Genomic DNA, 144,179 nt, shown 5'->3' on the forward strand with positions numbered 1-144,179 from the left:
TCAGTGTGGGAACGCCTTCCGCACCCTCTCGGCCCTGAAGATCCACATGAGGGTCCACACTGGTGAGAGACCCTACAAGTGTGATGAGTGTGGCAAGGCCTACGGCAGGAGCTGCCACCTCATTGCGCACAAGCGAACACACACTGGGGAGCGGCCCTATGAGTGTCAGGACTGTGGGAAAGCTTTCCAACACCCCTCACACCTGAAGGAACACGTCAGGAATCACACCGGGGAGAAGCCCTACGAGTGCACACAGTGTGGCAAAGCCTTCCGCTGGAAGTCTAACTTTAATTTGCACAAGAAAAACCATATGGTGCAGAAAACCTATGAATGCAAAGAATGTGGGAAATCCTTTGGTGACCTCTTGTCACGGAGGAAACACATGAGAATCCATATTGTGAAGAAACCAGTGGAATGTCGCCAGTGTGGGAAGGCCTTCCGAAACCAGTCCATCCTGAAGACACACATGAATTCTCACACAGGAGAGAAGCCCTACGGGTGCGATCTCTGTGGGAAAGCCTTCAGCGCCAGCTCCAACCTCACCGCACACAGGAAGATCCACACTCAAGAGAGACGCTATGAATGCGCAGCCTGTGGGAAGATCTTTGGTGATTATCTGTCACGGAGGAGGCACATGAGCATCCATCTGGTAAAGAAGCGTGTAGAGTGTCGGCAGTGCGGGAAAGCCTTCAGGAACCAGTCCACCCTGAAGACCCACATGAGGAGCCACACAGGAGAGAAGCCTTACGAGTGCGACCACTGCGGGAAGGCCTTCAGCATAGGCTCCAACCTCAACGTGCACAGGAGGATTCACACCGGGGAGAAGCCCTACGAGTGCCTTGCCTGCGGGAAGGCCTTCAGCGACCACTCATCCCTCAGGAGCCATGTGAAGACACATCGGGGAGAGAAGCTCTTCCCGGCCTCAGTGTGGAAGAGGCTCCAGTGAGCACTCCAGTAGGTGACGGGAACACTCGGACCAGAAAGGAACCTTCAGATGTGAGGGAGAAGCTCTCACCTTACAGAGCACAAAAGGAACGTAGGCGAAATCCAGTTGGTGTGAAGCCTGTGAGAAGACAAGTTGTTTCTCATCAGTTGGGAGAACAACACCGTGGGGGGATGTATCTGGTGTGGAAAAGCCTTCAGTGTACATCTAGTTTGTAAACACATGAGAACTTAGGGGAGAGGCCCAGCTTGGCATTTAATGTCAAGATACTTCAGCAGGCTGGACTACGGCCCTATGGTAGAGTGCTTGCCTAGCATGCATGAGGCCCTGGGTTCCATCCCCACTAAAAAAAAAATGAAATAATTTCAGCAACACTTTCTCAACCTTTTGGACACATTAGGGAGAATTTTTGTCAGTGCAGTGATGGGGGAAATCTTTTCATTCTCACACTCCATTTCTCATGAGATAAATCACACTGAAGAGAAAAATCTATGGGGTGAGGAATGTGGGAAGTCCATAAAAGGGGTGAGCAAACTAACCAGCTGTCTGTGTTTGTATGGTTCATAAGCTAAGAATAGTTGTTCCATTTTAAGAGGAGAGTTTGTGCAGAGACCCTCTGTGGCCCTCAAAGCCTGAAATGCTTGCTATTTATAGAAAAGCTTTGCTGAGCCTTGGTCCACAGCAGTGGTCCTCAACAGGTAGGGGTTTTGTTCCCCAGGGGACATTTTTGGTTGTTACTGGGGGAGGAGCCACTGACAGGTAGTGGGAAGACATTAGGATGGTGCCAAGCATCCTACAGTGCCCAGGAGCCCCTGCCCCCCCCCACTTCAAAGAATTGTGTGCCCTACAATAACAGTACGCTGAGGTTAAGAATAATTGTACTTAATGTTGGCACCAAACTAGAAGAAATTTCTTTTTAATTTTTTTTTTTTTAATTAACATGGTTCTTTGAAGAAATTTGTAAGAACTTAACATTGCTGATAATCCCTATGTGTCCCCTCACTTGTGCAAATGAGAAGCTTTGATGGTATTCTCCAGTGAACGCAGGATTGCACTTCTCAGTCCTTCATCATGAAAACAGGCCCTAGCTCATGAATTTCTAGTCTTTATTTTTAAGGTTATGCTCCTCTAAATAACCATTAGGCCTCATCACAAAAGGTTTGTATATAGTATTTTTACTGTAGCTTCATTCTTAAAATATCTAATTTCCTTTTGGACAACTTTCTTGACCAATGGCATATTTAGAATTGTGTTACATACTGGGTGCAAAGGTATTTTATAGTACCTATTACTGGTATCTGATTTCAGATGCATTGTGATCAAAGCATGAAGTCTTCATTATATGGATCCTTTGGTATGTTTGTGGCCTGCTGTCCAGCCAAGAATGGCATAGACTTCTAGTTGCATCCACTGTCATCTTCTATATCAAAAGAATTCAAATCTCATATTCGTAAGGTGTGCTATTTTTTAATGTCTCTTAAACAGATTTTCTTGCAGTTGGTACTGTCTGCATCCCATAACCCTGGCCATTGACAAATAAGCAGAGGCCACTGTATGGGTTTCTGAGAAAAAGCTCTTGAAAAATAGTCCTTCTTACCTAGATTCTTCTCTCCACATTTGGTTCTTTTCTCCCCACGTCTCACCTTGCAAGGAAATTCAGCTCCTAGTGTTGAAAGATTTGTGGTTGTGAAGACAAAAGCCAGTCTAAGGAGGATGCTGCAGCAAAGTCAAAGTGAGCAGGGCTTCCCTGTGGCCTCCGAGTGTCTGTGCCAGCCCTGGGTTTGTTAATTCCAGACCTCCTATTACATGAGAAGAAATAAAACTGATTACTGGCTTATGACGCTATGAATATTATTTTTGTTTGCTTTATTTCTTGGTGGGAAGATGCACTTGGTATTTGGTGAGTTTTGATAACTTCTACTTTTGTATGTGGGTATAATGTGTATATTTTGAATTATTGGATAAAGGTTTTTGAATTCTTTAAACTAGATTTTAAAGTTATATTTTAAGTATTTGATGTACTTAGACATTTATTTTCTTGACTTATTTTTTGATAGAAGTCCACAGATGTTCCTTGGCTTACTGTTCAGGTATGTCCTGATAAACCCATCATAAAGTCAAAAAGCCCTAAGTCAAACCATTCTAAGTCAGGGACTGCTGCTAGTTTTCACAAAAGTCCAAGGAAGCAAGTGTTGTTGGCATCTTCATTTTGCACAGGGGAAATCTCAGACAAAAGATTCTTGGTTGCTTATTTGAAGCCAGCCTATTGGCAGGCAGTAGTGCTTGGATTTCAACCCTGGGTCTGGCTCTAGAGTCCATGCCTCTTACCTCAGCCATTGGTCTGAGATGCCCAGGGTTGGTCTGGGGATTCTTGCCCTCTGGTGCTTATGTTTTAGGTGGGATTGGGACATCTGATAAGTAAGGATGTTGTGCATCAGGTGTGGCAAATATAGCAGGAGGAAGCATTAAGCATGGTGATGACAAGAGTGGAGCCGTTGGGTGGGTAAGGAAGGCTTTTCACTTAAAGGGACGTTTGAGCAGAGGTATGCTGAGGGCATATGACAGTGTAATCTGGGGATGAGAACTCTTGGCGGTTCAAAAGTGACATACAACTCTGCTTGGGCCAGCCTTGCAACAGTAGAGGTGTCAGTGGGATGAGTGGAGCAAGTTTGGGCCTCACGATTGATGAGGTCAGAGCTGTACGCTGGGAACAAATCATGGAATGTTTTGTGAGTGAACTGGAAGAACTTTTCCTTCTATTCTCAGTGTGGCAGGTAGTCAGTGGAGGGTTTTGAACAGAGGAGTGATCACTACCTGGTGTATATTTTCAGAAGGATGACTGGCCCAAGGTACACACCAAAAGCCAGCTGGAAGGCCATTGCAGAATTCAAGTTAGGTGCAGTGGTGGCCAGATTATTGGTAGTGGGGGTGGTTTATCAGTGAATCAGGATGAAAAGAGCTGTGTTTTCAATTTTACTATGAGATAGTGGTCCCCTGTTTTATATCAATTTATTTCCTCTTCTGCTGATGGTACAATTAGTTGTTTCCATCTTTCCATGTTATGGATAATGCTGCTACACGATATCTTGTGCATACCTTTTGGAGCATTACTTTCTCTAGGAATGTGAAATTTCCAGGTTGTATTAGTAAGTATCGAGGTAATTTTTATGGTGATTATAACACCTGTGTTTAAAAAGAGGCTTTATTTATTTATTATTTTTTTAAAGAGAGAGAGAATTTATTTATTTATTTTTTTGGCAGACACAACATCTTTGTTTGTACGTGGTGCTGAGGATCAAACCCAGGCCGCACGCATGCCAGGCAAGCGCGCTACCACTTGAGCCACCTCCCCAGCCCCAAAAAGAGGTTATTGAAATGTGACATAAACATTTAAAAAGGTGCTTAGTTAATGAGTGGACAGTTCTGTTGGTTATCACAAGAACACATCCTTAAAACCACCAAGTCAAGAAAAAAGGATTAACATTTCATAAAACCCCTCTTGTCCTCTCCAATTAAAACATTATGTAGTTTCCCTTGGGTATTTAATCGTTCATCGGAAGTAATATTTTTTATGCCATTACATCTTCTATTCAATTTGTGTATATGAAAACTACTGATTTTATGTCTTAATTTTATAACCTTCTGCTTCACTGAATTATTTTTTTTTTAGTTTTATCATTGCTTTTCTGAGTTTTTTCAAGTATACTACGCAGCAAATTGAGATAGCTTTACTTGTGTACCCATTCTTAGTCTCTGGTTTTGCTTGTCTGATTGCATTGGCCAGTACTTCTAATACAGAGATGTATTAGAAGATCTTTACCTTTACTGTAGATGAAATGACTCAAATGTTTTTTTCTTAAGATATTATCTTGTAGAAGTTAGGTAATGAACAATCCCCCACACTTTCCACTTCTTATTCTTCGTTTTTTCACCAGCTTTCTGAGAGCTCTGTCTCAGATACTTAAGACATAAAGTCTCAGGTACCTTCAGCAGCCAGATACATGTGACATCATTACAAAGTGGTATTCCAGCCCATGGGAGCCCAAGCTTCACACTGGGGAGGCTAAGAATGGGCCTGGAGAACCAACAAGGATCTCAAACTGTACACACAGATCTTGTTGTTGTGGACTGTGTTCACTCCCTTGTATAGGATCTGCCAATCAACTCACCCCACCGTGGAGAAGCAGCAGCAGCTGATTTAATACAGCCTATGACTATCCTAGGTGTTTAAAGGGTGGGGGCTCACAGGGGTGGACTCTGACTTCGAGGCCAAATTTGTTTCTTCTGCTCTTGCTTGGTTCCTTTGAAGGCCTCTCCCTCCCTCCCTCCCACCTAGGGCTTACCACTGAGCTACATCCCCTGTCTCTGCAGCCTTCTGCCTTCTCCCATTTCCACATTGCCATTTTTTGAGTTTCCTTAGCTCACTGCTTGGCTTCACAGTCTTGTTCTGCCTGCCTAGGCGTCATTCCTCACCCAAATTCCTAGGGGAATGCATCAAACACTGCTTAATATTTGTGTGTGGGGACAGGCTGTGGGATTTAAGAGTAGAGTGGCCAAGAAAACACATGGGCCCTTGGGTTTTCAGCAGTTTGCCTCAGAAAGATTTGTGCATCATGCTGACTTACTTTCTCCTTTGTACAAAGTCTTGGGAGTCTTATCAAGTGTATGTCTAAGCTTGTTTCTTGGTCGGAGATTTCCCCGGTCCTTTTGATGCTGTGAATGACTGTGTTTCTTGGGAAGACCCCAGAGTTCCTTTGGTGGTAGGACACAGCATACTTGGAGACCCTGTTATGTTGACCTATTTGTTTACATCCTTTAGTTAAACAACTACTTTTATCAACCACATTAAAAATTCTTTGTAATTAAATTCTTGCATACACTGGGAATGAACCTCTGTGGTATCCTCAGAATCCACCACAGGTTGCAAAGGTCTGAGGGGAAAAAATTGCTGACATGTACTATGTAGTTAGCCTTACTGTGGTTGTGTTCATACTGAACATGTACAGATTCTTTTTCTTGTCATTCCCCAAAGAATACAGTATAATTACTATTTATGTAGCATTTACATAATTAATATTAAAAGCCATCTAGAAATAATTTGAGCACTTGCCTCATATATATGAGACACTGAGTTCAATTTCCTAGCATCACATAAAGGTCCATCAACAACTAAAAAATATATTTAAAATGTATATATATGGGAGGGATGTGCCTATGTTCTATGCAAATATGAGGCCATTTCGAATGAGGGACTTGGGCACCTGAGGATTTTGGTATTTGCAGAGGATTCTGAAAGCAGTCCCCCACAGATATTTGAGGGATGACACTTATTTTCTGCTTTTTCCAGGTATTCATAGGCACTTGCTGTGCACACAGGTCACATTCACATACATCTGCATGGCACTGTTGGAGCAAGAGGACACTCAGATGTACAGCAACCTGGTGGTCAGTACTGTTGAGGAAGGGTGTGGGCTCAACCCACGAACCCTGTGCTGTGCATAGTACACAGTCATGTTTGGTTGCTTGATCTTTTCAGGAAATATGGTCTTCTCAGAAATCCTCTGGAGGCAATTGCCTCTCAGCCTCCCAGTCTCCAAGAACAGGCAGGAAGTAAAAGTAAGAAGCAGGTTGGCAACGTCTACTGAGGATCACATAGTGCTTTCTTTCTGCTCTGATAGCAATTCCTGTTGGCTCTATAAGGCCCTGTGTTACTGTATTTATTCGGTTTTCATGTTGCAAGAATTGAAAAATGGTTGCTCAGTCAGAGAGCACTTGCTTCTCCCTGACTTTTTCATGCCTGTGTCAGGCGATCCATCAGTGGGGCTCAGGGGACCTGATGGACAGCTGCATGACCACAGGGCTTTCAAGTCTTCCTTTGGCCACCTGTAGCCCCAGATCCCTTCCTCTGCACTTGCAGTCTTCCGCACAGTTCCTTGGATGTGGTCCAGGGCAGTTGCGCATCCCCAAGTGGCAGTGCTGAATGTTCAGTGGTTTTGTCAAAAGTTTTCATAGCTCATTAGTAACATTAGCAATCACTTGCTGGCTTTTGCCTAGGATTGGAAAAAAAGGATGCGTACCACAGAGGCCATACCGCAGGGGAGAACACTTAGCCTGGAGTAAAGTGGTGCCATTTCTGTAATTAGAAGCTTTGGGAATCTAGCAAAACTGTTCCCTCTGTGCCCAATTTTTCTATCACATAAGTTAGCTGCAGGAAGAAGTAATGAATTCCAGTGGGATTCATTAGTAAAGTGGCCCAGGGCTCTTGCTTCTCATTGCACTTCCCTGCCAGCACTCAGGACAAGGGATCTTGCTCTCTGGAGGGGACTTTTAATTAACCCAATCATCTTGTCTCATTTTCAGTTCCTGGAGCCACTCCAGCAAGGCCGTCTCTGTCTCGTGTAACATTTAAAGAAGTTTCAATTCATTCAAATATTTTCCTCTGTGGGAAACCTATGTATACATCATGAGTTTCATGGTGTTCCTTATACTTAGGTATTGGGAAGAAAGAGATCAATAAGACATGTTCTTGTCCTTAACCAAGTAAGGGTCTGGGAGCAGAAGTGAACAATAACAGCTATTAGGGCTAGTCCATTCAGGAGACCCCAAGAAGGGGATGTTGAGTGGGGACAATCAGCATGTAGAAAAGGTGATACAAGCTAAGTGAGAGGCTTATTAAGAGATTCAGGAACAGAATTTAGTGGTTATGTCAATCCTGAATGCAGAGGCCCAGAAAAAAATGACTTCATCAGGTTCTTGAGATAAAAGGATCAATGGAGTAGGAGATAAAGCTGGAGGGTTAAGACAGGATAGTTCATATACAGCATGCACCAAGGATACATGTGTCACTTAACATTGGGGATTTGTTCAGGAAAATGTGTTCTTGGGTGCAGGTGATTTCATCATTGTAAGCATCAGGTGTACTCGAACACCAGGCAATATGATCCTGCGGGACCTCTGTGATGTGCCACGTAGGCAGTCCTTCCTGTCAGCACTCATTTGTGGCACATGAGTGCATATTAGTCACAAATGTTAATTGGAAATTGATGAGAATCCATTGGCATTTCATGAGCTTTTCAGTTTAGCAAGGTGACAGCTATTCTTTCTTGGGAGATGGATTGAAGGGGACCTATTTCTGTTAACTTCTGTCACATATCAAGCCATCTAGAACAGCAGTTTAAAACAACTATTTGGCCAAGAGTAGAAGGTACACACCTGTAATCCCAGGGAGTAGGGAGGCAGAGGCAGGAGGTAGGAGGATCACAGGTTCAAGACCAGCCTCTCAGCAACTTAGGGAGACCATGTCTCAACATGGAAAAAAAAAAAAATAGACTATGTATAGCTCGTGGCTCAGAGGCAAAGCGCCCTGAGTTCATTCCCCAGTAACAACCATTTATGTAATTTTTCACTGTTTGATTGACAATTTAGGTCACACTCAGCTGAAGAGTTTTTTGCACTGGCATCTGCAGGGTGTTACCAGTTGAGTGGACGGTTACTTGGTCTCCGCTCCTGGCTTATCCTCTAGCAGTCCAGGCAGGGCCTGTGCACACACTGCCCAAGGCTCCCCTGGTTTTCAAGCCCCTGCTTGCGTCAAGTTCGCCTACTCTGTATGGGCCAGTGTAATCAGGTGGTGATCCCAGAGTGGAAGGCACATGGATATGGAGAAGAAATGGAGTGGAGGTTCATTTTGCATCTGCCACAATGTCCGTGTACTTTTATTGTAAAAGTCCAAGTGAGAGGGAACAGTTTTATTGAGATGCAGTTGACATATAGGAAACAGTGCATATTTAAAGTGTTCAACTTGGCAAGTTTGGACCTAAATGAAACCATCCCCACAATCAAGTTAGGGAGCCCCCAGAAGTGTCCTCAGGTGTCTAATTATTGAACAGTTCAAACCATGTTTTCCTATGAAGAATCAAAGTCTGATTTCTAACCACTAGCTTCCTTTCCCACTATCCCCCATCCTTTATCTTCCCATCCATGTGGTAACCTGGAAGAGCTCACAGTGAAGTCCCCATGTTCTCTCATGGGAGATGTAGAAATGGAACACTATTTGGAGCCCAGAGTTTCTTTGGTAACTATGTGTGGAAATTCTGCATAGAGAATTCTAGGGATAGGGACAAAACTGCACAGGTGGAAGGAAATTTGGTTTGCAGTTCTGAAAAGCAGATCAGTGAGTTGTCCAGAGAAAGCCCCTTATTTTATATGAGATTGAAATTCTTTATAAAGCCACTCAGACACTGGGATTAAATTTAATTCCTAAAAAGCTTCCAATGTATAAATCTGACTAATTTTCTAGATTCTTGTCTGCTCCTGGGACAGAGTGAACCCTACAAGCTCTAATTGGTGACCCCCATGCTTCTGCACTGTAAGGTCCCAGAATGCACTTTCCATGCAGGTTCTACATGAGGACTGTCATTCATTTATTTAGAGACATTAGAGCCCCCCTTTTTTTTTAAATTTCTGGTCATTGGACATAGGAAGGGAATTGTCTGTGGATGGTATCTCATATGATTGATTGACAGAAGTCCTCTTTTTCAGTGGAAAAGTCTGACTCAGAGTTGGAAGACCGTGACTTTCCCTCCTATGTGTTTCTATCTCTAGGTCTTTTTTCTGGTTTGAAATAGGTTTTATGGTAAAGTTAGGTGATGGTCCTGGGTGGAGTTAAATTTGGCCATAAATGGGACAAAAGGATAGTGGGTCCGCATTCCTAAATGAAGGCTTTGGAAATTGAGCCAAGTCTGTGCTAAAATATCCCTTGGTCCTTTAACTCCTAAAGGAATTGCGTCTTGTAGGCTCCTGAGACTTAACTTCTTGCAGAACCCCTCCAAGAAGAAGAAAGGTCAGCAGAAAGACACATATCTTTCCCAAAAATATACTTGGAGGCAAAATCCATAGGAAAGTTTTGCCTTTTACTCAGACAGTGGAGATTTTCTGATATCGGCAGGCCAATGATTGCTACTTTGTCCTTTTTTCCAAAATGGAGGTGGGGTACTGCCTCCCAGGGTGAAGTGTGAAACAGGTTAATACAGTGAGGTAATGGGCACAAAGAAACCTCCAGTTTAGCAAAAATTTATTTAGAACTTTATTTAGATTCTCAGGACTTATTTATAACAGACAAGGGTCCTGTTTCAAGGTTCTTGGAGTGTGAAATAACTAAAAATATTCATCAACTTATTCAACAAATGTGGTTCGGTGTTTCTTCTACTCCAGACCTGAGGCCTCCTGTACCCAAGGATACTTGACTAGAAGCCAGTATCTTGGTTCTACTCTGTTCTGGGTCTTAGGACAACCAGGATCTTCGCCTCATTGAATTTTCCCTTTCCTTGACTCTTCTAATTCACGATAGATCAGTGGTTCTCATCCAGGGTAGATATTGCCCCAAGAGGACTTCTGGCAATGTCCAGGGGGCATTTGGGGTGGTTATGGCTTAACAGGGAAAGAGGGGGGAGATTGCTACTAGAATCTAATGACTTGAGGACACAGAGTTGCTAAATGTCTTACAATGCACAGGACAGCCTGCAGCACATGCATGTTCACAATATCTGACCCCAACTTCAACAGTGCCCAGGTTCAGAAGCCCTGGGAGAGAGTAACAATAGAATGCAGTTGAGGGAGAAATGGGGGACTATCAATACCACTTCAGGCTCATAAGGACAGTCATCCTTTGGAGCCCACCTAATGCAGCTCAGGTCACTAGGGCAAAGGCTTCCCTAGAGTAGCTGGAAGGTTGGAAATGCACTGAATCAAGTCTTTTTTCTTCTGGAGCAATCAGTTTGTATCTCACCTTCATACATGTGCTGGAGGTGTGACATACAGGGTCCAAGGCAGAGCACTACTTAGTAAAAAACTACTGTGTTCATAAATATGTCCCCACCACTTGTTGATAATCTTTAGACACTTCACATTTTCTGTACTCACTCCAACATCATCTACAAATGAAGAGTCAGGCTGCTGACAGGGTAGACATCCTGGTAAATGGCAGAGTTAGGACTCACATTGACCCTGCCCCAGTCCAACCCAGTGCTCCCCAAGAGCATTCAGCAGTCCTCAAGCCAACCCAAGAGGGTTTTAGTTTTGTGCCCTCAGTTCAAGAGCATCTCCCCATGGAGCCGAACCATGTGTAAAGGAAGCTTTGTCCTCTCTGCTCCCTGTTGGAGGAGAGTTCTTATTGGGGGCCATTTCCTGGTTCAATCCACAGTTTCCAAGAGAGTTCTGTGCTGTACTCCACATATCTCACCTCCAGCAAGCAGTGCTCTCTTCAGAGGGCTGAGGCTAGGATAGGGCACTCCTCTCCTATGTGACTTCCTTGGTGCCATGAGTCAAGATGGGATGCATGCACTCAGCCCTGTGCCACCTACAGCCTAATCTGCCCTTACTAGTTAGTTTTCTCAACTTTGTTCTGCTGGTAAGGGATTTTTCCTTGTCCCCTCCCCTAGTAGCAGTGTAAGCTATTGCAGTTGAAAGAGGAGAATTAAAGGGAGAATTGGGCCTCTGTCTGGCTCCTCTCCATCCTGAACCGTCATGTAGTCCACATAGACACTATGGCCCTTGTGAATCTTGTGTCACTAATATTTATTGAGTCCCATGCCAAGCACTGTTCTGGGCTCTCTCATGCAGTTAAAAAATTCAGAAAACATTCTCATTCACATTACAGATGAGGGAATAGAGGCACAGGGAAACTTAGTAACTTTCCCAAGATTTTGCCATTAGCACTGATTGAGATTTGAACCTGGAACCCCCTTAACCATTATGTTCTGTTAATGGCTGGGAAGGTGGTAGTTAGGCCCAAGAAGTTGACAGTTTTATTTGAAAGCTAAGTTGTGAGAAGGGACTAAAAGTGACCACTTGGGATGCATAGCTATTAGATATGGAAAGGGAAGTGAGAAGGAAATATATACAGTGAGAACATTGATCCTTTCCCAATACATTCTTCCCCGGTGATAAAACAAACCCTGAGGAAGAGGTGTCCATCAAACTTGGAAAGGCAATCTCTGGGAAGAGGACGAAGCATAATCCTTCTATAAACAAATCCTTTCCAGATACCAACCACTGACCCCAGGCCCTCCATCAGGTCCAGTAAGGTAAATCCTCAGAAACTGACCACTGACCCTAGACTCCCTCCCATTTTGCTCCATAAAACAGACCCTAAATTCCTAAGCACTAAAACTGACCCCTTCACTGGTTGATAGAACAATCTCCAAATTCCTGGGTGCCCGAAGAAAATCCACATGCTCCCTAGACCACCTCTCAGGGTAACCTAGACAAGCCCAGGCCCTTTCTTTTGTTTGGGGGCTCATTTTCCACCAGGAAAGTGGGTCCCACCACGGCATCATTTCGTCCCTACATCCCCTGCTCCTGTGTGAACCTTCGTTCCTGAACAAAGTGCTGAGCTGATTTGTGAAGTTTGCGTTCCTCCAGGTCTTTTTGCATTTACGGTAGCCTTGCAAGGAATGGTGGCTTTGTTCCTGTGTTTCAGATCTACTGGCTTATACACACTGACAAAGGCCAGAGTTTTCTTCCTCTTAAAGAAGACACTACAATGGGTTTCCTAAGAAAGCGTCTTATGAAAGTCCTCGGTATAGGTCAATGGCAACCACCTTTATCTTATTTTATTTTTTGTGGTGCTGGAGTTCAAACCCAGGCATTCCCACATGCTGAGGAGGTACTCTACCATTGAGTTACACCTCTGGTACTAAGAGCAACTATGAAAGCAAGACTCAATAAGTAAATTTTATGATGAAGGAGAGCAACCAGTCAGTCTGGAACAGTCCAGGTAACACACTTTCTAGATGGGGTCAAGGGAAGAGTGTGGTCTAGCAGGCGTGGTGCTGGAACCTAGAACATAGCTGAGAAGGGTAAAGATGAGCCAATAATGTGTAAATATATCTTGTTTTAGTCAGCTTTTCACTTCAGGGACCAAAGGACCTGACGAGCAATTTTAGAAGAGGAAATATTTATTTGGCTCATGGCTTCAGAGGTCTTAGTCCTGAGATGACTGACTCCATTTCCCTGGACCCAAGGTAAGGCAGAGCATTATGACAAAAGACTGTGATGAGGAACAGTGGCTCAGGACATTGCATCAGGAAGCAAAGAGAGAGTCCTCCCTTCACCACAAACAAAATTTAAACCCCAAGGGCACACTGATTAGGTTACATTCATATCCTAATCATTCCACCTCTAAACTTTCTTGTATTGTCTCACACATGAGCTTTTGGGGACACCTAATATCTCAACCATAACATAGGCAGTTGCGGTGGCACATGCCTGTAATCCCAGTGACTCAGGAGGCTGAGACAGGAGTGTTGCAAGTTCAAAGCCAGTCTCAGCAACTTAGTGAGACCTAAGTAACTTAAACCCTGTCTCAAAATATAAAAAGGGCTGGGGATGTAGCTTAGTGGTAAAGCACCCCTAGGTTCAACCCATCCCTTGTACCAAAACATAAAACCAAAAACCTCATAACTTGTATTGTTAGTCTTGTCCTCTCTTCTCTCTTGCTGAGTTTGCTTTCTTTCTCTTGCCTTGGTGCTTATAAGAATCTATGTGCTTGAGTTAGTCTATTTTCAGATGAAACATAGTTATTGGTTGCCCATCATTCATTGTCCTTGATGGATGCCGAGCCTTTTGATGTGCTGCTTCAAGTTATCTTCAGTGCCAGAATATTTTCTTCTAGTATTTCAAGAGTAGTGTTTTTTTTCTGTCTTCAGAATATAGAGGGATGGAACTGGTGCAGAGACACAACAGTCCTCAGCTCTCTGAATTTCTGTTGTTTATCTTTGACTTGCATTATCTCTCTGAGAGCAAGCCCCTCGGCTGAAGAAGTCTCCTCAGAGCTCCCTTCAGTTCCCTGTTCCTGAGGCTGTAGATAAAGGGATTCAGCATGGGAGCAACCACGGTGTACATCACTGAGGCGATTGAACCCTTTCTGGACGGATGGGCTGTTCCAGAAGTGAGGTAGACCCCAAGGCCTGCGCCATAGAACAAGGAAACCACTGAGAGGTGAGACCCACAGGTGGAAAAGGCTTTGTACTTACCTCCAGCAGACGAAATGCCCACTATGGAGGAGATAATTCTAGCATAAGAAAAAAGAATCCCAGACAGGGGAATAATGCCCAGAAGGCCAGTTACACAATACAGCAGGACATCATTGGCAAGGGTGTCTGAGCAGGCCAGCTTGAGGATCTGAGCAAGTTCACAGAAGAAGTGAGGGACTTCTGTTTCTTTGCAGAAAGACACCCTCAAAACCATTAAACTCTGCAGCAAAGAATATGTCAGGCAGATTAGCCAAGAAAGCAGAAGCAGAAGACCACAAAGGCGAGGGTTCATGATGACTGTGTAGCGTAGCGGGTGACAGATGGCCACGAAGCGGTCATAAGCCATCACAGTCAGTAGCAAACTATCCAACCCAGAAAAAATCATGAAAAAGTACACCTGAGTAATGCAGGCTTCATAGGTGATGGCTTTGCTCTGTGCCTGGGCATTTGCTAACATCCTGGGAACCGTGGTGGAGGTGAAACAGATGTCCACGAAGGACAGGTGAGAGAGGAAGAGGTACATGGGGGTATGGAGGTGGGAGTCAGAGCTCACGGCCAGGACGATGAGCAGGTTCCCCAGGATGGTGACCAGGTACATGGACAGGAACAGCCCAAACAGGAGAGGCTGCAGGGCCTTATCTTCCCACAGTCCCAGAAGGATGAATATTGAAGTAGCTGTTTGGTTCTCTGGTTCCATATAGCTCATGGAAATTGGCTAGAAAGAGGAAAGCATAGTTAAAACAGAAATGTGCCATACATTTAAAAATCATTCACTCATGAGCCTGATGTTTATCTAAGCATTTTTGTGTTCTTCAGCTGACCAACATCTCTCTAATACTGCCCTCTTTTCTGTGCTCTGACCACCAGCACCTGCAATGACTCGTCTTTAAATAACTGTTCCATGCTGTGCAGAATTCTCCTTTGCATTGTCTCTGACCCATGAAGATTCCTCCTCTGTTGTTTAATTCCTGAGAAAGAGCCATCATCCTCACCAATACCTTATTTATGCCTTGCAGCTTTGGTCATTTTTTGTTCCAGGAAAATGGAGAGAGAGAGAGAGAGATATCAGTGGGAGTTGCAGAATGTAATGGCAACTTATAGTCTTTATGCCATTGACCAGTGTCATGAAACAGACTCTTCTGTCTCAAGTTGGACTCACAGAATACTATGCAAATTTTTCATCCCTCTGTTTTCCCTCTACCTACACCATGAAGACCAAGGCATCTGCATGCCTCCATATGCCAAAGGTCAAATCAGACCCTCCACCGTGCATTCTAAATGTGTCTGCATGTTTGTGGAAGTTCTTAAATTTCTTTTAAGTCAAGGCATTTTTTAAGTTTATTTATTTATTTATCTTTATAGTACTGATGATTGAAAGCCTTCTACCTTTTATTTTGCTCCATTAAAAAAATAAACCTTAATTTCTGTGTGAATATTAGCTATCTGTCACAGAAGGAAGTTTCTAAACTCAGAGAAGGTCTTTTAGAACTTCATTCACAGGAGGAAGAGGAAGTTCTCTTGAGCTGAAATGCACTTCTGTTTAATTTACACAGTCCTGGTTCCTCTCTCTGAAGATGGTTTCTCTCGGCTGTGAGAGTCTTTAGATACCTGAATACATCTAAATTACTCTCTTTGTGTCTCTTCATATTTTAACTTATTCCTCCCTTATGCAAGTGCCCACTCTGTCAGGCAGAGGGTTAGACCAAGAATACAAAGGGGAGAGGCCCAGGCTCTACCTTCCTGGAGCTTTGAGCACCTTGGAAATGTCGGTGGGTGCAGTGATGATTGTGATCAAAACCCTGATGATCCACTTGAGGAGTGAGAGTCTTGGATGCTCTCAAAATATTAGCTGGTCAAATTTAAGGACGACTGTATGAACTTCACTGAAAATTAGCATTAGATACTCGGCATCTTACAATCCCAGGAACCTCCTGTGCAGTGTCATGGATCTGATTCTTTGTACTTACCTGTCCTCTTCCCTGAGAGCCCTCTTTCTCCCTTATTCATTTGAAAAACTTCTGCCTTTCCTTTCACAGATTGTCCCCAGATCTTTCTTGACCGCCCCAGGCAGCGAAGACCACTCTCTGTTTGGCCTCTGCTGTACTTTAGAAAACTGGACTGCATGAGATGGGCGCTCTCACATTGCCCATGTGGTCAGGTCTGGACTTCTCTTCCTCCCACCTCTTGATGTGCGTATCTAGCTCAGTGCTCGCCTGGGGGAGATGCTCTGCAGATGTGCTACATCCTCTGGGGAAGCGTCCAAGTGGGCGGAGAGGGAGCGATGAGGGGGAGGCCCAGGAGATGAGAGGTGGGGAGACAGGAGAGCCAACCTAAAGATGCAGAGCAGAGCATAAACGACAGAAGGGCTGGGAAAGCCCTGTTCAGAGCCAAAGTGTGTATTTGATTTCCCTTTTTTCTGCCTCTGGGGTCCCTGCCTAGGCACCAGGAAAGTGCATAAGTGAAAGAATTGGCCCCCCTTGCCTCTTTGCCACACCACTTCCTGAGCAAACTAGGTCATTACAATGGAATTTCTATTATCTTTGCTTCTCCAAATGGGGGACCAAAAAGCATTGCACTGGGAGCCCAGAGGGGCAAGGACAAAAAGCTAAGCACACCTGGTCAGAGCAACACCTGGGTGGCCCAGGGGGGCATTTCCCTGTGGCCTGGGATAAGTGAACATTGAACTGCAAATTATTGAGGATGTCCTCTGCTGTATCAATGTACACAAGTTATTCGTCACCCCCCGGTTATTCTGCCGCAGCCGACTAACGAATAACTTGTGTACATTGATACAGCAGGAGTGGGAGCCGTTTATTGCAGGACAGGAGCGGTATTTATACATTCCACACAGCTTATCTAATTAGCATAAACTAGATACATCAGTCAACCAATAAGAAATCTCCACACATAATGGCTCGCTGGGGTTACTTCACAAACCACTCCCTCTGGCATTTTGCCAGGCGCCATCCAGACTTGTTTACGAACTCTAACATTCCCCTGGCAAAATGCCAGGTGTTATTTTGACTTGTTTACAGACTCTAACAGAAGAGGACATCCTCAATAAGGAGGAGACAATCTGAGAGTAGAAGAGGATCCCAGTCATAGGAAAAACCCCCAGCACAGTGGTGCTCACATACAGAAAAATATTATTGATGAGTGTATCAGATGTGGCCACCTTGAAAAGCTGAGCCAGTCCACAGAAGAAATGTGGGATAACAGTGCCTGTGGAGAAGGTCAGTCGCTTCACCAGTAGAATATGAACCAGGGAGACCCAGAACATGATGAGCCAAGACAGCAGAACCAGAAGAACACAGAACCGTGGATTCATGGTGACTATGTAGTTCAATGGATGACAGATGGCCACAAACCGGTCATAAGCCATCATGGTCAGTAGGAAATTATCCATTGCAGCAAATGTATTTAAAAAATATGCCTGTGCCAGGCACTCTGTGTAGGAGATGTCTTTGTTCTGTGCCTGGATGTTCACCAGCATCTTTGGGACCGTGGTGGAGATGAAGCAGATATCAACAAAGGACAGGTTGGAGAGGAAGAAGTACATGGGGGTGTGGAGGTGGGGGTCAGAGCTGACAGCCAGGATGATGAGCAGGTTCCCAAGCACTGTGACCAGGTACATGCACAGGAACAGTCCAAAGAGGACGGGCTGCAGTTTAGCACCATCTGAGAGGCCCAGGAGGAGGAATTCTGATTCACTTGTGCAGTTTCCACTTCCATAGAGCTGGTGCATCTGCTGGGGAAAGAGGGAAATGCAACCTTCACAGAATATCCTACTAGCCCCTCCCATGTTCTCTCTTTACCATCTCACCCTTGGGTGGATGCCACTTCTCTTGCATTAAACCCTCCAGACGACAATGACCCACTCAGCAGAATGACAACCCAGTTCTGTTTCCAAGTGTGTAAAGACAGTCTGCCTTCCTCAAATTAGCAGAGAGTCCTCTCCCTTTATCATCCACTCTCTAGTTTTGGTTGTTCTTTCTGAACCTATGGACATCAACTAATTCCTTCTTTCATGACTCCTTGAAAGTATTTGAAGATATTTCATGATGTGTTCTTGATACCTACCTCATTAGGCATTCTAATAGTGCTGTAATAGGAATTAAATATGGAATTTGAACTCAACCTATAATTTTGACTGGACACTTTATCAATTTGTGACAGCTAAATCACACTACCTATTTTTTTCCTAACAGTACAGTTATTAATATTACTGTATTTTTGAGGTTTAAAATTGCTTTAGACCCCATAGGGCCTTAAAATGGATTTCTGCCATTGTTTTGTTTTGTATTTTAATTTTTAATATTTATTTTTCAGTTTTTAGCAGACACAACATCTTTGTTTGTATGTGGTGCTGAGGATTGAACCCGGGCCGCATGCATGCCAGGCGAGCGTGCTACCGCTTAAGCTACATCCCCAGCCCCTGCCATTGTTAATATTAACACAATCATTATTAATCTCCTCATCTGTGATACATATTGTGGATACATAACACACACAAAGTGCAGCATGTAGCTGTGATTTACTAATTGGATTCTTGTGTAGATTTCATTTAATACAATATTGGTTCAGCAATGTGCCACCTGGGGAAACATGAGAAAATTACTTCTGTTACATTACATCATTTATCTCACAGTAGGAGTCATAAGTATTCACTATATCATAGGTGTACAGAGTGAAATTAAATGTAATACTGCATGAAATTCCTCCACTGTGGTTTCTGTGACACATTACAGGCACTTCGTAAGTGTGAACTTCTGAAGCATTCTTAACATTGCAATAAATCTGTTGGCATGGCTACCACTTGTCAATATCCCTCTTAATGGGGGACGTCCTTAAGGGTGAAATTCTAATCAATAGAAGCAATATCTGTGTTTCCAGTTTTAAATGCACATAGTTCTTATAATTAGTGATGATCCCTATGGCTCCTTCTTTCAGAGAAATCCGCCATGTGAATCAGTCCAGGAAGAGGAAAAAGTCTGCAGATTACATGGATAAGAGGAAGAATCCTAAACACACCACCATTACAGAGAAAAGCAAAAGCCAGGCACTGTGACGCACACCGGTAATCCCAGCTACTCAGAATTCAGAGGCAGGGGCACTGCAAGCTCCAGGCCAGCCTTGGCCCAGCCTCAAATTAAAATGTGCTGGGGATGTAGGTGAGTGGTAGAATGCCCCTGGGCTTAATCCCCACAACTAAAACAATGAATATGTGAAGAAACATAAGTTATAATGAAATGAAGTTGCTCACTGGTACAGTACTCCTGAGTTCAGTCACCAGTACTTAAAAAAAAAAAAGAAAAAGTCAAGTACAAGGGATGCATGGAAATGTGTGCCCATATGATCTTGAGTAGAGAGATATTATTTTAAAACCTTCAGAATCAATGGCCAAAATAAACAATTGATGGATCTGATTGCCAATATTCAAACAGTATATAAACCCAATAATGGTAAAACAGGCCAATTTATGATTTAAGAATAAAAGATCATCAAGAATCAGAACTGTGTTGCCTTTGCAGCACACTGACTAATTCAAGACACAAAAAAATCACTGAGCACAATCTAGTCAGTGAAGGTGGGAAGGAGAGGCTTCTCTGAAACAGGAATGTTTGAACTGAGAGAGGCAGGACAGGTCATTGCTCATCAGGGGAAAGAAAGAGGAGACTTTCTAGCTGGTGAGAAGAGCCCAGGATTGTCCTACCAGATGGTGAGCTGCTACACTGCTCAGTCAGCATGTCCTCCTGAGATGCCAGCAGAAGACACCTGAGCACCCAACATCAGGTGTAGCTGTGTTATCATATTTCATCGCCCCATTGAAGTGAACAGATAAAAACAGTGAATCAGGCACAATCTGCGGCTATTCAGTGACGTCATTAAGTTAGTCTGACAGCAGCATAGGTAGATTACAAAAGAACAACCGGTCACATCAGAGCAATACCTTATGCAGAAGGGATCTTCAGAGAGCAGTTAGCAAATAAATGAATTGAAAGAGGAAATCTAATAGGGACCTGTCATTCAGGGAGGGAGTGGAGGAGATCGGGAGACTCTCCAGAAAGCACTGCCTTCAAGGAATGGCCATTTCAGACTCCTCCAGAGAGTAAAAGTACCTTGCACGTGCAGGACCTTCACCTTCAGAGACTGGCTACCCTGGGCTGCCCAGGGTCACTGTCCTGGAGCAGAGCCCGGTGCCCACCTCCCTTTTCCTTCTTGCTGCACCAGCCACACTGGACACACTGACTCTCTCCAAGGGCTACCACTGGAGATGTCCCTTCTGCACAGCCGGTTCCAGGGAGCCACTTGGGTTTTCACAGGGGCCTGGAACAAAGAAGTCAGGAGAGGGGAGCAGGGGCTTGCTTCAAATTTCTAGCAGCTCAAGGGTTGAATTCTCTGTGCTCCTCACTGAGTCAGTCTTTGTGTTGTATTCTCACTCTCCAAACAATTCAGCTCCCCTGGGCACAGAGCAGAGAGCACAGTGGAAAATTTTCAGTCTATATTTCAGCAAGAGGGTGAGATGGACTCATTTCCTCCAAGGAAAACATCTGTTTTCTTTGCTTTCACTAAATGTACCAAGTGTCCCCTAAGGAATGTTTAATTTCTACAAGGAACTAATCAGAAGAATCATTCCTCTGTGAGGGGCCTCCCCCAAACAATCTTTGAGGGTTTAATGAATTACTTAATTTCCACAATGTTAAATTCATGATAATTAATAGTGTCAAGGTAGATAGTGAGGGGATTGACTCCATTTACAATCCCCTCACTATCTACCTTGACACTATGGGTGTAAGAGTTTTATAAATTGGGAATGTATAGTTTATGCTCACACATGTACCACCAATGTAATTTTCAAAAATTTTCTTCATACTTTCCTATGGTTTTTATTCATTTTCAAATTTTATTTAGTTTGTTTTATGCATTTTTGTTCATCTTTTTAAGGGATAAGGAGGAAATAGCTAAAAGGGGTCAGAATCTGTTTTTGCGGTGATAGATGTTCTAAAATTGACCTTCATAAGGTCTCACATGTGAATGAAAAGGCTAGAAGACATTAAGTTATACACTTTCAAAGGGTGCATGACATTGCAAGTGAATTATATGTCAATAAAGCTGTTAAGCAAAGCTAATCAAACTAATATCAGATATTAAAAGACATTATTGTGGTTCAGGATGCAAGAGTGATATTGTACATAATGGATTGTAGGTTCTAGAAAGACATAGAGAAGGATTTTACTTTGTTATCTCTAACGGGAATGACATCACTTGGGAGGTATTGAGGGTTGGCTGAATGGTTTGCAGTGCTGGGATGGAACCCAGGGCCTCCTGCACACCAGGCAGGTGCTCTGCCACTTAGCTACACCCATGGCCCTGGGAGGTACCTTGTGACTCTGCTGAAGGAAGGAGGTTTACACTCCAGTGCCAGCTACCTGCAGAGTGCCAGCATCGGGAATTCACCCACCCTCCATGTTTGCAGGTAGAGGTGTAAGGAACATGCCTGCAAGAGGAAATCAGTTCTAAAGTTCATTTCCAAATTTCTTTTCTTCCTCATATTGAATCTCATAATATCCTAGAAAACATTCTATAGATAATACCATAAAACAGGATAATATAATATTAGCTACTGTAAAAGATGTAATTAATATAATTAAAATCTATTATTAAATAATTAATTATTGTGCCAGAAACTATGCTTTAATGTTATATAACATATTTCATAGTACTATAATATATATTGTAATATTCTACAAGATCTTATGTCAAAATAAATACATAATTTGTTAAATTAAAACCAATATTATCAAATGCAGGTGCTCAATTATAATAATTTCCAATTTTACTTAAATTTGAGTGATATTTAGTTCAATTTTTTTTATTCTCTTTGTCTGTTTGTAGACTCAACTTTAGGTTCATCCTATTCTGCAACAAGATGAACTTTTTTTCACTTGACCCAAAATCATAAGCCCTGGAGACATTTGTTAATTATTGGTAGCTTGATGTGATGTCAGTGAACAGACACTGTTGATGGAAAAGAAATCCTGTTGGCTTTCTGACTGCATGACCTGGAACAGCATGAGGCCATCTTCAGAAATATCAAGATCAGAGTCCATTTCTATTCCCATGCCAGTTCTGCTACAGGGATCTTCTGGTAAAGCATGGTGGTGTGATGGACTGGGGCTGTGTCAGACAGTGGAGGAATGTCTCCAGAATCTTAGTGTGGGAGGAGCCAAGTGTCCTGACAGGGCAAGCATGTGTAGTGGGCCACTTCTGACATGTTTCTAACAGATCAAACCTCCTGTGTGCGAGTCATTGTGCACACCCATTTCTTTGAGCATGTCCTGGACCTGGCGATTTACTTCCAACCAATGCTACGTGACAGAAGGGACCAGATGTCACTTTTGAGATTAGGGTATAAAAAGACACTGGATTTTTTCTGGTTTTCTGTTTTTACCCCACCTATCAGTTCTTTCTGATGGAAACCAACTGCCCTATGTGATCTGCTTCATGCAGAAGTCTATGCAGCAAAGAACTAAGGGTGGCCTTTGACCAACAGCCCCCAAAGAACTGAGTCCTCCACCAGCCACAGGAGTGAGCTTGGAAGCAGGTCTTCTCCAGCAGACTCTTGAATGACTGCAGCCTTGTGTGACACCATAGGTTATTAAGGGAAATAGCAAGTTATAAGTAACACATCATAGATAAGAAAAAAAAATCAATTTTCCAGCTTTATTGAAGCAAAGTTAACAAAACATACAAATTCAAGGTAGACAATGTGATAATTTGATATACTTATACATCAAATTAATTAACATATCTATCACCTCATGTGATCACGTGTGTATTGTGGTGAAGACACTTAAGATCCTTCAGTAAATTTCTTTTTTTTTTTTAGACTTCATTTTTATGAGAAATTCAGAACAAGTTTTGGTAATAGGTTTACAATTAACAATTAAATATTTAGGGACATTTACAGAACTAAGTTGTGCAAACAGTGGCATGTTCATTGGCTGTGAGGAAATGTCATCTGCCTAGTGAATGTAAAAGGAGAATGAGCAGGACTTTAACCCCAGCACCCCTCCCTGTGGCTCTCCTCCCCATACATAGCAACTCCCTTACTGGCAGGTGGGCTCCATTTCCTGATGCCCTGTTCTTCCATCCCAAGGGTCGAACTTCCCACTACACCAGTTCATTTTTCTCAAGATTGCTTTAGCTAATCCTCAAAGCACACAATCCGTATCCAGCTGGGTGTCCACTGCACAGCACTGGCCCTCCTCCACGATCAACCCATCGCACAATCCAGAGAGAAGAGCAGCATTGCGCCAACTCCACAGCTCTCAGTAAATTTCAAGTAATCAAAACATAATTACCTACAATGATACCACTATGCATCAAGCTTCAGAATTTTTTCATTTCATAAATAAATATTTATACCCTTTTACCAACGTCTCCCACCCTGACCTGATAGCAACCACCTTTCTACTCTATTTTTATGAGTTTGACTTTTTTGGATTCCACATGTAAGTGAGATCATCAGGAGTTTCCTTCTGTGTCTGGTTTACTTCATTTATCAAGATTTCTTTCTTGTTTATGGCTGAAAATATATTAAATATTATATATATACACACCATATTTTCTTTATCCTTTCACCCACCAACAGACACCTAGGTGTTTTCCATATCTTGGTTCTGGTGAACAGTCCTGCAAGGACATGAGAGTACAGAGACCTCTTTGAGATGCACATTTTATTTATTTTGGACATATACCCCAAAGCGAGATTGCTGGTTCCTACTATTGTTCTAGTTTCACATTTGTGAGGCACTTCCACATGGTTTTCCACTATGGCTGAAGCAATTTACATTGTGACCACCAGTGTGCAAGGGTTTTCTTTTCTGCACATCCTCATTGGCATGTTATCTTCTGTCTTTTTCATAAAGGTCATTCTAACAAATGGGAGCAGCTATTTCATTGTGATTTTGATTTGCATGCCCGGATGTTGAATGATGCCAAGCAACTTTTCCTATTCCTGTTGGCTATTTGTATGTTTTGGAAAAATGCCTATTCAGGACCTTTGCTTATTCTTAAATCCAGTTATTTACTTACTCATTTATTGCTTTGGGGTTGTATAAGTTTCTTTTATATATTTTGGATACTAACCTCTTGTCAGACATGTGGTTTGCAAATACTTTCTCCTATCGTCTGGACTCATTTTTGTTTTGTTGATTATTTCCTTTGCTGAAAAAAAAAATGAACAAAAACTCAAACCACAAAGATTTTTAGTTTGATGTAGTCACACTTGAAACATTTTTGCTTTAGCTGATTTTGGTGGCCATTACAAATTGCCAAGACTAATGTCAAGGAAGTTCAACCGTGTGTCTTCTACCAGAGGTTTTATGGTTTCAGGTCTTACCTTTAAGTCTTTAATCTATTCCAGTTGATTTTTGTGTAAGTCCAATTTCATTCCTTTGCCTGTGGATGCCCAGGTTGTCACACACCATTCCTACAAGACTCCCTCCTTCCCTGTAGGGTGTTCTTGGTATCCTTGTCAAAGACTAGCTACCTTCATATGCATGAGCTTATTTCTGCATTCTCTGTTCAGTCCCATGAGTCGATGTGTCTGTTTTCATGCCAGTATCATTCTCTTTTGATTACATGACTTTATAATATAGCTGGAAATCAGGAAGTGTGATACTGCCACTTTTGTTATTTTTCTCAAGATTGCTTTGGCTATCAAGAGACTTTCACATTCCATATAAATTTTAGAATTGTGCCGGGCATGGTGGTAGCACATGCCTGTAATCCCAACAGTTTGGGAGGCTGAGGCAGGAGGATTGCAAATTCAAAGCCAGCCTCAAGCAACAACAAGGCGCTAAGCAACTCAGTGAGACCCTGTCTCTAAATAAAATATAAAATAGGACTGGGATGTGGCTCAGTGGTGGAGTGCTCCTGAATTCAATTCCCAGTACCCCCCCAAAAAAAAAATTAGAATTGTTCTAAAAAAATGCTATGGGAATTTTGATTGGGATGGCACTCAATCTGTAGATTGCTTTGGTTAGTAGACATTTTAACTGTATTCATCCACTTTATGAACAGGAAATATTGTTTCATTTATTTGTGGCTTTAATTTCTTTCATCAATAGCCGTTTTCTAGTATACTAATATCACACTTTTAAAAGAAAAATTAGGACTTGGGTTGTTATGTAAATAAGCAGAAGCCCCCATAAATATCCCATGCATATAAACCAAAACTCCCAAGCAAAGACTACCAAACAGAATGAAGAAGTTTTTTCTTAGAGACATAAATCTTAACTGGGAACATGGAATTTGCCTCAGATTCTTTATAGAAAACCCAGTTCTTCCTCAAGTGGTTGATGAAAACGATGGACTTACAGATATCAAGGTCAAAAGTCATAAACTAAACTGAAGAAAGAATCACATTTTGTTTTAAGAGAAGCCAAAGGTTGCAGGCCAGCTTTCTCCCTAGAGGAGGAAGGACCCTAGCCCTCATCTTTTCCTTTCCATTAAAATTAGCAAGTCCTCAGAGACTGGGAGAATGCGGACCAATTATGCTAATCGTGAGCTCTGTGCCCTTTGTCTAAGTACAAATAATGAATCTGTGTCCTGGAGATGTTCAGGTTGCTGGTGCCAGTCTGGTGGGCTCTGATATCTATGTCTCTTCTTCTCAAAGCCACTGTTTGCATCAGTCAGTCCATGACTGACTCTGCCTTCCTGCTGCCCCTGAGGACGGAGCCTGGACCCTCACCATTCACCAAGCTGGGAACAGCAGTGGATCCCAATTCCTCACCATGCCCCAACAGGGACAGAGCACAGCCCAGTGAGTGGCGGGGGAGGGTCAGATGGCGATGGTGGAGGGAGTGTGGGGAGCCCTGATTCCTCTTCACAGGCAGGACAGTTGGCATAGGCAGACAGAAGAGCCCCAGTTCCCTTTTCTATGATGCAGGAGCATTCAAGGAAAGAGGCTGCCTGTGGCTTTCATTGTGGTGAGGATGGGCTCCTGCCCATGAGCATGAACTTCTAGGGATCCCATCTCCTGCCACCTCCATAGGAGGAAACAGGTTTCCTTCCTTCCTGCCTTTCCCTTTCTTTCTTTCTTTCTTTCTTTCTTTCTTTCTTTCTTTCTTTCTTTCTTTCTTTCTTTCTTTCTTTCTTTCTTTCTGTAATGGGGATTGAACCCCTTAGTGCTCTACCACTCAGCTATATCCCCAGTCCTTTCTTTTTTAAAAAAAAATTTAAATTTTTTTATTTTGAGAAAGGGTCTCACTAAATTGCCCAAGCTGAACTCAAACTTGTGGTCCTCATGCCTTAGTCTTCCAAATCACTGGGATTACAAGTCTATGCCTATATCCAGCCAGGTTCTTTGTTATGCAGCTATTAAAGGATATTTTTATTGTTGTTGTTATTGTTTCTTTATTGGTTTTCATGGTGGATAAGGCTGGGCTTCATATGTGCTAGGCAAGCACCCCACCACTGAGCAACATGTCCAGCCCTTTCCATGTGTCTTGCTATTCTCCGGCTGGCCTCGAGCATGTTCCTCCCTCGGCTTCCCAGGTTAGCCGGAATTACAGGTGTGCATCACCATGTCTGACATGAAAGGGTGCTTATAAATAAATAGTCCACTACAAAGGAATTTATGGAACTGCATTTGAGTAAAATAATTACACTTGACTATTTAAAGCATTCTTTATCTGGGCATGGTAGTGGACACCTATGATCCCAGCTATTGGGAGGCTGAGGAAGAAGAATTCCAAGTTTGAAGCTAGTCTAGGCAATTTAGCCGGACCCTGTCTTGAAATTTAAAAAAAAAAATAGGAAGGGATAGGGATGGGGCTGTAGCTAAGAGGTAGAGTACTTGCCTGGCATGCACCTCTGGGCTTAATTCCTTGTATGGGGGGGAGGGAGGGAGGACTCCATAATTAGAACAATTTTTTTTCTTTAAAAGAGAAGGATAATATTTACTGCTATAGAGTGGATCCAAAATGTCCCCCAGAGTCCCATGTGTCAAGGGCTGGGTGGCCAACCTGTGTGCTGTTGGTAGTTAGTGCAACCTTTAAGAGGAGGGGCTAGTAGGAGGAAATAAGGTCACTGGGGGCGTCCCCTTGAAGGGAATATTAGGACCCCAGCCCCGTCCTCTCTCTTTCCTTTCTGGCCACCGTAAGACGAGCAGGCCTCCTCTGCCACAGCCCCCATCATACTTACTGTGTCACCACAGGCCCAAAACAATAGGACCAAGTCACAGACAAAATAAACATCTTTTTTATTTTCACACTGGATATCGCAGGTATTTTGTTTGAGTAAGAGAAAGCTGACACATTTATGTTCCAGTCAATGGGGGAGACTCATATTTTAGAATGTTTATGGATTTTTCTTAATCTCTAAATATCCATGCTCCCATAGATTCTTCTTTCTAGAGTTTCTAAAGTGGATTTTCATGGATTTAGATTCAGCAGATTAATGGAACTAAAACTGCAGAGAGAATCCAAAGGAGAAAGTATTTGCCATAATTAAAAAATAGTGCTAATGTGTATGATCCTCAAGTGTGTATCTTTTTTTTTTGTGGTGCTTGGGATTGAACCCAGGACCTTGTGCATATGAGGCAAGCACCCTACCAACTGAGTTATATCTCCAGCACAAGTGTGTATGCTTTCATTATGAATTGCTTTAATTCATAACACACAGTAATGGGTCCCAATGTGCTTGTGTTTTCTTTATTCCAACCTTTATTTTTTATTTTTTTCTAAAAGGTGCTTCTGCTATGTGGAACCACAGAATTTAACAGGTGTCTTGGAATTTCTGATCCAGGGCCTTTCAGATGATCCAGAGGTGCAACCTATCCTCTTTGGACTGTTCCTGTCCATGTACCTGGTCACGGTTCTTGGGAACCTGCTCATCATCCTGGCCATCAGCTCTGATTCCCACCTCCACACACCCATGTACTTCTTCCTCTCCAACCTGTCCTTGGCTGACATTGGCTTTAGCAGCTCTACAATTCCCAAGATGCTGGTGAACTTCCAGACACACAGCAAATCCATCACCTATGCAGGTTGCCTAACTCAGGTGTCCTGTTTTTTCCTTTTTGGATGTTTGGATAGTCTACTGCTGGCCGTGATGGCCTATGACCGCTTGGTAGCCATTTGCCACCCTTTACATTACCCAATCATCATAAACCCCCGCCTCTGTGGCCTGTTGGCCCTGGTGTCCCTCTCCATCAGTCTTGTGGACTCCCAGGTACACTGCTTGATGGTGTCACAACTGACCTTCTGCCAAGATGTAGAAATCCCTCATTTCTTCTGCGATGTTCCTCAGTTATTCAAACTTGCCTGTTCTGATACCTCTGCTAACAACATAGTCATATTTCTCGTTGGCACCATCTCTGGTTTTCTGCCTATCGCAGGGATCCTCTTCTCCTACTGTAAAATTGTTTCCTCTGTTCTAAGAGTCAGAGTCCCACCCATCCTCAGGTGGGAAGTGCAAAGCCTTCTCTACTTGTGGGTCTCACCTAACAGTTGTTTGCTTATTTTACGGAACAGGCCTTGGGGTGTACCTCAGTTCATCTGACTCGACTTCCTCCAGAAAGAGTATGGTGGTCTCAGTGATGTACACCATGGTCACCCCCATGCTGAACCCCTTCATCTACAGTCTGAGGAACAAGGACATCAAGAAGTCCCTGCAGAGAATTGTCAGCAGAATAACCTAATCTCACTGCCTGTGCTATCCTTTGGTAGTAAGGCTGTAAATATGAGCAGATTCAAAGGTGGGCAGCAAGAAATCCTGAGTCTGCACTCACAGTGTATATGACTCTATTTATCTATATGGCCTTCTGATTTATGTTAATACAATTATTCCTCTTAGCGTATCTTTAATGGAGTTGAGAAATTATTATGGATAAACACTTAAGTGATAGTCCCTCAAGGAATGTCTTCAGAACTCAGTATAAACCTCGTGCTTTCCTTATCTACTACCCAGGTCTCTGAATCATGAGAAGTCTCACTTCCTTTCACTGAACACAATCCTGCTTCTCTCTGTCTGTCTCTTTCTCTTTTTCAGTACTGGGGATTGAACCTAGGGAATTACATGCTAGGGAAGTGCTCTACCACTGAGCTACACTCTCAACCTTTTATTATTATTATTATTATTTGTTATAAGACAGGGTCTCTCTAAGTTGCCCAGACTGGCCTCAAATTTGTTATCCTCCTGTATCAGCTTCCCAAGGAGCTGGGATGACAGATATGTAACACCACGCCTGGCTCTCTCTTTCTTGTTCCAAAGCTGCCTTCTTGAAAACAGAGTCAGAATTCCTTGTTCCTTTCTGCCATTTGTTCTTCACCCCAACAGAGCCAAATGGCTTGGAGACTACATCTCAGGAACAATTTATTTGATGAGCAAGGATAAAAAATCAGTCTCCTCCTCGGGCTCAAGAAGCCATAAATACTTGCCTGGTACTGTCCATCTATAATCCAGTGACGCTTGATCAGGACTAGACCACACCCGTGCCTCTCACAGACATGAGTTGGGAAGGCTTCAGGCCAAGTCCATCTCCCTGCCATTCTCTGGTGGAATTTGACCTCAGCCTCTAACTGACAGAGAAGAAAGAGGCTGTCCAAATTTTTTTAATGCAACACCAACTGAGTAGAGGGAGGATCACCCTGTTCTATTGAGTGAGTTCTGCATGTGAAAAGAAGGATTTAAAAAGTAGCAAGGAGGGGGCTGGGGATATAGCTCAGTTGGTAAAGTGCTTGCTTTGTATGCACAAGGCCCTGGGTTTAATCACCAGCACCACAAAAATAAATAAATGAATAAAATGGAACAAAGATGGAACTCCCATGGTGATAATGTCCCCTAGAAAATTTTTGAAATCTCTGGAGTGTGTTTCTCTGGTTATGTATGTCTTTTTAGATTCCATTGTGACTTCTTCTGTCACCAGAAGCTGTGATGGCTCTTCCTTGTGGAAATTAGTGACTTTCTCAATGTCACTAAGATTTGGTGCTCCCTGAGTAGTTATTTACTTTTTTAAATATATTTTTAGTTGTAGATGGGCACAATACCTTTATTTTATTTTTATGTGGTGCTGAGGATCCAACCGGTACCTCACACGTGCTAGGCAAGTGCTCTACCACTGAGCTACAGCCTCATTCCCCTGAGTAGTTTTTTGCTAAGAGTCTCCAACCCACCTACTAACACCTTCCTGGTTCCTTGCTAGTATAGTAGTTCTCAAAGTGGGAACTTAAAAATAAATAAGTAAAATTAAAAATTAAATTAAAAATAAATAAGTAAATGAGTGGAAGATAAACCAGCAGAGGAAGGGAAATAGGGGGATGGAGGAGGGGATGGAAAAGGAGGTACCAGGGACTGATATGGAATAAGTCAATTTTCTTGCATGTGTCATTATGTCAAAATGAACCCAGCTATTATCTATAACTGTAATGCCCTAATAGATGAAATAGAACCAAAGTAACGGCGTTTCATTCTGCCCTGACTCCATTTTATGCTTGCTTAAAATATCTCCTTTTCAGCCTCCTGACAACTATATCTGTGTTGACAATAAGAGTAGGACCTTCTGACGTCCCTGACTATGGCCCTGATGTAAAACAAATGACTCTGAAATGTATAACCAAAATAATTCTTCCATGCAATCCAAATATCTGTCAACAGGGTCTTGTGATGTGTGTGGTAGTCAGGCCAATTCTGATTTCAGGAGAATGTGACTCTCTGGATCAGGAGGAATAGGGGTGTTTTAAAGGAATTACAAGGGTTACATTCCACTTGTGCTCTGATAGGGGGGCCCCAGGGCACCCTGATGGAGTTTCAGGATTCATTTGTTAATTTGGGACATATTCACTTCCTAGATCCTCAGCAGGCATCTCCTTCCTATATGTTGTATATGTTGTTGTATATGTTGGAGGGCTATTAACTAGGAGAAGAAAAGATAACACTGTCTCTTTAATCTTGTTAGAGAGAGAGAGAGAGAGGAAAATAATTAAAAAAAAATAATAAACTTTAGAGCAATGAGGGCTATATTCAGAAGGTGAAGGGACCTCTGTTACAGAAAGTGAGGCTCTAAAAAATAAAAGAGGAATCTTAAAATGGCTACCCATCCTCTCGCCCTGCCCTCAGGGGCGAGCAGTTTCACTTACCCTCAGTCGCTCCCCGTGCGAGCCACCAGTCTGGCTGGGCACAATCAGGAGCCACTTGTCAAAAGAAACTAACTTTATTTTTAGAACCACACATGCCAAACAAAACAGCCTCTCAGGAAAAACCCTCAGAGCCTCAACTGCCACCACCGGCTTCCCACAAGCCTCTCTCTCCCACACAAGCTTCTCTCCACCTCCCACAATCCTCCTGCTCTTGAGGCCGATTGGCTGGGTCACGTGGGCGGAGCCAAAAAAGTCTCCCAATGAGCAGCTCCGTGGTCTGAAAGGGCAGGGAAACAGCCCAATGAGCATCACCGCAGAGGAGCCAATCAGCTAGATGTTGCTGGGGCTGCTGTGAGCCAATCATCAGCCTGCAGCTGGAAGTTTGCTGGCAGCTGGAAGTTTGCTGGGGCCCCTTCGGCTGTGGCTCTCAACAATGAGTGCTATATTCAGAAGGTGAAGGGACCTCTGTTACAGAAAGTGAGGCTCTAAGAGCAAACATTCATGCACACACAGGCATAGGATACAGAACAAAGCAAACCTTCAAAAGTGATAGAGGGATCAATGGCAAAAGCAGGACTGAAGCCCAGAACTCTGACCTGAGACTCTATTCTTACCTAACAGGCTGCACAGACATTTGTGTGGGTTTTGGTGTTGTGTGCACTGTTGGAATGAACGTCACTAGTGACTGACAGTATCTCTGGTTGTCCTCTCTTATTTGACACCAAGAACATTGCATTTCCTTTGACATTACACATGGCAATGAATGGCGTGGAAATGATTTGTTGACTGGCCTGTTCCATAGCTCCACCCTCCTCTTTCTCTCCCCCACCCTCCCCTACCCCTACTCTCTGGAGCTTCTTCATAAGGGCCTTAATCTTTATTAGCCTCTTCCCCTCTTAAAGAAGCAATACCTGAATGTTGGACATTCAAACTCTGCCAATATGTACAGTAATCTGTATGTGCTTCACAGATGTAAAGAGAATTAATATAACTGTGCAGGAAATACAATTTGAACAGTAAATAAGTTCCTTTTTCCTTGTTTTTTTTTTTTTCTTTTTCTTTTTTTTAACCATCTGGGGATTGAACCCAGGGCCTGGCACATGCACTCTATCACGGAACTGCATCCCTAGCCCTCTTAAATTTTTAAAATTTTGAGACAGTGCCTCTCACTAAGTTGACCAGGCTGGCTTTGACCTTGCAATCCCGCCTCAGCCTTCTGAGCAGCTGGAACTGCAGGCGTGTGCTCTCATGCTAGGCTGATAAATCCCTTAGATCTTAATCATCTGTAACTGAAAGTTTGGTCCTTGTCCTGGATGCCAATTCACGAACATGGACACGGTTTTGAGAAAAAGGAAAAAGAAGTTTTATTGTTTTGCTAGCAAAGAGAAACACAGTGGGCTCCTGTCCCAGATGCAGCAATTCTGCCCATTAGGAGAGACAGGGAGATTTTAAGAAGCTATTCAAAGGCTTCATTCCAGGTGTGCCCTGACTGGGGGTCCCAGGGCCCCCTGATGGTGTGTTGGGATTCACTTGTTAATTTGGGAGATAATTCCTTCCAATAGAGCACAAATAACTCAAGGTAATCTTGTTCCCTGCCCCAGGTTAGAGAGGGGGAGAGGGAGAAGAGGAAAAGGTGAAGTGGAGCACTGTTAAAATTCCTGGAGTATCCTCAGAGACCCCACTGTCTTTAAGGAAAGTTGTCATTGTCACTTGCAGGACATTAGAAGATATCTCAGGGATCACATTGCCAAAAGGATCTTTTAGAAATATTGATGTGGTTTCTGAAATTATAACCTGAACAGGATTTTTAAAAGGCGAAATCCCATTCTGTTTCTGTCATTAGTTTTCACTACTTTTACCATAATATGGGGTATCTGTGACATTACCATGACATGATCCTCATGACCAGAATGAGAGTGGTGTCCCCAGGACAGGCAATCATTACTTCATTTACCCCAAACACTTCTAGGAATGGAAAGACTGCATTGTATCCAGTGGGCTGAAGCAGGACCCCAGGAGAGGGTGTCCTGAGAGAAGAACTCACAGAACATTTATCTTCAGGAACGTTCTATTCCCCAGAAGAATTTCCACTGTATATGAGAGAAATAAAGCGTGGTGGGATAATGGGAATTTTTCCTTTTGAGTCATGTATTGCTGGGCATCTTGAGATATCTATTTCCATTTTTAATTACTTTTCTTTCAGTGCTAGGGAAAGAACCCCAAACCGTGTGTACGCTGGGCAAGTCTCTATCACTGAGCTCCATTGCTGAAGGTGAAGCCAGATTTAAAGATAGGTAGTCAGTGTAGTTAGGTAAATCGGGTCTAATATCCAGTAAGATCCAAAATGGAGGCCATGTTGAGAATGAATTCCGGGAAAAGCTGAACAACTCTTGGAATGTTAATGAAGTCCGGGAAAAGCCCAAGGCCCAGAGCCCATCCCAAAGGAGTGTTAATGAACAGCTCCCAGCAAACTTGAAGATGCTGACTCAAAAGTCCTTCCTGCCCAGATTACTTCTTTGGCCCATCTGTGTCCCACCCTTCGGGCCTTCCCACCTACATTCCATCATTCAAAAAACTATAAAAAGGGGAACACATCCTCCCTTCAATGGATTCCATCTCTTGGGTCCCCTTCTTCCTCCAGGAGAAGTCTTTTCTGCTGTCCTTTAATAAACTTCTATTTTCCACTCTGACCTTGCCTCGGCATGCTTCTCTGGTGTTATACTTCAACATTGGGGAAGCAAGGACTCGCCACCGGTCAACAGCGGTAATAAAGGGCCTGCCCTTTGGGGGTGCAGAGAAACCCCTCTGGAGACAGTTTCAGAGAACTGCATCTGCTTTATTGCACAGCAAAAATAGCTTTTACAGTGGGTATATGCCAATATAACAGTCACAACAGGCCAGAGGTGACACACTACATGTCATATTACTGAAGTCCAGACACCAAGAGTTCAGAAACTGCCACTCAGGCTGATCTTGTACCAACAAGATTCACTTGTTAATTTGGGAGATAATTCCTTCTAGTAGAGCTTCTTGTCAAAGGAGCAAGGAAATGGCACTTGCCAGTGTTCTGACAGAACTTTGTCCCAAAACAATGTTCTGTGTTAGGACTTCCCTGCTGCAGTGAGCAAGACAAGCATTCCTCCCTGAGGGTCCAGAATCTGGCTCACCAACACTCCATCCCCAGCCCACACTCATTTCTTTATTTACTTTTGAATATTGGAGATTGAACCCAGTACTTTACCCCAGAGCCACATCCCCAGCCCCTTTCCTTTGCTAGCAAAGGAGAAACACAGGGGACTCGGGTCCCCTGTATACTTTGAGACAAGGTTTTGCTAAGCTGCCCACACTGGCCTCAAACTTGCAGTCCTCCTGCTTCATTCTCCTGATTGCAGGTGTGTAACACCAAGCCTGGCCCACACTCTGTTTTTATGTCTAGCATCACTACTGTTATATTTCTAAAATCTACACTGTCAATTTCAAGAAATTTTTTTCTATGTTCTATATTTGTGTTCATAGAACTAAGCACAGTCTCTGGCCTGTTGAATAGATGAAACTAAAGTTGAGTCTAAAAAGAGACAAACAGAATTTAAAAAGTAAGTTGAATTAGTGTAGTATTGAAATTTAAGAAAAGTTTGAGCTTTTGGGAGCAACTAATAAAAAAAAAAAGAAAAAAAGTTTGAGTTTTTGGACTTGAGTACCTGTGTTCAATTATACTGATGCTATTTTATGGAATATTGTATTTCTTTTTAATACAATATCTTGTAGGATATTATAGTATAATATATGTTATACATTACAATTAAGTATATTTTAAACATCAATATAACATATATTATACTATAATATAAAGGAATTTATTATCTAATAATTATTAATTATGTTAATTACACATATTACATTAGCTAATATATTATCCTGTTTTTATGGTATTATCTATATTCTATGGAATATAGAATGTTTTCTAGGATATTATGAGATTCAATATGAGGAAGGAAAAAAATTTGGAAATAAACTTTAGAACTGATTTCCTCTTGCAGGCATGTTCCTTACACCGCTGCCTGCAAACATGGAGGGTGGGTGAATTCCCGATGCTGACACTCTGCAGGTAGCTGGCACTGGAGTGTAAAACTCCTTCCTTCAGCAGAGTCACAAAGTACCTCCCAGGGCCATGGGTGTAGCTAAGAGGCAGAGCACCTTCCTGGTGTGCAGGTGAAAAACCAGCCTCTACCTCAGAGCAAAGACTGTCCAAGGAAGGGGGCGGGACCCTTGTCCTTGGAAAGACCCACAGAGCATTCCCAGGCACATAACCACCCTGCTGAGTTGTTTATCTACAAACAACAGGAGAGCCAGGTGTCCCTGACTCAGTCAGTCTAGGTGAGGACCCATAGCAACCCCCTAGCAACCACCAATTAGCATGAGACAGGGAAAATACCTGGGATGTCAGATGACTCTCCCAGTAGTTTATGGTGGTTGATATCATGGCTTAAACCAATCAGTTCAAACAAATCCCCCTCTTGTACTAGCCAGTCACCCCTACCCAACTTGTTCCCGCCAGTGAATGTGCTAATCATGTTTTAGAATTGTTTTATGATTTTCCCACGGTGTGTGATGATTTGCTAAGAGATGCTATGATGTATGTGAAGTCCCTGCCTTCCCCAAAGAGTGTATAAAACTGCTGCAAACCCTGGGCTCTGGCCTCTCAGTGTCACCAGTTGCTGTGTGTGCGTGCAGAGGACGGAGCTAGCTCGCAATAAACACCTCTTTGCTGCTTACATCGATCTTGGTCTCTGGTGGTCTTTTGGGGGTCCCGAATTCAAGCATAACAACACAGGAGGCCCTGGGTTCCATCCCAGCACTGTAAACCAACCAGCCAGCCCTCAATACCTCCCAAATGATGTCATTCCCTTTACAGAAACAAAGTAACATTCTTCTCTATGTCTTTCTAGAACCTACAATCCATTGTGTATAATATCACTCTTGCACCCTGAACCACAATAATATATATTTTGATATCTGATATTAGTTTGATAAACTTTCCTAAACAGTTTTGTTACCATATAATTCATGTGCCATATCATTCACCCTCTGAAAGTGTACAACTCAATAACTTCTAGTCTATTCATACACATGTGAGGGCATCATGAGGGCAAATTAGAACATCTTCATCGCCACAAAAACAGACTCTCACACTTTTAGCTATTTACTCCTTATCCCTTGAAAAGAAAAAAAATATATAAAACAAATTAAATAATTTTTGAAAATAAAGAACATGGGGAAAGCTTAAAGAAACATTTTGAAAATTACATTGCTGGTGTATAGGGCATAATGTACATATACTGTATATTTCTAATTTTTAGAACTCTTAGACCTATAGGGATGAAGTCACCTTGGCCTCAGACTCTACTTATGTACCTCACTATCTACCTTAATTATCTACACCATTAATTATCATGAATTTAATATTGTGGACACCAAGAGATTTATTAAATCCTCAAAGATTGCTTGGGGTAGGCCCCTCACAGAGGAATGATTCTTCTGATTAGTCCCTTGTAGAAATTAAACATTCCTTAGAGGACACTTTGTACACTTAAATCAAAGCAAAGAAAACAGATGTTTTCCTTGGAGGAAATGAGTCCATCTCACCCTCTTGCTGCCTGCATACACACAATATAGACTGAAAATTTTCCACTGTGCCCTCTGCTCTGTGCCCAGGGGAGCTGAATTGTTTGGAGAGTGAGAATACAACACAAAGACTGACTCAGTGAGGAGCACAGAGAATTCAACCCTTGAGCTGCTAGAAATTTGAAGCAAGCCCCTGCTCCCCTCTCCTGACTTCTTTGTTCCAGGCCCCTGTGAAAACCCAAGTGGCTCCCTGGAACCGGCTGTGCAGAAGGGACATCTCCAGTGGTAGCCCTTGGAGAGAGTCTGTGTGTCCAGTGTGGCTGGTGCAGCAAGAAGGAAAAGGGAGGTGGGCACCGGGCTCTACTCCAGGACCGTGACCCTGGGCAGCCCAGGGTAGCCAGTCTCTGAAGGTGAAGGTCCTGCACGTGCAAGGTACTTTTACTCTCTGGAGGAGTCTGAAATGGCCATTCCTTGAAGGCAGTGCTTTCTGGAGAGTCTCCCTATCTCCTCCACTCCCTCCCTGAATGACAGGTCCCTATTAGATTTCCTCTTTCAATTTGTTTATTTGCTAACTTCTCACTGAAGATCCCTTCTGCATCAGGTATTGCTCTGATGTGACTGGATGTTTCTTTTGTAATCTACCGATGCTGCTGTCAGACTGACTTAATGACGTCACTGAATCTGCACTGAAGCTCAGATTGTGGTGATTGTCATTGTCACTATCTGTGCACTTCAGTGGCCACCACATATACAATCCTGATTATTTGTGATGTGTGGTACTCAGGCCAATTCTGATTTTAGGAGAATACTGAATGATTGAAGTTGGAGTGTACTCTCTTGCCATGTTCATGAACCAAACACAAATATTATAGTATTTCATTGTAGCATCTTCTATTTGCTGTGGTTTTCCAACAATCGTTTTTTATTGAGTTAAGAAGTTACTGTTGGTTTCCTCATGTCCAAGGATACTGTGGCCTGGCTGTTAAGAACAGTAATGGTTGCTAAATCTCCTCAAAGTCACTTTTTTATTGTGATTATACTTTTGAGTTCTCTTCATTGATGTATTTCTTTTTGTGTTTTTGTTGACATGAGCTTAAGCAACTTTCTCAAGATCACACATCTCAGTCTTTGTTACACAGCCAACATCTAGACTTGTTGAGCACCTGCAAGGTGACAGGCACCATATGCATAGTTATACATAACAGTAGAATGCATTTCTGCACTTCGATATATCATACATAGATGGAATATCATTTCTCATTTTTCTGAGTGTACATGTTGCAGAATCACATTGGTCATGCAGTCACATATATACATACAGTAATAATGTGTGTTTCATTCCACCGTCTTTCCTATCCTCACATCCCCTCCCCTTCCCTTCCTTCACTTCCCTCTACCTAATCTAAGGTCATGCTATTCGCTCTTCTTCCCTAGTGCCCCCCCACGCCTTATTGTGAATTAGCATCCACATATTAGAGAAAACATTTGGCCTTTGGTTTTGTGGGATTGGCTTATTTCACTTAGCATGATATTCTCAAACTCCAACCATTTACTAGCAAATGCCATAATTTCTCTCTTCTTTAAAGCTGAATCATATTCCCTTGAGTATATATATACCACATTTTCTTTATCCATCCACCATATGCATCTTTGGGTTAAAAAAATAAACAAAGATGTCCAAACCTCATATCCTCAAATCAATACAAATTTACCAATGTGTGAGGAACCTCAGGGAGGACCCTAGGCAGTTCTGAATGTCCCTCTCAATTTCATTCTGTCTCTCCAGAAACTCACCCTGCTCCATCCCTGCTCTCTGTCACACTGGTCACTGCCACCCCCTCCTATACCAGCTGGCCATCTGATTAGGCAGCCACTCATCCTCTTCTCTCAGACCAGAAGGTTTCTTCCTCACTTGCGTTCCTCGATGAGCAGTCACCGTCCTTCCTCCCCCCACTCAAGCATTCCTGTTGCAGAGGACACTCTCTCCCCACCTTCCCAGACTAAATTGGTGTTCAAGGATTTTTTTTTCATGTTTTGAAAAAACTAACATCCCTAGCCATCTTAATGCTCACTCTTTGTTTAAAATTTTAAATCATTAATTGGTGTTTTGATTTTAAGATGATTTGGTTTATAAATGCTTGAATGCTTGAAATGGAATCCAAAGCTATATATTTGGCCCATTGACTGCTGATTTCATTACAAAACGTCCCTACTCAAGAGAATGGGCAACTGGACACACGTTCTCACACATCTCCTGCATCTGACTTTAATGGTGGTGTGCTTTTGCTTCCTCCTCTTATCAACAGAGTCCCCCTGAACTTTTCCTCTTCTTGGAACAATTCACCTGGCAGGAAATTCTCCCAGAGGAGCCATAGGTCTCTTCATTAATACAAGTGCTGTATGCAGTTAAAAGAGGTAACATCACTGTTGTATCTGTATTGTTCAGAATTTCATCCTTTATGGCTGCCCTGGTTAAGTTAGGAGGAGTATTGAAATACGGTAGCCTGGCAAGGCAGATGTATTGTTCTTAACATTGTTTTTAACATTTCACATTTATTGAGTGCCCGTTTTACAGCACAGGAACCACAGGATAACAATTACATCCACTGTCTCAATTTCACTCTCCAATCCTTACTGTGTCATGAATAATTATGACACCTACTGTGGAGGGAAGAATCTGCATCTAGAAGAGTTTAAGTCATTTTCCCAACATCATGTGCTGCATTGCTGAACCAGAATGAGGTTAAGTGAAATATGACTCGAGAACTCAATTTCTGAATGTCCCTCTCATAATGATACCTTGGGATACTTAATAATGATAGATCATTTTTTAGATCCTTTTTTAAACATCACAAAAATAGTAACAGTGATTACCATTCACTTCCAAACAAATGTGGGAGTTAATCGAAATCTGTGTGCCATGTCACACAGTGAAGATTGTTTGGGATGAAAGTTCATGTGCAGTGACCGTTACAGAGCCATGAGAATTAATAGAGTATTTGGATTACTGAAAAGAGATGATGAAGTTTCTGCAAATATCTTGGAAGTTTAACATAGAAGAGAAATCAGGTGATGCCCTGCGAGGGCAGTGAAAATGGAGTTCCCCTGGGTGGAATTAGTTTCAAAAGCTGGGGCAGGATGGGCAAGCTGGTCATGATCAAGTGTCTACACTATGGCAAAATGGAGCCCCCACCTGCTTTCTTTCTATCGGGAAATATCAGAGACAGTCCATAGAATGTTCTTTACCAAAAAAGGTTAAATGTGGGCTGTCCAGTTCCCAACGGGTTAAACATCCATCTTCGTAGCTACTCTGAGGGATCTTCCTAGGAGAGCGGAGTTCAAAGGTCACATGCATTGGGCAATCTATTGCCATGGGAGAGCCATGGATAGTTCCTAAGGCCAAACCTAAATCCTCATGTAATTCATGGGTGGCTTCCCCCAGATGCCCATTAATTTAGTTAGGAAAATTGAAACCAGTGAGTCAATGATAAAAAAGAGATGTTTCTGCTAAGTTAAAGGAAGTCAGGATAATTACACACTTTTGAAAGTGGGAAATGGACTGTCATTTGGCTGAGTAAATCACAGTCAGTGGTGTGATTCAATACAGGGTGAAGGACATCCATCCAAGGGTGACACTGTAAAGAGAAAATTACCTGAGATGACGGTTGGCTATTAATTGAACATTGCACTTGCCTCTTTCCCCAGCAGGTACACCAAGTATATGGAAGCAGAAAACCACACATGTGTACCAAGATTCCTCCTCCTGCCTCTCTCAGAGGACCCAGACCTGCAGCCCATCCTCTTTGGGCTGTTCCTGTCCATGTATCTGGTCACAGTGCTTGGGAACCTGCTCATCATCCTGGCCATCTGCTCTGACTCCCACCTCCACACCCCCATGTACTTCTTCCTCTCCAACCTGTCCTTCATTGATATCTGCTTCATCTCCACCACAGTCCCAAAGATCCTGGTGAAGGTCCAGGCACAGAATAAAGACATCTCCTACATCGAGTGCCTGACTCAGGTATATTTTTTTAATACCTTTGCTGGAATGGAAAATTTTCTATTAACCATCATGGCTTTTGACCGCTTTGTGGCCATCTGTCATCCCCTGAACTACACAGTCATTATGAACCCCCAGCTCTGTGTCCTCCTGGTTCTGATGTCTTGGATCATCATATGCTGGGTCTCCCTGGTTCATATTGTACTGCTGAATCGACTGACCTTCTCCACAGGCACTGAAATCCCGCATTTCTTCTGCGAACTGGCTCAGCTACTCAAGGTGGCCAGCTCTGACACCATCACCAATGCCATCTTTATGTATACAGTGACTTCGCTGCTGGGTGTGGTTCCTATGACAGGGATCCTCTTCTCCTACTCTCAGATCGTCTCCTCCTTACTGAGGATGTCCTCCTCTGTGGCCAAGTCTAAAGCCTTTTCCACCTGTGGGTCTCACCTCTGTGTGGTCTCCTTGTTCTATGGAACAGGATTTGGGGTTTATCTCAATTCTGCTGGGACCCAGTCTTCCCCAAGAACCATGATTGCCTCAATGATGTACACTGTGGTCACCCCCATGTTGAACCCCTTCATCTACAGCCTGAGGAACAAGGATGTGAAGGGGGCCCTGGGGAGGCTTCTCAGTAGAGCAGCCTTTGGTCCTTCTTGGATCACTGACCTCAGAACTAAGTGGAAATTGCAGATACTTAAGCTATTGCTGTGAATTTACATATCCTGGCTCCTTCAGTGACCTAAAGACATGCTTTATTTTTTCTTTTCCCAAAAGATCCATGATTCCACATTTGTTTACGTTTGTGTTAACGTCTCCTCTAGAATCCATTCAGTACTTTTAACTTTTCTTAATTATACGTGGTGCATGAATTTCCACATATGGAAGTTTCTAGTAGTCATTCCTGCGTTGTTCAACTTATGCCAAGTGCTGAAATAATTTCTTTTTTTAAAGAATTTTTTTAATATTTATTTTTTAGTTCTCAGCGGACACAACATCTTTGTTTGTATGTGGTGCTGAGGATTGAACCCAGGCCGCACGCATGCCAGGCCAGCGCGCTACCACTTGAGCCACATCCTCAGCCCTGCTGAAATAATTTCCTCAAAAATCATTCCTTGAATATTAATATTCTTTACCTTAATTTGAATATTCCTATTTTCCCTGAGGAAATGGAATGAAAATTTTAAGGCAAAAGAGCTTGTTATATCAGGACTATGCTTGTTGCTTTACATCTATGACTTTATTTACCCTGGAAAAGATTTCTTTGAAATATTTTCTCTCATTCACTTACTCACTGAAGACACTGAGATTGGAATTGACTAAACGTGGAACACACAACTGAGGTCAGCTCCGACCTTTGCGAACACACGCTTTGTAACCGCAATGTTTGGATTTTGAACATGAAATCTGGAATCAAGTTTTGAACACAGGCTTTTTCATACGACTTGTGAGGTAATGGCTAGAATCGCACTGAGACCTTGCTTCATTCTCTGTGGTTCTTGCTGATTTTCCTTCCTTCTTTTCCTCATTTCCTCTGTCCTTATTTTCCTTCTTCCTTTTGGCAGTTTTATTGGTTAGTGTTACCTCTCTCTCTTTCTGTCACTGCATATTTCACTTTAGGTGTACAACACAGTGGTTTTGCCATTCCTTCCTTGATGGACCTTGGGGTAATTTACATCTTTTAGCTACTGTGAAGAGTGCTGCTAAGGATATGCGTGAATGCTTATGTCTGAGTAAAGTCACAAGCTGCATTAATGAGGCTTCAGCAAATGACAGACTGTATATGTTCCATAACACTGGATTGTCTAGTGATGTCACAGCCATGATACTTCATCTAAGTGTACTGTAGGATGTTTGCATGATGACGAAACTGCATAAGAGTGCATTTCTCAGAACCTGTCTTTATTGTTAAGAACTATACTATTATTATTATTGTTTGGGTAATATAAATAGGAGTGGAGCTTGGGCCTCTGGTAAGTGTAAAATGTCCCATTTTTACATTCTACCTGTGAAGGTTCTGGTGTCATAACATCCTTGCCAATACTTATAAAAAGTAGAGCATTCCACAGTCTGTGAAGTACTATCTCATTTTGCATTTGCTTTGCATTTCCCTGTGACACATCGAGCATCTTTTCAGGAATTTGTTGGCAGTTGATCTATCTTCTGTGGGGAAATGTCTTATGAAGTCAGTGCTCATTAAGTAATTGTGTAGATTGTATTTTTGTTTCTGACAGTTAAAATCACTACATTATAAAGATACTTGACCGTTATCCAATATGTGTTTTGCCAATATTTCCCCCTCATTATGATATCTTTCCCTTTGCCTCAACTCTGAAGTTTACTGTTATTGATTATGCTCATCATGTTGTACAATAGATCTCTTGAAGCTTCTCAGCATATCTAACTGAAATGGGTAGCTCTGACAGATAACCACCTAATCCTCCACCCCATAGCTCTTGTGGTCACCATCTTCTCTATTTCTCTGGGCTCTACTTTTAGACCCACGTGTAAGTGAGCCATGTGGGACTTGACTTCCTACGCCCGGCAGCTTCAGTATGACATATCAGGTCATACTGATATGTCACGCTGATAATGTCATACAGGCTCATCCATGTTGTACTAAATGCCATGATTCTCTCATTGTTGTGCCTGGCTAATGTCCCATTGTGTAGATGCATATTTATTTATCCAGTTATATATCAATAAACATTTACATTGATTTTGTACTTTGAGTACTGTGAATAATATTGCGACAGTAATGAGAATGTACATGTAATGTGAATACCTATTTCACACCCATCTGATTTTCACGCAAAAATGGAATTTCTGGATGTTATGGTGGTCTATGTAAAATTCTTCAAGCAACTTGTTTTCCATAATTGTTATTTATTTACATTACAACCTGTTTTCCATATTTATTATATTCCAATAAATTATTACATTTATTTACATTTCAGAGATGCCTTTTCTCCACATCCTCACCAGCATTCCTTTTTTTTCTGCCTTTCTTTTTTTTCTTTTTCTTTTTTTTTTTTTTTTTAAAAGATTAAATCCAGGGCCTCACCCAAGCCAGACAGTTGTACCACCACTGAGCTTTATCTGCAGCCTCTTTAATTTTTTACTTAGGGAAAGGGTCTTTCTAAGTTTCCCAGGTTGGCTTTGAATTTGAGGTTCTCCTGCTTCAGCCTCCTGAGTAGCTAGGATTACAGTGCACAGCTCATGTTTCCCTTTTTATCCTGTTTTTGATCATAACCCTGCTGAGCAGTGTGCAGTGTTGTCTCCTTGTGGTTTTAGCTTGCATTACCCTAATGATGAGTGATGTTGAGGAGTTTTGTTAGACATTTGTGTCTTCTTCTTCTTCTTCTTTTTTTTTAAAGAGAGAGTGAGAGAGAGTGGGAGAATTTTTTAATATTTATTTTTTAGTTTTCGGTGGACACAACATCTTTGTTGGTATGTGGTGCTGAGGATCGAACCTGGGCCGCACGCATGCCAGGTGAGCGCGCTACCGCTTGAGCCACATCCCCAGCCCCCATTTGTGTCTTCTTCTGAGAACAACTTCTCCTTCTTCCTTCTTCCTTCTTCCTTCATTACAGCTTTAGGGGTAAAGCTGTAATGAAGTGGACGTGAGGTTCCCCTTTGTGGAGTGGGCTGGCTGCAGAATAAAAGCTAAAAAAGAGAAAGCAGCGAGAAAACCACGGGACACAGGATGTAATTTTAAAAAGTAGGGGTGGGTGGGGGCTCGCTGATCTTAAGGATGGAGTTTCTAGCTTTTTTAGCGCCATCTGCTCTAGGCGCCACCTCCTGCTCCTGGCCTCTCTGCTGCCTCCCGGAGTCACTGCCTGCGCAGCTCTGACCGCCTGGCTCCCAGTACTAGCTGCTGGTATTTGAAGTTCCTACAACATGGCAGACATTGACAACAAAGAACAATCTGAACTTGATCAAGATTTGGATGATGTTGAAGAAGTAGAAGAAGAAGAAACTGGTGAAGAAACAAAAATCAAAGCGCGTCAGCTGACTGTTCAGATGATGCAAAATCCTCAGATTCTTGCAGCTGTTCAAGAAAGACTTGATGATCTGGTAGAAACACCAACAGGATACACTGAAAGCTTGCCTTAGGGTGGTCAAAAGAATGCTCTCAAAAACCTTCAAGTTAAATGTGCACAGATAGAAGCCAAATTCTATGAGGAAGTTCATGGTCTTGAAAGGAATATGCTGTTCTCTATCAGCCTCTATTTGATAAGCGATTTGAGATCATTAATGCAATTTATGAACCTACAGAAGAAGAATGTGAATGGAAACCAGATGAAGATGAGGCGATTTCGGAGGAGCTGAAAGAAAAGGCCAAGATAGAAGATGAGAAAAAAGACGAAGAAAAAGAAGACCCTGAAGGAATTCCTGAATTTTGGTTGACTGTTTTTAAGAATGTTGACTTGCTCAGTGACATGGTTCAGGAACATGATGAACCTATTCTGAAGCACTTGAAAGATATTAAAGTGAAGTTCTCAGATGCTGGCCAGCCTATGAGTTTTATCTTAGAATTTCACTTTGAACCCAATGAATATTTCACAAATGAAGTGTTGACAAAGACGTACAGGATGAGGTCAGAACCAGACGATTCTGATCCCTTTTCTTTTGATGGACCCGAAATTATGGGCTGTACAGGGTGCCAGATAGATTGGAAAAAAAGGAAAGAATGTCACTTTGAAATCTATTAAGAAGAAGCAGAAACACAAGGGTCGAGGGAAAGTTCGAACTGTGACTAAAACAGTCTCCAATGATTCTTTCTTTATTTTTTTTGCCCCTCCTGAAGTTCCTGACAGTGGAGATCTGGATGCTGCTGCTGAAGCTATTCTTGCTGCAGACTTTGAAATTGGTCACTTTTTACATGAGTGTATAATCCCGAGATCAGAGTTCTACTTCACTGGAAAAGCTATTGAAGATGATGATGATGATTATGATGAAGAAGGTGAAGAAGCGGACGAGGAAGGGGAAGAAGAAGGAGATGAGGAAAATGATCCAGACTATGACTCGAAGAAGGATCAAAACCCAGCAGAGTGCAAGCAACAGTGAAGCAGGATGTATGTGGCCTTGAGGATAACCTGCACTGATCTACCTTCTGCTTTCCTGGAAAGGATGAATTTACATCATTTGACGAGCCTTTTTCCAGTTTTTGTTGTTTGTTTGCTTGTTTTTGTTTTTACAGCCTAAAATAAAAATGTCAAATATAATTTTAGTTCTCACAAGATACTGTCTTAATTTTGTACTAATTCAGGTTAGACCCAGAGGCTTGGATTAAGGGTTGTGCCCAGTTTACCATATTATTGAAGGAAAGCATGCCAGCTTCGTAAAGTGGAAGGAAAAAAAAGACTCTTAATGATGTGATATAGTTTTAAAAAGCAAAAAGGTTAAATTTCATTTCCTTTGGGCTACAACCAAAGCCCTAAGCCTGTATGGTTTATTCTAATTCTTACTGCTTTAGTATGTCATTTACCCATGCTTCTGTTTACTGTGTATTAAAATGGGTAGTACTGTTTACTTAACTACCTCAAAGATGTGTTAAGGCATATTAAGTTAAATTTCATAAACTGTTTCTCAGCCTCATTAAAAGCTTAAAAATTTGGGCCTGTTTTGTACCACAAGTGTGATATTCAGCATTTTTTTTTCATACCAGGCTTCCATAATTAACTGGAAAATGAAGTGAAAACACTTCTCTTCTGGATCTGGCCAGACAATACTTACTCTTTCAGATCTGTGCATGGCTCCTATTTTAATGAAAATTGGATGGGATGAGTGAACTATTCAGTAGGTCCAAGGATTTTTTTTTCCAGGTGTATCAGATGACCATACTGTAACAAAATACTATAGAGATCATGGGACTAAAGTGGTAATAAGACCATTTGGGGAAGGGGAATGAAATTAAATTTGAGACTATAGAGTCACATTTAAAATACTTCAGGCTTATTACTGTTAATTTTGGGGGGTGAACTTTTGGTCTGACAGTGAGGGTGAACTAAATGAATTGTAATTACAGGAGAGTTTGCATTTCTGCTGTTAATAAAATTACATTAAGTTCACTTTTAGAAGTGATAGTTTTCTTTTGAAAATTTAGTATTGAGGTTTTAGAATGTGAAGACATTTTATTATTTGCATAGAATTATCCATGCCTTTTCCTGAGATTTTTAACTAACTACTGGAAATCCTTAACCTTAACCTTAACCTTAATCCTTAACCAATTATAATAGTTTTTTTTTCTTCATTTTCAAAATGATTTTGATTGCTTTGACTTAGATAGACTGTGATTTTTTTCTAACCATAATCTAAATACAAGCTTTTTCTGAATTTAAAAATTTTGATCTAAAGATAGAATCCCATTTTTAATGAATTGAAAGAAGCAACAAAATCACTATTTTTGTTTTATTCCTTTAGGAAACAGCTATGCCAAAGTGAAAAGATAGTAATACTTCATCTTGTTAAATAATCGGTGTGGTCTGCACAGGAATTGTTTTCTTTATAAAATTGGAGTTTCAGGGAATGTCAGTATTCATTTATGCCATTTCTTCAGTTCCAAAGTGGTTCTATTCCATTCTAGAAATTTGAAATATGTAATTTGAAATCCTTAATAAAACTTGGAATTAATTTTATTTAAAAAAAAGGATGGAGTTTCTACACTAGAAAAAGAGAGATGGAGCCCACAATTTTTTTCTTTACATGGGGGAATATCAAAGGTTTTCCATGGAATGATCTTTGCCAAATAAGGTAGGGGGTGGGGTTACTCCCAACAGGTTACGCCCAATTCTGGAGCTGCAGGAGCTGTCCCCCTAGGAGGACCCGGGTCTACTGCCTTGGGCAATCTGATGCGCACAGGAGAGCTGGGATAGCCTAAGGAAAAACACCTAAGTCTCCATGGCTCAGTACAGAGCCAAGACCCCTCAAATAGCTCACAGAGGACTCCCCATAGTGATGAACCCTACTTCAAAGTACCTCCCTCTCTACCTTGACACTTTTAATTATCATGAATTTAACATCGCAAACACCAAATGGTTAACAAAACTGTCAAAGATTCTTTTCTTTTTGTGGTGCTGAGGATTGAACCCAGGGCCTTGTGCATGCAAGGCAAGCACTCTATCAACTGAGCTATATCCCTAACCCTGAAAGATTCTTTAGAGGAAGCACTTCACAGAGGACTGATTCTTGACTTTGGGTCCATGTAGAAAACAAACATTCCACAGGGGATACCTTGTGACATTTAAATTAAAGCAAAGAAAACTGTTGTTTTCCTTGGAGGAAATGAATCCACATCACCCTCTTACTGCATACATACATACAATACTGACTGAAAATTTTTCTTTCTGTTTTCTGCTCCATGGCCCAGGGGAGTTGAATTACATGCAACTGCAAAGATAAAAGAATAATTTATTTAATGAGGAGCACTGAGAATCCACCTCTTTAAGCATGCCTTCTATCCCCTCTCTTACACTTCTCCGCTCCAACTCTCTGTACAAAGGCTGTGCAGAAGGGATGTCTCCAGTGAGAGTCTTGGAGAGAGTCAGCATTTCCAGGGCGGCTGGTGGAGCAATAAAGGAAAAGGGGAAGGTGGGCCCTGGGCTGTACTCCAGGACAATGACCCTGGGACAGCCCCGTGTAGTCAGTCTATGAAGGCGAAGGTCCTGCATTTTGCAAGGTACTTTATTTTCCTCTGAATCATCTTTTCAAACTCTCATTCTGCTTCCTTTCCTTGCTTTCTAGAATTCAGAACCTTTTTCAATAGGTCAGAAGTGGCCATTCCATATCTTTTCTACTTTCTCCTGGGAATTATAGGCTCCTATTAGATTTCCATACCAAATCATATATTTCCTAATTACTTACTGAAGATCCATCCATTCTGCATGAGATATTGACTCATAGGTTCTTAATGTGATTTTTCTTTTGTACTCTACCTACATTTGCTGTCAATCCTGACTTAATGACATTGCTGAATAGTCCCACATGATGGTTGCTGCCACTCTCCTATCTGCTCACTTTAGAGGCCACCATATAATACAATAAAATGACCTTTTCTGATGTTCGCTATTTGTGCCTATTCTGACCTCATCTCAGGAGAATACTGGCTGATTGATGTTGGAGTATATTTTTTTGGCATATTCATTAACTGAACCCAAATATTACAGTACTCCACCCCAGCATCTCATGTTTGCTATGATCATTTTTATTGTCTTAATAACTTGTCCCTGGTTTCCTCATGCCAGAGGATTCTCTGGCCTGGCTGATAAAAACCGTAATGGCTGCTAAATCTCCTCAGAGTCATTTTTTTTATTGTGATTATCATTTTGAGTTCTCTTCATTCACCTATTTCTTTTTTGTGTTGTTGTTGACATGAGCTTAAGTGACTTTCTCAAGATCACAGATCTCAGTCTGTTACGCAGCCCGCATCTGTACTTGTCAAGCCACCTGACAGGTGACAGGCACCATATGCCCCTTTGGGTAGAAAAATGAACAAAACGGTCCCAACCTCTTATCCACAAATCAATACAGCTTTACCCATGTGTGAGGGACCTCCAGGAGGTCCCCAGGCAGCTGGACTGTGGGCCTCACACTCTGTCTCTCCAGAAGCCCACCCTGCTCCATCCACTGGCCACTCCACTGGCCACTGCACCCCCTCCTATACCAGCTGGCCATCTAGTTGGGCAGCCACTCATCCTCTTCTCTTATACTAGAAAGTTCCTCCCTCACTTACACTCCCCAGTGAGCAGTCCCTGGTCCTTCCTCTCCTTGCCCAAACATTCCCATTTCAGAGAGCACTCTCCTCCCACCTTCATAGACTACATTGGTCTTCAAGGATTTTTTTCCTATCTTGAAATAGTTAACATCCTCAGGTTTCATAATTCTTACTCATCATAAGCAGTTTTTTTGTTTGTTTGTTTTGTACCAGGAATTGAACCCGGGGCACTCAGTCACTGAGCCACATCCCCAGCCCTTTTTTATTTTGAAACAGAGTCTCTTTAAGTTGCTTATGGCCTCCCCAAGTTACTGAGGCTGGCTTTGAACTTGCAGTCCTCCCCCCTCAGTCTCCTGAGCTGTTGGGATTATATGTTGAGAGCCACAGCCGAAGGGGCCCCAGCAAACTTCCAGCTGCCGGCTGATGATTGGCTCACAGAGGCCCCAGCAACATCTAGCTGATTGGCTCCTCTGCGGTGATGCTCATTGGGCTATTTCCCTGCCCTTTCAGACCACGGAGCTGCTCATTGGGGGACTTTTTTGGCTCCGCCCACGTGACCCAGCCAATCGGCCTCAAGAGCAGGAGGATTGTGGGAGGTGGAGAGAGGCTTGTGTTTGAGGGAGAGGCTTGTGGGAAGCCGGTGGTGGCAGTTGGGGCTCTGAGGGTTTTTCCTGAGAGGCTGTTTTGTTTGGCGTGTGTGGTTCTAAAAATAAAGTTAGTTTTTTTGACAAGTGGCTCCTGATTGTGCCCAGCCAGACTGCGGCAATTATAGACATGAGCCACCAGGCCTAGATATAAACAGTGATGCTTAAATTGTAATTTTGTCTCTTAATGTTTCTAGGGTGATTTGGTTTATACATATTAGTTGTAGATGAGCAATAGCTTTTATTTATTTATTTATCATTTATTTTTTTTGCGGTGGTGAGGATTGAACCAAGTGCCTCACATGTGCTAGGCAAGCGTTCTACCATTGAGCCACCACCCCAGACCCCAGTTAGTGTTCTTAACATCACAAAGATAATCTGTCTTCATTGATTCCATTGGTCAGAATCCCCCTGAACAGGGGTCAGCCATGGAGGATGCAATTCTCATCAATATAAATATCAGAGTTGTCTTACCTCCTGTAACGGTGCACAGCACTTGTAGTCAGTCACCTTCCCTATGCTCCCTTCTTTGGGCCAATTCATGGAAGGTGCATTGCTGCCAGATGACAAGCCCAGGGACTCCATAAATACAAGGAGGAAACCAAGGCACACCAGCCTCTCGCTCAGACAGAAGGCACATCTGAGAGTGTGCCCCGAGTCCTGCTGTTGAGCAGAGAGGCTTTGGACTAAAATCAGCACTTTATGGTCAAAAAATATAATTGATGGTTTTGTTTACAAACAGCAAAGCCTCTCTGCTTGTCATCTGGCGACAATACAAGTGCTGTGCATCTTTACAGGAGATAAGACGACTGATACTTACATTGATGAGAATTGCATCCTCCATGGCTGACCCCTGTTCAAGGGGATTCTGACCAATGGTATCCATGAAGACAGATTATCTTTGTGATGTTAAGAACACTAACTGGGGTCGGGGGTTGTAGCTCAGTGGTGGAGTGTTTGTCTAGCAGGTGTGAGGCACTTGGTTCAATCCTCAGTACCACATAAAAATAAATAAAATAAAGGTATTGTTTTCATCTACTATACATATATAAATTTTATACATATATATAAAATATAAATATATATAAATTTTATATATAAAAGAACATTAGCTCATGTTTATGAAATGCCCATTGTAGGTCCCCAGAGCCATAGTAGGGCAATTGCATGCATTATCCTATTTAATTTCACTCCCCAATCTTACATGGAGTGAATATTTACAACTCCTACTGTGCAGTGAATGATATACATCTAAGAGAGCTTAAATAATTCCTCACAATCACAGAGCAAACACAGTGATGAACCAAAATTCTATTAAATGAAGTCTGACTCAAAACCGAATTGCCAAATGTTGCTCTCACATTGATGCCATGGGAGAGCTGGAAGATATGTATCCAAAATAATTATCCTACAGGAGGATTTTAGTAATTATAATGTTAATAATGAAAAACCATTTTTTTAAATATTTATTTTTTAGTTTTAGGTGGACACAACATCTTTATCTTACTTTTATGTGGTGCTGAGAATCGAACCCAGTGCCTCAGGCATGCTAGGCAAGCACACTACCACTTGAACCACATCCACATTTCTTACTGACTGTGATGGTCTCCTTGTTCTATGGGACGGGATTGAGGGCTTACCTCAGCTTACCTGAAAAATCAATTTTGAGATACTAATATGCACAAGGCATTTTTAAAACATCACAAAAATAGTAATAGTACTAATTATTCATTTCCAAATAAAATGTGTAGGCTATGGAAGTCATAAATTGACAAAGTGTCAAGACAGAATAAAGTTTCCTTCTGCTGAAACTCCATGTTTCTTTACTATTGTGGAGGAATGAGATGAATAAAGATTACCAAGAAGAGGTGATGAGCCAGGCATGGTGTTGCACACCTGTAATCCCAGCAGCTTGGGAGGCTGAGCAGAGGGATCAAAAGCTCAAAGCCAGCTTCAGCAATTTAGCAAGGCCTTAAGCAACTTAGCAAGACCTTGTCTCAAAAGAGAATAAAAAAAAGGGCTGGGGATGTGGCTCAATGATTAAGCACCCCTGGGTCCAATTTCTGGTTCAAAACAAAAAAAGCAATAAAATTTCTTCAGACACTTTGAAAGGCTTAGCAAAGAAGAAATAAGTTTCCGTCTATAGATTCTGTTAGGAAAATTGTAACAAGTGAAAGTCAGTGATAAAAAGAGAGAGAGAGAGATTTCTGCAAAATTAGGGGAAGTCAAGGCTGGGCATGATGCCCCATGCCTGTAATCCAAGCCACTTGGGAGGCTCAGGCAGAAGGATCACATGCTCAAGGCCAGACTCAGCAAGTTAGAGAGACCATCTCAAAATAAAAAAATATATATATATAAAAGGCTGTGAGTGTAGCCCAGTGGTAAGGAGATCCTGGGTTCAATCCCTAATAGTACTAAATAAGAACATAAATAAAATTAAAGAAAGCCAGAACAATGGTATACATTAAAATGAAAATGTTCTCTCACTTGGCTGAGTTGATCAGTCCTTGGCAGGATTCAATATAGGATGAAGAGCCTCTATCTCAGGGTGATATTGAAAAGAGATAAGTACCCAAGGTGACAGTTGGCTATTATTTGAACATGAAACATGGCTCCTTCCCCAGCAGGTACACCAGCAATATGGAAGCAGAAAACCACACAGGTGTGCTAAAATTCCTCCTCCTGGGTCTCTCAGATGATCCTGAACAGCAACTGCTATATTTTGGGCTTTTCCTGTATGTATACCTGGTCACAGTGCTTGGGAACCTGCTCATCATCCTGGCTGTCAGCTCTGACCCCCGCCTCCACACCCCCATGTACTTCTTCCTCTCCAACCTGTCCCTCGCTGACATCTGCTTCATCTCCACCTCAGTCCCCAAGTTGCTGGTGAACATCCAGGCACAGAACAAGGACATCTCCTACACAGAGTGCCTGACTCAGGTCTATTTTTTAAATACATTTGCTGGAATGGAAAATTTCTTACTGACTATGATGGCCTATGACCGCTTTGTGGCCATCTGCCACCCCCTGAACTACACAGTCATCATGAACCCCAGGCTCTGTGTCCTCCTGGTGCTGCTGTCTTGGCTCACCATGTTCTGGGTCTCCCTGATTCATATTCTTCTGTTGAATCGACTGACCTTCTCCACTGGCACTGAAATCCCACATTTCTTCTGTGAACTGGCTCAGCTTCTTACAGTGACCACCTCGGATACCCTTATGAATAACATCTTTATGTATGTGGTGGCTGCCCTGCTGTGTGTACTTCCCATGACGGGGATTCTCTACTCTTACTGTCGTATCGTCTCCTCCTTAGTGAGGATGCCCTCCCTTGCTGGCAAGTATAAAGCATTCTCCACCTGTGGGTCTCACCTCTGCGTGGTCTCCTTGTTCTATGGGACAGGATTTGGGGCTTACCTCAGTTCTGCGGTGATCCATTCTTCCCAGAGAAGCATGATCGCCTCCGTGATGTACACTGTGGTCACCCCCATGCTGAACCCCTTCATCTACAGCCTGAGGAACAAGGATGTGAAGGGGGCTCTGGGGAGGATGCTCAGCAGAGGAGCTTCTTGTCTGTGAGACATTCATTGGCCTCAGGAATAAGAGGTTTTGTGCATACTGGGGAAAAAAATCACAATAGTTTCAAAATTCTTACCTCCAGATCTCTCAAAACGTCTAGTTCTTTCATTTACTCTAGAATTCTATGACTTTACTCTTTTTTTTCTAGTTTACACACCTTTAAACAACACATCTCCTCGTAATTTCTTCAATGGCATCCCTGACTGATCTACTGTCCAAAAACTTTCTTCAATTTTACCTCCACACTGTTGAGTTTTAACCGGAACTGGCAGCACTTAAAGTAGCTTTGTTACTGCAAATGTTTCCTTAAGATCCTTAAGCTGTAGATGGTTTACTTAATTCACCTGTGTTATGGGTTTGCATGTGATTTGTGCTATTTATGTATGTGTTATCAGCAGTAAATATTTTACTGCATATAGTATGAATATAGTATGAATCAATAAATATTAAATTTTGGCTGACATTGTAACCGGTAATTGTGTATTAATCATGTGTTAATTACTTCTGAGTATCTTATGAACATGTTCTATTAGTAATGATTACCATCACCTTTTTAGAGGGGAGAAAATTGAGTGTCTAAAAACAAATGAGCACACACATTCATATTCACACAAACACACACACAAAGAAAAATGAAAAGACTTTCACAAGGTTAAAGAGGAAACAAGTAGGCAAAGCACGCTTGAAACCCAGAGCTCTGACCTGGCCCATTTTCTCACCCAATATATTAGTGGTTATCTTCTCCTATCAGATATAGCATTTCCTTTCTCTCTCTCTCTCTTCTCTCTCTCTCTCTCTCTCTCTCTGGTGCTGGGGATTTGAATGCAGAGTCCTGTGCATGCGACTACCAATTGTGCTATATTCTCAGTTCCTTCCTTTCTCCTTTGAAGTTACAGGTGGCCAAGTGTTTTGTTCTGTTCAATGAAATATTAGTGGAAAGGAGCTGGCACTTCTAGGCTAAACTATTTAAGAGCTCATTCATTGTTCTTAATATTCTTCCATTTAGCTGGCGTTTGAGGAAGTATGTGCTGATATGGACATTATCATAAGATCAAAATTATCTGGACTCCCCAGTCCATTTTCCGTGATTGGTGGATAATTTTCCTGAGAAAGACATGATTTGATTTCATTAAGTCTGTGACATTTTACACTGTTTTCTGCAACAACATAATTTATCTTACCTTGGCTGTTACGCATCCCATGTCTTGAAATCCTAAGCTGAAACTCCTCTACTCCAGTGATTTTTTACTTACACTAATGTTGATTCTGAGATCTCCTCTTTCCTTCATGTATGATCCTTCTTGAGAACTGTAATTGAGTTTCCTGTTAATACATACACCCAGGCATGCATAGACAAGAACCTATTCTTTATTCTGCTTGTGTTGCTATAAAAAAATACCTGAGATGAGTTTGTAAAGAATGCAAATTCATTCGTCTCGCTTTATTGTGAATGTAATTCAACAAAATGTACAGTCTTCATAATACTCTAAAGCTACTGTTTTTTTTTTCTTTTTAATGACTACTTGAACAGTTTCCTTTTTTTCTTTCTCTTTTTTTTTCTGTGCTAAGAAGGCACTAGATAATATGAATTTCCTCACTCTTGTACTCAGCAATTATGCATTGTGTTTAACAAAGGTTACACACATTTGGATAACAGGATTTAACAAAGGTGACACACATTTGGATAACACATCCGGTTATTCAGATTCATCTATATTCATTGAAAAAGCAAACTCCAAGTCAGAGGGATAGCAGGCCTCAGTGATGGAGATCCGCAGGTCGGCGGCTGCTGGCTCGGCCTCGGCCACGTGGTGGCGCTCTTGCCTAGGAGAAGGAGCGGAGCCGCCCTCCACCCAGGGAGGGCTCACTGGCTGCAGCTGTGGGCGCCCCTTCCTGGAGTCCTGAGTCAATGAGCTGAAGGTGAAGTTGGCACAGTTTTCCTGCTTGACCTTGGCTAACTTTGGACAATACCCCGCAACCTGAAAGGACAGCGGTCCCATCCTCTGCTCCCCAGACCACACTCTGCCCTGTCTGTGGCCTGCTTCTAAGGTATGTTGGAATTAAGGGGTGGGGGAGTTCTGGAAACCCCGAGAGAAGGTATAAACACCTGGAGTCTATTTAGCTCTGCAAGAGTTTTTCTCCCACGTGCAGAAGACGCACAGCAATCAGGCCTGCAAAGCAAGGGTCTGCTCAGCCTTTATCCCTGACTCAGGCCACCTGGCTGCTTCCTGTGGGTCAGGACTGACCACACAATCTTTGGCGCGGTTACTACTGAGGAAACATTAACTTTAGAAAGGCATCTGGGTTGCAAGAAAATGGCAGCCCAGGAAGGTGAAATTATGGCACTTGCTAGTAAGTGAATGGAGTTGGAGAATATCATGCTAAGTGAACTAAGCCAGTCCCACCAAACCAAAGGTGGAATGTTTTCTCTAATATCTGCATGCTAATTCACAATAAGGGGCGGGGGGGACGCTAGAGAAGAATAGCCAGATTAGGTAGAGGAACTGAGGGGAGAGGAAGGGAGAAGATGTGGGATAGGAAAGACAGTGGAATGAAACAGACATTATTACTGTAGGTATATATGTGGCTGCATGCCCAGTGTGATTCTGCAACATGTACACTCAGAAAAATGAGAAATGATATCCCATCTATGTGTGATGTATCAAAGTGCATAGATGCATTTTACTGTCATGTATAACTAATCAAAACAAAAAATTTTAAAAATGAAGCCTCTATGGTTTGACAGAAAAGACTTGTTTTGCCCTCAGCTAGAAGGGGGACTTGGCCTCCATTTAGGTGGCCAACGGTGGATGTACACATAGAGGGGAGCACTGTGTCCCTGGAGTGCTCCTGGTAGATTTCCCCAGGATGCACTCTCGTGGAACTGCCCTGAATCTCCTGCTGGACCCTGGCTGTCCAGGCATAGCAGGGCTGGTTCTGTGGGTCTTTGAGCAGCTCCATGTGGCTGGACATCAGATCTGCATGCTCCTGCAGCGCCTGCCTGTTCAGGTTCTGGCTGTCCTACGTGGCCACTGTGGACAGGAGGCTAATGGGTCTGTCCTCCCCCAGACACCTGCCTGCCACTGCCCTCATCAGAAAGGGAGAAGTACACAGTATGGCCAGAGGGGACTCAGGGCACCCAGCCTTACTCAGCACCCACAGCTTCTCCTTGAGCTTCTCCGTAGAAGAGCTGAAGGTGCTGCTGATGGTGGAAAAGCCTTCCCCTTCAGGAAATTGGTCCTGGCCCCAGCAAGTGACATGGAGCAAGGTGGCCAGGAAGTCTCTTGAAGGTGACAAAAGTTCTCAGCACTTGGTCAGCCTCCCCATAGGGACCTGGTGTGCACTGTGCTGTGTTTGGAGCAACTGGAGGCTGCTGCTGCCTGGAGCTTGCTTCTGGCTCTGGGTTAACTGGGGCGGGAGGGGTGGGGGGTGGCCACCTCATGGGATGAGACCTGGCTGGGCAGATGGGGCAGGGATGCTTCAGAAGCATCCTGCAGGGCAAAGGGATACTGATCTGTTTGTTAGAATTGAGTTGTGCTCACAGGCGTCTGCATGGCCACCTGCTGGTCGGTGCCCTGGGTACCGGGGGGGGGGGGGCCTTCTTTTGGATGAAGCCAGAGGTACCCTAATAGTCTTTGGGGCGAGTGGTCTAGAGATCTCAGAGGGGGATATGGACATGCCATGTGCATATAGCTCCTTGCTTATGGCAGACCCTGCATAGGAGGAAGAGTGAAGAGGAGGCTTGGATTGGCCCATCTTTGTCAAGGACAGGGCTTATCCATCTACCCGTTCCAGTGATCTCTGAATTTGCCATCAATGTAATATTAGTCTGGAATTTCCTGTTTTGATGTTCTTGATGGTGGGTAATTGCCTCATTCATGGACCATCTGTGCCTAGGAACTTGAATGGGAGAAGAGGGGACTATCTCAGGCCTTTGCAAATGGGCAGAGGGTTTGGGTTCTGTTATTTTTTAGATATTTGGTGTCACCTAAAAGCTCATATGTGAGACAAAGCAAGAAATTTTAGAGAGGAAATGATTGTTAGGAGAACCCTAACCTAAGCCGTGAATTAATCCCAATAGGGATTAACTGAGCGGTAACTGAGGCAGGTAGGGGGTGACTGGAGGAGTGGGTCAGTGGGGGCAGGCTTTAGGGGTGTATATTTTGTCCCTGGAGAGTGAAGGCTCCCTCTCTGCTTCCTGAGGTGATGTCCTGGGTCTCACGCGCTTCTGCCACAATGTCGTGCCTCACTCAGGCCCTGAGGAGTCAGGCAGCCTTCTATGGACTGAGGCCTCTGAAATCATGAGCCCTGAAAATAAACTTTTCCGCTCTAAGTGTCCTTGTCAAATCTTTTGGCCACAGAAGGGAAAAAAAGAAAGAAAAGAAAAATGCTGATTAAAACAGGGTTCAAAGTCACTGTCCTTGTCTGTAACAGGAGGCCCACAGACCCTGAGGAGCAGGGTGTTTCCATCTTCCTACTCTTCCACAGCCTCGACAGTTCAGAGGCTCACTCACTGCAGTAACAAGAGTCACAAGAGTCTCTGGTCCCGTTACTGTCCAGCTTTGCTTTCACTGGTCTCCCAGGGTACCTTTCAACTGGGCCAGTCTGTGTCTCAGAAGGCAGCCAGATAGTACTGGGACCATCAGAGTTAAAACGTCTGATATCCTAGAAACAGCCCCACTCTTGGGACCCAGCTCTGCAGTCAGCAGTGAGTGGCCAGTGGTAAGTGAGGCCAGCGCTGCAGCCCCACACTGCAGTCAAGTTCCTGGGGGACCCTTCAGAAAGCAAGTATTTCGGGTTTGCAATGAGGCTGCAAATGGTCCCATGGCTGTGGGCCCAGCTGACAAATTTGTGCAGATTCTCAGGTGAGAATGAAGACAATCTCCTTGTTACAGGATCAGTGATGTCTTTCCTGCAGGTGTCTGTGTGTCTGTCCATAGGAACACAGGCAGTGTTGAAGGATGGGGCCTGCAGGAGCCCAGGATGGACTAGGCAGGACAGAGGGAGGGCAGAAGAGCAGCAGAGAGCCTGCACCAATGGGTGCAGATAATGGTGCAGGCCTGGGCAGGGGCGCCAGCCTCTCCTGTCCACCTGCTCATTCCTGATTATATGGATCTCATCCTTAATTCTATTTCTGTGATGAATTACATTAATTCATTAGCGTATGTCAAATCAACCATGCATCCCTGGGATGAAACCCACTTGATCACCATGTATTATCTTCTTAATGTGTTTTTAAATGTGATTTGTTAATATTTTATCAATCTGCATCAAAATACCAATGGCATTCTTCATTGAACTAGGAAAACAAACATTCTTCAATTCATTTGGAAGAATAAGAGACTCAGAACAGCCAAAGTAATCCTGAGCAAGAAGAGCAAAGCAGGAGACAGCACAAGACCTGACCTCAGGTTAGGCTACATAGCTATAGTAACAAAACAGCATGTTATCATCAAAACAGACACGAAGACCAATGGAATAGAAGGCACTGAGATGAGCCCACATACTTAGAGCCATCTGATACTTATAAAGGTGCCAAAAATATAAATTGGAAAAGAAGCCTTTTAAATAAATGGTGCCGGGAAAACTGAACATTCATATGTAGAGGAATGAAACTAGCTCCCTTTTTTGCACAAAATCAATTAAAAGTGGATCAAAGACCTAGGAATCACACCACAAGCTTTGTGACTGATAGAATAAAATATAGGGTCAACACTCCGTTGGTGCAGGTACCAGCTTCCTTTATGAGACCTTAAACTCAAGAAATAAAACCAAGAATCAACAAGTGAGATGCCATTAAATTAAAAAGCTTCTGCCCAGCAAACAATCAAGAATGTGGAGAGCCTACAGAATGGGAGAAAATATTTGCCATTTACTCCTCTGACAGGGGATTGAAAAAAATGAGTCAAAGAACTAAACATATTTGTGTGTATGTGTGTGTGTGGTGCTGGCAGTTGAACTCATGGTCTTGACATGCAATGCAAGCATTCTACCAACTGAGCTAAATCCCCAGCCCCTAAACAGCTATTTCTCAAAAGAAGAAACACATGGCCAACAAATATATGAAGAAATGTTCAATGTCTCTAGCCATCAGGAAAATGAAAATCAAAACTACCCTAAGATTTCATCTCACAGCACTCAGGGTGGCAGTGATAAAGAATACAAATAATAATAAATGTTGGTGAGGATGTGGAGGAAAAGGTACACTCATACATTTTTGGAGGGACTGCAAATTAGTGCAGATCTTCCTTTCCATGATTTATTTATTTTTGGTTGGTGTTTTTTACGTATACATAAAGGTGGAATTCCATGTGGTATATTTATATATGCATACAACCTGACTTAAAAGCAGTATGGAGATTCCTCAGAAACTAGGAATGGAACCACCATATGACCCAGATATCCCACCCCTTGGTATTTATTCTAAAGAATTAAAGTCATCTTTCTACAGTGATACCTGCATACCCATGTTTATAGCAGCACAATCACAGCCAGCCCAGATATGCATCAATAGACGAATGGATTAAGAAAATGTGGTATATGTATACAATGGAGTTTTACTCAGCTAGAAAAATGAAATTATGTCCGCTGGTGAATGGATGGAGTGAAGGACGTCATGCTAAGTGAAATGAGCCAGATTCAGAAAACCAAGGGTGATTTCCTTTCATATGCAGAAAGTAGTAAAAAATAAAAGGAAAAGGGGGGTGGAGGATTGGATATCAAAAAGATAAAGGGAAGATCAGTGGCATAGAAGGAGATACAGAAAGAGGGAAGGACAGGAAAGGAGAGGAAATGTGGAATAAATGTAGCAAAATCAGGCTGTATTCATATATAAATAGGAATTCCACCTTTATGAATATGTAAAAACCACCAATCAAAAATAAATAAATCATGGAAAGGAAGATCTATAAGAGTAGAGAAAGGGGAAAGGAAGGGAGTGAAAGTGGGGTAGGGACAGGGACAGAAATGGAGTAAGTCAAATTTCTTGCATCTATGATTTTGTCAAAATAAACCCATATTATGTATAACTATAAGGCTCTAAATAAAAGTACCTCCAAGGACTGGGTATGTAGCTTAGTGGCAGAGTGCTCTGTGTATCATACCCACCACTGGAAAAAAAAAACTCCAACACACTGCAGGTGATTTCCTTCACTTTACTTTTTAATTATTATTTTTTTAGTTGCTGATGGACCCATACCTTTATTTTATTTATTTATTTTTATGTGGTGCTGAGGATCAAAACCACCCAGTGCCTCACACATGCTGGGCAAATGCTCTGCCACTGAGCCACAACCCCAGCCCAATTTCATTCACTTTAAAGAAGCAAAGTCACTTTCTTCTCTATGGTCTTTAAAAAAAAATAATAATGCATTGTATCACTCCTGATTCCTGAACCACATGATAATCTATTTTTTGTTAATTAATTAATTAATTTTAATTAGGTATATGTGACGGCAGAATGCATTTTGATTCATTGTACACAATCGAAGCACAACTTTTCATTTCTCTGGTTATACATGATGCAGGGTCTCCTCGTAAGTGCAGTCATACATGTATCTAGGTTAATGATGTCCATCTCATTCCACCATCTTTCCTGCCCTCATATCCCCTCCCACCTCCGTCTCCTTTGCTCCATCAAAGTTCCTCCATTTTTCCCATGCCCACCTCACCCCCATTATGGATCAACATCCACTTATCAGAGAGAACATTCAGCTTTTGGTCTTTTGGGATTGGCCTACTTTGCTATTGATATTCTCCAACTTCATTAATTTACCTGAAAATGCTATAATTTTATTCTCTTTTTAATGCTGAGTAATATTCCATTGTGTATACCACAGTTTGTTTATACATTCATCTATTGAACTGCATCTAGGTTGGTCCCACAGTTTAGCTATTGTGAATTGAGCTGCTATAAACATTGATGTGGCTTTGTTACCAGAGTATGCTGATTTTAAGTCCTTTGGATATAGACCAAAGAGTGGGATAGCTGGGTCAAATTGTGGTTCCATTCCAAGTTTTCTAAGGAATCTCCATACTGCTTTCTAGATTGGTTGCACCAATTTGCAGTCCTATCAGCAGTGTATGAGTGTGCCTTTTTCCCCATATCCTTGCCAACACTTATTGTTGTTTGTATGCATAATAGCTGCCATTCTGACTGGAGTGAGATGAAATCTTAGAGTAGTTTTGATTTGCATTTCTCTAATTACTAGAGACATTGAACATTTTTTTCATATATTTGTGGACCCAATATATATTATCTTTTGAGAAGTATCTATGCAGTTCCTTAGTCCATTTATTGATAGTGTTATTATTTTTTTTTGGTGTTAAGTTTTTTGAGTTCTTAATGTATGATTGCTTTTTCTATAGGGAATGTTGATGGGATTTTAATTAGAATTGCATTGAATCTGTATAGTGCTTTGGGAAATATGGCCATTTTGACAATATTAATTTTGCCTATCTAAGAGCATGGGAGATCTTTCCATCTCCAAAGGTCTTCTTCAATTTCTTTCTTTAGTTTACTGTAGTTTTCATTGTAGAGATATTTTGCCTCTTTTGTTAAATTGATTCCCAAGTATCTTATTTTATTTTTTTGAGGCTATTATGAATAGGGTAGTTTTCCTAATTTTCGTTTCAGAGGATTCATCACTGATGTATGGAAATGCATTTGATTTATGGGTATTGATTTTATATCCTGCTACTTTGCTGAATTTATTAATTAATTCTAGAAGTTTTCTGGTGGAGGTTTTTGTATCCTCTAAGTATAGAATCATGTCATCAGCAAATAATGATAGTTTGAGTTCTTCTTTTCCTATTAGTATCCCTTTAATTTCTTTTTTTCTGTCTAATTGCTTCAGCTAGAGTTTCAAGGACTATGTTGAATAGAGGTGGTGAAAGAGGACATTTCTGCTTGTTGCAGTTTTTAGAGGGAATGCTTCAAATTTTTCTCCACTTAGAATGATGCTGGCCTTGGGTTTAGTGTAGATAGCTTTTACAATGTTAAGTTTTTCTAGTGTTTTGAACATGAAAGGATGCTATATTTTGTCAAATGCTTTCTCTGCATTAATTTGTATAATCACTAGATTCTTTAAGTCTATTGATGTGAAGAATTATATTTATACTTATATTTAAATTATATTTATTTTTAAATTATATTTATTGATTTCCATGTTGAATCGAACTTGCATCCCTGGGATGAACCCCACTTGATCATGGTGCACTTTTTTTTTTAAAGTATGTTTTTGTACACGATTTGCCAGAATTTAATTGAGAATTTTTGCATCAATGTTTATCAGAGATATTGGTCTGAAATTATTTTTCTTTGATGTGTCTCTGCCTGGTTTTGGTATCAGGATGATACTAGCTTTGTAGAATAAGTTTGGAAGGGTTCCTTTCTTTTCTACTTCATGGAATAATCTGAGGAGTGTTGGTGTTAATTCTTCTTTGTAGGTCTTGTAGAACTCAGCTGTGAATTCGGCTGGTCCAGGGCTTTTCTTGGTTGGTAGGCTTTTGATGGTATTTTCTTTTTCCTTGCTTGAAATTGATCTGTATGTCCTCTTGACTCAGTTTGGGTTGATCATAGGCCTCTAGAAATTTGTTGGTGTCTTTAAGGTTTTCTATTTTACTGGAGTATAAATTTTCTTTTTCTTTTTTAAAAGATGGGCATAATATCTTTATTTTTAAAATTTATTTATTTTTTTAAATTTTCATGTTGTGCTAGGGATCGAACTCAGTGCCTCATACTTGCAAGGCAAGCACTCGACCACTGAGCCACAATCCCAGCCCCCTGGAGTATACATTTTCAAAATAGTTTCTAATTGTCTTCCATATTTAAATAGTATCAGTTGTAATATTAACTTTTCATCACAAATTTTGGTAATATGACTTTTTTTCTCTCCTTGTTTTCATTAGGGTGGCTAAGCTTGTCAATTTTATTTATTTTTTCAAAGAACCAACTTTTTGTTTTGTCAATTTTTTTGAATTGTTTTTTTTTATTTTAATTTCATTGATTTCTGCTCTGATTTTAATTATTTCATGTCTTCTACTACTTTTGGTGTTGGTTAGTTCTTTTTCTAGAGCTTTAAGATGTAATGTCAGGTCATTTGTTTCTTGACTTTTTATTCTTTTAATAAATGAGCTTAATGCAATGAACCTTCCTCTTAGCAGTGCCTTCATAGTGTCTCAGAGATATTGATAAGTTGCATCGGAGTTCTCATTTACCTCAAAGAATTTTTTTTTTAATCTCCTCCATGATGTCATCTGTTATCCATGCATCATTCAATAGAGAAAAGTTTAGTCTCCAGGTGTTGGGGAAGCTTCTCTTTTTACTTTTATCATTGATTTCTAATGTCATTCAATTATGGTCTGATAGAATACAGGGTCATATTTCTATTTTTTTGTATTTGCTAAGACTTGCTGTGTGGCATAATATATGGTCTATTTTGGAGAAGGATCCATGTGCTTCTGAGAAGAAAGTAAATTTGCTCTTTGATGGATGGAATATTACTATATATGTCTGTTAAATCTGAATTATTGATTGCATTTTTGAGTTTTATAGTTTCTTTGGAAAATCTATCCAGTGGTGTGAGAGGTGTATTAAAATCACCCAGTTATGGCCTATTTGGTTCTTGTATTTGAGAAGGGTTTGTTTTGACCCCGTTATTTGGGACATAGACATTTATGATTGTTATGCCTTGTTGAGGTATGAATCCCTTAAGCAGTATGAAATGTCCTTCTTTATCCCTTTTCACTAGCTTCGGTTTGAAGTCCACTTTATCTGATGTGAGGATGGAAACCCCTGCTTGTTTATGTGGTCCATGTGAGTGGTACGTTTTTTCCCACCCTTTCACCTTCAGTCTGTGGATGTCTTTTCCTGTGAGACGAGTCTTTTGAAAGCAACATATTGTTGGGTCTCTCTTTCTCTCTCTCTCTCTCTATCTGTGTCTTTTAATTGATGAATTTAGGCTCTTCATCTTCAGAGTTCTTATTGAAATATGATTTGTAATTCCAGACATTTTAGTTTATTTTGGCTTTTAACTTGACTTGGTTTCTTCTTTAATTGGCCTTTCCTTTAGTGTAGTTCCTCCCTTTGCTGATTTTCATTGTTGTTTTTCATTTCCTCCTTCTGGAATACTTTGCTGAGGATGTTTTGTAGTGCAGGCTTTCTCACTGTAAATTCTTTTAACTTTTGTTTGTCATGAAAGGTTTTTATTTCATCATCAAATCTGAAGCTTAATTTTGCTGGATAAAAGATTCTTGGTTTGTATCCATTTTCTTTCAGAGCTTGGTATATGTTGTTCCAGGATCTCCTGGCTTTGAGGGTCTGGGTTGAAAAATCTGCTGAAATGTGAATTGGTCTCCCTTGTATGTGATCTGATTCCTCTTTCTTGAAGCCTTTAAGACTCTATCCTTATTCTGTATGTTAGGCATTTTCATCATAATGTGCGTTGGTGTAGATCTGCTGTAATTTTGTACATTTGGTGTCTGGTAGGCCTCTTGTATTTGATTTTCCAACTCATTATTCATGTTTGGGAAATTTTCTGATATTATTTCATTGAAGAGATTGTGCATTCCTTTGGTTTGAATCTTTGTGCTTTCCTCTAAATAATCCTTAGATTTGGTCTTTTGATGCTATCCCATAATTCTTGGATATTCTTACCATCTTTATTGTGTAATCAACTTTATTTTCAAGATTGTATACTTTGTCTTCATTATCTGACATTCTGTCTTCCAAGTGACCTAGCCTGTTGGTGAGTTTTTTATTTGGTTTATTGTTTCTTTCAAGGTTTCCTGATTTTTTTCTCAGAATCTCTCTTTCTTGAAGTAATCTTTTGCTAAGTGTATTTGTTCCCTTATCTCTTTGTAGGTGTGATCGATGATTGCCTGTATTTGCTTTCTTATCTCTTTGTTAGAGTGATCAATTTTTGCCTGTATTTGCTCCTTTATGTCATTCTTTAATTCACAGAGCATTTTACTTATATATGTTCTGAACTCCTTCTCTGACAGTTCATCTACTGCGCTGTCAGTGGATTCTGTTATTGTAGTACCTTGGTTTGTTTGGGGCACTTTCCTCCCTTGTTTTTTCATGCTGTCTATGTGTCTTCCTTTCTTGCAGTAAGGATCTGAGGTATTACAGTTTCTACCTTATAATCTTATAGTGTCCATGCAGATTATCTGTGTCTCACCTTGGTGTTGGGCTTGCAGATCCTGCCAGTGTCCCATGATGGATGCTACTGCAACTAAAGGTGGTGGTGGCAATAGCGGAGGTAACTCAAGGTAGGCAGTGGGGGGGTGGCCCAAGATGGCTGCAACCACTTTCAGAGATGGGGCTGAAAGGACTTATAATAGAAACATCTGCCTGTTTCAAGATGCAGCTGCTTCTAGGCCCTGTCTGTTGTTGCAAGGTGGAGGCTGCTGCATGGGGAGGTATATGGCAATGGCTGCAGTGTCCCAAGGTGGAGTAGGCCTGGGCTCCCAGGTGGTCCTGGGGGTGGTGCTGGGCCTGACCTGGACCTGGGTTCCTGCTGGTCGGCGGAGACAGTCCTGGGCCTAACCTGGGCCTGGGCTCCTTCACTGGTGGCAGGGGCTGATAATCTATTTTTGATGTCTTCAAAATTCGTTTGATAACTTTCTTAAACACTGTTAATGGTATATAACTCACTTATTGTGAACTTTACCTGCTAAAAGTGTTTTTTTTTTTTTTTTGTATATTCTAGACATGTGGAGACATCCCAATGGTTGAATGCTGGACATTTATCTCACTTCAAAGAAACTCTGTCTTATGTGTTGTCCTTATCCCTTAAAAAGCATAAAATATATAAAACAAAATTAATAAAAAATTTAAAATAAAGTACATGAGAAAGCTTAATGGAAAAATTTTAAAGTTATATTGGTGGTGTGTATATACTTAATGTGCATATACGATGTATGACAATTTTTTTTAAAGTATTGCAATTGTAGGAATAAAGTCACGTTTGACTCAGAATTCTATTTATACTTTTCTCACTAACTTGGACACTATTAATTAGCATGAATTTAACACTATGAATGCTCAGGGCTTCATAAAAACTTCAAGGATTCTCTGGAGGAGACCCCTCACAGAGGAATGATTCTTGGGTTTACTTCCTGATAGAAATTAAACATTCCTAAGGGGACACCTTGTGATTTTTAAATCAAACCAAAGAAAAAAAGAATTTTCCTGGCAAGGGATCAATCCCTCTTGCCCTCTTTCTGCCAACAAACACACACACAATATTGACTGAAAATTTTCTAATTGCTATCTACTCTGTACCCAGGGGAGCTGAATTACTTGCAGACTGCAAAGACACAAGAATAATAGACTTAATGAGGAGCGCTGAGAATCCAACCCTTGAGATGGTAGAAATTTTAAGCATGCCCTTCTCTCCTCTCATGTACTCCTCTGCTCCAAGCTTCTGTGAAAACCCAAGTGGGCTCCCTAGGACTGATTGTGCTGAAGGGATGTCTCCGGTGGTAGCCCTTGGAGAGAGTCAGCATGACCAATGTGGGTGGTGCAGCAAGAAGGGAAAAGAGAAGATGGGCACTGGGCTGTACTCCAGGACAGTGACCCTGGGACAGCCCAGGGCAGTCAGTCTATGAAGGTGAAGGTCCTGCACGTGCAAGGTACTTTATTTTCCACTGAATCATCTTTTCAGGCTCTCATTCTGCTTCCTTTCCTTGCTCTGTGGAATTCTGAACCTTAATGCAAGAGTCTGAAATGGCCATTCCTTGAAGGCAGTGCTTTCTGGAGAGTCTCCCTATCTCCTCCACTCCCTCCCTGGATGACAGGTCCCTACTAGATTTCCTCTTTCAATTCATTTATTTGTTAACTGCTCACTGAAGATCCCTCCTGCTGAGGTATTGTTCTGATGTGACTGGATTTTTTTTATAATCTGCCTATGCTGCTGTCAGACTGACTTAATGACGTCACTGAATAGCTGCAGATTGTGGTGATTGTCATTGTCACTATCTGTGCACTTCAGTAGCCACAACTACAGTCGTGATTATTTGTGATGTGTGGTACTCAGGCCAATTCTGATCTCATCTCAAGAAAATATTGAATGTTCAAAGTTGGAGTACATTCTCTAAGGATGTTTATGAGGTGAACACAAATATCACAGTATTTTATTGTAGCTTTCCTATATTCTGTGGTTTTTAAACAATCACTGTTTATTGAGTTAAAAAATTTTCCTTGGTTTCTACATGTCTAAGGATTCTTTATCTTGCCGTTAAAAGAGCATCATAAGCTGCTGAATCTTTTCAAAGATGAAAGTGTGGGCCTCACACACTCTGTCCCTGCTGACCCTCATCCCCTGCTCTCCGTCACACCAGCCTCTCCTAACCCCTCCCAATGTCAGCTTTCCATTGATAGGGACAGCCACACCTTCTCTTCTCTCAGCCTAGATGTCTCTTCCTTCCTTCCTCTAATTACCATCACTCCTCCTTCAGCCCAGCATCCCTTTTTCAAAGAAGACTCTTCTTCCCACCTTCACAGATTAAATTAATATAAAATAACTTTTTTTCTGTACTGAATTAATTTACATTACCAGGCATTCATAATACTTATTCTTTTTTAACATTTATTTTTAAGTATGCTGATTTTAATAAAATACATCTCCACTCTAGAGCACAGACACTGGAGCACAATCTCACATATTCTTGTGTGTGTGTTTCTGGTACTGGGGATTGAATCCGGGGCACTTTTCCACTAAGCTACCTCCCCAGCCCCTTTTATTTTTTTATGTCCAGATATGGTCTTGCTGAGTTTCCCAGGCTTTGCCTGCCATTTGGAATATTCTTGTCTCTAAATCCTGAATAGCTGGCTGCCATGTGGGGGCACTCCGATCCAGGAAGTGAGGTTTATGGCTCTGGCAGTTGAAAGAAGATCTGAGGTACAGTTGGGATAGTAGACAGGCCTTATTCAGAGGTGGCAGCAGCCATTCCCCCCCAGGCCATGTCCCTAGATCTTTTTCTATATTCAGGCCAGACAAAGAAGGCACAGTGCCAACAGGTTACATTAGTGCACACATGCTCACAAGAAAATGTTTATGACCTTGAGTATGTAAGCTGAGTCAGGGTGTTTATGACCTTGGGTACATACTAAATACACATCCCTCCAAAAGCCTTGGAGAGGGAGCCTAACTATAGCCACAGTGGGCCTGCCCAACCCTGAGTTACAAGAGTGCACTTCTACATAGACTTTTTGAAGTTAATGGTGGCGTCTTCTCTTTCCTTCTCTTGTGTATATAGTCCACACACTGATTCCTCCTTTGGAAACCTTCACCCGGCAGCAATTCTCTGAAAGGAGCCATAGGGAACTTCCTTAATTTGAAGACCTGTATGCCGTTAAAAGAAACAACTCAGATGTTATATTCATGATGATTGTAATTTAATCCTTCATGGCTGCCCCAGTGAAGAGGGGTATTGACAAACAGTGGTCAGGCAAGACAGATGTATTGCGACGTTTAAGAACAAAAGCTCATACTTACAAAATGTTCATTGCTATGTCATGGGAACCGCAGGAGAAAAATTACATGCATTATCTCTTTTAATTTCACTCTCCAATCATACCATGTAGTGAATGTTCCTGATTCTTACCGTAGAGGTGAAGGATATCCATCTAAGAGAGTCTAAATATTTTTTCTCAAGACCACACAAATGCTAAAGTCAAGGGTCAATTTTTTTTCTGATATCTGAAATCTAGAAATAAATAAGGAATAAAAAAAGGGGGAATCTCATGAAAATTGAAGGGAGAATAGTAAAGTAGAGGAAGGGGATCAAGGGAGAGGAAGGAGGATGAGAAAAGGGAGGAAGAGAGGAATGAAATTGACCCAATTATGCCATCTGCCTGTGTGACTGCATCACGATAAGTCCCACGTTTATGTGTGATTATAATGCAGATGTTTGGGAAGGTAAAGGCATATGAGGATCAGTAAAGTAGATGGGAAAAGTTGGGAGGAGGGAAAAAAGGAGAGAAAGAGGAAGTCCTGGGGAAAGAAACAGAACACATTGTATCCTATGCATTTATGAATACGCCAAAGTGAACCCCACTAGTACGTGTAACTATAATGCACTAATGAAAACATTAAAGTAAATAAATAAAAAACCCCCACAGATGGTGTGTTGATAAACCAAATTCATATCAAGGGAAGTCTGACTCAAGATCCCAATTTCTATATGTCCATCTACCATTGGTATCTCAGGAGTGTTATGCATTTGAAATAATTATCATAAAAAGGAGCTTAACAATGAAAATATCATATTAATAATGACAACAATAACTTTTTTAGGTTCTACTGTCCACAAGGCATTTTAGATCTCAAAAACATAGGAATAGCAATAATCATACTTTTTTCTAAGAAAAAGATTATGCCATGGTAATTAACTCTCACAAATCTATAGTGTCAAGTCACAGGATAAAGATTTCCTGGATTAAAAAAAATCTATGTTTAATTACTGTTTTAGAGGTATATAATTGAATAAGTATTAGTATTACCAGGAGCAGATCCTGAAATGTCTTCGAACAGTTTGGAAAAAAAGTTGATGTTCGAGAGTGAGTGATTGATACAAAGATGGAAATTTCTTCTAACCTGAAGAAGTCAAGAAAATTATACACATTTAAGTGGAAATGGTGTGTGACTTGGATGAGTGAGTCATAGTCACTGTTAGGACCCAACATGGATGCCCAAGGGTGACGTAGTAAGGAGAAAACTTTCCCTGAGGTACCAGTTGGCGGTTCAATGAACACTGCATTTCCCTCTTTCTCCAGAAGATACATCAGCTTCATGGAAGCAGAAAACTGTACACAGGTGTCAAAATTCCTGCTCTTGGGCCTCTCAGATGATCCTGAACTGCAGCCCATGTTCTTTGGACTGTTCCTGTCCATGTGCCTGGTCACGGTGCTTGGGAACCTGCTCATCATCCTGGCTGTCAGCTCTGACTCCCACCTCCACACCCCCATGTACTTCTTCCTCTCCAACCTGTCCTTCAATGACATCTGCTTCATCTCTACCACGGTGCCAAAGATGCTGGTGAACATCCAGGCACAGAACAAGGACATCTCCTACATAGAGTGCCTGATACAGGCATATTTTTTAAGTACTTTTGCTGGAATGGATAATTTCCTACTGACCATGATGGCCTATGACCGCTTTGTGGCCATCTGTCATCCACTGAATTACACAGTCGTCATGAATCCCCGGTTCTGTGTCCTCCTGATCCTGCTGTCTTGGTTCATCATTTTCTGGGTCTCTCTGATTGATATTCTACTGGTGAAGAGACTGAACTTCTCCACTAGCACTGAAATCCCACATTTCTTCTGTGGATTGGCTCAGCTCCTTAATGTGGCCACCTCTGATACCCTTATCAACAATATCTTTCTGTACGTGTCAACTGCCCTGTTAGGTATGTTTCCTATGACTGGGATCCTCTTCTCTTACTCTCAAATAGTCTCCTCCTTGATGAAGATGTCCTCCGTCGCTAGCAAGTATAAAGCATTTTCTACCTGTGGGTCTCACCTCTGTGTGGTCTGCTTGTTCTATGGAACAGGGCTTGTGGAATACCTCACTTCTGCTGTGACCCATTCTTCCCTGAGAACCATGATTGCCTCAATGATGTACACTGTGGTCACCCCGATGCTGAACCCCTTTATCTACAGCCTGAGGAATAAGGATGTGAAGGGGGCCCTGGAGAAACTCCTCAGCAGAGCAGCCCCTTGTCCCTGATGGACCACTGACCTCTAGTTCTGAGGAACTAGAGTCTGTACCATAATGAAAATGTGAACTTGAATATCTAGGCTCTTTTTTCATCCCTAAAATACATGCTTAATTTCTTCTATTTGCTGTGACTTCTTTTATGTATATTTTTGTATATATTTCTCCCCAACAACTCCCTTACTAACCTCTTTTCAGTTTTCTTCTTTATACATGGCTCATAAAGTTCCAAGATTGGTGAAATTTCTTATAGGCAATTTCTGAAATTTACACTTTTATGGGAATGGTGAAATTAAATTGACCAAACTATCTTATGTACATATATTAATATATCACAGTGAATTTCAACTTTATGTGTGTGTGTGTGTGTATATATATATATATATATATATATATATATATATATATACCATTGATTAAAAATCTATTAAATATAAATTTATAAAATAAACAAGGAAGACCAGTAAAAGTAGAAGACAGTGAACAGGGAGAGGGAAGATGGAAGGAAAATAGGAAGTATTGGGAACCCCCAACTATATTCTATGCTTATATAATTATGTCCAAATTAATGACAATATTATGTCTAAGTATAATGTAATAATAAGTGAAAATAAAAAAAATTTGAAGACTTTCATATCAAGTGCTGTCATGTTTTTGTTAGAATTTATAGCTTGAATGTTGGTGTTTTTGCTTGAACTTGAATGTTATTCTTGTTTTCTCTGGAAGAAATGGAATGAAAACCATCAGAGTGCTTCCTGTATCTGTCCTGTGTTTGCTGATTTTCATATTTGATTTTACTTATTCTGAAAAGATTTCTTTGATGTATTTTCTCTCATTCACACAATTTCTGAAGGGAAGATACCCCTCAGGGGTGCATGAGAATGAGCCTACGCTGAGTGCAAGCCCTTGCCTTTGCTATCTTAGGTTTTGTAACAACAATGGCTGGATTTTTAGCTTGAAGGCTGGAGTCTGCCTTTGAAAGCAGTGTGCTCCTAGGACTCATGGTGGTATCAAGGGCTTTGGATGACCCCAACATGTTGCTCTGTTCTTTGTGATCCTTGCAGTGTTCCTTTCAAAAATCCTTCTTTCTTCCTTTCTTGTTTTGTTTCCTTCTCCATTCTCTCCTTCCCAACTTCCCTCCTTCCTCCTCTGGTTGTTTGGGTTAATGTTAACTATTTATCTTCTTTCTGTAACTGAGTAATTTTTCTCTTTATGTGAGCATCACTAGTTGCTTTTATATTAATCTTTTGTTGGTCTTTTAATTTCTACCATTTTGATATTGTGAACAGTAGTGCCTAAAAGGATATTTGTGAACATTGATTATTTGAGCACAGTCATATGTTAAAATAATAAGCTTTGGGAGGTGACAGACGGTATATTTGATAGTGGTCCCATAAGATGAGGTCGTCTAGTGACATCCCAGCCATGTGAGTTTATGTAAGTGACTTGTGATTTTGCACAACAGTGAAACTGCCAAAAGATGCATTTCTTATGGTTAAACAGTGCACAGTTATGTGGCTGTCAGTTGGTAATATATACTTAGAAGTAAGACACTGGGTGATAAGGCAATGGTATATTCAACTTTTTAAGGAATCATCAAACTGCTGTTTTGTTGTAGCTGGTGTGTTTCACATCTAATGTGTGAAGGTTCTGGTGTCTTTACATCATTGCCAAAACTTGTCATCTTCAATTTGATCTAAACTAAAGCTTCCTATTGGCTGTGAAGTGGTATCACTTCATGCTTTGGATTTGGGTTTCCTTATGACTAATTGAGCATCTTTTCAGGTGCTTGTTGTCAGTTAATAAATCTTTTGTGGGTAAATGTCGTATCGAGCCTGTGCTCACTTACTAATTTTGTAGATTATGTCATCGTCAGCGTGTCCAGATGGGGTCCAGGTCCTTGGTGTCCCAAACAAAGAACTGAGCAAAATACACACAGGTAACAGGCAAAGTACAGATTTATTGAAGACAAAGGTGGAGGTAGCACTCTGTTAGGTAGAGTACAGTGGCCTGAGAAGAGAGAGAGGCCAGAGGCCCTGATGTCTGGAAATTAGTGTCTCATGCACTGAGCTGTGAGGTGTTCTCTTCCTATATGGACCTGGTTGAAGACCTTACCCCATTTGCTCCCAATGGTTACCTATGGACCTGATTAGAACATTGTCCAATTTCCCCCCATTGGTCATTTTAAAGTACTTGCAAGGCATTTTATTTTCCACCAAATGATCTTCTTCTGCCTCCTTTCCTTGCTTTCCGGAATTCAGAACCTTTTCCAATAAGTCAGATATACCCATTCCTCAAAGGTAGTACTTTCTGGAAAGTTTCCCTCTCTTCTCCACTCCCTCCCAAGAATTCCAGGTCCTTATTAGATTTCCTGTTTCAATTAGTTTATTAGTAACTGCTCACCCAAGATCCATTATGCATGGGGCATTGTCCCTTTTGTGCTTGATGTGATTGGGTGTTTCTTCTGTAATCTACCTGTGCTTGCTGTCAGATGTGAGTTAATTACATCATTGAATAGTTTATATTTTGGTTTTGCCATTGTCATTATCTGTTCACTTTAGTGGCCACTATATATATAATCATATAATCATTTCTATTTTTTGGTATTCAGGCCAATTCAGTGCTCTGGAGAATACTGAATGATTGGAGTTGGAGTATGTACTCTTGCCATGTTTATGAGCTGACCACAAATATCTATAATATTGTATTGAAGCATTTTCTTTTTAATTAGGGTTTTCCAACAATCATTTTTTATTGAGTTAAGAAGTTATTGTGGTTTCCTCATGTCTGAGGATACTTTGGCCTGGCTGCTAAAAATAGCATTAGCTGCTAAATCTTCTGAAGGACATTTTTCTACTGTGATTTTTGTTATGATTTCTCTTCATTGTCCTACTTCTTTTTTGTGTTTAATTGACATGCTGGTCTTAGTCTTTGTTACACATCCAAGGTTAGCATTTGTGGAACATCTACTAGGTGATAGGGACTCTGTCAATCCCTGTAAAGAAATTTGAGAGAAAACTGTCACAAACTCAGGTCTACAAATAAGTGTAACTTTGCCAGTGTGAGAACAACATCAAGGAAGACCCCAGGATCTGTTCTGTGGACCTCACACACTCGTCCCTGCTGACCCTCACCCTCACTCTGCCCCTGCTGAGCTCTCCATCATAATGGCCTCTCTTAACCCCTCCGGATGTCAACTCTCCACCTGAAAGGACAGCCCCACCTTCTCTTCTCTCAGCCCAGGATGTCTCTTCCTTCCTTTCTTCCTCTAATTAACCATGACCCCTCCTGCCTCTCAGCCCAGCATCCCTATTTCAGAGAAGACTCTCCTCCCAACCTTTGACAGACTACATTGGTTTAAATTTACTTTTTATGTCTTGAATTAATTCACATAGCCAGACTTTAATAACACTGTAAATCTTTATTTTTAAAACATTTTTTTAGTTGTAGATGGACATAATATCTTTATTTATTTTTATGTGGTGCTGAGGATGTAACCCAGTACCTCACACATGCAAGGTGGGCACTGTACCACTGAGCTACAGCCTCAGCCCCTGTAAATCTTTATTTTTAAGCCATCAATTTATCTTTTAATTTTTCCAGGATGATTGATTTATATAATGCTTAAATATTTGTAATCAAATCAATCAATTTTATATTTTGGCCATTATCTCTGGTGATATTAATACAAAACATCTCCACTCAAAAACATGGACACATGAGCACACACACACATCCTTATATTCAATTTTTTTTCTTTTTTCTGGTACTGGGGTTTGACTCAAGGGGTGCTCTACCACTGAGCTACATCTCCAGCCCTTTTATGTATTGAAAGAGGGTCACTAATTTGCCCAGGTTGGCTTGAATTTGTGCTGCTCCTGCCCCTCCCTTTGAGTAGCTCCTTATAGGCAGGGGCCACCCGCAGCTACAGCTCTGACTGCTGTTGTGGTTGTTAACGGTTGCTTCCTTTCTGAGTGGTGCTGAGAATTGAGTCCAGCATATGGAGCATGTTGGGTGGGTGCTTTGCTGATGAGTTACACCCCTAGCCCACTTGGGAGAAATTTCACCCTACTCCAGCCATGACCTACCCCCCCACTACCTGTGTCTACTTGGAGCAGGTTATGTGCTAGGGACTTTTCCCTATTTTGTAATTTGAAGTATCCACTAAGGTTCAAACCTTCCTTCATCCATCAACTTCCTTAGCCCTTACCAGGTTAAGCTGCTTCTCTGCTGGGTTATGATCAAGAATGGAAAATCCAACACCCCTCCCTTGCCTGGTGCCCAGTGGAAACTCAGTCTGTCCTGGGGACTGAGAAGAATACAATATCAGATAGAGATAGACAACCAAGTGAGGAGAAGACACAGGTATGGAGCCCACAGAACTTGGAACAACTAAAGGATTGGAGATACAGGCTCATTATTTACTATTATGTGACCTGGGAGGGGTCACTGTAGAAGCTGACAGCTAGTAGTAATATTGATCCATGTTATCATAGTCTCTAAGGACTTCCGATATTAGTAGTAGAAGAAGAGAACATGGATATCTACAAAAGTTTTGGGACTCTACTCCAGAGATAGCTCATGCATACAATTCATACCACTCCTTTCTTTTATGTTTTTCAAGACTCGTCTTTTTATTTTGTTTTTTATTGTGGCAAAATATACAGAGCCAAATATACCACCATTGAAACTACTTAGTTGCATTAGTCCATTGGCATTAATTACATTCACGTACTTACGTAATCATGGCCATTGTACATCTCCAAAAATTTTTCATCCTCTGGATTCACAGGTTTGTACACATTTTAAAAGTGAATTTAGAAAGAAAGGACTTTTTTCCCTACCATAACTTGTGAATCTGAAATGATGCCTAAAATCTCCAGAGATTGTGAGCTGGAGAAACATCACAGGAGCTGGTTCTGGGGACTTTGCATACATTCTCAGTCATTCCTTCCTAACTTTTCTCCCTTATACATGGTCCATAAAGGTCCAAGATTTTTTTTTTTAAACAGGTATTCCTGAGATTTCCACCTTGACTTAAGATACATTAGGCATGAGAAAAAGATCCCTAAGATGAAAAAAATAAATAAATGCAAATATAACACCAGCAAAATACAGGACTATGTTTTGGTGACAGTGTCACAAAAGCAGACAAATGAGCTAACATTCACACAGCAGTGCATTATTCACAAGGGTGAAAAGATGTAAATCACTCCAATGTCCATGAATGGATATACAGATAAACTCCTAATATACCAAACTACAATAGACTATTTCAGCCATAGAGAGGAGCAAGTGGATCTTTACCAACAAACCAGCCAAAAGACAGGAGGGGAAAAAAAAAGGAAGGAATAAATGAAGGAGAAAAGGAAGGAAAGAATAAATGGAAATAAGGAACGTTCGTAAAATAACACAAAAAAATCAGAGTTACTGTAGGCATCTTATCAGTAAGAATCATATGAACAAACCCACATTAAAAATTAGATTTCAAATTGCAGGTTGAAAATGGAAGCATTGCTCTAATGAACAGTACGATACCAGAGTCAGTGAGGGCTCTGTGTCAGGTCCAGTATTTTGTCCAACCCAGTCTTCCTTTGGAAAATGTATGAATGAGAGCAAATATCTCAAAGTGTTTTCAAAATTAAATAAGGTCATACAGATAAAGTGACCAGCACAGTCATGATATGATGAGCACTTTGCTTTGATGATTTGTACCTTTTTTGCTCCAGAGAAAGTAAAACAAAATACAAAACAATAAATTAAGTGAAAGAACACGAACATTCTACCAACGATTTTTTAGGAAACCATGCCAACATGTGATAGACTTAAGTCCAGTTGGAAATCTCAGAAGTACCTGTGAGAAACCTTTAAAAACTTGGACCTTTATGGACCATGCATGAGGGGAAAAAGTTAGGAAAGAATTACTGAGTGTGTATGCAAAGCTGTAGATGGTTTAGGGATAGAAGACATCAAGTACATCTCGGGGGAGAAAAAGAACCAAGACCGAAAATCCACAGTATTTGTTTTGGGGGACCCAACGCTCAGCTCTGAGCTGAGTGATCCATCAGGAACAAGATGCTGCTTTTTCTACAAGTCTCCGAAGGGCCCCCTTCATATCTTTGTTCCTCAGACTATAGATGAAGGGGTTCAGCATGGGGGTGACCACAGAGTACATCACTGAGGCAATCATGGTTCTCTGGGAAGAATGGGTCCCAGCAGAACTGAGGTAAACTCCAAGTGCTGTTCCATAGAACAGGGTGACCACACAGAGGTGGGACCCACAGGTGGAAAATGCTTTGTACTTGCCCACAGAAGAGGACATCTTCATTAAGGAGGAGATAATCCGAAAATAAGAGAAGAGGATCCCAGTGACAGGGAACACACCCAGCAGAGCGGTTGCCATGTAAAGAAAGACTTTATTGATGAGGGTGTCAGAGCTGGCCACCCTGAGAAGCTGAGTCACTTCACAGAAGAAATGTGGGATTTCAGTGCCCATGGAGAAGGCCAGTCGATTCAACAGCAGAATATGAATCAAAGAGAACCAGAACATGATGATCCAAGACATCAGAACCAGGAGGACACAGAACCAGGGGTTCATGATGACTGCATAGTTCAGGGGGTGGCAGATGGCCACAAAGCGGTCATAGGCCATTATAGTCAGTAGGAAATTATCCATTCCAATAAAGGTATTAAAAAAATATGCCTGAGTGAGGCACTCTATGTAGGAAATGTCATTTTTGTTCTGTGCCTGGAAGTTCACCTTGGGGACTGCGGTGGAGATGAAGCAGATATCAATGAGGGACAGGTTGGAGAGGAAGAAGTACATGGGGGTGTGGAGGCGGGAGTCAGAGCAGATGGCCAGGATGATGAGCAGGTTCCCAAGCACTGCGACCAGGTACATGGACAGGAACAGTCCAAAGAGAATGGGCTGCAGGTCTGGATCCTCTGAGAGGCCCAGGAGGAGGAATTGGGATAGGACTGTATGGTTTTTTGCTTCCATAAATCCAGTGTGTCTTCTGGAGAAAGAGAAAAGGAAGTTCAATGAACAGTCAACTGAAACCTCAGTTAGCTCTCACTTTATAATATCATCCTAGGGTGGCTGGCCTTCATTCTTTATTTATTTCTGCCAGTGATTGTGATTTATTTAGTCAAGTGGCACTCATTTCTCTTTCAAAGCATATAATCATTCAGCTTTTTTTTTTTCTTTCTTTCTTTCTTTTTTTTTGGTACTGGGGATAGAACGCAGGGGCACTCCACAACTGATCAACATCCCCAGCCCTTTTTAAAATTTTTTTTATTATTTTGAAATAGGGTATCCCTAAGTTGCTCATGGCCTTGCTAAATTGCTAAGACTGTGGTCATTGCTATTTCTTTATTTGGTGCTGAGTAGGAGTCTGAGTAAATGAGAGTTGTCATTATTATTACTAGTGTTATTTAAGAACTCCTTTAACATGTTTTGAACATATAAATATCTCAATGTGATGTGATTTAAACATGGGATTGATTCCTGAGTCCAGAGTTTGTAGAATAGAGATTTTCCCCTCACTGTACTATCTTTGTGACCTTGAAGGTGCTATTTAAGGTCACAGTACCATTCTCCACAGCAGGAGCAGTGAACATTCACTGCATGGGAGGATTGAAATGTGAAATTAAATGAGATGATGTGATTTTCTACTGTGACCCCAGTGATACACCCAGGGTACTTAATCCATGTGGTCTTCTATTCTGGGTAGGACAGCCTACTCAGAAGCCTGGATGTTGAACTGAGAGAGGAAGACTGGTCACTGTTAATAAGAGGATTTAGGAACAAAAACCAATTTCAGAGGAGAGAGAAGGATCTATGTTGGTTCTGTCAGTTGGTGAGCTTGGTGCAGGAGGGGCTGTGAGGAGCCATGTGAGGAAGACAGGGTGATGGCAAGGAGGGACAGAGTGTGTGGGGCCCACAGTGGGGCTTCCTGTGCTCATCCTTCTTGACCTCACACCAATGAACTCATGTTGATTGGTGAGTTTGAGACTGTGATAGTTTTGTCTCATCATTTGTCTCTCCAGTGACTTATTCAGTGGTTGTCACATCGCAGGTGTTGAACAAATGCAATCTTGGGAGTACAATAAATATGGAGAGCAGAATGTTTTCTATAACACAAAAGAGAAATTGTCCAACTAATCATCTGCCTGAATATGGGTATAAAATTGGAGAGTAATGGTAAAGTTAAAGAATATGCATCTAAATATATTTTTCCAGGTTTTTAAACTAGCTCTTTTTTAAGTTAATATGTGCATTACAGGAAAAATAAAAACACAAGCCAAAGAAAAAAGTCATCCAGTCACAAGCAGCTTACTTGGATCTGTCCCTTTAGGTCGTGCACATACATACTCAATATCAAATTTTGTATGATTGAGATCATAGTGTATCATGTTTTTCCACACATCTTGAATTCAAAATCCCCAAGCTACGTGAGTGTTTTTGATAACCAAGAATACACTACACCATCTCAATCTGTTTATCCTTTCTTGAGGACAAAAATTTCACTGAAGACAGAAAAGGCAGCAGGCCCCTAGATGGACATATTGGCAGAGTTAGAACTAAAACAATGCATTTTCTGAATGCTCAATTTCAAATGAGACAGAGCAACAGAATATACCAAGCTTATTTCATTACTAGATTTCTGCTACTAAAATATTAGCAAGAATGGATGTCCCCAGTGACTTAAAGTATTCCTATAGGACAGCCAGAAGATGCACACCCACCAGTGGCTAACATCAAAATGTAAATCATTGCATGCTTCCTGGTGCCCCTCTGCTGTCGGCCTGATGAGCAAGACCTGGCACACAATGCGCAGAGCTAAAATAATTCCACGTCCAAGATGCATCTTTTCTATCAATTATAACAAAAATATATTCACAAATTGGCTAATTCACTAGCTCTAATTTTTATGATTCATTGTCACCTCAGATAGCATAAATGTTGTAAAATAAAGCATGAACTTTGTGCACAATAAACACAAGTACTGTACCAAAAATGCACATACAGATCTATGGTTATAATCTAAACCTGTCTTCCAGATGTGGTGATACTAGCAAAGAGCACTTCCCCTCAACCTTCCTCTTCTCCCTCTTCACCATTTCAATGATTACATTCAGGACTATGCCTAGTTCCAAGAGGTGGATTAAGATACTAGCAAAGAGCACTTCCCCTTACCCTTCCTCTTCTCCCTCTTCACCATTCCAGTGACTACATTCAGGACTATGCCTAGTTCCAAGAAGTGGATTAACAAAGGTCATTCCCAGAAGACAGTTCTTCCTAAAATCTAAGAAAAAGATATTTATATAGGGATTATTTTGCTACTTCTAACAAATTTTGGACATCAGGATTTATTCTTTAATGCCTAGCAATATTAACCAAAATGCACATGGAACAATGGCTAGATGACCTGAACTAATCTAAGGGGCACAGGATGCTTCTCTATGCATACTTTCTCCTTCCCCCACCCACCACCTAGAGAACTTCAGCATACTCTCCAAGACATCAAGTTCAACGATTCCATTTCCCCTAAATGGCAAGCATGCCTATGTAGTAACGAAAAATACTTAAAGGAAATTACTTTAGCCTTCTACTTTTACCATGTGTCGTTCACTTTTAACATCTAGAAACACTGGATGTTTCCAACAAGGACTTAAAATTTCAACTAAAAGTACAGTATCACTGAATAAACTGCAAAACTTACTAAATGAAGGCTATACTTTGAAGCCAACCCCTCCTCCCGCCCTTTTTAAAGGTAGAATTGGATAGTGTCTTCTAAACAGGAACATTCTGGCCTAGAATCCTTCCTCTTCTAGTGTCTTATTGACCCAGGGGTCAAATCTATTTTAAAACAAAAATACAGAATGAACAAGCAATCCTAATTCTGGCAATGGAATTCAGTTTAAGAACATAATTGTTAATATAATTAATCGCTGAACTAGGTCTTTGAAGTGAAATCATAACAGAACACAATGAGTAAAATTCATTTCAGAAAATTTAACAGTCATTACTATGAGTAGCAGCCAGGGCTGAGACTGTTGGTAAAGGAAGAAACCAAGAATAATTCCTTCACCCAGTAAAGAATGGTTATTGTCAAACCACATCCACCAAGACAGGCTACATTATAACACTAAGGCATCTGAAAATTCATGAACAGGGCAAGACATTCTCTTCCAACTTCTACCACCTGATAATTCCCTGAACACTTAATAATGTTGATGATCAGAGAAAAGGAAATTGGACTGACTGTTGAGTGTCAGAAAATATCACATGGGGGATCTTAAGGTGAAACCATGGCTATCGCATCACAGAACTAATAAGAGCTCTCAGTAAGTCAAAGATGCCAGTAATAAAGGTTAGGGAAAACTAAGTCAAATTTAGAGAAAAACAGATAATCCCCCAGGCAATTTAGATCTTCAGTGAATCATTAACACATAAATACCTGGATGCAGGAAATCTGTCAGCAGCCTGCAATTTATAGACAAGAGTGCAGAAGAGCAGGAGAGTCTCCAGAAAAAAAACTTTCAGGAGAAAAGTTCTAGATTCCCAAGATCAGTAGATAGGGAAACGGAGAAACAGATGGAGGAGAGAGGTCTCCATGGAAACTGAAAAGTGCCTTCAAAGCACAAGGACTTCACAGACTACAGAAATTTGATATAGTCTTATTCTCATTTCAGAGATAAAACATGATACCCACATTATCTGCATTTTCATCTCACTGTTCCAGCCTGAGTGGAGCACACCAACTCTCTCCAGTCATGTTGCTGCAGTTTTCTCTTCCCAATGTCAGTCCGCAGGAAGCACCCTGGGCTGTCGCTGAGGCTGAGATCAAAGAAGTGCAGGTGGGAACCCCAGGAGCATTATTAAATTTTCTGCCGTCTTGGAATACAAATTCTCAGTGCTCCTCATTAAATAAATTGTTCTATTTTCTTTCTATTCTCCACACAATTCAGCTCTTTTGGGGTACAAAGAAAATGGTGGAGTGGAAAAGTCTCAGCCAGTTTTTTATTTTTGGAGTCGGTGGCAGGGGAACATATTTCCTTCAAGAGAAATATACCATTTTTTAAAACTTTGGTTTGATTTATAAATCATAAGCTGTCCCCTATGGAAAGGCTAATTTCTTTAAGGAACCAGTCTCAGGAAATAGCTCCTGTCACATGACTCCATTTGACCATCTTTGGGGATGGTAGACATTATTTCACAATGTTATGGAAGAAAAGAAGTCCCTTCTTTTTAGTTTTCTTTACTATTTTTATTATTCAAATTTATTTGTCCATTTATTTGTTTATTTAAGTTGGCATATAAAATTGTATACACACATATTCAATGTGATATTTGGAAATATTTTGTGTCATGCATCAGTTGGATCTAAAACATAACTCTTGCATCATCTTATTAGTCAACGTTGTGAGAATACTTAACATTTTTCAATAATACACTATATCATCACTAATTATAGTCACCATGCTGTGCAATAAATCTCTTGAAATTATTTCTCAAATCTAAATGTGTTTGTGTAATGATGACCAACATTTTCCCAGCACATCCCCAAAGCACCAGCCTGTGATAACTACTGCTCTGCTCTCTCTAAATCAACTTTTTAAGATCCAACAAATGAACGGGATCGTGTGCTATTTGTTTTTTCATGCCTGTTGAGCTTCAGTAAACATAATGTCCTTCAAGGTCGTCAATGACAGGATCTCCTCTTTTTTATGTCATGTGGTATTCACTGTGTTTGTACCATGCAGTCAACCATCCCTGCCTCGTCTCATGCCTCGTCTCAAAATCGCTTTTTCCCTCTAGTAGAGCCTGGCATAAGTCCTGATCTGACGGTGATTCTCGATTGATTGGCAAGATCTAGGGGAAATTACATTACCTCCCATCTCAATTTCCTAATTAGTAACAACAAGCATTGTATCCAAGGTTTTAATTTGTGCGGAAGAAGGTACATAAAGCCCTTCATACAGTGAAACTAGCCTATACCACTTGTTAGCCCACTATGACTAGTGACTTCTCTTTCGTTCTTGCTTCTCTCGGCCCACTTTGAGCGAAGCCTGCGCACAGCTCCTGTCTGGGCATGCGCACCAACACAGCGGCCGCACCCTTTCCTAAGTCAATCATTGGGTGAGGGAAAGGGGGAAACTAGACTCGCTTCCACCGGCTGTGTATAATTATGTGGTTAAAACAGCCTAAGGCACAGGTTAAAAGGAGTAGAAAGCTCCGCGCGTTCTCCTTGCCAGAACTGCAGCACCTTCCAACTCGGGCCTGGCAAAATCTGAGCCTCTCAGGCCCGTCGCGGCTCTACGCTAGAAGGTGAGCCTCGCAGGGGAGGGAGCACACCGCCTAGCTGACTTTTCATTGGCCCAGAGTCACAAAGGCCAGAGGCTTCCCCCCATTCCCCTCGCTGAGTGGTTGAGGCCAAAAATCAACTCCTATGATCATTGGTTGAACCGGCTGTCAGTCGTTTCGCTTCCGGGACGGGAGCTATAAGAGCAGCGTGGTACCCTAATGACGCGAGTTCCCTTAGGCTGGAGGAGACCTGTGACTTCTGAGAGGCCTCCCTGGAGACGAGGTGTATTGGGACAGGGAGGGAGGCTGGCTCTGACAGGGCTGGAACATCCAGGCCTGTGCTAGGACCTAGGTTGGGTGGGAAGGCTCCCCGCTTCCACCATGGGGCGCTGGTCCTAGGTGCTTGCGGAAAAACAGGGAGGCCTGGTCGTGCGAGGAGGGGGCCCAGACTGCCCATTCCTGCCTTTGGCGCTGCATGCCCAGAGCTGCAGCACAAAGCCTCCTTGCTGGCATGGCCATTAAATTATTATTTTTTTAAATAATTCAAATTAAAATAAAGGGGATGAAAGCCCCCAGCTGATCTCCCAGTCCCAAGTAGATATGGCTGGGAGGCCTGAATCCCACTTCTGCACATTCGCCCACGTGGCAACAGCAGAGAGAAGTAAAGTGACTGTTGAGTTCAGAGTTCCTGTGAGGGACCTGGGCAGAGGTCACTCCCACACACTTTTAGAAATACACATTGCTGACAAGACTGGAGTAGTAACCAGGAGAGTGGAGAGAAATACAAACTTTCCAAGATACACATAAAGGAAAACTGAATGTCCACATGTAGAAGATTGAAGCCAGATCCCTACTGCTCACCCTGTACAAAAATCTACTTGAAATGGATCAAAGAAATTAATGTGTGAACTGACAATTTGAAAATATTAGAGGAAAATAGGCAAAACAGTTCAAGATATAGACACAAGCAATGATTTCCAGAATAGGACTCCAGGGGCTCAGGAAATAAAAGGCAGAGTTGAAAAAATCAGATTAGATCAAAATAAAAACCTTTTGCACAGCAAGGAAACATCATGATGATGGTCCTACAGAAAGGACCAAAATCTTTGCTAGCTGATCATCTGACAGAGGGTTAATATACAGAATGTGTATAGAACTTGAAAAACAATACCAAAAGAATAAATAATCCAATTTAAAAAGGGGAAATGATCTGAAAAAATGTTCTCAAGAACAGTGCAAATGGCTAATAAATATACGAAAAAAATGCTCAGCATCTTTCTATGAGAAATGCAAATCAAAATTGGCTTTGAGATTCTATCTCACCCAAGTCAGAATGGGATTTATTAATGCAAAAATGAAAACAAAACCACAAATTTTGGTGAGGATGTGGGGAAACAGGAACCCTCGTAGTCTGTTGATAGGAATGTAAAGTAGTACAACCACTAAATAAAACAGTATGGAGGTTCCTCAGAAGACTACCATGGGATTCCCACTCCTGCATTTTGACCCAAAGAAAAGGAAGTCAGCACACAAAAGAGATACATGCTGTATTAATCAGCTTTTCATCCCTGTGACAAAATACTGACATTAAACAACTTAAAGGAAGATAAATTTATTTCAGATCATGGTTTCAGTCCATGGTTGTTAGTTTCCATTGCTTTGTGCCTACAGTGAGGCAGAACATCAAGACTGAAGGAAGTGGCTGAGGAAAGCTCCTCAGATCAAGGTAGCCAAAACCAGAGCAGGGGAGGGATAAATTCTTCACAGGCTTGTGTCCAGAAACCTACTTCCTCCAGCTAGGTCCCACTTCTAGTAGTCCATTCAGCTATTAATGGACTTACCCACTGATGAAGATGGTAGAGTCTTCATGATGCAATCCCTTCCTAAAAGCCCCACCTCTGACTATTGGTGTGTTCAGGACCAAGCCTTCACTATCCGAGACTTTGGTGAACAAACCAGAATTCCTACATACCCATGTTTATTGTGGCACTATTCATAGGAGCCAACATATGGCATTAATGTAGGTGCCCATTAACAAATGAATGGATTGGAAAACAAACAAACACCCCTGCTCCCCACCAAACCAAGCCTTATATACATAATGGAGTAGTATTTAGCCATGGAGAAGAATGAAATCATGTCATTTGCAGGAAAATGGATGGAACTGGAGAACATCATGTTAAGTGAAGTAAAACAGACCTAGAAAGACAAGAATTTCATGTTTTCTCTCATTTGTGGAAATAAAAATCAAACTAAAACCTTGAAAATAGAAGACTCCTATGATCAACTCCTATGATTATTGGCTGGGAAGGGGAAAAGATGGGAAGACAGTTTAGTTTGGATCTGCCTGGACATGTCAGCTCTGGGCTCAGTACATCTGAACTTTTCCTACTTTAATGAAAATAGACATCTAACTTTCTGAAATAAAACTATTACTGCAATATGATCCCTCTGTTGCATTACTGGACATATATCCAAGTCAATAAGATGAGTGTATTTAAGAGATGCCTACTCCTATGTTCTGCAGCTGAGATAGGGAATCAGCCTTAGTGTCCATCAGCATAAGGTGAAAAAAGAAAACATGTATATACATAAAACCAAATACTACCTGGAAAATGGAAACAAAACTTTTTATTTTTCGTGACAAAGTTTACTTATGATAACTTTATCATAGAAATACGTCATAAGTAAAAATAAATAGAAAGAAATCCTGTCATTGACACAAGATGTATGAATCTGGAGAACATTATATTAATTGAAATACACCAAGCAGAAAAAGATACCACATGATCTCCCTCATTTTGGGAATTTTTAAGAAGTTGATCTTATAGAAAAAGAGCAGATCAGTAGTTACCAGCAGTGAGGGCCATTGGGAGGTGGTGAGCAGAAGTGTTGGTCAAAGAGTGTTCCATGTAAGGGGCCTACTGTGTACCTCAGTGACTAAATTAGTGATCATATATTCCATTGTTGAAAAATTTAGAACTTATATTATGTATCCTCATTAAAAATGATAAGTTCCTCTTATCTGTCAATTTAAATAAATAAGTTGACAAATAACTTTGCAAAGTAAAAAGCTTAAAGAGAACTAAAAAAAAATAGTCTCTTTTTTTCCCATAACATTGTGAATCCAAAATGATTTTGATAATGTCCAAAGATTGTTCAAAGGAGGCACATCACAGGGGATGGATCCTGGGACAGATTCTTTGTAGAAAATAACCATTCATTATGGGATATCTTATGACTTTTAAATCAAATTAAAGCAAAAAAAGATACTTTTTTTCCCCCTTGGAGGAACTAAAACCATTTCTCCCTGCCACTGCTCCTCAGAAAAATCAATGGGACATTTCTACCCTGCTCTCTTCTTTGCACCCCAAGGGAACCAAATTGTTTGGAGAGTAGAAAGAAAATACAACAATTTCTTTAATGAGGAGCTCTGAGAATTCAAACCTGGAAATAGTAGAGAATTTAAATAATGCTCCTGGTGCCCCTCACCTGTGTTTCCCTGGTGCCAGCCTTCCATGAAGGCTCACATGGGCTTCCTCACAACCAGTGTGGGGAAGGGAAAGCTTCTGTGACCACCATTGGAGATTGGCAGAGTGTCCCTGTAATGCAGGAGGAGTAAGCGTACAGAGAGAAAGCAGGTACGGGGCTTCACCTCCAGAACAGGGAGAGCAGGCACATCCTTTTCTTTAGTCTAAGGAGGTTAAGTCCTCCCTAGTGATACTGCCGGTTAGTGGTGACGAGTTCTGCTCCCTCACATGTTAAGTTTGAACATTAGAGAAGCACACCGAGGCAAGCATATAAAGCAGGGTTTATTTAAAAAGGGTTAACAGACACCTCCCAGGAGGGAGAAGGGGGCCATAGCTGGTATTCTGGTATCCCAAGAAGCGAGGGTGTTTTGCTTTTTTATATGTCCTAGGCTTCCTTTATTATCCTGCTCTTTCTCCCTTCCAGCATATGTGACTAGGCCCAGGAAATGCTTGGTGGGATGGCTAAAAGGTGGGAAACAGGTGGGCTGGAGGGCCACTGGAAAAGTGATCCAGGCAGGATGGGGTGTAATTAACAACAACCTGTAGGGAGGGACAATCCCTTAGACAGGTTACCTTAGCAACAGGTTGGAGCAGGGGCAGATTATCTTGATAATGGTGGAGGAAGAGCTCTGAAGGCATTAGCATTTCAGTCTCTCTCCAACTTCCCAGACCCAAATTGGCCTCCTTGATGGATCTGACTCCATTTACCTATGTATACTGACTGCCTCTTTTAGTTCTGGCTTCACTAGAGTGCTGTGAATGCACTTGAGTTTCCATTAAGAACTGTATCTTCCAGTTATTCTTCTGTTTCCTTCTCTCACTATTTGCATTCTAGAGCATCTCTCCTGAAAGTGTTATTTCCTCAGTTTCCAACTCTTCTGCACTCTTTTCTGTAAATTTAGGCTGCTGTCCAACTTCCTGCATCCAATTATTTGCTAACAATTCACCTAATGTCTACTATGTACAAGATACTGCCTATTTTGTTTCAAGCTTATTGGATTCTTTTTGGTATGCTTAATTATTTTATTGGTATATCTGACTTACCAAGTACATAATAGGTGTATTTGGTATATCTATATTGTAGTTTTCATTTTAACTTAAGATACACAAAATATCTACCATCAATATAGTTTTATTTGATATTCAACACTCAGTCTTACTTCCTTTTCTTTTATACAAATCTCTTCAGTTTTTGGAAAGTATTGAATGATTGAAATTGCAGGAGACTTCCTTGGCATGTTCATGATTTTGACATAATACTGCAGTGTTTAATGTAGCATCTCCTCTTGGATGTGGTTTGAAGCAACCATTCTTTATTGGGCTTGAGAACTGTCCTTTTTATCTTCCTTTACAGAGAATCTCAGGCCTTAAGTGTTGGCTGCCACCCCAACTAATGGCTGTTAAGTTTCCTCAAATCCTTTTCATATATTGTGCTTTTGGTTATAATTTCACATCACTAACTTAATTTTTTTGTAATGAGTAATGTTGGCAAACTTACTTTTCTTACATTGTCTTCCTTTCCCGGAATTGGTTCTACTTGTTGATCCTTAAATAATATGCATTCATATCTATTTTAAAAGAATTATAAGGATAATTCATAACTCTACCATTTAATTCTGTGCCTATCTTTGGGGATATGATGTTGAAAAACTTCTCTTTTGGGTCACAGGAGACGTTTTATTTACAATATTTATTATACTTCCAACATTTGCCATTGCCCAGGACCTGTAAGGTGAGAGGCACCATTTACATCCATGGAAAGAATCAATAAGACAAAACCATCACAAGCCACAAAGGAAATAAACCCTGAGAGAGTCTTAAAGGAAGATTACAGAAGCTTCACTGTGGGCTTCACACACTTTGTTCCTCCTGAGTCTTGTCCCCTGCTCTCCAGCGGCTGGCTTCTCCATCCCTTGTGTACCAGCTCACCCACCAACTGAGCAAGTAGACATTCTGTTCTCTTCCCTCACTTCCCCTGATTAACAATGACTCATCTTTCTTCTCAGTGGAAGCACTCCTATTTCAGAGCAGACATTCTTACCTGTCTTCACAGACTAACCTGGTCCTCGGTGGATTTTATAAATGCCTCATTCTCTAGACATTTATAGCACTGATTTTTCTGTCATAGAATGTAAATATTTATTTTTAAACCTTAAGTTTATCCTTTTTATCCTGTAGGATAGATAGATTATACAACTTTTGGATATTTGTGATCAAATCCATGAATTACATTTCTTGGCCTTTAGCTGTGATCCCTGTGATACAATAAATTCCCATTCAAGAGCACAGACACATGAATGCCCATTCCCTCACATGCTTTTCTCTCCTGTTGTGGGGCTGGTCCACATGCTTTTGCCTCCTCTTGGAAGAATAACCCAGCAGGTGCTCTCTGAAAGAAGCACCCATAGGGATTGCTGTCAATTAGTAGAACTCTATGACAGTAGAAGTGTGCAGATAGCTGTCGAGTTTACACCAATAAGAGCTCCATCCCAGATGCCTGACCCAGTTTCAGAGAGAGATTGATAAATGATAGCCATGCGTGACAGATCTATTGAGATATGAAGAACAGGAGTTCACATTTATGAAATACCCACTGTATCACAGTAGAAATCATAGTAGAAAAATTGTATCATCTTATTTAATTATGCTTTTCAATCCTACCATGTAGGGAATAATTACTACTTCTGCTATAGAAGTACTGGTAGTTGAGAGAGTTTAAATAGCTTTCTCAAGGTCACAAAGATGATATGAAAGGTGATATGTTGGTGGAGCAAACTTCTGTTACTGAAAATCTGACTCAAAAATCCCATATTGGTGCTGGGGATATAGCTCAGTTGGTAGAGTGCTTGCCTTGCATGCACAAGGCCCTGGGTTCGATCGCTGCACCACACACACATAAAAATGAATCTCATATTTATACTATATATATATATATATATATATATATATATATATATACACACACACACACACACACACACACACACACACACACACGAGATCTATACCTATATATATCACCAAAACATAAAGCATGAGTTTTAAATAATATTAATGATAACAATGACAACTTTATTTACTGAGAGTACTACTGAGATGAAAGGTGTTTTAAAATCTACAGGAATAAGGGAGCAAAGGAGGGTAATAGGTGGGTATGTATGATCAAAGTGTGTTATAAACAGGATGTAAAGTGAAACCCATTATTCTGTGTGATTGATTTAAACTAATAAAAATATGTCTAAATTGGTAATAGCAAAACCACATTTTAAGAAAGAAAAAAGGCATTGAGAGAAAACTGTCATGTCATTATGATGTATCCACTCATAAATAAAGGTAGTTGAGTTAAATATTCTGTGTTTAAAGATGATCATAAAGCTGTAGGATAAAGAAGTATGGAAATTGCAAGGAAAAGATGTTAGTTGTCTTCAATTGTCTAGTCTACAGTATATGAAAAGTTAGCTTACATACATATATTTAAAAAGAAAATTAAACTCATTAGTCAATGAAAAAAGAGATTTCTGTTAATGCAAAGAAAGCATGGCTGTTCAGTGAATGTTGATTTACCTTTTTTAAAAAAATTTTGATTGTAGATGGACAAGTGCCTTTATTTTATTCATTTATTTTTATGTGGTGCTGAGGATTGAATCTAGTGTCTCACATGTGCTGGGCAAGCACTCTACCACTGAGCTACTGCCCCAGCCCTGTGATTTTACCTTCTGAACCAGAAGACACACTGTATACATGGAAGCAGAAAACCACACAGGATTATCACAGTTCCTCCTCCAGGGCTTGTACGAGGACCCTGAATTGCAGCCTGTTCTCTTTGGACTGTTTCTTTCCATGTACCTGGTCACCATCCTGGGGAACCTGCTCATTATCTTGGCCACGAGCACTGACCCCCGCCTCCACACCCCTATGTACTTCTTCCTCTCCACCCTGTCCTTCACTGATGTCTGTTTAATCTGCACCACGGTCCCAAAGATGCTGGTGAACATCCAGGCACAGAACAAGGACATCTCCTACATACAGTGCCTTACCCAGGTGTATTTTTTTCTTCTCTTTCTTGGGATGGATAATTTCCTACTGACTGTGATGGCTTTTGACCGCTTTCTGGCCATCTGCCACCCCCTGAACTACACCATCATCATGAACCCCTGGCTCTGTGTCCTACTGGTTCTGATGTCTTGGCTTATCATGTTCTGGGTCTCCCTCATTCATGTTCTGCTGTTGAATCAACTGACCTTCTCCACAGGCACTGAAATCCCACATTTTTTTCTGTGAACTGTCTCATCTTCTCAAGGTGGCCAGCTCTGATACCCTTGTCAACAACATCTTTCTGTATGTGGTGGCTGCCCTGCTGGGTGTGTTCCCTGTCACTGGGATTCTCTACTCTTACTCTCAGATTGTCTCCTCCTTAATGAGGATGTCCTCCTCTGTGAGCAAGTATAAAGCATTTTCCACTTGTGGGTCTCACCTCTGTGTGGTTTCCTTGTTCTATGGAACAGGATTTGGGGTTCACCTCAGTTCTGCTGTGACCCATTCTTCCCAGAGAACCATGATTGCCTCAGTGATGTACACTGTGGTCACCCCCATGCTGAACCCCTTCATCTACAGCCTGAGGAACAAGGATATGAACAGGGCCCTGGGGAGACTCCTCAGCAAAGCAGCTTCTTCTCTTTGATGGATCACTGACCTCAGAGCTAAATGGACATTGTAGTCCCCAAGGCAAATGTTGTGAATTTCAATATTCTAGTTCTGTTTCTTCCCTAAAACATGTTTAATTTCTTCTGTTTTCCATAACTTTGATTTTGCATATTTTTGTACATATTTCTAACAACTATCTCAGTAATTTTTTTTTGAATTTTCTTTCCTGTACATGGCCCATGAAGTTCTACATTAAGTAACTTTTCTTACTGTAATTCCTAAGATTTCCAACTTTACATAAAGAATGTACATCAAATACTGACATGATTTCCTCAAAATTATTGCTTAAATGTTAAAACCCTTAATCTTAATGTTATTGCATTATTGTTTTACCTGGAAAAAATGGGATAAAAGTTATCAGAGAAGTGTTTACCATATTAGTACTGTGCTTCTCACTTTATGTGTCTGACTTCATTTATCCTGGAAAGATTTCATTCACTTATTTCCTCTCAGGCACAAAATATCTGAAGGGAAGAATTTGAAAATATGATGCATGAAACTGGATCTTCACTGAGCACACCCTCTAATCTTTGCTATCCCACTTTTTCTACTTTTTATAACAGCAGTAGTAGATTTTGAACATGGAAGCAGGAGTCTACCTTGGCAGCAGGCTTGTTTATGTGTTCATCATCATATAATGCCTTGTATGCTCTTTATATGTTGAACTGCATTGATCCTGATAAAGAAACATTTATAGCAGGAATGAAAGATCTTCAGATGGCTCTGGGGCAATCTTAGGGGGCTTTGGTATTGAACCTGAACCCTCTAGTAGGCTTTTCTGTTTCTCAAGCAGCACAAGCCATAGGAAGAGAGAAGAATGAATTGATCAGAAAGTGGAAGATAAGAGAGGGCAAAGGAATAACAAAGGGAAGAATACAGGTAATGAGGACCCAGATGTATAATGATCTAAATACAGTGGGGTCTCCTGTGGAAGAAGCTGATGATCAATCTACTACTGTTTTGGTAAGACTATGGGAAAAGCTAAAACCTGAAGAATGCTTTTCTTTTCAGTGTTGGGGATTTAACCTGTGGCACGTAACCACTGAGCAACATATACTTTATACTTTATTGTTATACTTTATTTAGAAGCAGGGTCTTGCTAAGTTGCTAAGGGCCTCACTAAGTTGCTGAGGCTGGCTTTGAACTCATGGTCCTCCTGCTTCAGCCTCCTGAGCCCCGGGCATCACAGGTATGCTCCACTGTGTCTGGCTGAACAGTAGTTTTCTAAGCACCTTGAGAATAGAGAAACTAAGACTATGCTTACTGCCCCGATGTGGGAGTATCCTCTCCCCACAACTGCCAACCAGGGAAAAAGTCAAGGTCTTCCAGAGAGCCCAGCTCCAGCTTTATTTGTGCATGCTGTGTTGGGAAAATAGAGGCCATGTATAGAAATAGCAATTTATTGGACAGAATAAATGAGCAAGCCATTTTAGCATTACTAGACCCAGGTACTGAATATTCTTGTATTCATGGGAATCCATAAGGTTTGAGGAGAAAGATGAATACAGGGTAAGTATGGTCAAGGTTATGCATGCATCTTGATGGACAAGACCTGAAAATATCTGTGTCTCATTTTATCAATGAAATAATGTTAACATCTAAGACTTTTCTAGACCTAGAGGAGGCAGCTCAAACAGTAGTGATGCATTTCCAAAGGAAAGGGTGTGCCATCAATACCTTATCACTCGCTCTATATAAAAATTGATGCATAATGGAATAAAGACTTAAAAACAAGATCTGAAAGCATAAAACTATTGAGAAGAATCCTGAGGGAAACACTCCATAACTTTAATCTGGGTAAAGACTCTTTTGGATATACTTTCTAAAGCATTGACCATGAGAGCAATGATAGATGAATAGGATTACATCAAACACAAAAGCTTCTATCCAGCAAAGAATAAGTAAAGACTAATAGAAATCAAACAGGAGATATTGTTTGCAAACTATAAATTTTCTGTGGGGTTAATATCTAAAACATAAAGAACTAAAACAATTCATTATATGAAAATTAATAACTTGATTAGAAACTGGTAGGTGCTTCTCAAAAGAAGAAATATGAAAAGTTGTTCAGTACAGCTTCCTAGTCTCCACCCCAGAGCCTCTTATAATCACCATTGCCTCTGTTTCTCTGAGTTCTACATTTTTAGATCCATATATGAGTCAGCTCATGCAGTGTTTGTCCTTCTATGCCTGTGTCATTTTCCTTGTCAAAATGTCCTACAGGTTTATCCACATCCTAGCAAATGTCAGGATTATCTTATATTTAATGACTGCATGGTGTCCATTGTGTATATACACCACAGTTCTTCATCAGTTCATCTATTCTTCAGCTTTTGCCAAAAGTTTTCTTATTTTCACCATTCATATTTGTATTAAAGCTGCAGTGATTTGTTGGCAGATGGCATTGAGCCAACGGAAATTCTAACGACAGTCTAAATTCACCTCCATTGGTCTTTTGGGTACCAGTGCTCAGCATTAAAGAAAAATATTGGTCAACCAATATTTTGCAGTCAACCAGTGCTATTTTGAATTAATGGGAATACCTGCTGCAGCAATTCAGTTTATTTTGAGCACTTTATTTTTGTTGTCAATTCAGGGGAAACAGCTTTGGCATACCAGGGCTGGTCTAGGAAAGAGAACCTTAGGTTCTTAGCAAATCTCTTCCATAGTGAAGCCACTCAGAGGAAAAGGTTGGAGTAATCCCTTCTAAGAAGTTCAGAACAAGATTAGAACAGAAAATGATTTTTTTTACAACTAGATGCACCAAGATGTGCATTAATTCTTAAATTACCTGCCCTGTGCAATTACTATATTTTACAAAATGAGAAAGAAGGAAAAACAAAATGGTTGCTTACCTAATGGTTATATTGATAGTAAAAATAATAATAGAACACTAGCCCTGGTGTGGGTTCATGAGATTTTTCATGGTACATTAATAAATTAAACCTGATGTCTTACTTATGAAATTACAAGCAGCAAAGATTAAGACTTTTTAGAGATTTCCATTGATGTGAAGCAAAACATATTAAAAAAACTCTTTAGGCTTTAGCAACACAGAAACTCTGTCCAGGGAACACAAATAGTACTAAGAAGATCAGTAAGCAGGAAAAAAAGCACAAAAAAGGTTGAATTGCCCATGATTCTAGGTCTATAACCTGAACAGGTTACATATGTGGATCATCTTCATTGAAACATAAGACTTTCTTGTTGCATATTTTTTTTCTTTAGAACTCCCTCTACTTAACACTTCAAATGACACAGATAATCCTGATGGAATGAACCACCTTGTTGCTGTTGTGGTTCACTGTGGAATAGCCCCAATTGAGGCCACTGCATTGCACTAGTAAGAGTCAGGACTTTTGGGTGGTTGCTTGATGGTGACACTGTAGAAACACACAGATGGAATCTACTAGTTTGTATTGATGACTTAAGGAGGTAATACTGAACACACTCTATGTGTTTGGAAGGTATTGAAGCACATTCACTTTTGTGAAAAATTAACATATATTAAAATTTAGTGTCAGGAAGACAAATATGTCTTGCTTCTCTAAAGAAGTTTACAATAACATTTATGTGTGTGTAGGGAACAGTTGGTCAAAAATAGACTTTTGTTTCTCAAGGGGAAAGATGTCTTTGTAATTATAATATTTCTTTATTTATTTTACATAAAACTAGTAGAGTCTAAATACTGTATTGAATTCCTCATGACTGTCAGTAGATTTTAGCATATTTTTTTACTAGTTTTGTGAGGCTAAGTAGTTCTTTTTACTTGTTTCTATTTTTAAGTGAATTTTAAATCCTAAAATCACAAAAATACCTTGAGAAAAATTTCAATGAGAACAGTTTCTCTATTCAGGAAGAAATGGTAAATATTTGTGCTTTTATCATAGTTAATAAGTCACCTGTTTTACTCAGGTTTAATTTCAGTAGAATAAAAATCTCCAAAATCCCCTATAGTTCTTGAAATGATCCAAGTAATTCTAGTGCAGTGGTGATAGATATACTGTTCTTTCAAATTCTTAAATAATCTAATGTTTCAAGTTGAGTCGTGCTTAGAAAAAATCATGTCATCACAGTTGCATTATTTTCAAATGTCATTATTTTACCTTGAAAATAAGACATTCATCACTGCTCCAGCAGCCTGTGTGACATCTAGAAAGTTTTTGATGACTACGTTTAGATGAAGTAGATTCTAATCTAACACACAAACTCTTTTTGTACCTTCTGACCATACAAATCTGATTGGAAGACTATTTCGAAATTAAAATCTGAGTTCACAAATGCATTCCACTAGGGGTCTTAAGAAGTTAAATATCTAGTATAAAAGGTCTGTAAACTATTGCAGATGACATTTTCCATGCATCAGTAAGTTTTCTGACAGCCAATGTAACCTCCAGAAAACATTGAAAATTATATCAGAAATAATAGCAATCAAATCATTGGGGTTCTTTATCAAACCTTTCAGGCAGTAATTTCAAAAAAAAGTTTCCAGTTTTCTAAATTTATTTAGTAAATCTGTTGCCTATATAACAAGAATAATTCTACTGAAAAAAAGAAATCAGAGAAGAATTTTCATTCACAATGGCTAAAAAAACGACTTTTTGGGGCCGGGCTGTGGCTCAGAGGTAGAGTGCCTGCCAAGCTTGCATGAGGCCCTGGGCTCAGTCCTCAGCACCACATGAAAATAAAAAGTTGAGCTCATGGAAATGGAGAACACAACAGTGGCTACCACATGCTAGGGAAGTTGGCAGGTGGTTTGGGGAAATGCTGGTCAAAAGTTTCCCCACAGCCCCATTTAGACAGGAGGATTATGCCCAAGAGATCTCTTGTACAGCATGGCTGCTAGGCTTAGTGACAGTGCAGTGTATAATAGAAAATGTTGAGCTGGCATTAAGTATTTTCACCACAATAATAACTCACGAGGGACTACAGGTGTTAACTTTTCAGATTTAGCCATAATGCAAAACAAAATTCTTCTGAACATCATATTGCACATAATGTATATATAAAATTTTATATGTCAATTTAAAGAAATACACAAATAAGTTGAAAAACAGAAATGGTAAGAAAATTAAAAAGAAAGGTTTCTTGGGGCTGGGGTTGTGGCTCAGTGGTAGTGTGCTCGCCTAGCATGCAGGAGGCACTGGGTTCGATTCTTAGCACCACATAAAAATAAAGACAATAATGTCCATCAACAACTAAAAAAATATTAAAGAGAAAGTTTTCCTTTTTTTCCTACCACATTGTGAATTTGGAATGCTGTATACAAGCTCCAAAGATTATGAAATGGAGACACCTCATGATATCTCCTTGTAGAAGTTCACCTTTCCCTAGGGGACACCTTACTATTTTTAAGTCAAAACGATACAAAAAGAGTTTTTTTCTTTAATAAAATCAACTCATCTTCTCTTGCCACTGCCTCCACAGAAACAAAAACGACTGGGAATTTTCCTCTTTGCCATCTCCCTTGTACCCCAAGGGAACTGAATGGTTTGGAGAGTGGGAAGACTATAGAACAATTTATTTAATGAGGAGCTCTGAGAATCCAAACCCTGAGAGAGGAGAAACTTAATAATGCTCCTGGTTCTCCCCACCTGTACTTCTCTAGTATCTGCCTGTCTAAAAACCAAAGTCCTCTTTCTATGGACAGGCTGAAGAGGAGAGAGGCTTCAGAGAGACTCACTGGAGAGTCAGTGTGTCCTGGTAAGGCTGGCAGATGAAGAAGGAAAATGGGAGACAGCATGGATACTGGGCTTTGCCTCTAGGACAATGGAAATGGAAATAGGATTTCATATTTCTTTAGGCTGTGAAGGTGAAATCTCTTTGAAGGCACTCTAGTCCCCACTGAGATCTTTCTCTTCAATCTGTTTCTCACTCTTTGGAATCTAGATCCCCTCTCCTAAAAGAGTTAATTTCTGGACAATCTCCAACTCCTCCTGACTCTTTCCTATAGTTCCTGTCAGGTTTCCAGCCTCCCATCATTTATCTGTTAAATGCTATTATGCATGATGTATTGATTATTTTATTCTAAATTTTATTTTTTTAATGGTTACATCTCATGATTATATGTATTTGCATATTTGACTTACTGATAGATCTCATTATTTCTTCATCTTTATTTATTCATTCATTATTTGTGAGTCTGGAGATTTAACCTAGGAACTCACTCATGCTTAGGCAAGTGCTCTTGGTTCAATATTGCTCAAGTTATCATTTTGCCTTGAGGTAATCAGTAATCTAACATTGGCATAATTGTTTCTGATGTTCAATACTCAGTCCAATATTCTTTTCTTATATTTATCAATCTCCTTCAATATTTAACAGTTGAATCTGGAGGAGACTTCACTTGTATGCTTATGAATTTAACAAAGAGACTGTAGCATAAGTCAGCATCTCTTGGATGTTGTCTGAAAACAACCATTTTTTATTGGGTTAGGGACTGTGCTTGGTCTCTTCATTCACCGCCAGCCTCAGCCCTGGTTGGAACCTATAGTAATGGCAGGAGGATTTTCTCAAATCCATGCATATATCGAGCTTATGTTTATGACTTCACATCATTGAAGAAGTTTGTGACAAACTATTTTGTTTTAAACTGGCTTCTGTACCTGAAATCGGTATTACTTTTAGTCCTGCTTTACTGTTTAAAATAGATACGAATACATTTTATTTAACTTTGTTATTTGATTCTGTGTCTATATTCAGGTATATGAGAAATTGGAAGATTTCCCTTTTGTTTTCTGCTAGGCATTTTGATCTTGATATATATTAAGAATCTATGTTATGTGTTGTGTTTGTTCAGCACCTATCATGTGACAATACCATTGAAGTCTCTGAACACGTAATAACCCCAAATTGTCAGAGCCCAAAATGAACACCAACTGAGAGGGTTGTAAAGACCACAGAAGCTCCACAGTGGGCCTTGCACATTCTGTCCCTGCTGACCTTCCTGACCCTCATCTCCTGCTCTCCCTCACGCTGGCTTCCCTAATCCCTCTAGTACCGGCTCACATCTGAGAGGGTAACTGAACATTCTGTTCACTCAACCTACAATAGTTCTTCTTTCCTTGTGTCCCCTGTTTAACAATGAATGCTTCTTCCTCTCCTGGCTCAAACATTACTATTTCAGAGTGAACTCCCAAACCACTTCCACAGGGTAAATTGGTCCCTAGTGTTTTTTTTTTTTAATTTTTTTTCCTGTCTTGAACTAATGTTCCTCCTTTAGATATTCCTAATAATGACCTTTTGTGTCATGGAACATAAACACATTTTAAAATTTCAAACTTGCCTTTTGATTTTTCTAGAATGAAAGAATTAATACAATTTTGGAATATTTTAGATCAAATTCATCAATTAAATATTTTGGCCATTAAGTCTATTGATTTTAATATATCGTCTCTCAAGAGCAAGGACACATGAGAATGCACCTCAGACCTGCCTTGGGTTAGACTGTTATGGTGGTGTGATCAATGTGGTCCCTATCCTTTTTCCTCTTAGAACAATTCATCCAGCAGATATTCTCTGAAAGGACCTTTAGAGATCTTAATTAATTGTGCTTTATGGCAGTCAAGAGGGAAAGAGCTGTTGAACTTACATGAGTAAGAATTCCACCCTTGATTACTACCATAGTTTGAGGGATTTTGCTAAATGACAGATTTATTGACATGCTAAATACAGAAGCTGACATTTATGAGATGCCCATTTTAAGTCACAGGAAGGAACCATAGCAGAAATTTAATTACACTGTATAATTAAATTTTACTCTTCATTTCATGTAGTAGATGTATGTCTGCTGTAGAGGTGAGGTAGTTGTAATTAAGATCATTTAATAACTTTCTCAAGGTCACAGAGATGGTGTGTTGATAGAGCAAATTCTACTCCTGGAAGGCTGACTTCAGAATCCCACTTTTAAATCACAGCTCTATAGGATCCACTGAGAGATGTATATATCCAAAGAATCACAAAGGAGGGGATTTTACATAACTTTTTGTAGTAAAAACAATAGCTATAGTTTACTGAACTGCTCCGAAGCAGAACAGCATTTTTACCTCACAATTGTGGTAATAGCAATAACTTCATATTTAGAGAAAAAAAATAAGGCACTACAAGAGAACTATCACAGCACTATTAAGTGCTGAGTCACAGAATAAAGATTGTTGAAATAAAAATCCACAACAAGCACAGATAATATAACAAAAATGTGAAGGTCTTCAATTCCTATGGTTGGGTCACATTGAGGAAAACATTAGCTCATGTCCATAGATTTTAAAAAGGGAATTGAAAAAAGAGATAGTTAAATCTTGTGACTTCATGATAAAAGAGAACAATTTTTCTTAATTTTTAATTTATAAAATAATAATTATTAATGCATATTAATTGTGCAGATTCATAAGTTTGACTGTGACATTTCCTTACATACTTTCATCGTGCATTGACCATATCCACCATCCCTGGTATCCTCTCCCCTCCTGCATGTCCCCCTCTCCTCTCCCTTGTCCTCTTACTCCTCTATTGCTAGGACTTCCTTTATTTTCAGAACTTTTCCTTTTCTTAGGTTTCCACACTTGAAAGAAAATATGCAATGCTTGTCTTTCTGTGTCTGGCTTATTCCGTTCTTCTCTGTGGCTGAGTAATTCTCCATTGTGAGTATGGACCACATTTTCCTTCTCCACTCATCTGTGGATGGACACCTAGTCTGATTTGATAAAGTTCCTACTGTGAATAGAGTTATGATCAATATTAGGTATGCACACACCTCTTTTGCATGCTGAGTCCAATTTCATTGGGTACACCAGGAGTGGTACAGCTGGATTATGTGGAAGTCAGTTTTTTAGTTGTTTGAGGAACCTCCATTCTCTTTTCCATAGTGGATGTACTGATTTGCATTCCCACCGACAGTGTTTGTAGGTCTTTTCCCCGACACCCTCACCACCATTTGTTATTTTTATTTTGTTGATAAAACCCATTCTGACTCCAGTGAGATTAGATCTCAGTGAAGTTTTGATTTGTATTTCCCTGAAGACTGCAGATGTTGAGTATTTCTTCATATATTTATTGGTCTTTTGTAATTCTTTTGAGAAATGTCTGTAGAGTAAGATCCTGTACCCATTTATTGATTGGATCCTTTTTCTTTACTGTCAAATTTTTTTTGTTCTTTATATATCCTGGATTTTAATCCTCTGTCAGGTGAATACCTAGCAGATATGTCTCCATTCTCTGGATGTCTCTTTACCTATTGTTTCCTTTGCTGTGCAGGTTTTAGCGTAATGTCATTGCATTTGTCAGTACTTGCTTTTGTTTCCTGAACTACTGGAGACCTATTCCGGATATTATAGCCCGTGACAGTATCTTGAACTATATACCCCTATTTTCCAATGGTTCTTTCAAACTTTTATGACTCAATTTAATGTCTTGGAATCTAGTTACAATTGTCTACATATGGATATCCACTTTTGATTTCTGGTAATTTAAAGAAAGTCCATGTGATTATACACTTTAAAGGAGAAATGGGCTGCCACATGGTTAAGAAAAATCACACTCACTGGCAGGAGAAACTAAGGATGAAGGATCTCCATCCTAAGGAGAGCTCATAAAGTGCTAATTAACTGGGATTCCAGATGGCTATTCATTGAAACTTACCTTTACCTGCTTCTGTAAGAAATACACCAGCAACATGGAAGCTGAGAACCACACAGTCCTGTCACAGTTCCTCCTCCTGGGCCTCTCAGATGATCCCAAACTGCAGCCCGTCCTCTTTGGGATTTTCCTGTCCATATACCTGGTCACAGTGCTTGGGAACCTGCTCATCATCCTGGCCACCACCTCTGACTCTCACCTCCACACCCCCATGTACTTCTTCCTCTCCAACCTGTCCTTGGCTGACATTTGCTTCATCTCCACCACGGTCCCAAAGATGCTGGTGAACATCCAGGCACATAGCCATGACATCTCCTACACAGAGTGCCTGACTCAAGTGTATTTTTTCCTTATGTTTCTTGGAGTGGATAATTTTCTGCTGGCGGCGATGGCCTGTGACCGCTTTGTGGCCATCTGCCACCCCCTGAACTACACAGTCATCATGAACCCTCGGCTCTGTGTCCTCCTGGTTCTGACATCTTGGCTTATCATGTTCTGGGTCTCCCTGATTCATGTTCTACTGATGAAACAACTGACCTTCTCCACAGGCACTGAAATCCCACATTTCTTCTGTGAAGTGGCTCAGCTTCTCAAGGTGGCCAGCTCTGACACCCTCATCAATATCATCTTTTTGTATGTGTCAACTGCTTTGCTGGGCATGATTCCTATGACAGGGATCCTCTTCTCTTACTCTCAGATTGTCTCCTCCTTAATGAGGATGTCCTCCCTTGAGAGCAAGTACAAAGCCTTCTCCACCTGTGGATCCCACCTCTGTGTGGTCTCCTTGTTCTATGGAACAGCACTTGGGGTTTACCTCAGCTCTGCTGTGACCCATTCTCCACAGGGAAGCACAGTGGCCTCAGTGATGTACACTGTGGTCACCCCCATGCTGAACCCCTTCATCTACAGCCTGAGGAACAAGGATGTGAAGGGGGCCCTGGGGAGACTCCTCAGCAGAGCAGCCTCTGGTCCTTAAGGAATGACTGACCTGAGAAGTAGAGGGACAGTGTGGCCTGTAGGGCAAATGTTGTGTTTCAATGTCCAGCGCCAGGCTCTGTTTCTTTCCTAAAACATGCATTTGATTTCTTCTATACCCTATGCCTTTGCTTCTGTAGATTTTTGTATATCTCCCTAACAACTCCTTCAGTGTTTTCTTTTCAATTTTCTCCTCTGTATGTAGCCCATAATATTTCAAGTTTTGTAAGTCTTCTCATAGGCATTTCCAGATTTCCAACTTGACATGAAGAACTTATATCAAATGAAGACATGGTTTCCTGAAAAATTATGGCATGAATATTCTCCACCTTAATGTGATTTTGTTCTTTTTTCTCCGGAATAAATGAAAATCATCAGAACAAAGTGCTACCAGGCTATGCTTGTGACTCTATGTTTGTGTATACATTCATTTTGGAGGGATTTGAGACATTTTCTGTTTTTATTTCTTCACATGATTTCTGAAGAGAAGCAATATATTGGATGGACTAAAACAGCAAGCTAAAAATGAGCACACCCTAATATCCTTGTTTTCCTGCTTTTTGTAGCAGCAGTGATTGAATTTTGAATATGAAGGATACAATCCAGCTTTAAAAGAGCATGTGTTTCTCTGTTACACAGTAATATAATGCCTATGATATTTTGAAAGATTGTTTCATTCTTTTTTGGGGGGAGGGGTACTGGGGATTGAACTCAGGGGAACTCAATCGCTGAGCCACATCCCCAACCCTATTTTGTATTTTATTTACAGACAGGGTCTCATTGGGTTGCTTAGCACCTCACTTTTGCTGAGGCTGGCTTTGAACTCACGATCTTCCTGTCTCAACCTCCCGAGCCACTGGGATTACATACCCAACTGCTTAATTATTTTTGATCTATAATTTCCCCTTTCTTCCTTCTTATCTTCATATTTTCTCCTTCTTTCATTCCCTCCTTCCTTAGTTTCCTCATTTCTTTGGGCTCTTTTGTAGGTTAAAGTTAACTATCTTCTTTACTATGGCTAAAGATCGACTTTAAGTATACACCACAAGTTGTTTATCCATTGATGGACATGTGGGTTATTTCCACCTTTAACTATTAGTAAATTACTGCTCTGGATATGCACAATTGGGTATTCTTTGTGTTGCATAAATGATGCTTTGGTGAATGACAGGCTGTCTGTGTGATGGTGATCCCATAAAACTGGATTGCCTAGTGGTGTCACAGTCATGGTAGTTTATGTAAGTGCACTGCAGGATGATTGAACACTGATAAAATTGCCTAATGTTGCATTTCTCAGAATATATTCTCATTGTTAAACAGTGTGTGACTACATGATTCTCATTTTACCGGTAATGTATATAGGGATGGGACAGCTTGATTGTGTGGTATTTCACTTAGCAGAATTACCATGCAGGTTTTCATTGTGGCCAGCAAATTTTATATTTTAATGTATAGAGGTTCTGTTATCTTGCATCCTTGCCAATATTAGTGATATATAATTTTATAAAAAGTATGCCACTCTTGACTCTGAAGTAGCACCTCATTTGCTTTTGATTTTTGTTTCCCTGTGAGTCATTGAGCATCTTTTCAGGTGCTTCTTTGAAGTTAATGCATCTTCTATGCAGATATGCCTTATTAAATCTTAGCTCATTTAGCAATTGTGTAGATTATGCTTTTTTTCCTGTTAAAATTTCATTATTTTGTCAGGATACTTGACCCTTATCAGATGAATGTTTTAATAATATTTTCCATTCTGTATGCTAGTATTCCCTTTTCCTAAAACGTACAGTTTAATGTTAATTATGCCCACCTTGATGTGCAAGAAATCTATTGAAGTTATTTCTGTCTAATGGAAACTTTGTATCATTGGACCAACATCATGCTGCCCATAATGACATTTAAGGCTCCTTTTTCTCCATATACTCACCAGCCCTTGTTGTCATCTGTGTTTTTGACAATATCCCCTCTAATGTGTGAGGTGATGTCTCCTTGCAGTTTACTTTGCATTAAACTAATGAATAGTGACAGTGAGCATTTTCTTCATATACTTGTTAGATATTTGTGTATATCTATCTATCTATCTATCTATCTATCTGTCTGTCTGTCTGTCTATCTATCTATCCATCCATCCAGACACATTCAAATACATATAGGTGAGTAATCATTGTCTCAACCAATATCATAGTGTTTTCTCTAGTTGTCTTCTAATAGTTTTATAATTTCAGGTCTTACATTAGAATCTCAAATTCTTAGTCATTTTTATGTGCATGTTGTCACAAAGGGTCTATGTTCATTTTTCTATGTATGGATATCCAGTTTTCCTAGAATCATTGACTGAACACATTTCTCCTCCCCCAACCATGTGTTCTTGACATTATTGTCAAAAATAGTTTAATTATGAATTGATCCATAAACTGGTGCATTCATTTCTGGGCTTGCTATCCTGTTCCATTGTCTTTATGTCCATTTTATGCCTCTGTTAGGCTCCATTTCCTTGATAGTGTGTCTTGGTGTGTATAAATTTTTGAATTTATTTAAGAGCAACATAACTTTTTTGTTTTTTTGTTTGTTTGTTTGTTTTTTGCTTTTTTAACTAATGAATTTGGGTCATTTCAAAAATCCAAGGTGAAGATGTAATATTCAGGTCTATTCTAAAAGATTTATGATTTTACCCATAATACTTAAACTATTGGATTTTTGGGGTTATATATGGTGTGAGCTAGGTCTCCAAATTACTTTCTTTTTATTAAATTCATTCCTAGAAATTTCACTAGATATGTTTGTGAATCACATCATTAAATATATCTATTTGGCAGTGAAACATGACACTCAAGTGTTCTCCTTATCTAAAAGGCATTGCAAGGAAGGCAATTATGTTTATAGAGAAATAGGTGAGAAAGTAATGATTATGGTTGATGGAGCCCTAGTCATGGTTTTTCAGTTCTCATACTTAAGGCAAGTCTTCCCCAAATTCTAATGCATATTCATGATGAATAAGCTCTTGTGGGTCACTGTTCTTATTGGCATTTATGTTTCCAGGAAGCCAACTTGGAAATTAGGGCACTTGTTCCTGAAATGTCTTGGAGAATGTGATTGGAACAAATATCTGTGTAGAGAATTTGAACAGATTTCACTATTCCAGTAACTATAGGAAAAGACCTGTAAAAGGCTTAAGTAAACCAGATAAGACTTCACAGTCATATCTATCAAGTGGTGATCAGGAAAGGGTTCTTCTTCCTCAGTGTTAAAGAATTAACACTCAAGAAATGCCGAGGCAAGGGTAGCAAGCATGTTTTATTTAGGAAAGGGATAGAGATAGACTTCTCCAAAGAGAAGGGGGACTCTAGCTGAAAACCCACGAGAGAGGGTGTGATTTAATTTCTTATAACCCTGGAATCCCCCTCTTTAATCATTGTCTTCTCTTTCTTCCATGCATATGTGAATGTCAGCAAGAGTGTAGGGGTTAACCATTAGCAAACATTGTTCTCTCTTCAATAACCTGTCATCACCCTCTCAACCCCCATCATTGATTACTGCACTGACTGCCTAACTTTTACCTCTGTTTCATTCCTCACTCAAGAACTTTGGGTCCTTAAATCTTCTTAGGGCATTTGGGTTCCAACTCATTTTGGCTACTTCCTGCTGAAAGTGGGTGGTTTTTGGAGAATGAAACCTGAAGTCTTTATTCTCTATCAGGTGGGGCAGTATTTAGCATTATTAGGACAGTCCAGAGGGCCATGATGACTGTTGTTGGGTGACTGGATGAGGTGAGATCATGCTAAGATAATAATAAATAAACAGCAAAACATTATTTTTTGCAAACAATCAGCGTGAAAGCAATCAGTATTATTGGCTGATCTCTGAACACCATGAAGATGGTAACTCATTAAAGCTCTAAGTGGGATCCACATGCCACTGATCTGTGAGTGGAGGCCAGTTAAGGATTTGGAAACATTAGCAGAGTTGTTAGAGACATATACATAACATTTAGTTTTTTATAATGTCACAGGTATCCTTGTGAACTCTATTTAAGATATTTAATGCCATCTTATTTTTGTAAAATATCTTTCTATTGGCATTACCTCTATGTTTAGTAGAGATCACTTTATCTCTGTCACTTAGGACTTTCTTGATAAAGTTAATTAGTACTCTTATGTGCCATATTACATTATTTAGACGAGTATGAGGGATAAATATTGGGGCTAGATGACATACTAGTAAACACAGACCAAGCCTGATTACGTGGAATGTTAGGAATCTCAAAGTGATTCAAAATAGCTTGTGACTCTATCAGTCTCTTTTGATAGTTATCAGACAACTCCTGTCTAAAAACCCTTTGTTTAAAACCTCCAGCTTTACTTACTTTAGGCAGGCTGATACAAATTGTACAACTTAAAATAAATTAAAAAACTATTGTCTTTCCTTTTAAATACCCAGGTATGTCTGTGTTTTAGTTAAAACTCTCTTGCTAGATGTTTAAGACCAAGTTAGTCAAATTGACCTTGTTTCTATCTATTGTTAAGAGTCAACTAAGATTCTTCAGAGAATCACTCTTGGGAACTTGAAAGAAGCCTCTTAGATTCTCTAGTGCCATCTGCCAGGATGGGCCAGATTCTTGCTGACCACATGGAAGCATCAGGGATATTTTGCCCTTCAATTACCCTCCTTTTTGCAGAATGTGCACTGGTTGGCTTCCTGGTCTCTATGATCCCATTGATCCCCCTGATTGGGAGGTCATGGGACCAGAGTTACAAGGCCCTTAGTGAAGGCCCCTGGGTCCACACTGACCTCAAAGAGCAAGAGCCAAATATTGGCTATTTTCCTTGGCCCTTTTATTTTCTTAACTTTAGTCTCCAAGTTTTAGTTTTAAACATGTAGCAGGCCAGTGTCACCAATCTTGAAGTAGGAATACTGGGGTTTTAACTTTAATGTTTATAATTTTACAAGAACTTAGCTCCTTCCATTTAATTGGGGTCAATATTAGTACTGGAAGTCAGCCATGTCTGTCTATCTTATAGGTGAAGGCTTAAACTTGTTTAATTTGTTGAATTAGCCCATATTGTTTTATGAGATGTGTACTTCTGCAAAGCGCTAACAGACAATAGATACAATATTTTACAAGGAAAATACAAAATGGAATTAACAAGTGCAGAGACATAATCAGTTTGTATAATAACTATGAACCAAGAAACATATTTTTTATAATCCCAAACCTTAGTTTATACTATATCCCCTATTTATTTTGAGATCACAGTAATTTTTCTAACAGAAATCTATAATTTAGAACTTAAATTTAAATGAACTTAATTTTAGCCTAATTTAGAGTCATTCTACCATGGAATAAGGTGAGGGCAGAGTCTTAACTCAGGTGAGGTAGAATTTTGACAAATCTTAGGTAAAGTGTTTTATTTCTGAACCTGATCTTTGCCTCTTTCTTAAATATTATTTTACAAAGTTCTCATATATTATTTTCTAAGTCTACTAGAAAAGTCTACTAGTTCCCTTAAACAATAAAACCTAATGTATTCAAGAAATTATCTTGATAGATAAGAGCAGATTAGTGTTTTAAGAAACACATAGAGAATTTTAATAAATTTAATAAATAAATTCTTGTTTATATCAGTATATTATTTTTGACCTTAGGAAAAAAGCTTTAAATAACTTTAACTGATAATGCTAATTATACTCAAGTTAATTAGACACAAACCTTTTTGTGATTTTTGAGATTTATCCTTATTTTTGAGATTTTTCCTCCAAAAACCTTGTGTAACTTACTTAGACACACTACAACTTGTTTAATTTGTCATACAAAAGACTTCCTCATCCAGAAACACTTCTTTTTCTTTCTAATTTCCATATTAAAATATATTTCCATACCTAGAACTTTTTTATATCTATTTCCTAGTTGCTGACCCTTTTTTAAAATTTATATTCTGAAAAATCCTTATGGGATTTCTGAATTTAGACAAATTACTCAATTTTAGTAAGATGAAATACTTTATGCTTCTTTTTATAGTGCTTTAATTGAAACACAACTAAAAACTTTTATACTTTTTTGCACATAGAATTATACTTGATATTATATTAACTCTTAGTAACCTTGATTTTAGTGAAGACAAAAACAGAAACAAAGCAATCTTTTTTTTTTTTTTTTGAGGGTGGGCACTGAGGATTGAACTCAGGGGCACTCAACTACTGAGCCACATCCCCAGCCCTATTTTGTATTTATTTAGAGACAGGGTCCCAATGTGGTGCCCAGTGATAAAAAATGGGCCTACAGTAGGTCTCACTGAATTGCTTAGTTCCTCACCTTTTCTGAGGCTAGTTTTGAACTCATGATCTTCCTTTCTCATCTTCCTGAGCCACTGGGATTACAGGTGTGCACTATCATGCCCAGCACAAAGAAATCTTAAACTCCTTTTTTTTTTTTAATTTATAAGAATTCCCTCAATACAAATCCTCTTATAGAGAAGCATGGCTATCAGAGGGAAATATAAATTTTAATACCAGTATTGTGGCAACCTTTGTGGTCATGGAATTCTAGCCCAGCACCTTGCTTGTTGGCTGGCTGAAATTGGCCAATGACCTTCACAAGAAATAGGAGAACAATAGAAAAGGAAAAAAGAATTTCATTTTCAGTTTTGATCAAACTGAAGAGATGCAGCTAGATTGCTTCTCTGTGGTTCCCACAGAATTGGTTAAAGTTCACAGAAACAAAATCGGAGTCTATACCTATGTAGATCTAGCTAGGCTGTGTTAGAGAAAGTATCAGTGGTGCCCCTCCACAGCAAGGGGTCATTTTATTCCCAGCATGAGGAAGTTCCGGAGCTGTCTGATTCACCATTGCTGGGTAGAATCCAAGTAAATAAAATGAGTATCTTGAAAAGATAGCTGCTTTCCAAGATTTTCAAAATAGCCAAGATATGTAATCAATCTAACTGTCCATCAACAGGGGAGTGGATAAAGAAAATGTAGTATGTAAACACAATGAATTCTAATTTCCATACTAAAATATATTTCCATACCTAGAACTTTTTTATATCTATTTCCTAGTTGCTGACCCTTTTTAAGATTTATATTCTGAAAAGTCCTTATGGAATTTCTGAATTAGAAAAGGAAGTCATCTACAACCACATGGATAAACCTGGAGAACGTTATAGGAATCGAAGTAACCTAGGCTAACTGAGATAAATACTACATGACCGCTCATTTTTGGAAAATTTTAGGAGGTGATATAAAAGAAATAGAATGAGGAAGAGTGGTCACCACAGGCTGGACATTGGGAAGGTAATACTGGGGAAATGTTGGCCAAAGGGTAAGAATTCCTTTTAAATATGAGGAACAATTCAAGAGACCTATGGCCTAGCAATTCAACTAGTGATGATGTATTGTATTCTTAAAAAATGTTGAGCTGATGTGAAATATTCTCACTCTAAAACAGATATTAATGAGGTCATGCACATGCTGGTTTTTAGTTTTTACCATTGCATAATGCAAAATAATTCTAGATTTCTTATTGTACCCATATATATCTACAATTTTATCTGTCAATTTGAAAAAATATTCAATAAATAGACATGTAAACATGAAAAATAAAAGAGCTATGGAAAATTAAAAAGGAAGGACTCCTTCCCCACTCAATTTTGTGAGTCTGAAATTATTTTTACAGTTTCCAAAGATTGTTAAAAGCAGACACATTGAGGGAGTTGGCTGGTTCATGGGACTAGTTCCTTGTGAAAATTAATCATTTCCTTTGAGCACATAATATGACTTTTAAACCAAAACAAAGAAAAAAGAGATTTTTCTTGGAGTACAAAAATCTATCCCTCCCACTATATAAACACAAAACTGACTGAAAAATTTCCATCCTGCCATCTCCTTTGTCCCTCAAGGGAGGTGAACTGTTTGCAGAGTGGAAAGACAACAGGACAATGTGCTTAATGAGGAGATCTGAGAATTCAAACCTGAGACAGTAGAAACTTTAAACTCAGCTTGTCTCTCTGGCCCCTCGCCTGCACCTCTCTGGTCTCAGCCTCTGTGAAGAGTCAAGTGAGCTTCCCAGGGACAGATGGTGGAGAAGAGTAAGCTCCAATGACAATATCTGAGAGAGCTGGTGTGACCCTGTAAGGCTAGCGGAGGAAGAAGGAAAGAGGAGATGACTGGGTACTGGGTTTTACCTCTAGAATAGTAAGAATATGAATGATCCATGTTTATGGAGTCGATGAGGAATGAGCGTGGAGTACCTGTGTACTTTGAAGGCACTTCAGTTTCCATTAGGACCCGTCTCTTCCAGGTGTTCTGTTTCCTTTTCTCACTCTTTGGGATCTAGAGCTTCTCTCTATGACAGGATTTTTTTTTTAAAGAACCTCCAATTGTTCACTAGTATTATAGGTTCTTCTAAGATTTCCTCCATCCAATTATTTATTGTTAACAACTCACTGAAGATCTTTTTATGGATGAGGTATGACTTATTTTGTTTCAAAGTTGAATGTATTTTACCATTATATTTCCTCACTATTTTTTACTGGCCTAATTGATAGCTCTTATTAGTTCTCTATTGTTCTAGTTATCATTTCACTTCAAGGTCCACACTATATACACTGCTAGTTTAATTGTTTCTGATGCTCAACACTTAGTACAATTTCCTTTTCTCATATTACCAACCCAGTATGTTTTGGAAAATATTTAAAGCTGAGGTTGGTGGTGACTGCCTTGGCAGGTTCATGAATTTCGCACAAATACTGTAGTGTTTTAATGGAAGTACATTGTGTTGAATGTAGAGTAGACTCTCCTGTCTGCCTTCGCAGACAAAATTTGTCCTCAATCATTTTTTTTCCAGTCTTTATATTTATTCCTTGGGCATTCACAAAGCTGACCCTTTTTGTCATGGAGAATAGAAATATTCACTTTTTAAATCTTAAATTTGCTCTTTATTTTCTAGAATGAATGATTTTATATCATATTTGATTTTGTAGTCAAATCTATTAGATATATTTTGGTTATTAACTATGATGGATTTTAATATAATATGCCTCATCCAAGAGCCCCACACAGAAGCACATACTATTACAAGTACCTTATATTTGATTTTAAAAGTGATGTGGGCTACATGATTCTTCTTCTTCTTCTTGGAAGAGTTTACTCAGCAGGCATTCTCTGAACGAAGGAACCATGGGGGTCTTCATTAATTAGAAATGCAGATGGTAGTCAAAGAAGCACCCAAAATGCTCTTTTATAAGGAACAGAATTCATCCATGATGGTGAATTCAGTTTCAGAGGGAGAATGCCAAATGATAGCAAGGAATCCTGTTGTACTGATATGTGAAGAATAAAAGCTCCTGTGTAGTAAATGACCATCGGGTGCCACAGGAATCACAAGTAGAAATATTACATACCACGGAGTGAACACTGACTACCTCAGCTGTAGAGGTGAGGTAAAGGTAGGTAAAGAGTTTGTGTGCCTTGCTCCACATCACAGCGATGGAATGCTGGTGGAGCAAAACTCTACTCCAGGAATTCTGACTCCAGAATACCGTTTTAAAGCCACAGTTATATCATGTATATCGGAATACTTACACACATAAAACATCATAAAGGAGGAGTTTTAAATTAACATTAACATAATAATTACAGCATCTATTTACAGCAAGCATTACTGAGACTCCTTACTGAGCACAAAAGAACTTGTAATCCTCATAAATAGGTCATAGAAATAACTACATATGTAGAAAGAAAATAAGGGCGAGAACTACCACATCACTATCAAGTCTCATGTCATAGCATAAAGTCTAGATAGAGTAAAAATCCGTGATTAATCATGATTATAGAGATATAGCATGAAGAATTATGAACATTTCCAAGAAAAGGATGAGAAATTTCTGTAATTCTTATGGAAGGATTTCATTGAGGAGGTATAAACTCATGTGCATAAATTTTTAAAAATGAGAATTAAAACTTGCAAGTAGATGAGAAGAGACACTTTTGCTAATTTAAAGAAAGTCTGATCATACCTCTAAAAGAGAAATGGACTGTCACTTGGGTGAGTAAGTCACTCTCCTTGGCAGACTCACAGGGAATGAAGGACACCCCCAAGGGTGATACGTGAGGTGAGGACTAGCTGAGCTTCTAGCTGAGTGATCATTGAATATTGCTTTTACCTCCTTCTGCAGAAATTACACCCACTGCATGGAAGAAGTGAACCATACATGTGTATCACAGTTCCTCCTCCTGGGCCTCTCAGATGATCCTGATCTGCAGCCCATTCTCTTTGGACTGTTCCTGTCCATGTACCTGGTCACAGTGCTTGGAAACCTGCTCATCATCCTGGCCGTCAGCTCTGACCCCCACCTCCACACCCCCATGTACTTCTTCCTCTCCAACCTGTCCTTTGTTGACATCTGTTTCATCTCCACCACGGTCCCAAAGATGCTGGTGAACGTCCAGGTACAGAGAAAAGACATCTCCTACATAGAGTGCTTCACTCAAGTGTATTTTTTGATTATTTTTATTGGAATGGATAATTTCCTCTTATCTGTGATGGCCTTTGACCGCTTTATGGCCATCTGCCACCCTCTGAATTACACAGTCATCATGAACCCCCGGCTCTGTGTCCTCCTGGTTCTGTTGTGTTGGCTCATCATGTTCTGGGTCTCCCTCATTCATATTCTACTGGTGAAGCGACTGACCTTCTCCACTGGCACTGAAATCCCACATTTCTTCTGTGAGCTGACTCAGCTTCTCGATGTAGCCAGCTCTGATACTCATGTTAATTACGTTGTTATGCATGTGTTGTCTGCCGTGCTGGGTGTGATTCCTATGACTGGGATCCTCTACTCTTACTCTCAGATTATCTCCTCCTTATTGAAGATGTCCTCCATTGTGAACAAATACAAAGCATTTTCCACCTGTGGGTCTCACCTGTGTGTGGTCTCCTTGTTCTATGGAACAGCATTTGGGGTTTATCTCAGTTCTGCCGTGACCCATGCTTCCCAGAGACGTTTGATCACCTCAGTGATGTATAGTGTGATCACCCCCATGCTGAACCCCTTCATCTACAGCCTGAGGAACAAGGATGTGAAGGGGGCCCTGGGGAGACTCCTCAGTAGAGCAACCTCTAATCCTTGAGGGATCACTGACCTTGGCATTAAGGGTACATTGACCTGGACTTGGTATCCTGTCTCCTCCTCCCTAGTCACTGGGAACACAGGCATGCACCACCAAATTCCAGCTGTCGAACATTTCTTTTACATAGACTTGTTGAATATTTGTATATTCTTTTTGAGAAATGACTGTCCAGGTCTTTTTTTTAATTTGTTGTCATGTTATTTGTATTCTTACTGTTGGATTGAAAGAGGTCCAAATATTTTGGATGTTGACATCTTATCCAATGTATGGTGTCTAAATATATTCCTCAGTTTTCTGGTTGTCTCTTTGCTTTGTAGGTTTTCTCTTTCACTGTGTAGAAGCCATCAAGCTTGAAACAATCTTTTTTGGTTCCTGTGCTTGCCCAAACCTATATCATAGCACTTTCTCCTGTCTACCTCTTATAATTTCAGGATTTACACTGACATGCTCAATCCATTCTCACCAATTTTTGTGTGCATTATGTGACAAACAGGTTTCAGTTCATTCTTCTGCATGTGGGTGTCCAGCTTTCCTGGAATCATTGACTGAGAGAGACTTTCACACATCAGGTGTTCCTGACAACTTAGTCACAAATCCCCTGGCCATTAATTGGTTCATGATTTTGTTAATTTTTTTCTGGGTTCTCTATAATGTGATGATGTGGAAAAGTGTTTGATTTGTTGAAGAGTCATATAACTGTGCTTTTTTGCTCATTTGTTTGGTATCATTCAAAAACAAAGGTTAATTAGAAATTCTTCAGTTCTCTTCCAAAAGAATTATTACTTTACCCATTATATTTAAACTACTGATTATTTTCTGAACTATATATTGTGTAAGCTAAATCTCCAACTTCCTTTCTTTATGTTGAGTTTATTCTTGGAAAGTTCACTAACTGCACCTGTGACTTGCACCATTAATTTTATCCACTTGGCAGTGGAACGTGCTACTGAGATGTTCTGTCTGTAAATAGCACTGCAAGGAAAGCAATTAGGTCTATAGTTATACAGGACAGGAAGTGGTGATTGAGGTTGATGGAGCCCTGCTTGTTCTCTTTCATTTTTCAGTTTAGAGCTCCTTCTTAAGGAAAGTCCTTTCTAATTCTTGAGGCCATGCATGAAGAACAGGCTCCCATGGGACTCTGTATGCACTTTGGCTACTCATGTTTTCTAGGAAGCAGACTCTAAGAACAGGGCCTAGGTGTTTGAATATTCATGAGCAAATAGGCTTGGAATAAACATCTGTGTGGAGAGTTTGAACAGATTTCATGTTTTTAATAACCATTTGCAAAGGAAAATACCTGGAAAAAGTTAAATAAACAGGTAAGGTCACAGTACCTAGTTGTATCATCATATTAGTAATAGCTGATAACAAGTGAAAGAAGTTTCATCTAACCCACATCCAATAAATCTTGGCAGTTCAGGACACAAATAGTGCAGGAGCCATCATTCACCTTGGGAAAACAGATGGAAATAAACACAGTACACTGTGGACCCTCACACTAGCCCTATAATGTTAAACAGAAATGAGCCACATCCCCTGACTACAAGATGGTGCCCACAGACTGCATCCCCTTATGTACCCTAGCCCCAGTCATGAACCTGTTACCTCGAAAGGCAGACTTGATCTACACTTTACATCTATGCCAGATGACTCCATTGGCTTTGGGCTCCTGACAAACCTCAGTGACAAACAAGCCCCATGGGCTGTGGGTACAGGGCATTCCCCAGAACCATGCCAGCCTCACTGGCATGCCCCAGTACTGCTGCCACCTCAAGGGCCACGGAATTCCTACCTGACTCCTTGCTGCCAGCAGTTGTACCAAGCTAAGAGTACCCCAATATTGACTTAGCCATCATGGTCCCAGACTTAGGGACTATATATATCATCTGCTCAGACTCTCTGAACTGGCTTACTCTTGTTATGGGCCAGGCATTATGGGCAATGACCAAACAGACTCCATTTTACCCTGAGACTCCATGTCATATAAGAAATGCTTCTGCCATGGGGAAACCCTGCCTCTGTACCCATCAACAGTTGCTTAGCCTAGTATATTGGCAACACAAAATGACAAAGTTGATCTTTCTATTCTTACACACTGTATTTGTGCAATGTATCCTAATCGCATAGAATGCTCACATTTTTCTAGATGTTAGTAACCATTCTTTAATGTGTACTAAACTAGGGTCATTTTGGCCCATTTCCCCTTCTGCTTATGATTTTAAATCTCATGATTTTTGTTTATGGTTTTGAATTACAACAATAGTCACTTATGATTAATGTACTGACATGCTTTACTTATGGTATGAAAGGCATCCTCTAACCCCATGAGTGGGTCGAGGATTGCAGACTTGCAGGCTGCCGTTGTCCTGCCAGCTGGTGAATAAAGATGGTTCCATCTCCTGCTTTAAGACTAACTTGGTGATTTATTGAAGTCTCGCCATAACACTCTGAAAGTCCTTCCCAAACAAAGCTAGTCTATGTAGAGTATAATTACACAGTTCTTCAAATATATTTGCAGACATTGACATGTGACCTTGACGATCCTTGACAATCAGGGAACCATGACATAACAAGGGAGAAAAAGCAGTGCTGGGAACAATCGTGGAGAGATTACAGTTCATATACTTCCCAGCAAAAATATAAATGACTGTCTTAAGGAGGCTCAGCAAATTTAATAAAATGGAAGAATCATTCAGCAAAAGACAAAAACAATAATAAGGTGCATGTACCTAGGAAGAAGTTGTCCTGGAGTTTAAAATATATGTATCTATATATCTCGAAAAAAAGCAGTGCTAGAGCTAAAAATGCAGTATCATGGAAAATGGAATAAAAGTATGAATTGCAGAATTGATATAGCTGATGAGAGATTCATGATCTGGGAGGTAGGAAAAGTCATTGGAGACAGGGTGGATGATGCTAAAATGGAAAAAAAGGAAATTTTAAAGGATTTTTGAGAGAGTTTCAAAAGAAGAAATATTCAAGTCATTGCAGTTCAAGATGGAAAACAAAAATATAATGGTAAAAAAATTTTATTTGAAGCCAGGTGCTGTGGTGCACACCTGTAATCCCAGCAGCTCTGGAGGCTGAGACAGGAAGATCACATGCAAAGAGACTTTCAGCAAAAGTGAGGTGCTAAGCAACTCAGTGAGCCCCTGTCTCTAAATAAAATACAAAATAGGGCTGGAGATGTGACTTAGTGGTTGAATGCACACGAGTTCAACCCATGGCGAACCTTCCCCTCACCAAAAAAAGAAATCATATTTAAAGATATAATAGCATAAAATAAAATGAAATAACAACATAGTGTTGAAATCAATTCCATACCCCGAGAAACATAAATATATAAGAAAAGTAGGTCCGTGTTCTCCAATCAGGTTCAATCTACATAAGACAATCCCATGATAATGAATGAAACCATAAATTATCAAATAAAATGAAAGGATAATGAAACAACAAGTAAAAGAAGAAAAAAAAATTTAGGTATCTGCAGTAGGCCTCACAGCACAAATCTTACAAGCTAGGACAGAGTGGGAGCATGCCCCAGTATGCTGAAATAAAAATACTGCCCACCATGACGGTTCCCTGGCAAAGCTGTTTTTTCATAAATGAAGAGAGATAAAGACTTTTCCAAACAAGCTGTTGGGATATCATCTCCACCAGGCTGTCCTTCAGGAAATGCTGATGGAGACCTTCAAGTTGGTGGAACAGGATTTTAAAGAGTAATAGAAAAACATGAGAGTGTTTTCAAATTAAACTAATTGGTCATAGTAAGCAAGCAGTTCCAGGATAATGTCACCCTGGTGCACAATTAAAATCTCAAGTTGGACAGTGAGAAGAAAAAGCTGTTCCAATGATCATCTTTTTTATGATTTTATAGGAATAATCACATCTAAAATGAAAAGATGTCAAGTAAACAACCTAATGTTGCACACTATGGATGTACAGAAATAAGAATAAACTGAGTCCCAAATTAACAGAAAGAAGGCAATAATAAAGTGCAGAGTAGAAATAAATGAAACAGAATAGAAAAACAAGAGACAAATCAATGAAATAGAGGTCATTTTTGAAAAAAAGAATTGACAAATTGTCAGATTAACAACAAAGAAGATGAGAAGACTCATATAAAATATTTCGAAGCACCATATTACATGATATATGTACAATTTTGTCTCCTAATTTAAAGAAATAAAATGTAATTAAATACACTTGGAAAATAAAGTGGTTAAAGAAAATTAAAAATACTATTTTTTAAAAAAAATAGCATTGTGAATCTGAAACGAGGTCTAAAATATCCAGATTGTTAAAAGGAGGCATATCACAGGAGATGATTCCTGGGACAGGTTCCTTATAGAAATTAACCTTCCATTGGCAGATACCTTATGACTTTTAAATTAAACAAAGAAAAAAAAAGAATTTTTTTAAAGGAAATAAATCCATTTTCCCCTGCCACTTCTGCAACAGATGCAAAATTGGCTGAAATTTTTCTGCTCTGCTTCTTTGTATCCCAAGGGGGTTGAATTGTTTGGACAATAGAAAGACAGTGAAATTATTTATTTAATTAGGAGCTTTGAGAATTCAAGCTTGGAGACTGCAGAAAATTTAACAACACTCCTGGAGCCCCTCCCTCATCCTTCTCTGTTCTCAGCCCTCCTGAAAACCTAAGCTGGCTTCCTATGGACAGGTCAGGGGGAAGAGGAAGTTCAGTGACAGCCTTCAGACACAGTCGGTGTTTTGCAATAAGAAGGACAACAGAAGAGGACATGGGTGCTGTGTTTACCTCTAGGGTAATGGGAAAGGGAATGTTCCGCAGTTCTTGAGCCTTGAAGGTGAAGCGCCTGCACTTTGAAGGCACTGTAGTGTCTGTTGGAACCTGTCTCTTCCACCTCTATTGCTTTGCTTCCTTCTGTCTTTGAAATCTAGAGCCTCTCTCCCAAATTTTGGTTTCCTGAGAGTCTGCAACTCTTCTCCACTCTTTCTAAATTATAGGCTCCTGTCAGATTTCCTGCACCTAAGTATTCGTTATCTACCACTAAAGATCTATTACATGCAAGGAATTGTCTTTTTTGTTCTATATTTGATTGGATTTTTTCCATTATATTCTCTATTTTTACCTTAATATTTTTACCTTCATATTTGACTTAATATTTGTAGTTATCAATTCACCTTACAGTACACAATATATCTTCTACTAGTATAATTTCTTCTGATGTTTACACTCAGTCCAATATACTTTTATGGCATTATCATTTCTTTTAAAAGTTCAGGAAATTATCAAATGGTTGAAATTGGAGGAGATTGCCCTGGCAAGTTTATGAGTTCAAATCAAATACTATAGTGTGTATCCATTTTTCTAGTCCTGGTGATGAATTTAGGACCTCATGCTTGCTGGGCAAGTGATAGACCACTGAGCTACATTTCAGCACTCCCTATTTTTATTTCTTTTGAGACAGGCCTTGCTAAGTTGCTCAGGGTACCATATCTAGCAAAGGTTTGTTTTCAGTTACTGGGCTGTATTGTTCCAATGTAGCGCCTCTTGTTGGGTGTTATCTAAACAGTGCTTCTTGGTTGGGTGAGCAAATGTCAACTTCATAGTGGATTGTGTGGATCCGTGAGGATCTCCACAGGAATGCCTGTTAAATATCCTCAAATGCTTTTACTATATTGTGCTTATTATTTTTATTTTATTGGCCTAGTTTTGTGATAAAATATGTAAGCAAGTGTATTTATCTTAAATTGACTCCATTCCTGGAACTGGTATTATTTATTAATCCTGTATTGTTCTTTTAAAGCAGACATAAATGCATATCCTTCAAATTCACTTCTACATTTTGTTCCCATATTCAGGCATGATACACTGGAACACTTATCTTTTGTATGGTAGCAGACATTTTGGTCTTCAGCATCCCTAATGTTACAGACACCTTGTTAAGTTCATGATGAGACAAAACTGTCACAATTTCAGACCCACAAATGAACATGAATTTGCCAGTGGGAGAGGGTGCTAAGGAAAGATCATATGAGCTCATATACCCTCTCCCTCCTGACCCTTGTCCCCTGATCTCCACCACCCTCTGTACCAAGCTCACGATCTGATGGGCAATGCACATTCTGCTCTCTCAGCCTGGGCTGTTCCTTCCTCCCTTCCTCCTCCTGATTAACAATAACCCAACCTTCCTCTCTCAAGCATTTCTATTTCAGGGTGAAATCTCCTACCCACCTCCACACACTAAATCAATGTTCATTGATTTTTTTGCCTCTCTTGAATTTAGGTTCATGGCCGAGGCATTCAAAATACTGACTTTCCTATAACAGAATCTAAACACTTATTTCTGAAATTTAAATTCTTTCACTTCTTATAGGATGAGTGATTTATGTTGTTTTGAATTTTTTAGATTGAACTTATATTTTGGCTACTAACTATAATGATTTTAATACAGTGCATCCTCACTCAAGCACATGGACAGCTGACTTGTGTTTATGTTAATGGTGGCTCCGTTTTCCACCTTTATTTATTTATTTATTTTTTGCTATGGAATCCCCATGTGTTTCATCTTCCTGGAAGAATTCACTGGACAGAAGTTCTCTGAAAGAAGTATCCATAGGGAACTCCTTGGGGTAGAAGTGGTCTGTGGCACTTAGAAGAGGTAACAGACCTATTGATATTACTGATAATAATTCTACTCTGAATAGTTTAGGAAGGATATTGTGAATTGCTAGCCATGAACAACAAATTTATCAAAATGTTAAGAACACAAGCTCACATTTGTGTAACACCCATATAAGTTACAGAAACCATAGTAGAAAAAATTTATCAGCTCACTTATTTTCACTCCTGGATCCTACCCTATTGTGAATACTACATGGTCTGCTGGAGAGGAGAGGTGCTTATAGTTAAACGAGTTTGAAGAACTTTCTCAAACTTAAAAGATGGTATGTTGGTGGAGCATATGTTGGTGGAGTAAATTTCTACTCCAGGAAATTTGGCTCAAGCATCCAATTTTTGAATCACAGGTCTATTATGTTCATTGGAAATTTTATTTAAAAATGTCATTAAGGATACATTTTGAAGGAAGGTTAATAATAGTAATGAGAGTTATTTTCTGAGACTCCTATTAAGAAAGCAAAAGCATTTTCAACTTCACAAATCAGGTGATAGCAATATTCACATTTACAGCAACAACAACAAAAATGGGGACTCATAAAACTCTCATGACACTGTGAAATCTCACATCACAGAATGAAGGTTGTTTTAATTAAAAATTTATATTTAATCACTATTAAAGAGCTTTAGACTGAGAGAGTCTGGAAATTAACAAGAAACTGTGAAATGTCTTCACTTCTTGCACATGGGTTATATCATGAAAATATTAGTTCTCAGGGATAGATTTTAAAAGGAGAATTAAAATTAGGAAGTTGTTGATAAAGGATATGTTGTGGGTGATTTAAAGAGAGCCTGAAGGATTATACACTAGAAGTTAGATACGGGCTGGCACTTGGCTGAGCCCTTGTTCTCCTGGACAGGTATCAACACAAGATGAACCAGGCTGATCCAAGAGTATAAATAACAACTCATTGGAGGATTCACTTGCCTGTTCCTTAATTGTTCTTTTACCTCCTTCCCCAGAACATACACCAGGTACATGGAAGCAGAGAACCACACAGTCCTATCCCACTTTCTCCTCCTGGGCCTCTCAGAGGATCCAGACCTGCTGCCTATCCTCTTTGTCCTGTTCCTGTGCATGTACCTGGTCGCAGTGCTTGGGAACCTGCTCATCATCCTGGCTGTCAGCTCTGACTCCCACCTCCACACCCCCATGTACTTCTTCCTCTCCAACCTGTCCTTGGCTGACATCTGCTTCATCTCCACCACGGTCCCTAAGATGCTGGTGAACATTCAAGCACATAGCAAAGACATCTCCTACCTAGAATGCCTTGCACAAACATATTTTTTTATTATTTATGGTGGAGTGGATAATTTCCTATTGACTATAATGGCCTTTGACCGCTTTGTGGCCATCTGTCATCCCCTGCATTATACAGTCATCATGAACCCCCGACTCTGTGTCCGCCTGGTTCTGATGTCTTGGTTCATCATGTTCTGGGTCTCCCTGATTCATGTTCTATTGTTGAATCAACTGACCTTCTCCACAGGCACTGAAATCCCACATTTCTTCTGTGAACTGGCTCAGCTACTCAAGGTGGCCAGCTGTGATACCATCATCAATTACATCTTTATATATGTGGTGGCTGCCCTGCTAGGTGTGGTTCCTGTCACTGGGATCCTCTTCTCCTACTCTCGGATTGTCTCCTCCTTAATGAAGATGTCCTCCTCTGTGAGCAAGTATAAAGCCTTCTCCACCTGTGGGTCCCACCTCTGTGTGGTCTCCTTGTTCTATGGAACAGCTTTTGGGGTTTATCTCAATTCTGCTGGGACCCAGTCTTCCTCAAGAACCATGATTGCCTCAGTGATGTACACTGTGGTCACCCCCATGCTGAACCCCTTCATCTACAGCCTGAGGAACAACGATGTCAAGGGGGCCTTGAGGAGACTCCTCTGCAGAATGATCTTTGGTCCTTCTTGGGTCACTGACCTCAGAACTAAGTGGACTCTGCAGAACCTTAAGCTATTGCTATGAATTTATATAACCTGGTTCTTTTCCCCCTGAAAGGATGTGGTTAATTTCCTTTATTCACCAAGCTCCTGCAACTTGGTATTTTTAAATATATGTATTTATTTTTCTTCCTTGTACATTGTCCTCAAAGTTCCAAGTTTGTTGAACTTTTTCAAGTATTTTTTTTTAATTTGTTTTTTTTTTATATATACATGACCATAGTGTGTATTTTCACATATTATACATATTATATACACGTGGGGTGCAACCCATCATCATTTTCATCACATTCTTGTGGTTGAACATGCTGTGGAGTTAAACTGATTGTGTGTTCAATTATGAGAATAGGAAAATTATGACCCATTTTTCTAATGTCTTTCCTATTCCCAACACTTCTCCTTTCCCTTCATTCCCCTTTGTCTAATACAACGAACTTCTGTACTATCCCTGCTTACCCTCCATTGTTATGGGTTAGCATCCACATATCAGAGAGAATATTCAACCTTTAATTTGGGGGGACTGGCTTATCTGCTAATGCCATAATTTCATTCTTCTTTATTACTAAATAGTTTTCCATGTGTATCATACCACATTTTCTTGATCCATTCATCTGTTGAAGGACACCCAGGTTGATTCCATAGCATTGGATATTGTGAATTAACTGCCATAAACATTGATGTGGATGTGTCATTGTAGTATGCTGATTTTATGTCCTTTGGGTATAAGCTGAAGAGTGGACAACTGGGTCCAATGGTGGTTCCATTCCAGGTCTTCTAAGGAATCTCTATACTGCTTTCCAGAGTGGTTACACCAATTTTGGTCTCCCACCAGCAATGTATAAGTGAACCTTTTCCCCTACATACTCACCAACATTTATTGTAACTTGAATTCTTAATAATTGCCATTATGGAGTGAGATGGAATCTCATTGTAGTTTTTAATTTGCATTTCTCCAGTTGCTGGAGATGTTGAGCATTTTTTCATTTATTTTTTGACCATTCATATTTCTTCTTCTGTGAAGTGCCTGTTCAGTTCCTTTGCCCCCCAAAAAACCCACAAGTTTTTCCAGGTATCTGCAGTAGGCCTCACAGCACACTTCTCCACACAAATCTTACAAGCCAAGTCAGAGTGGGAGGATGCACTCAGTATGCTGAAATACAAAAACTGCCCATTGTGACTGCTCTCTAGCAAAGCTGTTTTTTTCATAAATGAAGGCGAGGTAAAGACTTTCCAAAACAAACTGTGGGGAGTTCATGTCCACCAGACTGGCCTTCAGGAAATGCTGAAGGGAGCCCTTCAAGCTGGTGGAGTAGGATTTTAAAAAGTAGGAAAGGTAGCAGAATACAACAATTACTAATATGGCATTATGTAAAAATGTGGATGTGTAACCGATGTGATTCTGCAATCTGTATATGGGGTAAAAATCAGAGTTCATAACCCACTTGAATCTAAAGTATGAAATATGATATGTCAAAAGCTTTGTAATGTTTTGAACAACCAGTAAAAAAACAAAAACAAAAAAAAAGTAATACAAAAATATGTGAGTGTGTTAATTAAACTCATTGGTCAAAGTAAGCAAGCTGTTCCAGGATAATGTCACCCTGGTGCACACCTAAGATCTCAAGTTTGACAGTGAGAAGAAACAGCTGTTCCAAAGATCATCTTTTTTTATGAATAAGAAATAATCACCTACATGAAAAGTGAAAATATATCAAGTAAACAAATTAATGTACAGTAAGGATGCACAGAAATAAGAATAAACTGTGGTAAGCCATTCTTATAGACCGTGGCCGCCATTAGAAGATGGCGCCGGCTTCCACTGTGGCCTGTGATAAACAACTCCTTTTATGGAGAGTTGGCGCGCAATCCCTTATCACCCTATGAGAGAGATCCACGTGGCGGCTTGGGATTGGGATGCGGGGGGCTTTATTAAGCTGTGCTTGGGTGTGTCGGGGGCGGGCGCTAGAAGATGATACATGACTCAAGGCCTGAATAAACTGTTGAAAGAAGAATCCTGTGTCGTGTTTCCCTTTCCGGCGAGGGGTCGCGACAATTGGTGGCCCGTACGCGGAATTAATATTCCTCGAACCCAGGATCCAGAACTTTCAGCAGTCAGGGTGGTGCACCAGTAAGTTCCCAGGTAAGTGGGAATCCGCAAGTAAGTAGTGGGACGCTCCTCTGTAGAAAAGGAGAGAGCGGGGATTTCATAGAACGGAACGCTCCTCCGTAGAAAAGGAGAGAGCGGGGATTTNTAGGGTGTATTTTCACATATTATATGTATTATATATACATGGGGTGCAACTCTTTACCATTTTCATCACATTCTTGTGGTGGAACATGCTGTGGAGTTAAACTGGTTGTGTATTCAATTATGAGCATAGGAAAATTATGACCCATTTATTCTAATGTCTTTCCTATTCCCAACCCTTCTCCCTTCCCTTCATTCCCCTTTGTCTAATACAACAAACTTCTATACTCTCCCTGTTTACCTCCGTTGTTATGGGTTACCATCCACATATCAGAGAGAATATTCAACCTTTAATTTTGGGGGACTGGCTTATTTCACTTACCATGATATTCCGCAATTCAATCCATTTATCTGCTAATGCCGTAATTTCATTCTTCTTTATTACTAAGTAGTATTCTATATGTATCATACCACATTTTCTTGATCCATTCACCTGTTGAAGGGCACCTAGGTTGATTCCATAGCCTTGGATATTGTGAATTAACTGCTATAAACATTGATGTGGATGTGTCATTCTAGTATGCTGATTTTATGTCCTTTGGGTATAAGCTGAAGAGTGGACAACTGGGTCCAATGGTGGTTCCATTCCAGGTCTTCTAAGGAACCTCTATACTGCTTTCCAGAGTGGTTACACCAATTTTGGACTCCCACCAGCAATGTATATGTGAACCTTTTCCCCCACATACTCACCAACATTTATTGTAATGTATATTCTTAATAATTTCCATTCTGGCTGGAGTGAGATGGAATCTCATTGTAGTTTTTAATTTGCATTTCTCCAGTTGCTGGAGATGTTGAGCATTTTTTCATTTATTTTTTGACCATTCATATTTCTTCTTCTGTGAAGTGCCTGTTCAATTCCTTTGCCTCCCCCAAACCACAAGTTTTTCCAGGTATCTGCAGTAGGCCTCACAGTACACTTCTCTGCACAAATCTTACAAGCCAAGTCAGAGTGGGAGGATGCACTCAGTATGCTGAAATAAAAAAAACTGCCCTCCATGACTGCTCTCTAGCAAAGCTGTTTTTTTTTTTTTCATATATGAAGGCGAGGTAAAGACTTTCCAAAACAAGCTGTGGGGAGTTCATCTCCACCAGACTGGCCTTCAGGAAATGCTGAAGGGAGCCCTTCAAGCTGGCGCAATAGGATTTTAAAAAGTAATACAAAAATATGTGAGTGTGTTAATTATGCTTGGTCTGAGAAACACTCTCTTAGAATATTTGCTGATATTTAGAAAGTGCCCTGTTGATAATATCTATTACTACTGTCAATAATACCACGGCTTATATACAGGAGAAAATGCACATCTAGTAATGTGTGCTTCAGGACTAATATATTTTACAGAGATTTGAATTAACACCTGTGTTGTTGGTGTTTTTTTTTTGTTGTTTAATCTCTGCATGATTTCATTTTCTTGCACACATATGCCCATAAAGAAATGACTACCATAAATTCGGTGGGTACATTTTTCTGACAAATTTCCATCTGTTTGATGTGTGTAACCATATGCACTTTTAATCTCTCTGTCTCTGCACTCACAATGCTTAATGGAAGAAAACCAGGAGAAGACTACCTATCTCCCCAACATGGGTAGTACCTAAATGAAATTAGTAAACATTTGGTCATTAACTCATTTTATCAAATAAAGAATGCTGTCATTATGGAAATATCAGATTCTTTACAGAAACAGTTATCAAAGGTCAGTGGAATGGTGTGAAACCCCAAAATGAGTCAGCCCAACCCAGAAGGTTCCCTGCCCCCATCTCTTTGTGCCTGTTTATTCCCATGAAAACATCTGCCGTGGTCTTTGACTCAATGAATGCTGTAGGTGAAATTGAAAATTTTACAGACTATGTGCCCATAATAGATAAAGGAAAAAAAAAGAACTATTGTTGCTTTACTTTCATTTTACTGGGACATTCCTGAAAGGGAGGACACTGCAAATAGAAAAGGACCAGGAGTATCATGCACATGCTGGTGACAGTCATTTTTTTGTAAACCAAACAAGATCTATTCAGTGTTTACACAGATTTTTATTTTTTTATTCTTCTTGTGGGACAGGCCAGTAACAGGATATGGGGTTTTCCAGATAAAAAGAGGACTGGGTATTCCTTCCACAAATCTGGCATCTACTTACATAAGGACAAAAATTCTGCATCCTGCTATGGAAATAAGAAATAATAACTTCATACTATCTTTTAGTCAAATGTAATGAAGACTAATCTTATTATTAAGAATAATATTATCTAAATTTTATTTCTCTCTCATTTGATATGTACATCATGTGGAGCCTCTACATCTGTTCTTCCTTATGCAATCCAGTTTTATCAACAATAAATCAACTAAAATGATAATTCTGTATCATAGAAGTTAACAATCGGTCCCATGTCACAGGCATCACAAGGGAACAGACAGATTGTCTCTGAATCTGATGCACTAAATGGCTTCCCAGTCACCAGAAGGTTTTAAGCAGAGGTTTATCCTTTAACCAGGTAATCTCAGGTACATCTGAAGCATACTTTAAACCTCTGATTGGTTTTCTAAGGAGGACTAAATCCACAGCAGACTGCAGCTCTCCTCTTATTAGTGAGTGAACAGCTGCATGGATATTCTACAGCGTGGGAAGGCAGGGGTCTGTTCTGGAGATGGTGTGACTTCTCTTCCCGTGATCTTTGCCTGTGATCTCAGCTGTCCTTCCTATAATGACTCAAGGGGTGCCACCAACTGCTCCCCTGTGTGATCCCCAAACATAAGAGCACAGTGAGCCTGGGGTCTTTTCCTGGAGTGACATGGTGGAATGGCTGCTGGGGCATGAAAGGGGGAAGCTGGTGGGGCGTAGTGGCACATACCTGTGATCCCAATGGCTTGGGAGGCTGAGGCAGGAGGATCACAAATTCAAAGCCAGCCTCAGTAACTTAGCAAGGCCCTAAGTAACTCAGTGAGACCCTGTCTCTAAATATAATACAAAAAAGGGCTGGAGATGTGACTCAGTGGTTAAGTGTCCCTGGATTCACTCCCCAGTACCAAAAAAAAAGTGACGAAGAAAAAAAGGGGAACCTCCTGGATTTTTATGGCAGCGTGGCCTGAGTCTGTAATCACACAGTCAATCCAACTACAGCCTTACTTTTTCTACCAGCAACTTAATACAAGTTACATAAAAATAAAACAATAATATTGTGGGGACACATAACTGGGGAAAACTATGAACGTTAAATTAAAGAGGCCACATAAAACATACAGATGAGCACTTCCCATTTAGGAAACCCTCAGTATTGGTTCATGATTGATGGCTACTGTTCTTCTGATCCTCGTCTCCCTCACAGACCTTTTGATGGTTTATTGAACAGCTCACAGGAACCTGTCTCCCACCAACATGGATAAGATGCTGTGGTCAAGTAGAAACAGTGTAGGAGGAAATGAAACCTTTAAACAAACCAATTGGCACCTCCACCACCAGCAGGTACCTACGCTTCAGTCCGCAGCAGCTGGTATTCAGCCTATCTTTGTCCACCCCTAGGATCCACATGGGCTGTCCTGTGCATCTGCTGATGAGGAACAGTGCTGCCATCCGTCCTTTCGCCATCCCTCCCCTCCCTCAGCACTTACTGGGAAGAGCTGCCTCCTTCCTGGGTCATGTCTAAGAGCGGAGGATCCAATGCCCCCCACCCCCCGCCCAGTGCTCAGTGAGGTCTCAGGCTCTGCACTCAGGATTGATAGGAGTAAGGTGAACAGGAGCCTTGTGGGGCAGAAGAGCACTGGAGGGGCTGACTCAGGTAGGGGCCAGCTGGACTGGAGCATTGAAGGAAGGGCTAGAGGCACAGGATGGTGATTGATTATTATATGACCTTGGAGGCTCCCAGCCCAGAGCTCATAATTAGCCATATTGGTCCATGTCACCCAAACATCCGAGGACTTCCTAATGTTAGTGGAGGAAGTAGAAATCTAAAAAAAATGTCCACAAACGTTTGGGGCTATCTTCTTCTCAGGAGGAAGCTTGTGTATTCTTTTCAATTCATTTATTTATTTATTTTTTAAAGATCCATCTCCTTTTAATTTCAACTGTGGTAAAACACACCTAACAAAAATTGACCGTTTTGATCACTGTTTAATACACAGGCCAATGAGATTTCAGAGATCCTTGGGGAGAGAAGTCTTTATATTTACAATCTGATGATGAGATTCTCAGCATGGGAAAAACAATTTTAGAGTAAGACAAAATTGACTTCAAGAGAGGGAGAAAATCTGAAATGGAATCAACAAAATACACTTTTATATATTTTTAGAAAATAAGACCTGACAAGATTAAGGACTTGAGAGGTTCATAAAAGAAATTAGAAAATTGCATATCTTTGAAGTATGTAGATTGCAAAATAATTAAATCATGCATCTTGGAGTCCACATGCTGATCATAAAGTTCATGAAACCAAAAACACATAGAGTTGAAGGATCATGATGACTTACTAAAGCAGGGGGTGACTGGTTTTGAACCTTCATAGTCAGAAGCATACCATTCATATGTCCAAAAATAAAAACAAAGGGCGTCTGTCAGGCATCCCAGTTAGAAAATGACTCTGCTGTGAGTTTGGATGTGCACAATCATCTCTGGGAGTGTGGAGGAGACGTGACAGATGTCAATCTAGGGCAGGTTGGAGAGGAAGAAGGTTATGGGGATTGGTGTTGGGAGTTCAACAGACGCAGAATGATGATCAGGTTCCCTATCTCTGTGGCCAGGTACAGGGACAGAACAGAAAGGTACAAAGGGGTTGGACTGCAGGTTTGGGTTTTCTTACTGACCCAGGAGATGGAATTCTGAGGTGTGTGTTAGATTTTGTGATTCTTTATAACTTGGACAACTTACAAAACAGAAAAGAGGGTTAGAAAAATGAAACCAACAAATAGCACCCAGGATGGTGTACACATTCAAACTGAATTCACATGTTCCCAAGTGGAGTATTCATGGCTGTGGTCCACCCACCTCAATGATCCTCACTTTGACAAACTCTGCCTTCTTAGATTCTGCTTCTAATTTTTTTCTGTGTTGTTTTCCTTTGAATATGTTCTGGCATTTAGAAAATAACTCATTAGTGTTACCTTTTATTATTATAAATTGGAAAGGGGCATATATCCCCCAAAGATAAACTTAAAATAACCCTTTTTACTCTAAACTTTTAAAATTTGGATTAATCAGGGCTTAGTGCTGTAGAAAGGCACATGTGTCCAAAAAATGTACATAAGCCTAAGGTACTTTGGAAGGATATTCTAACAGGACAATGGAAAGGTCCTGACCCAGTGATTGTCTGGAGTTGGGGTTCTGTTTGTGTGTTTCCACAGGGAGAACAGCAGCCTATTTGGATTCCAGAGAGACTAACCAAAGCGATTTCTACATACCAAAAAGGAGATGATTTGACTCAAATCCATAACAGCTGATATCCAGAGCTCCAGTTTGGCTATTTTTACATCTGTGACAGTGATTCTCCCACACCTGGGGGCTAATGAATAATGAACACCATTAAGGCCTATTTCAAATGTAAAAAACCTTGAGGCTTGCTTGTGGAAATACCTTCAGACCCATATGCAAGTTACAGAAAAAAGGATGGGATATCCAAAAAAAGAGTCAAACTCAGGTGGTAATCAGGATATCTTTTTCAATATCTATTTTATTATTGCCTTTTCCCACATCATAAAGTTCTATTTTATTTTTTGAGCTCATACAGACCTAGGTTAATGTTTTTCTGATCAGTTTTATTTTTTGACTGTGGAGTTTTTAAACATCGCAATAGAGATTTCACCTGTGTAAAGCTACAAGGCCTTTACTATTGTCTTGTGTGTTGTATGTTATGTGTACAGACTTGTGTTTTGTGTTGTATGTCTGTATGTGCGTATGTCCATATATCATATATGAGAAGCACTCATGATAAAATGGATCCAAACATTTTTATTATTTACATGATTTAAATGGTTTAATTTAAATTGGGTAAACAGCTGTTGAGGATTGTTTTAATATGTGAACAAATAAGGAGGTTAACAGATCTGTTTGTTTACTTTCACCTTTCCTTTTCATTATATTTAATAATTCTGTTCAGGATAATGTAAATTGTTCAGAAAATTGTTTTCTTAGTTCCTATTGGAATGTTACATAATTATTATTTTTTGTATCTACAAAAAGGAAACTTTATTGCTTGAACTCCAACAGCATTTCATGCACACTCCCCAGGAACTCTCCTGAACACCACGCGGCTCCTCCCGGAACCACCAACCAGAAATCCCTCTTCTGGCACTTCCCCAACCAATGCAAACTCTTCAGGAATCCCCGCGAGAGCTCAAAAGTAGCTCGAGAACTCCAAAGTAGCGGGCTGAGGCGGACAGTAAAGGTCTAATATACAATTGAATCAATTCAGCATCATCTTAATGGCTCGCCTCTCAACCAATACTATTGGCAAAATGCCAGGGGCCATTCCAACTTGGCTGTGGCTCTCAGCAATAAATAATATCCATCTCTTATATTAATACATAAACATTAATGAGGTGCTTTATGTCTGATATTTTGCAGATATTTGATTTATTATCTATGAAATTTGAGTTCTGGTTATTTCTGCACAAATCCATTCTGATGCATTCCTATCCCTCAAAGACAACTAATATCAAAAAATTGACAGGTATATTTTCCTATTGAATGTTTCCATATCAGTATTGATTTATTGATCCAGAAATTGGATTCTTAAAACTTACCTAAAAAATGTCAAAACTCATCTATGCAGTCTACGGCACAATACCTATTGCCTCTGAAATGTACTACTGCACATATACATGTGGCTTTGTCTCTTGGTTTGGTATGTATGGCTCCTTCAAATGGCAATAGCTGAAGGAGAGTCAATTATTTTTTTTTATTTTTTAGTCCACTGTTTTTATTTTTCCAAATGAGCAATAGATAATATTTTGAGCTTATTATCATAAAAGTTCTTTTGCAATACTGCTGTATTTTCCAGATAACATAACTTATGTACACAACTCAAAAAACTTCACACCAAAAATCCCAATCTATAAATGGGCTAATGAACTAAACAGACTTCCATCAAAAGAAAAAATATAATTGGCCAACAAATATATGGAAAAAATATTCATGATCCTTAGCAATCCAGGAAATTCAAATGAAAACTACACTAAAATTTCACCTAACCCTTGATAGAATTGCAATCATCAAAAAAGTAAATAATATAAATGCAAAGGAAAATGTAAGGAGAAAGGAATATTTATAATAGCTGAATTACATTTTGCCCCAATTTCATACATATGCCAATTAATAATCACATAGAAAACACACATGCGTTTAATCTTAATTCAGCTGTATCAACTATAAGTCCACTCAGGTGACATTTCTCAGTTGCAGAGATACTGATGACCTGCCCGTGTTAATGAAATTAGAAATGTAGCCAGCGTCATTCAAAATTAAATTGTCAGACTCAATGTTGGATACACCTAAATTTTCATTGTTTCATAACGTAGTAAAATTTTAAACAGAGGTCCAAATTTCTAAACCACAGATATATTTGAGAAACATTCAAAATTCTGGCCAATTCTGAGTAGGAATGGTATAAAATCCCAACGTTAATGTCTTCTTTTGAGATTGAATAGGCTGATGTAAGATCAGAGGGGGATGTGGACAGCTGAAGGATGCCCTGGACTACAGGAAAGAAAGATCAGGGCTGCTCATTGTTCATCTTCTCTTTCTGTGAAGTTACCTGTCATCCATAGGTGTCCTCCTGTACTGACACAGGAAGTTTCAACCACGTCTCTCCCTTGTGGTGTCCCAGTAACTGCACAAGGGAATAGCACAGTGGGGAAGGCTCTCCTCCTGGAGAGACAGGCCAGGGAAAGCTCTGGCTGTGTAGCCAAACAGGCAGCGATGCAGGGGGTTCTCCTGTCATGAGACCCTGCATCTGCCCAGACCAGGAAGGCACGTCTTCTCTCTCATATCCAACAATGGTATTACCAACATAAAAATCAACATTCCTCCCTTTTCTAAACAATAACAATAATATAGGAGTTTAAACTTTGGAGAGATAATACAGATGTAATGAAATGAATTATACAGAGCATGTAAGTCAGACCCTGGCCACTAGGAATCCGTACGACCAGTTCATAACATTATGGATACTGTCCTCCTCTTCTTCCCACTCAGCATTACTTTTATAATCTTATTGGAGTACATAGGAAACCATTTTCACTGGTTCACATTGTGCTGTTATGGATGAAATGTCTAAGGGAAGGAGGATCAACTTGGGTGGAAATCAAAATCTCAAATGAGTCTTTTGGCACCCCTGTCATAACCAGAAACATAAAGTTCCCATAAAGTCTATAGAGGAACTTTTAATATTGATATCGTCTCATCTTGACACCCAAACCTTCATGTCGGTTCTCATGAAGGGAAAGAATGATTGACAGGCCTTTCTCCATCCATCATGCCCCTTGGCGTTTAGGAGTCACAGTCTTCTTTACTGTCACATGACTTTGGAGGTACAAGCACAGAACTCATACTTGGCCAAATTTATACAATATCCCAATCACGAAGGATATCCTCATGTTAGAGGAGGAAGCAGAGGAGAAAGTGAATGTCCCCAATAGTTTTACACCTCTTCTTACACAAGAGAAAGCTTGTATGTGCTGTTTATTTCTATTTTTTGTTTGTTCCCTAAAAATTCACTTTTTTCTGATTCATAAGTAATATTGTCAAAATACAGATGACATAATCCAGCCATTATAGCCGTGATCAAGGGCACAGCTCAGTGGCAATAATTACTGTCACTCCCTTGTGCAACCATCACCATCATCCATCTCCAGATCTATTTCTCCATTCCAAACTTTATACCCACTTAAGAAACTTTCAATTATTCCTTCTCCTGTCTCTTCAAACCACCATTCCACTATGAAGCATAGTGAATAAATTCATCAAACTACAAAAATAATGTGATAAAGGAAGCAGTTATAATATCTAGATGTTTAGTTTTGCTGAGTTTCTAGAATTCATTCCAAATGGATGCCACAGGACCTGAGATCACACTTCTCTCCTGTGCAGCCTCCACATGGCACTTTTAATGTCCCTGTTATTCAGGCTGTAGATGAAAGGGTTCAGCATGGGGGTGACCACAGTGAACATCACTGAGTATACTATACCCTTCCTGGTGACAGATGACTGATCTGAAGACAGGTACACTCCAAGGCCTGTTCCATAAAATAAGCAAACCACTGAGGGGTGGGAGCCACAGGTGGAGAAGTCTTTGTACTTCCTGCCTAATGATGGGATTCACAGAATAGAAGACACAATTTTATAGTAAGAGAAAAAGGTCCCCAAGAAAGGAAGAAAACCATAAACAAGGCCAACAAAATACATGACTGTATCTTTGATAAGTGTATCAGAACAGGAAAGACTAAGGATCTGAGAAGGGTCACAGAAGAAATTAGCAATGTCCGTGTCCTTGAAGTAAGTAAACTGTAAGGCAATCAAATTGTGCAACTGGGATTCCAAAAGGCTAAAACCAAAAGAGACCAAAATTAAGAAGCCACAGAGGTGAGGATTCATGATGACCGAGTAATGCAGGGGATGACAGATGGCCACAAACCGGTCATAGGCCATCACAGTCAGAAGCATTTCATCCATACATCCAAAAATGATAAAAAGGGACATCTGCGTCAGGTATCCCACATTCGAGATGACTCTGCTGTGAGTTAGAATGTCCACAATCATCTTTGGGACTGTGGTGGAGAGGAATCCAATGTCAGCCAAGGACCAGTTGGAGAGGAAGAAGTACATGGGGGTGTGGAGGTGGGGGTCGGAGCTGACTGCCAGGATGATGAGCAGGTTCCCAAGGACTGTGACCAGGTACATGGACAGGAACAGTCCAAAGAGGATCTGCTGCAGGTCTGGATCCTCTGAGAGGCCCAGGAGATGGAATTCTGAGACACGTGTTATATATTCTTGTTCTGTTTTGTTTGGACACCTTTTGAATCAGAAAAGAGGTTTGGAAAAAGTACCCAATCATCTGTTACCATATAAATGGTGGTACACGTTATTTTGACTTAGAATACTCAAACATTGTGTAAGATTAGGACTGCATTATTTGAATACTAGATTTGATTATTCATGTCAGAGAACATTATGTGACACTTATCTTCCAGAAGTTTTTCAGCTTCCTGTTTTTTTCTGATTTGCCTCCTTTGTGGAAAAAGTTCTCACTCAATTTTTGTTTGTATTTTTAAAATCATATAGTATAGAACTGCTCTGTTTGTGAACTTCACATGGTGATTAACATATTTACATTTGAGGCACATAACCACAGTTATCACTAACCATAATATGTTATTTTTTGGATTGTACCTGTCAATGTGTCAATGATGAGATAATAATGAAATGTTAAAGAAACTTTTAAAATTTTATATTTTATTATGTAAATGTCTCACATAATCTTAGTAAAATATCTCGGGAGAAAAAGTTTCCTTGCCTCCCACCTTTTTTCATTTCTTATTTTCTAATGGTTTTGGAATGATTTTCTTTCTTTCTTTCTTTTTTTAAATCAGAAACGCTTCTGCATGGTGTTAAGGATTATAGAACCAGCAAATCCCCACCCTTCTTATGATACTTAATACAACTTCACATAAATACTTTCTGGAATTTGGATGCTATTATCTGACCTCAGCTACTTAAAGGCCATTTTGTGGTTATTATTTTGTGATATGATTCCCCCCCAAAAAAGGCAAAAGAAAACATTTAGTTGTTTACCTTATTAAACACCTGTGCCATTTATCCATGTCTGAAATTGAGACAATAATTACAAGTGATAATTATAAGTAGCTTTTAGTGTTATTGTAAGTTTTTTTTTAATTCAACTAGTGATTTTTAGTCTCATTTATCAATATGTATATCATAATGTTATTAGCATATCTGACTTATCTATAACCTAAATTTACTCAAATATATGTGAATATTTTGAAATATCAAGACACCACACATTGGACAAAAACCAATGTAGTGAAAATACTTTATATGAAATTCCTCATGGGCTTTCCTACACCAGGATTGAGAACCATCAGCACTGACTACCACCCTTAACATTATCTGCTATTACTGGCAATAATACCTACTGCTCATGTAAAACCAAACTTGAAACAAAATGTGCTTTAGAACCTAATAATTTAGAGTAATTTCATATTTTTAAATTTTTAGTTGTAGTTGCACACAATACCTTTATTTTCTTTATTTAATTTTTTTAATGTGGTACTGGGGATGGAACCCAGTGCCTCTTGCATGCTAGGCAAGCGCTCTACTGCTGAGCTGCAGCCCCAGCCTGCAGAATTTCATTTCTATGAAATCTGAGTTCTTGGCATTTCTGAATAATTCCATTCTGCACATCTATTTCCCCTAAAAAATGCTGTCATGATTCTGTGGGTGAATTTTGTGTGTCGATAAAGAGATGTCAGGATTCAACTGTGTATCATGATCAGGTTTCTTTAAGGTTTAATCAAAAAAAGCATGTAAAACTAATGTAGCTCCCAACATACTTACTGGTCCTCAAATGACTGATTTGTAAAGTTTTGGACTTAAGTCTCTGTGAAGTACTTGCAGCTATGTCAAATGATTCAGAGGATGCAGAACATACTCCCATCGAGGAACATCATTTCTTTACTGAGTTTATTATTAACCAAATACTTTCAAAATCCTGTGTCTCTCTCTGTATTACGCAAATGAAAATTTCTAGATAATATATACTGTGTGAGATAGTTATTTGAATTTCAATAATTGATACATGTTCCCTTTTACTATCAGTCACCTATATTTGGTATGATAATAAATATCATTTATATTCAAAAAATCTACATCTGTTCATTCATACTGCCAAAAATACCACTGATCCATATGTGGTAAATGTTCTTGTAGGATTATTGAAGAAATGTCATCTTGTATATTGAATAATATTTCCATTTGGCTTCTGTAGAGGACACAGTCTCCTGAGATGGGACTCAGGAAATCAACAGTACAGTCCTGGCTCATTAACCCATATGCAGAATGTGTGGACAACCCCCTCCCACCTCTGGGTGCACACTGCTTAAGGAAAGCAGCATCATTCACACGCATAATTTCACATAGAAGGTATGTAAGGCAAGTTTGGATTCTAATAAACATTTGGTCCTTAAATCACTTTTTGAAGAACTCATTCTTTATAGAAATAGTGAGTTTATTGATGCAAACAGTTTTCAAAAGCCAGTAAACCCTAAAATGATGCAATCAAAATGTAAATGAGCTCAAGCAGGAGGAATATTTCCCACTTTATCTCTCTTTTGTCTTTAATACCCATAAATACCTGTGCTATTATCTTTGAATAACATAACAGTGTAAATCCTGTAAAATTAAAACTTAAAATCCATGCATCTATTGTATAGACACAATTAGGAGGAAATATTTTTTGTGTCCTGTTCTTCGTGACTTTCCTAAAAGATAAAAGTGTAGAAAGAGAAACACTAAGTGTATTGGCCACATCAGGTTTTGCAAACCAAGAAGTAGCTCTTCTCTATTTTAAGCAGATTTCTTTTATATTTGATGCCTCCTTTGTATCAAATAAGGTACAGAATGTGAGGAATCATAAATGAACCAATATTAGATTTCTTTCCAAATACACAGCACATAATTTATACAAGGACAGAATCATTTGCCCCACTGTAGAAACAGGAAAAGAGTAACTTCAAGTAACATGATATTTTAGCTGAATTGTACAAAGATTATCATCACCCTTATAATAATACCTAAATCGCCTTTCACACTTATTTCATAAGCTCATCACGTGTTAGTCACATAGGAGCATCCATATGTATTTAATCTGTACTCAGTGCTTTTGTATCAACTAGAAATAAATTTAGATGAGAACGTTGAGTCTCTGAGGTACCAATAACCTGCCTGTATTATACGGACATAACCAGTGTGGGGGATTAAATTGTAAGTGTCTGTGTCTGAAACCTAAACTTTTCATTGTTTTCCAAATATCAGAATGTTTTAAGCAGATAACCAGAGGTCTCAATAACAGGGGCACATTAGGAACTTAAAAAATTATTTCTTGTGTAGAATTAAAACCAAGACCAGAATGCCAGCCTTCTTTGGAAACTGGCTTTGTGGATTCTAAGAATGCAGGGGGGTACCCACAGCTGTCAATATCCTCTATTAAAAACAATGGCCTCAGGTTCTGTGATTGTCCTTATTGCTATGTATCCTTCTCAGGGCTGTTTTAATGTCCCTGTTCCTCAGGCTGTAAATGAAGGGATTCATCATAGGGCTGACAACTGTGTACATTACTGAGAACACCGCACATGTTCTGGGAGAAAGTGAGACAGCTGAACCGAGATATGCTGAAAGGCCTGTCCCATAAAATAAGCCAACAACTGCCAGGTGAGAGCCACAGGTGGAGAAGGCTTTGTACCTCCCCCCTGAGGAAGGGATCCTCCGAATGGAGGAAACAATTCTATAGTAAGAGAAAAGGATCCCTGAGATAGGAAGAAATCCAGAAACGGCAACAACAACATACATGACTATGTTATTTGTTAAAGTATCAGAACAGCCAAGACGAAGTAGTTGAGAAGGGTCACAGAAGAAATTAGCAATTTCCACATCCTTGAAGTAGGGAAAGTTTAAGACAATCAAGTTATGCAGCTGAGAATCAAAAAAGCTGATCAAAAAGGACATCAGAACCAAGAACCCACAGAGGCGAGGGTTCATGATGACTGAGTAATGCAGGGGATGGCAGATGGCCATGAACCGGTCATAGGCCATCACAGTCAAAAGCATGTCGTCCATACACCCAGAAAGGATAAAAAGGGACATCTGTGTCAGGCAGCCCACATAGGAGATGACTCTGCTGTGAGTTTGGATGTTCACAATCATCTTAGGGACCGTGGTGGAGATGAAACCAATGTCAGCCAAGGACAGGTTGGAGAGGAAGAAGTACATGGGCGTGTGGAGGTGGGGGTCAGAGCTGATGGTCAGGATGATGAGCAGGTTCCCAATCACTGTGACCAGGTACATGGACAGGAATAGTCCCACAAGCACAGGCTGCAGTTCTGGATCCTCTGAGAGTTCCATGAGATGGAATTCTGATACGGATGTTAGATTTTGTGATTCTATATTGGTGACCATTTTTGAAACAGAGATGCAGGTTAAAAAAAAAAAAGATAACTGCAGACATAGAGTTGTTTCCATATATTTTGAATTTAAGTATAATGAAGTATTCGTTCACACTTTAACATCAATGTGCTTCTCTAATACTTCTCAGCTGTGATCAACTTAGTCATCATAAACTCTTCAGGGTTGGTTTCTGTTTCATTCACATCATTCTATATTTTAGAGATATTGAAAGACACAATGTTAGAAGACAAACAAAATTATAGAGAGCTAGTCCATTAGTATTGTAAAATAAACCCAACACTTTTGAGAAAAGAAAGTACTAATAGCCTTTTATCTTTATAAATGAAATAATTCTACTTATGAAGGTTAAGAAGCAGTCAAACAGCCAGGTGTGGTGTCCCACACCTATAATTCCAGTGACTCAGAAGGTTGAGGCAGGAGGATCTGCAGTTCAAAGCCAGTCTCAGCAACAAGCCCTTGAGAACTCAGTGAGACCCTGTCTCTAAATAAAATACAAAATAGTGCTGGGGAGGTAACTCAGTGGTTGGGTGCCCCTGAGTTCAATCCCTGGTACCCCCCCCCCAAAAAAAAGCAGCAGTCAAACAATAATGGGCCAAAGTCCTTTTACTTGGAGTATTTTAAACACCATGTAAGAACAAGCAAATTATCTGCACACTGAATTTAATAGTTTATATGCAGAAGATTGTTATATGCTGGTTATTTTCCAGTTATTGAATTTTCTGATATCCCTCTTTTGTAGTTAGAAGACCTCATTCAATTTTTTGAGTTTAGAAATCATGTAACAAAAATCAAATAACTCTGATTCTAGGTATGTTGAAATTCAAATTTTGATAAATATGGTTTAATTAAATCCATGTAGTCTTGTGATATCCCTCACCATAAATGTGTCATGAATCAAAGTAACAGTCAATGATTAAAACTAATGACTTTTTTGGGCACCATTGTCAAAGATCAGATGAATGATCTATGTGGATTTGCCTCTGTGTCTTCTATTCTATTCCATTTGCCTTAAAGTCTGTTTTACGTCAATGCCACGCTTTTGATTTTACTCTAGTTCTGGAGTATCATCTGAGATTGGGTATTATGCTGCCTCCAGTATTTCTTATATTTCTCAGGATTGCTTTGGTTTTTTGTATTTTTTTCACATGAATTTTAGAACTTTTTTTCCCCTCTATGAAAATGCCATTCATATTTTAATGGTGATTGTACTGAATCTATATAATGCTTTTGGTAATATTTCCATTTGCCGATATTTATTCTACCTAACCAAGAACATAGGATGTCTTTCCATCTTCTAAGGTCTTCTTGGGTTTCTTTCTTCAGTCTTCGATAATTTAGTTGTAGAGGCCTTTCACTTCCTTGGTTAGATTTGTAGATGGCCTTCTTTTCCAATTGGTGCTGGGAAAATAATATCCATATGCAGAAGAATGAAACTCCCTGTCTCTTGCCCCACAAAAGCACTCATTCAAAGTGAATCCAAAACCTGGGAATCCACTAGAAACTTTGCAACTGCTAGAAGGAAACACTCCTATCCAGTGGTGTAGCAAAGACTTTCATAACAAGACCCCTGAAGTTCAAGAAATAAAACCAAGAGCCAACAAGAGGGATGCCATAAAATCAGAAAGCTTCTGCACAGCAAAGGGAACAAGGCACAACATGAAAAGAGAGTCCACAAAGCTGGAGGAGCTCTTTGCCACAAAGAGGGAAATTTCATTGTGTCCAGCAACTTTTGCCTTCTTCACATTTGCAGCATGACTCACCCCTGCAGTCCTTACTCAGTGCACTTGTCACCCAGAAATCAACTCACACAACAGTGCTCAGACTAGGAGACAAGAGCCACCTGCTCTATGTCAAGGAAACAATAAGTGAAGCCAGCAACACTGGAAATTAAGTTACCAGACTCTGGAACTAGAACAATAAAGTGTTTTATTGTTTACAAACCACCAGAAAGTTTAAGAAGAGTTCCAGTGGTCACAACCACAAGGACATTTGAGGTACATGTTTAAAGTCCCTCCAGATTTCTGGAAGAAATGACACCAAGACCTGACTTTATTTATCTGTATGAGGCTCATTACAACATCAGAGGGAGTTAGGAACAGCTTTCAAGGGTAACCTGGACTAGGGAAAAAAGAAAATTTTGAGCAGAATTATTATTTTTTTAACTCTGTGTACAACCAGAAACATGAAAAATTGTGCTCAATATGTGTACTATGAATTGTAATGCATTCTGAGCAGAATTATTTTGTGCCTGCTCTTTTATTTTTCAATCACTGCTTATTTTGTATAGCTATCCTACCTATATTCCATGCACCAGGTTCCAGTCAGGGATCTCCACTGTGATCTACCTGGACTCTCACAAAAGGAAAGAATACAATACTGAGGAAATCTCTCCTGGTGTGAAGGCAGGTGAGATGCTGGGTGTGTTGTCAACAGCCCCACCTAGCAGGATCCCACTGGCAGCACTGCCCTGCGTCATTATCATGCAGATTAACTGGAGCAAGCCTTCACACTTCTCTACCTAATCACCTTCTCCTTGTCTTTGTTACACAAAAGTGCTGGGCTCCTTCCTTCCTGTAAATGGATGACAGCATGGGAACATGTAACTTGGAGAAGACTGTGCACAGGAAATAAAACCTGCTACATAGAACACAGAGCTCAGAGCCTGGCACCTAGGAACCAGAAACACTGGTGTACGATGTCAGGGCACCATCACCCCATCCCACCATCAATACCTTGGAGTAGTTATGAAATAGGTAACACAGACCCATTTCTTGCTGTTGTGGGTGTGATGTTCATGGTGAGAAGAGTACTGTGTGTGTGTGGAAAGTAAAATTTTGAATAAGATTTTTGTGATTCCATCACAACTTAGGACATAAAATTCACAGTCCACATACCTGAAATTTTACACTGTCATTCTCCATCTGACTGCCTCAACTGTCATATTTCTACAAATGATAACAAGCAAAGCTTCGGTTAGTCCTTCCTCCATCCCTGTCTCCCTCAGCACTTACTTGGTTGTGCTGAGCGGCTGCTTGGTCATGACCTTGGATGGCAGAATTGATGAACCTCCCCTTCCCGTTGTGTAATTAAGGCTCAAGCTTGTTCCTCAAGATGGATCTGAATAACATGACCCATAGGAGCTTCCTTGTGCAGAGAACCAGGGCAGAAGACAACCCAGGTGTGGTGCCAACCAGACTGGAGGCACAGGCTGAGCATTTACTAGATCAAGACCTTGGAGGCTCAGTACATGGAGCTCATAATTACTCACATTGGTCTTCACTACACAAATCCCTAAGGTTTTGCTAACAATAATGCAAGATTAAAAATGGAAAATGAATGTCCTCAATAGGATTTGGGGTTCTCCTCTACTCAGGGGAAATTTCATGTAAACTATTCATTTCTTTCTTTCATTTTTTGGTAAGATCCATCTACTTTTTATTTCCATATTTTATTATGTTAGCACACATAATAAAAATTTACCATTTTAGCCATTTTTATGGACAGTTTGGTGACAATAATTACATTCACTTTGCTGTGCTGCCTTCTCCAATCTGTATCTCAAATGGATGCTACAAGTTCTGACATCACACTGTTGACTATTAGCCTCCTTAAGTGTTTTTAATTTTCCTGTTCCTCAGGCTGCAGATGAAGGGATTCAGCACTGGGGTTACCAGTGTACATCCCTGAACCAACTTATCATTGAGGGCAAATGTGATACAGCTAAACCGAGGGGCATTTCATTGCATTATCCACAAAATAAACAAACAACAAGAAGTTGAGACCCACAGGTGGTGAAGGCTTCATATTTCCCACTTGATGATGGGTTTCCAAGAATAAAGGAAAGAATTTTACACTAAGGTGAAAGGATCCCTGAGTGAGGAAGAAATCTAAATATGTCCCCAATAAAGTACATCAGTGCAATATTGGTAAAAATGTCAGAACCCACAAGATCAAGAGTTGAAAGTGTCACAGGAGAAATTAGTGATTCCCTTATCTTTGAAATTTAAATCAGATTGACAGATGAGATACCAAAAGACTGGGAAAAAAAGATAATAGAATTAAGAAGACATATTGGTGAAGAGACTCAACATGGCAGCAGGCGGGGAGGCAGCGCTTTCAGTACCTCCTCAGCCACGAGGACAGAGAGACACATCAGAACGTTCGGATTCTGCCTGCTGAGAAACTCCCAGCAATATTTCACTGAAGTGAGACCTAGGCGAGGAGTTTGGGATTATTGGAGGTGACAGTTTGCCCCAGACAGGTGAATCTCGGCCACCCTGCATGCGGAGGTGTGGATTGCCCCTGTCTGGCGACCAGCGCAGAAGGAGGCATTTCAGCACTGCTGGATACCATGTGCGGGGTAGAGACCCTTTGAAGAGGTTGCTAACCAAGTCTTCATGAAGCAGTGGACCGAGAACTGAAACTGAGACTGGAATAGACCAGAGACAGGCCAGACCCACCCCTCCCATTGGACACTCAAGCAAGGAGTCTGGGGCCTGCCATAGCAGGGAGCTGATGTCACCAGAGTTCCGCAGATGGGATCCCTTCCCAGCAAAATCGGCTTCAACTGATGTGTGACTCCCATCCCCACCAGACACATACAGCTGAGAAACCTCAAAAATCTCACCCCAGATCTCCGTGGGTGTGCCTGTAGGGGCAGAGGGAAGCAGAGGGGACTCCCAACCCCCAACTCCCCCTACCACCAGCAGCGACACACAAGGCCTTAGTTGCCAGCTCCCGGGGGGCGTAGCCACCGAAGGAGTCCAGGCAAATTAGGCTGATGGTTTCCAGATCACGGGCTCCACAACCTTGGGTTCTGGGTGAATGGCAAACAGAGAGAGTGCTCAGTCGTTCGGGAAATAGGGCACTCAGGGGTGCTGCAAGTGTAACTAGATCTGTGGAGATCGCCTACGGTGAGCGAGGCCTGGCTGGCTGGCATGAAGAAGGGGGGAATGGCTGGAGAAGACAAACGGCTCTGGACTAACAGGATTGGTGAGATGCCCAGTAGGGGATGAGGAGCCACCTTACAGGGATTGCTGCTGACATATAGAGGGCAGAAGCTCCACTCGGAGGGCACAGCTCCACCTACTGGAAGAGAAGAAAAGAGAACTCTAAGACTTCATTTAACATTTTTTCCATTTTCAATTTTTATTGTTCTTTTCATTCTCCTTTATTCTACCTATTTTTCTCTCCCTCTTTCTCTTTAAGGACTTCTTCCTTCCCCTTCCCCCTAACTTTCACCCCAAGCATTACGACTTTCATTATGGGTAATTTTCTAAATGCAAATAGGTGAATGTTCTGAGGCTGTCTATAGGGCTCCTAAGTACCTAGCTACTACCAAATACCCTGATCCATTCGCCTGTTAATATCCCCCTTCAGTAGAGCAATCTTCTAAGTAGCCAAGACATACTAACCTTCATACCATCATAGCACCCAACCTAAACATAAAGTCC

At 40.3% G+C, this 144,179-nt stretch overlaps 12 protein-coding genes and 5 pseudogenes across 14 annotated transcripts in view; 11 read left to right on the top strand and 6 right to left on the bottom strand.

The window, feature by feature from the left end:
• Nucleotides 1-1,287, top strand: part of Znf317 (zinc finger protein 317) — an 11,423-nt gene extending 10,136 nt beyond the window's left edge. The window contains exon 7 of the mRNA XM_015503767.2: nucleotides 1-1,287. This exon is cut by the window's left edge and continues 374 nt beyond it. Coding sequence (XP_015359253.1) covers nucleotides 1-946 — 946 coding nt within the window. The 3' untranslated portion in view covers nucleotides 947-1,287.
• A 12,024-nt stretch (nucleotides 1,288-13,311) lies between these two features.
• LOC107157384 (olfactory receptor 7D4-like) lies at nucleotides 13,312-14,671 on the bottom strand. The gene has a single exon (XM_015503768.2). The coding sequence runs from the start codon at nucleotides 14,669-14,671 to the stop codon at nucleotides 13,727-13,729; it is 945 nt and encodes a 314-aa protein (XP_015359254.2). The 3' UTR covers nucleotides 13,312-13,726.
• Nucleotides 14,672-16,212: 1,541 nt separating this feature from the next.
• On the bottom strand, nucleotides 16,213-17,652 carry LOC107157513 (olfactory receptor 867-like). The gene is given in 3 exon segments (XM_048811251.1): nucleotides 16,213-16,304; nucleotides 17,008-17,623; nucleotides 17,626-17,652. Coding segments are annotated over 3 exon segments (735 nt in total).
• A 10,065-nt stretch (nucleotides 17,653-27,717) lies between these two features.
• Nucleotides 27,718-28,684, top strand: LOC107157514 (annotated as a pseudogene).
• An 11,772-nt stretch (nucleotides 28,685-40,456) lies between these two features.
• Nucleotides 40,457-41,460, top strand: LOC107157584 (olfactory receptor 867-like). The gene has a single exon (XM_015503931.2). The coding sequence runs from the start codon at nucleotides 40,465-40,467 to the stop codon at nucleotides 41,458-41,460; it is 996 nt and encodes a 331-aa protein (XP_015359417.1). The 5' UTR covers nucleotides 40,457-40,464.
• Nucleotides 41,461-44,585: 3,125 nt separating this feature from the next.
• LOC107157585 lies at nucleotides 44,586-45,969 on the top strand (annotated as a pseudogene). The gene has a single exon (XR_001505506.2). The product of XR_001505506.2 is annotated as a nucleosome assembly protein 1-like 1 (transcript).
• Nucleotides 45,970-52,746: 6,777 nt separating this feature from the next.
• LOC107157586 (olfactory receptor 867-like) lies at nucleotides 52,747-53,685 on the top strand. Its single transcript, XM_015503933.1, has one exon. It carries the CDS (start codon nucleotides 52,747-52,749, stop codon nucleotides 53,683-53,685), a length of 939 nt encoding a protein of 312 aa, XP_015359419.1.
• A 1,905-nt stretch (nucleotides 53,686-55,590) lies between these two features.
• LOC107157587 (olfactory receptor 7D4-like) lies at nucleotides 55,591-72,014 on the top strand. Of its 2 annotated transcripts, XM_048813654.1 has the most exons (2): nucleotides 55,591-55,734; nucleotides 70,469-72,014. In XM_048813654.1, exon 2 carries the CDS (start codon nucleotides 70,485-70,487, stop codon nucleotides 71,421-71,423), a length of 939 nt encoding a protein of 312 aa, XP_048669611.1. In that variant the 5' UTR covers nucleotides 55,591-55,734; nucleotides 70,469-70,484; the 3' UTR covers nucleotides 71,424-72,014. The 2 variants fall into 2 exon arrangements, with proteins under 2 accessions (XP_048669611.1, XP_015359420.2); XM_015503934.2 differs by lacking the exon at nucleotides 55,591-55,734 and having other exon boundaries at nucleotides 69,519-72,014.
• LOC125619039 lies at nucleotides 56,725-60,154 on the bottom strand (annotated as a pseudogene).
• Nucleotides 72,015-76,177: 4,163 nt separating the features above from the next.
• On the bottom strand, nucleotides 76,178-78,411 carry LOC107157516 (olfactory receptor 7D4-like). Its single transcript, XM_015503884.2, has one exon. The coding sequence runs from the start codon at nucleotides 78,409-78,411 to the stop codon at nucleotides 77,476-77,478; it is 936 nt and encodes a 311-aa protein (XP_015359370.1). The 3' UTR covers nucleotides 76,178-77,475.
• A 12,545-nt stretch (nucleotides 78,412-90,956) lies between these two features.
• Nucleotides 90,957-91,932, top strand: LOC107157588 (annotated as a pseudogene).
• Nucleotides 91,933-93,336: 1,404 nt separating this feature from the next.
• Nucleotides 93,337-95,425, top strand: LOC125619041 (annotated as a pseudogene).
• A 6,200-nt stretch (nucleotides 95,426-101,625) lies between these two features.
• On the top strand, nucleotides 101,626-102,602 carry LOC107157589 (olfactory receptor 7D4-like). The gene has a single exon (XM_015503935.2). The coding sequence runs from the start codon at nucleotides 101,626-101,628 to the stop codon at nucleotides 102,562-102,564; it is 939 nt and encodes a 312-aa protein (XP_015359421.1). The 3' UTR covers nucleotides 102,565-102,602.
• A 10,123-nt stretch (nucleotides 102,603-112,725) lies between these two features.
• LOC107157590 (olfactory receptor 867-like) lies at nucleotides 112,726-113,687 on the top strand. Its single transcript, XM_015503936.2, has one exon. The coding sequence runs from the start codon at nucleotides 112,749-112,751 to the stop codon at nucleotides 113,685-113,687; it is 939 nt and encodes a 312-aa protein (XP_015359422.1). The 5' UTR covers nucleotides 112,726-112,748.
• Nucleotides 113,688-121,134: 7,447 nt separating this feature from the next.
• On the top strand, nucleotides 121,135-122,323 carry LOC107157591 (olfactory receptor 7D4-like). Its single transcript, XM_015503937.2, has one exon. It carries the CDS (start codon nucleotides 121,328-121,330, stop codon nucleotides 122,321-122,323), a length of 996 nt encoding a protein of 331 aa, XP_015359423.1. The 5' UTR covers nucleotides 121,135-121,327.
• An 11,273-nt stretch (nucleotides 122,324-133,596) lies between these two features.
• On the bottom strand, nucleotides 133,597-135,347 carry LOC125619042 (olfactory receptor 18-like). The gene is given in 2 exon segments (XM_048811283.1): nucleotides 133,597-134,539; nucleotides 135,319-135,347. Coding segments are annotated over 2 exon segments (972 nt in total).
• A 2,416-nt stretch (nucleotides 135,348-137,763) lies between these two features.
• Nucleotides 137,764-138,726, bottom strand: LOC107157517 (putative gustatory receptor clone PTE01). Its single transcript, XM_015503885.1, has one exon. It carries the CDS (start codon nucleotides 138,715-138,717, stop codon nucleotides 137,764-137,766), a length of 954 nt encoding a protein of 317 aa, XP_015359371.1. The 5' UTR covers nucleotides 138,718-138,726.
• Nucleotides 138,727-144,179: the final 5,453 nt, after the last annotated feature.

This window comes from Marmota marmota, unplaced genomic scaffold (genome assembly GCF_001458135.2).
Source record: "Marmota marmota marmota unplaced genomic scaffold, marMar, whole genome shotgun sequence".
NCBI classification, from domain to species: domain Eukaryota; kingdom Metazoa; phylum Chordata; class Mammalia; order Rodentia; family Sciuridae; genus Marmota; species Marmota marmota.

Coding starts and splice junctions, on each gene's coding strand:
- LOC107157384 (XM_015503768.2), bottom strand. CDS start 14,671: ATGGAACCAGAGAACCAAACAGCTACTTCAATATTCATCCTTCTGGGA.
- LOC107157584 (XM_015503931.2), top strand. CDS start 40,465: ATGGAAGCAGAAAACCACACATGTGTACCAAGATTCCTCCTCCTGCCT.
- LOC107157586 (XM_015503933.1), top strand. CDS start 52,747: ATGGAAGCAGAAAACCACACAGGTGTGCTAAAATTCCTCCTCCTGGGT.
- LOC107157587 (XM_015503934.2), top strand. CDS start 70,440: ATGAACACTGCATTTCCCTCTTTCTCCAGAAGATACATCAGCTTCATG.
- LOC107157516 (XM_015503884.2), bottom strand. CDS start 78,411: ATGGAAGCAAAAAACCATACAGTCCTATCCCAATTCCTCCTCCTGGGC.
- LOC107157589 (XM_015503935.2), top strand. CDS start 101,626: ATGGAAGCTGAGAACCACACAGTCCTGTCACAGTTCCTCCTCCTGGGC.
- LOC107157590 (XM_015503936.2), top strand. CDS start 112,749: ATGGAAGAAGTGAACCATACATGTGTATCACAGTTCCTCCTCCTGGGC.
- LOC107157591 (XM_015503937.2), top strand. CDS start 121,328: ATGGAAGCAGAGAACCACACAGTCCTATCCCACTTTCTCCTCCTGGGC.
- LOC107157517 (XM_015503885.1), bottom strand. CDS start 138,717: ATGGTCACCAATATAGAATCACAAAATCTAACATCCGTATCAGAATTC.